The 143,343-nt window shown below is 42.0% G+C and overlaps 3 protein-coding genes across 5 annotated transcripts; all 3 read left to right on the top strand.

Moving 5' to 3' along the window:
* The first annotated feature begins 6,000 nt into the window (after positions 1-6,000).
* HSD17B12 (hydroxysteroid 17-beta dehydrogenase 12) lies at positions 6,001-91,243 on the top strand. The gene is made up of 11 exons (XM_064657802.1): positions 6,001-6,409; positions 39,213-39,259; positions 43,796-43,871; positions 58,324-58,434; positions 63,101-63,165; positions 64,151-64,195; positions 74,141-74,175; positions 79,510-79,591; positions 82,905-82,970; positions 89,291-89,440; positions 89,573-91,243. The coding sequence occupies exons 1-11, from the start codon at positions 6,016-6,018 to the stop codon at positions 89,675-89,677; spliced, it is 1,176 nt and encodes a 391-aa protein (XP_064513872.1). The 5' UTR covers positions 6,001-6,015; the 3' UTR covers positions 89,678-91,243.
* Positions 91,244-92,701: 1,458 nt separating this feature from the next.
* ALKBH3 (alkB homolog 3, alpha-ketoglutarate dependent dioxygenase) lies at positions 92,702-112,500 on the top strand. Of its 3 annotated transcripts, none has more exons than XR_010431247.1 (9): positions 92,702-92,834; positions 94,173-94,285; positions 95,466-95,500; positions 96,454-96,501; positions 98,083-98,225; positions 99,375-99,463; positions 102,384-102,593; positions 103,312-103,501; positions 110,923-111,010. XR_010431247.1 is itself a non-coding variant. In XM_064657803.1 (9 exons), exons 1-9 carry the CDS (start codon positions 92,765-92,767, stop codon positions 111,647-111,649), a joined length of 900 nt encoding a protein of 299 aa, XP_064513873.1. In that variant the 5' UTR covers positions 92,727-92,764; the 3' UTR covers positions 111,650-112,500. The 3 variants fall into 3 exon arrangements, 2 of the variants coding, with proteins under 2 accessions (XP_064513873.1, XP_064513874.1); XM_064657803.1 differs by lacking the exon at positions 103,312-103,501 and adding an exon at positions 111,557-112,500 and having other exon boundaries at positions 92,727-92,834; positions 110,923-111,021; XM_064657804.1 differs by lacking the exon at positions 103,312-103,501 and adding an exon at positions 111,557-112,500 and having other exon boundaries at positions 92,728-92,834; positions 98,083-98,186; positions 110,923-111,021.
* Positions 112,501-124,147: 11,647 nt separating this feature from the next.
* C6H11orf96 (chromosome 6 C11orf96 homolog) lies at positions 124,148-125,304 on the top strand. Its single transcript, XM_064657806.1, has one exon. The coding sequence runs from the start codon at positions 124,551-124,553 to the stop codon at positions 124,911-124,913; it is 363 nt and encodes a 120-aa protein (XP_064513876.1). The 5' UTR covers positions 124,148-124,550; the 3' UTR covers positions 124,914-125,304.
* The last annotated feature ends 18,039 nt before the right edge of the window (positions 125,305-143,343 follow it).

Here is a 143,343-nt window from a genome sequence, read left to right on the forward strand (position 1 = left end):
AGAAATTTTGGACTTTATTCCCTAAAGCAGAGGGACAGGTTGCTGATGCCAAAATTTATTTAAGAAACAGGGAGTGTATAGCTGCTACACAGTGTAGTAACCTAAAATGCCTGAATGGCTCAATTTCAAAGCTAAGACTTGTGTTTCAAAGCTGGCTTGTGATTGCAGGTCCCTGTCCTTCTCACATAAACTACAGTCAAAAGTGTACAACTGCAGGATGAGTGACACACCAATCAAAATCTGTGCCTACTTGCTTAATTTATTATGGCACTTTATGTTACCAGTTCCCTCCCTTTCTCTCAACCAACTGCTCTCTGGCTCATTTTCTCCTGTAAGCTCTGCAGAGCAGGGACACTCAGCTCTTCTGTGGTTGTTCAGTGCCTGGTGCCCCTTCTCACAAGTGCTGAGGTGCCCTGTGTTAGGCCCATGGGAGTACTGTAGGGCTGACAGCAGGAGTCCCAGACTTGGGCTGCTGCTGGCAAGGCCCAAGTCTGAAACATGGATCCCCAAGCACCTCCTTGGAGGGAAGAGGCTTACATAAATACCTGTTTTCAGAGTTGCCCAAATACATGGCTTTAACACATGTTTAAGATTTATGCACAAGATGGCACTGAGAATGTCTGCCTCAGCCCCTCCAGTCCCACTGGCTTTCCCTCACATCATTGCAGATGATGGAAAACCAGTTATTAGGAAAAATTTTTTTACTGAGGGTGGTGAGGCAGTGGAATGGGTTGCCCAGAGAAGTTGTGGATGCCCCATCCCTGTGAGTTTTCAAGGGCAGGTTGGATGGGGCTCTGAGCCACCTGGTCTGGTAAAAGGTGTCCATGCCCACAGCAGGGAGGGTTGGAACTAGATGATCTTTAAGGTCCCTTCTAGCCCAAACCATTCTGTAGTTCTATGATAAGATGATTGATTCTTTGATTCTGTGTGCTATGCAAGAGCTTCAACAAGATCACCTCACCCAGCACACATCTGTACCATGCTGTTAAAACACTTTGCTGCCCTTTCAGGCAGAAGGGGGAAAACTGAGTTCCTGGGTGAGTACTAAATAGCATGCGGATTTGGTGGGGTACGATGACCCCTGCAAGGAGATGGAGCAGGTGCCTAAGGAAAGGCTGAGGGTTGAGAATTCCACACAAGGTATCTTGCCTTACCCCAGCATTAGGATCAACTCAGCAGTGGACAAGCTGTCTTGAGAGATTTGTTGACATGTATAACTGGTTCTTGTAGACATCTTCATTTAACAGGATGGATAAAGAAGATTATGTTCTTAGGTATTCTACTTTTTGCCTTCAGTGTGCACTGGGGCAGGGTGTCGTAATTTGAGGCTGTGGATTTAGGCAAAGACATGCTGCAGTGCTCAGCACCGCAAGAGCCAGGCCCTTTTTTGAATCTGGCCTCACCTCGGTAAGTGTGAGTAACGATAACAGAGGCATGAGAGCAGAATGACTGTACAGAAGGGAGAGCTGCTCTTGACTTGCTAGACTGAAAAACATATTTGTAAAGGGATAAAATTAGTGTTGGGTACAAGAATGCCATTTAATGAAACAAATGACTACACTTCTTCTCAGTGGCACAAAAAACACGTGACATATCCCAGATAACCAACAGTCCCCCATTCTGCTCTAAGAGTTGCTGCAGAGCTTTGCTGCAGAGCTTTGTCTCCTTTTGATATATTCCTCTCTGTAGTTCTACATCCTTATTTTTTGTTCATTATTGTTGCATTTTTTACTCATGCATGTACTCATTTACTCCTTTAGCTTTCCTGAATACTTCTCTTTTGTCTCTCTTGTGATCTGCCATACAGCTTGGCCACCTTCCATGTGATGGAGCAATGTAGCCGACTTTTGGGTTGACTTAGGCTTGCATCACCATCCTGACCCGGGTTGCATTGGCAGTCATCTGGAACTGACTACATGCCTGAACTGATAAAAGATGCTGTGGAAATATGGATCTCTGGGGCCTTTGCAAGGTATCTTCATATATATGTGTGTATGCATGTTGATGTGTGAGTACATTCAAAATGCCTATCTGTTCTATCAGCTCAGCTGACTGAGTGCTCCTTTGGGATTTGCTGCTGCTTAAGGCAAATGGGAACAGACCTGCAAAGCTCAGGGGAATACTGGGATTGACCCTGAGAAAGGGAATATGCCTGTTGCCTAGGAATACCCATAAGCAAGAGATCCAAAACCCCTCACTCGACCTTTGTATAGTTCTTTCCCTTCCAGTGAGTCCCTTTCCCTGCCTGTGACTCATCTTCTTCTAAATGTAGACTGTAAGCTTCTCAGAGGACTGCCTTTCTCTCTGAACAGAGTAGCATAAAAAATAGCAACACTGTTGAATAACTAGTATTATTTTTTAACACAAAAAACCTAAGGGCTGCCTTGCTGTATCTGTGCTTCTCTGTCAACGGATTTATCAGTTCCCTCGACAGAACAGCGGGGCAGGTTCTGTCCTGACCCACGACAAGAAGGTTGTTCAGAGAAGAGGTCTCAGGAGCAGCACAACTGCAGTGCAGTGGGGAGTAGACATTATAATAAAAGATGGGCAGGCTCTGACAAAGGCCAACACATCTTCCATGGCACCCATGTACTTGCTTCCCTATTTCTGACCGATTTGTAATTGGCAGCATCCCCTTAGTAACTGCAGTGTGGCTTATGTGAATGTCCAGTAGGAAGCTGCCTGCTCCCTTCAGCAGGTTATTCAACACCCATCTCCTTTTCTCCAGCCTCTACATACACTGTCCAGCTGCCCAGTCCACTTCCGTTCTCAACTCTTGGTGACACTGCAGCTCTTGTGTTGTCTTCAACTTGTAGTAGATCTCTTACTCTGGGCAAACTGGTACCTTTTCTCTTTTCAGATGCTTGTGCCATATCCTGTCTCTTTGTTGCCTGGTCCTCTGGAGGACAAAAGAGTGAGAATCAGCAGTGTGTCACTTATCCTGCAAACAGTTTGAGAACTGCTTTGACAGCCAGTGGAAGAAAATAGTGTGATGTGGTCACAGCAAGCATGTGTTCTTTCTAACAATTTACAATTGCACTATGATCCCATTGAGAGTGATACTCAAACCTCCCTCTGATTACCTGTTCTTTTCTCTTGCTGTAACAACATTGTTTCTTTCCAACACAGGAGTGTTTATGCAGAAATGCCAAGATTCTTTACACAGATTACAGTAGGTTTACAAATTAAGGAAAAACTACTATGGAACAAGAGGAAAATAATCCCAGCATTTTGCACTTACTTGTAATCAAAATCCTGTCTTTGGAGGGTGTTATTTCAAATATACACTTGGTGAGGCCTATGAGGATTTTCCCTGTGTAAGGGCAGGAGTTAGCCCTAGTATATCACAGTGTTCTAAAAATGGTGTCCAGTAAGCAATAGGTGGCTACTCTTGGAAAAAAAACAGGAAAAAATTGGTGAAACCTGGATCCTCTGCAGTGTCACTTTCACAGTTGAGTGACTGACAAACAAAAGCAAAGAAAAAGACCCAGTGGGCTAAATCACCATGAGGTTGGATTCCCCCTGTTGTGGAATTGAACAAAATCCAGCAATGTTCCCTTCTATTAGGTCTGATGTAAATGCTGTATGGTAAAGACTAATTTCTAAAAGTCAGCTATAAACCTATAGGTCAGCCAATAAGACAGAGACTTGACACATTTTTCATTGTGAAGTGTATGATAGTTTCAAGCCTTTAATCAACGTCACTGCAGACAGTATATTGTTGAATCCAATGGAATTGGAATCCTGCTATGAATTTAATTGTTTTCCACAAGTAGAACAGAAGCCTTTGATTTCTATTAATTATGTATCTACGTGCAAAGCTATTTTGTGTGTATATATATTTTACAACAGGAAATGTAACAAATATTTATTTTTATTAAACTAATAAAAGGGATAAACCTATCAAAGCATGTTTTCATTTAATTTCTTTGGTCTTGTTTCCCTTAGCATGAAACATGAAAGGTCATTAAGTTCAACCTCATGTATCTCAGGACACACAGGTCTTTCTATGAGATAATTGACATCATACAAAAGCATCTTGTTTCTAAATGAGAACTTTGAGGTTGCAATAGTCCTTGTAACTGCAATCAACCATGGTTGGGTTGAGGCCTCAAGGTGCAACACTCGAGGTACTACTTACCTGTTGCAATTAGGGTGGCACCTTGCATGAGATCTTTCCAAACTCTTGCAAATGTAATCCCTGCATTGAGAAGCTCATGCTTTATGAACATTGAGCAGCAAAAGGTTAGGAAACATGGAATAGGACAAGGAGAGAGAAATTGTAGAGCTCTTGTAAATCCATTCAGTTCATAGTAAGCAGTCTGCAGGAGTGGGATCTCTAAAGGGTAGCCAGATCTGAAGCATGTTGGGGTTTGGCAGATCTGTAGCACGTTGGTTCTCCACCTCCTGGAGGAGAACATGGTGGGTTTGGCAGATCTGTAACACGTTGGTTCTCCACCTCCTGGAGGAGAACATGGTGTCTGGAAAGTCATGCAAAGGAGAGAGTGAGGGGAACTGGCACATGGCTGCAGCCTGGCAGCAGTGCTTTAGCAGAGGCAAGGGTGGCATGGGAAGATGGAAGTTCCTGAAAACTGTCTGGTGGCAAAGCTATGTGTAGATACTCATGAACACAGGTGTCACCAGCTTGAGTGGCTCTGGCAGCAGCTGGAGAAACAGCAAGAGGAAGAGAGCAACGTAATAAAATTGATGGATGAGGAAGATGAACTCTACGTTTGTTTTGGATTCAGGTGGGATTTTTGGTGGGGTATCTGGGAAGGCCAAATTGGGCTCTCCTAGGTGTTAGAGCAGCGTGGTAAGAGGGTGAAGTCTGAGGCAGAGTGGTGCTTTGGTATTGCTTGGAGATCTTCAGCAGTAGTGGCTGGATTTGGGTATGACCTGTTTGCCAGTGCAGGGGAGAAAGGAAAGGCAACATCAAAACTGCCCCCTATTCTACCTGTTGTCAATCTCTCAGATGTATGCTCCAAAAAACCTCATCTAGAGAATGTTTCTTACTGCTTGAAATTAAGTCATTGTCAAAGAAATAGTATGAAAGTTTTGTTTTCTAGAAAAAGATTTTGATACTGAGAGTTGCAGGAGGCTCTCTTTAAAAACAGTGGTTCCCTCCACCTCCACGGGATCTCTTGCATTTCGGTTGACCTGCACATTGCACCAAGACGCCACTGATTTTTCTTCTTCCTCAGCCACTCCCGCCCTCCAGCCTGTTCAGGCACTACATCTCAACCATGAGCTATTTCAGGACTTCAGCCTCCCACACCTCCCCTGTCCCACCTCCTTCCCATCTCAGGCTCCCTCCAGGAAGGGCGGGATAAGCCCGTACGCGCTGTACGGGTGGCACAGCCCCAGCGGGTGGCTGGACTGGGGCAAAAGGCAGCGCAGCTTCGTGCTCTTCTCTGCCACCATGGAAAGGGCCACGGAGAGTGTGCATGTGCGTGTGTGTGTGTGTCATTTCAGAGGTGTCTCCTACACTTCCCCCGAGTCCAGGCGTTCCAGACCCATCGCGCGTGGGGCTGTGGGAGCGAAGTCGTGTCAAACGGGCAGGTGAAGGACGGCGGGGAAGAGCAAGTCCAGGCGTAGTGCAGCAAGTGAGGAAATATGTCAGGAGGCCTCCGCTGCCCCTGGATCTTGCCGGGAGAGGCAGATCGAGGCCGGTCAGAGGGAGAGCGCTGCCAGCCCCGCGTCGCGTGGGCAGCCGTGGCGGCCGGGCTGTGGTGCCCAGCCGCGCTTTCCCCTGTGCCATGTTCCCCGTGCCCCCCCGGCCGTGCCGTGTCGATTCCATCGCGGGGCCGCTCCGGGGGCGAGCGCAGTGCGGGGCGGGGGAGGGGAACCCAGAGACACATTCGGGTGCCGGGCGGAGCCTGAGCATTTTATGAATGGGCTCATATGACGTCATGAGGGCGGGAAGAGAGGACCCGTCCTCCACCAATCCTGCGAGGCCTCCGCGCTGCGAGGCCAATCGAAGCGCGATCTCCGGGTGACGGCCATCCTCGCCGGCCAATGGAGGCAGGAGAGCGGTGGCGACCACGTGGGGCGCAGGCCGCAAGTAGTACGGGGGCGTGTGGCCGGGCGGCCTCGGGGCGGGCGGGCCCGGCCGCGTTGCCGGGTTACCCGGTGCCTGAGCGGCCCCTCCGCCAATCGCGGCGGGGCGGGGGCGGGCGCCGTGACGGCTGCGGGGCGGCGGTGGCCGGGAGGGCTCAGTCCGGCCGCGGCAGCCTCCGCAGCATGGTGGTTCCCGCCGCGCTCCCGGCCGCCGGCCTCCTCTACTGGGTGGGCGCGCTGGGCGCTCTGTACGCGGCGGCGCTGGCCTCGTACCGCCTTCTGGCCGGCCTCCGCGTCTGGGTGCTGGGCAGCGGCGCTGCCGCCGTGGGGCCGGCGCTGGGCGCCTGGGCAGGTGAGTGCGCGTCCCGGCCGCCCCCGCCGCGGCTCCTTCCCCTCCGTCCCCCCGGGCCGGGGCAGAGCCCCGCCGGGCAGCGCGGCGGCGGCCTCGGCCCGGCGGGGAGGGGGCGCGGGGCGCTTCTCCTGGTGAGCGCGGGTGGCGGGCACCGGCCTCGAGGGAAGCGGCGGAGCGCCCGGGGGGCGGCAGCGGGTCCCGGGGCGGGCCGGTCTGGGGCGGCAGCCGAGGGGCCAGCGGGTACCGCCGCCCGGCCGGGCGCGCTGCCGCGGAGCCGGTCTCAGGCTCCCCGCGAAATCTGCGGGTGCTGAGAGAAGCTCCAGTTGTTGGGATTTTGTGCGCTGGCGGGCGGGCGGGCACGGCGTGTTTGAACTTGGTCCCGGCCGAGCGCGCAGCGCGGCCCCGGGTCCGCGCGGCTGATCCCGGTCTCGGTCTCGGTCCCGGTCCGCATTCCCGGCGCGCGCCGCCCCCTCCGCGCCGGCCTCGCGCCTCATCGCTGACGTCACGCCCGCCCCGTCCCCGCCGCCCCCGGAGCAGCGGCGGCTCCCGGTGCAGCGGGAGCGGGAACAGCCAGCCCCGTGCCCGGCCGCGGCGGCACCGGGAGCAGCAGCGCTGGGCCGCGGCCGATGCCCGGGCGGGCGGGGGCAGCCGCGGCTGCCCCGGGAGAAGCGCCGGGGCGGAGGGCGAGGGAACAATCGTGCCGGGAGCGGCGGGCGAACAGCGCGAAACTTGTGCCAGCCCCGCCTGCTCCAGCAGCCCGTCCGCTCCGCGGTCCCGGTCCAAGGAAGGGCTGAAGCTGAGTGGCCGCTCCTTTGTAAGGGGTGACAGTAGTAGTGGCCGGGAGGGGGTGTCGACAGCGTTAAACTGACATCCCAGAAATACAGGAGCGCAGGGGAAGTACAGCAGAGGCTGGTGCCAGGGGATCACCAGTGCTACGCTGCACTAACTTTTCTCAGTTCTTCGATTCCTGGTCACAGGAGGCACAGTTTTTTCCATCTGAGTCTGACATTGCCACTGCAGCTTTGAAGTTAAGATGAGGCTTTAGGAAGGGCTTCTCTGCCGGTGTAACAGATCAGGCCAAGAGAGTTTTCGGTTCCATTCCTCCCAAAGGCAGTGGGAAGGACAAGTCCTAAGCCTAATTGGGAATTGATAAGGTGGGCCATAAGAAGAATTGCAAACTGTAAGAGCTGTGAGTTTAAGATGAGATGATAGTTTAAAAGGCTGCACAAGGTATTTCCTTCCCTCAAGGGGAGTAGGAGGACATCAAGTGCTCAGATGCTGCAGCTGCTTCCAGGTGGCAGACCTGTAGGTGCAGCAGCCCCGCAACAAGCTGGTAGGTTGCTGGGCTAATGACGGTGCTTCCTGATAATCTTCAGCCAACACAGAACTGGTGCTTCAGCCAGCACAGAACTCGTATATGAACACATGGTCGGGCAGTCGAATTTCAGCTTGTGTGAGACTCCAGTAAAGCAGTAATGCTACTGGCAGCACACATAATGCCAGAGCATGTCATGAGTCCTGCGTGCACGGGTTTGAAATGCAGCAGCAGTGCCTTGGACAAGCTGTAGCTTTACATACAAATGAATAAGGCCCATGTCTTCCTCCCAGCTAGAGAAATGGAATGTCTGTTAAAGATATGGTTGGCACAGGAGACCCAAACCCTCTTTGACTTTCTGATGTTAGTTTTAAATATATTACTTACTGCATTATCAGTTGCCTCCTGACTTGTGGTGCATCACAGAAGTCTTGGTGGCCACTTTAGCTTGTTTTGCGTTGTCACACATGTGGAAGTTTGCAGTGCTTGAGCCAAATGCCAGCTTATCAGCTGGAACCACAAACTGTAGACAACAGATCTTCCCACAGTCACATCCTTAGATGTTCAGAGAACTGCAATGCAAATGTCCTCCGTCACTGGTTTGTACAAGTGCAGGCAGCAGCAGGCCACTGTATGTGGCCAGTGGCTACTCAAAAATTATGCTTTCTCTTTGCCATGGTCATGATCTTCAAGACATGGAGGAAGAGGAGCATTGGCAGGACAGCTAAATTCCCTGTTTGTTGCTCTGCTCTGAAGTGGAAGCACTGCTGCGGTGTCAAGGAGCATGGAGAAATTGGGTGATGGTGCCTGCTGATTTGGACTTGAGCTGTCACTGTGGCTGACAACGTTTGGCCATCGTGAGCTAGCTGTTGTGTGTCCTCTGTGTGCAGCTTATGCAGGCGAGATGCTGCTTTATTGGGGCAGCTGCTGTAATCTCTAGCTGAAATGAGGAGAGGTTGTTGTAATCTGAATAAGCACTGGGGTGGTTTGCCCTGAAGCACATTGTGGCACCAGCAATAGTCTGGACAGGTTGTCTGTTTTCTCTCCTAAAAAGGAGTATGAGGCACAGCTTGCAGATATGTTGGGTCACCTTGAGAGTCATCGAATTACTAAGTCATACTGTAGGAAGAAGTGCATTTCCTGTTTTTCTGGTCTTTTAAAAACTAGTGGATTTGATGCTAATTGGGACTGTTATGTGTTCTTTCTACTGCAGGACTAGAAAGCAACTTTACAACAATTCTGAAACACAAACACTTTTATAAGGGCTTTTTACCGCCCTTTACCTCTTCTGCATGTCTGAAACTGACTTGGAAATTCTTTTCTTGTTTTCTTAGATTTTTTTTTGGATGCCTATATTCAGTTGCTTCTATCTATGCTCTGTCTAATTTTCTGGTATTTAGAAGGAGGGGATTTGAGGAGGAGGAACAACTGGATGAACCAGTAATGTACTCGGAGAAAATCAGGTTTGTACTACTTGAAATAGCATCTCTTTTGACCAAAAGTTAATTTTTCTAAAGTTGCACTTTTGTATGAAGGTCTGTATGCAGCTTTTCTGGTTTACCCTCTGCATAACTTGCATCTGGCTTGATTTTTGGCTACTGTACAGTGAATGGACGTTGGGTGGATGTTATTTCAATGTGATATTTCTGGGTGCGTCTTGAGCGAGTATGCAGTGAAAACTTGTGTGTCCAATGCTCTGCCTTTGATGTGCCTCATAAATTGGTAGCAGAAGATAACAGCTCCCTTGATTGAAAAACAGTTTAGCTAAAGAAACCACAGACTTGACAGGAGCAGCATGCCAAGGAGTCATTCTGAAATCACCAAGAATACAGCAAAGATGTGGCTGCTCTCCTGCCTTCCTCTAGACAGGCAGATCTGTTGATGGTGCTGCTAGTTGTGATCCATAGTGGTATTTCCTTAGGCTGGATGAGTGTCCTATTCTTCTCCCATTGATGGTAGTGGCAGGCAGCCACCTTGCTTCTCTGCCATTGACAATTGGGTGTATTCTGGAGTACAGAATGTCTGGAGCAGGGAACTGTCTGCTGCTGTCATAGCTCCCATTTGGAGAGTTGCCTTGTCTCCTATTTTAGGAAGTCACCTCTTTTTCTGGAAAACATGAAATAATTTTTCTGTCCATTTCCTTCAGTAACTTGGTGAAATGAATTCAAAATCCTATGGTAATTCAGACTGGGAGGGACCTCAGGAGGCCTCTACTTCAACCTCCTGTTTGGAGCAGGGTCAGCTGTGAGATCAGACCAGTTTGCTATATGCAAATAATCAACTTTGTATATTCAAAATACACTGTCACTGCAAGTTGTATTGATCTGGTGCTCTAAAGTGCCTGACATCTTGGTTGTGTCAATACCTGGTTGTGCAGATACCTAAACTTTTTATTTATTTTTTTCCTGGCTCAAAATCGCAAATACGTTGATGAGAAATATATTTTTTCCCTGATTTGATGTAACTGATGTGTTAAGTGGAAACAAAGTTTATTTTGATTGTGTAATTGTCCATATGACACTCAAAGAAAAGTCCTGTTTTCTTTCAAGCCTCACAATGGCTTAAAAAAGCACCCACTTCTTCCCCCAGTGCCTTTGATAGAGACATGGTTGAATAATCGTACATTTAGTGGTTACAAAATGTCTGATAGTGGTGATGCTTTCTCATGTGGTGAATACAGCTGTACAGTTGTATTGGGGCCAACAAACGTTTGTGAAGATGAGCTTGCCTTAATTAAGCTTCTTGGAGTTTATTCACTAGCATGCAAAATTAACTAAATGTGGGCAATTTGCTCTAAATTTCCTAAAAAAGAATTTGTAAGAGGTTGTTAATCAGGATGGTGCTCTCAACTCCCTCTAACTTCCTGTGATTTGAATTTAGACAAAACCCCCTTATTCAGTCTTAAACTGTTCTTTTCCTGTGTAAATGTTTAACAAATAACTTGTTGGAGCAGCAGCAAAGCTGGGTGAACCTCTCTGCTTTCTTGTCGGCTTCTTTTAACTTCTTCTATTTAACCTGGGCTATGCATAGTCCAGCATCTAAAAATAGCAGCTTGTGTACCAGGGCCACTAAGGAAGGCATGAAAAATGTATGTAACTGGGTACATGAGCAGTGGAGTAGATACTTATTTGTGTCTCTATGGTCAGGTCTTTTAAAAATTAAGAATATGGGGGGTGATTCCCAAACTCTTGCAAGCAGGTTGGGGTAATAACAAGCTCTATAAGTGAGACCTTAACAATAATATTATTAAATTAATAAATGTGATGCTTATGTGAAGAGGAAGAAGACTAGCTGAATTTTGTATTTGTCATTGTTTTGAGTTAGATTCCATCTATAAGATTATGCTTCCTGTGGTGTCTGGAAACGGTGTGTTATGAAACAGACCCTGATCCTTATGAAGTTCGTGGGATATCATTAATGAAATGTCAGATGATAAATTATGTTAACAACAATTTAAGAACTCCATACAAAGGACATTCACTTTAGTGCTGACCATGTGCTAACTTGCTGATGACTGAGCAGCTTTCACAAGCAATGTTGTTTTCCAAACTCAGTAGCATCAAGTGAAATAGTTACCTGAAGGCTTCTTTGTTTTCTGCAAGTAGGTTTCAGTCCCTGTTGCACAACTGAGAGCAGTATTGATTTGCAGGTGTTTCACAATGTGCAGTGATATAGTGTAGACCATGTCACAAATCACTGTTGCACAAATCACTGTGCAACACTAGTGCAATGTGTGGTGAAGGTGTAGTTAGTAGGGAAGTGAAAGGAATTCAGCCTGCTCTCCCTGCAGGATGTGAGAGGAGAGGCTCTGCCCAACTCCCAGTTTTCCCTGCATGCAAGTGCTTGGCTGGTGTGTGCAAAGCTTTAGGGAAAGCTTTTGGTTCTCTTGTTCTTTAGCAGAATCACTTATTCAGAGATTTATCATCTTCAGCACTTCAGATCCATTGGAAAGGTTTTCTGGCCTTGTTCTTGATTCTGAATTCTATACAAACACTTCTACCCTTGTGTGAAATAAAGCATGGCACTCATCAACCTAGAAAGTAATGTTAAGAAAGTGTGAAAATATGCCAGTTTGCTTGTAACTAACTCGTGATTGTGACAGCTCAAGAGAAATGTGCAGCCTGAACTTGGAGCATGTTTTGCTTTTTTGTATGGCTATTTGCACAGTGCTTCTGAAGGGTTATGCATTGAAGAGTGGTTTTGAGAACAAGCTGGTGCTAGTGTCCTAATCCTCTCTGAACTTCCCAGGAGTGCTTCTCCAGTGTGTGTGGCTTTTGCTTTTCCTATTTGCCATGTAATGTTTCCAAGTATCCATCCTGAATTTTCTCTAGTAAAAAAGTTAGCTGTCTCCCTTTAGTCATCAATCCTATTTATAGTTGGTAATTTAGAAGACTTCTGTCAGTGTCTCCCTCCCGCTTGCTCCTTGTTGGACTAAGCAAGCAATGCTCTTCCAGAGCAACCCAGGAGAAGTGGCATCTCTGACCCTGTTTCTCTAGACTCAGCAGCTTGCATTGTGTGGTGCTTGAGTGGGCTGCAATTCCTTCAGAGACCTTGCAGCTCTTGGTGAGTCAGGGAGGTTCTCTAGTATTTTTTTACGTAGGCTACTGCTACTAACATATCCTAAAATTAGTTTTGCTTCCTGACAGTGTAAAGGAATGCTGTTTTCTACAATTTTGCTGTATTTCTGCTGCTTGACTGCATCTTTCAGGTGTTTTCCTTTGCACATGATGTTACTCACTGTTTAAAATCTCTGCTTAGTAGGATTGCTCAACACTTGTTGCGTTGAGTGCTCCTTCTTGCAATCTGTGCTCAAAAGAAGAGTGGGAGAGCAAATACTTCACCCAGAAGTCCACAGTCTCATCTCCAGTTCTGATGTATTCCCGCTGATGGACTTCAGCCTTCCACTTCGGGCTTGTGCCAGCGCGCTAAAGGTGTATGTGTGGGCACCACCACCAATCAGCATCAATCAGGCTCATAATCTCCAGCTCTGGAGTTTGATTCAGAATATGAACAGGCATTGCTGTGTTTAACTGCAGGAACAGAGATGTATGTGAAGAAGGGTTAAATGCTGTAGTACAGTTTCTCTACCTCCAAAAAAAAAAAAAAGCTAATGATGTGTGGAGGACAGATGTTTGCATTAAGGTGAAAAGAATACCCATCTCTGATAAACAGCCTGAGAGGGAAATGCTTGAAAATTTATTAGCCTGGGGGATGAATAGCTGTGTTATTTTAAGCCAGCTCATTCTCTCAACCTTCTGTGTGTTTTAAAGTAGGGATACTTGTAATGGAAACTGGTTAATTAAATCTAGAGAATTTATACAATGATGTAATCTAGAGTAGTACCTTTCTCCCGTTTCTTTGTTTTCCTTTTTTGTCCAGTGTACTTCCCTCCCTTTGGGAAGATTATCTGTGAAGCACCCTGGTGACAGCAAGGAAAGGCCTTGTGTACAAGTGAGGAGCACAGAAGTGTCTCCAGCAAAGAAGTCCAACTGGAGTTGTGCTGGGTGTTACTGCCAGTTGGGTAAATACTCTCCTGTGTGAAGAACAAGTAAGCGAGGAAGCCCTGAAGGTGTGAGGGCAGAGCCGAGAGTGTAGTTTGGGGGAAACTGCAGTAGTTCTCCACCTGGGAATCGTTTTTTGGTGGGTGGGTGAAATACGTTGTTCTTGGTCTTGTGAATCACAGAATATGCTGAATTGGAAGGGATCCACAAGGATCCTTGAGTCCAACTCCTGGCCTTGCACAGGACCATCCCCAAGAGTCACACCACGTGCCTGAGAGTATCATCCAAACGCTTCTTGAACTCTGTCAGGTTAGTGCTGTGACCACTTCCCTGGGGAGCCTGTTCCAGTGCCCAACCGCCCTCTGGGTGAAGAACCTATTTGTGATATCCAACCTAAACCTCCTCTGACACAACTTCAGAGCATTCCCTTGGATCCTGTCACTGGGCACCGCAGAGAGGTGGTGGAGAGGAGAAGACCCCTCTTCCCCTCACAAAGAAGTTGTAAACTGTGATGAGGTCTTCCTTCAGTCTCCTCCAGGCTGAATATATTCATCTCTAATACATATGGTTGGGATGATCATGTCTGCTATGAAAGGGATGATAGTAAGAAAGTATCTCCTAATTATTCGAACAGAAATGCCAAATGTGATTCTGTAGGCCTGTATATGAATACAAATATGGGATAAACACTGTAACTGGTAGGTAAAGCATCTCGTGTTGGGCTTGCATGGTTTAATTACTTGCCTAATTAGATTTAGGGTTGCTGCTTGTAGTTTCAGATGACTTCTGTTGCTCACTTACTGGTAGACTTTAGAAAACCAGGGTTTCTAAAGAAAAGCAAAAGATTTTTCAGATTGAGTACATTAATATCTGAAAATGCTAGAACTGGAACAATTTGATTTCCTTCCCCTGTAGTACTTTTAATTGTATCAAAGAATTCTATCTTAAATCTTCTTTTTTTTTGACTCCTGATTATTTAACCTTAATGTGATATATTGTTTTTCAATCTGTGCAACTTCCAGATTCCTGGAGTTGAAGTCTAGAGCAGTACACCATCAGCCACTGAGTGAGTCATTAGCAGAGCTAAAATCCTGATCCACAATATAAACTTCTCCAGCTAACATGGCAAAAGAGCTATATACAAAATTTCCTGCTGAGCTTCTAATTTACTCCCTTACCCTCAGCGACAGATGGTGACACCGAAAATCCTGGGCTTTGGTCGTGGGTTTTGAAAGAATCCTCATGTGTAGCAGTTCTTCAGACTAGAGTTGAGATGTCCAGAAGCTGAGCCTCAGGGAAAATAGTGCCTGTTCCATTGTTTCTTGTATTTCTTTTCCCATTTTTATTACCCTCCCTGCTTCTTTCTCTCTTGAGGGTTCTCTTGTTTTTTGCTCATGACTCAGTTGCTTCTCAGTTGTGGGAGACAGCTGGGTGGCTCAGATTCAAGCATGGTTTGCATATGTGCAGAACTTACTGTCTATTTGACTGTACAGATTTGGGTTTGGTTGCATCTTTTTTTTTTCTGTTTTTTATACCTCGCTTCTGTTTTCTCCTCCTAAGTAATCATGAGCTGTGTTTTCTAGGAGGGTGTATTCCATCAATCATGGAAGTACCCGAGGAACAGCTGGGCTTCCACTTCTTGAGGAGCTTTCTACTTACTGGACAAGGAAGAGCAGAGTTGGGGAGCTCAGCTCTAGGGATGTTAATCACAAAGATTTTTTTCCAAAGGGTTTTCATGTGTGTTAGAAGACTACCGCTGAAGCAGAAAGGGAGAAAGGCTATAATGAAAGAAGGGGACTGGGACATGAGGGATAAACTCAGTGGGGCAAAGGTTTTTATTGTTGAGGGGAGGAGCTTGTTGTGCAGAAACTGAAGAATCTGATCTCTTTCCAAAGTGTCTAGTCCCTGCTTTTAGGTGCAGAGGTGTGGAAGAATGTGTGTAGATACAGAAAGCAGAAGGCGGAGAACTACCTATAGTTCTGCAGTTGCTGCTACCCAATCAACGCTTGCATGCTGTTTTTCTCCATACTCTACTTCACCAAAAAGACCCAGTTTCATGTTCCTTGTCTGTGACTGGCTGGTCTGTTTCTCCAAAACTCTTCTCTTGTATCTGTTCTCATCTCTGGAAGACCTGTTTCCCATAGGCTTTGGTCCATCTGCTCCCTTCCCCAGGATTCTTATCCTGCCAGCAAAGGTGCTTGAGCTATAAATTTGTAACTTACTATTGTTTTTCACAAATATATTTTCTTGAAAAATACAGTACTCCTGATGTCTGAGTCCTATCTGCCACAAGAGCTCTCCATCTCCAGAGTGTGACGAGTAGAGGTGATTCATCATGGCTTAAAAGTCAGATCTCCCAACTCAGAATATTCTGTGACTCAGTGACTCTAACAGGAGTGAGGAGCAGCAACCAGGAGAAGGATAGGGCAGTAGACAATCACTGCACTGCTGGAAAAAGCAGCTACCCTGTCAGTAGTTGAACAAGCTGTTTAGAGTTAGGGTGTCTTGCAGTTTGTTCCTGCCCTCAGATGTCCTGCATGTCCAAGCTAGTGTTTGTCTTGCATGGCAGAAAGGAATGTGTATTCTTATCATTTTACAGGTGTTCTAATACCAACTCTTTACCTCAGTATTTTTGTCCTGGTAGACCCAGATCTATGTCAAAACTTTTGGGGCTCCGCAACTTTTTGTTGGTTCCTAGATTTGGATATAGAATACTCCATTTGGTGGACTGGTTCTTCGTCTTTGCTATTTACTGCCAGTTCTTGGGTGTTCACTCCAACCTTCACAGCCTTGTTCATGTCCCTTACGTTGGAATCAGTGGTGTCAGTTTATAAATGAGATGCCTTCAGTCACAAGACTGAGTGTGTGGTTTTACATCATGGCTTTCTGATGTAAAAGTTTGGTGTGAAGAGAGAAGGTAGATGGAGAATTCTGCTCTTGCTGTTTTCCTCCTTATGCTGGCAGTGATGTTGGTCTGTTTGTGCGATGATCTGGTTAAGGAGTCTGCCCTGCAGAAAATTAGTCACTTGGGGCTATTTATGCTCCATAGACTGCTTTGGTCATATGAATTTCAGTGCTGGTGCAACAGAAAGGAAACCTGGCAGTATTATGAAACTATATATTGAGGATACAGTTGAGCCCATTGGTCAGCTCGAATTGCTCCAAGACCAGGCTGCTGCCAAAAGAATTGCTGCTGCTGTAGTCACTGGCTGTGAGCTCTCGCTGCTTCCCTTATGTTGCCTCTAGTCAATGTGTGGCTGTGGTGGCGTGAGTGAGGTCTGCTTGTGTGGCTGACAACTAACTCTGCAAGAAAGACCAGCTGTAGGTAGCTGGATCAGCTTACTGAGCTGCCTGAAAAGCAACTGGCAAAGAGATGCTGAGGAAGCAGGTAAGAATGGATGGCGGGGTGACATCCTGCAGCTACACTGGCTGAAATAGAGCCTAAAACTGCAGGAGGAGCGTGTTTTCAGTTCTGTTGCTTGGTCCCATCTTAATGGGCTATTCCAGAGTCCCGTTTTGCTTGGTTCTTTGTGGGTCAAGATGGGTGGCATGTACCTCTTGTGGGTTTGAGAGGATTGTTTGTGAGTTGCACAGTATGGTTTTGGAAGTCCTTGCTAACAGATTTAACTAGCTCCTTTCCTTTTCCAAAACTAGAATAATGGTCTTGTATTGATTTGATAGCTAGGGTATTAATTTTAAGACATAAAACTTTTTGTCATTCCTTCTACAGTAGTTTAGTATTCTTTTCTTTCTGTGATCTTGTCCTTAAGGACAGACTGGTTGTGTTTGACTGTATTTCAGGATCTTGTTCTGTTAACCAAAATCTTGATGTTTTACAGTGTTTGAAAATGGGATGTGGGATGTGGTAGGGAATCTGTAAATTTAAAAGTCTTTGTAATCCAAGAAATTTTAGTAAAATGAAAGAGGTGGATTTTCAAGCTGCCACCTATGCAGAATTGTGGTAGCATCTCATCACAGCTGGATTTGTCACTTCTATGCTATTGCTGGTTTTGTTTAAATCGAAGTGTAGAATTGCTGATATAAAACATTGCCTTGGCAACATCTGAAAATAATGCATTTGTTCAGAGAAATGTTAGTGTGACATACCAGTATAGACTAGCTTGTTTCAGTCACTGTAAGTAAGCTTTGGATTGAAACCATGTTTCTTGTACAATAACCTAGAATTTGTCTCTTCAAACTTACTTTCAGCACAAATTCTGTACAAAGTGAGGAAGTAGATTTGAGTAAGAGTATATCTTATTTCATAAATGTATATTGTTTTAAAATAGCCTTTACTGTAGAAATTGGTTTACATTTTCATTTCAGGGTCTTATTTTGGGGGGAATTGGTCATATGGCATGCCATTCAAAACTTTTAATGCCCAATGTAGTACTATATGCATATACTTATTAGCTGTGGATTTTCTGCAGTCTGAACTTTTGCCCTTATTCCTAAATCTTGGAGTAATGATACTGTTCTTTAAAAAGCCCTTTCTCCCTTCTCCTCCTTTCCCCCTTCTCCTCCTTTCCCCCTTCTCCTCCTTTCCCCCTTCTCCTCCTTTCCCCCTTCTCCTCCTTTCTCCCTTCTCCTCCTTTCCCCCTTCTCCTCCTTTCCCCCTTCTCCTCCTTTCCCCCTTCTCCTCCTTTCTCCCTTCTCCTCCTTTCTCCCTTCTCCTCCTTTCTCCCTTCTCCTCCTTTCTCCCTTCTCCTCCTTTCTCCCTTCTCCTCCTTTCTCCCTTCTCCTCCTTTCTCCCTTCTCCTCCTTTCTCCCTTCTCCTCCTTTCTCCCTTCTCCTCCTTTCTCCCTTCTCCTCCTTTCTCCCTTCTCCTCCTTTCTCCCTTCTCCTCCTTTCTCCCTTCTCCTCCTTTCTCCCTTCTCCCTCTCTTCCTTAAGGTGTCTTAGTTCCTTTGATACAAGCTACTTCCTCTAGCCACAATGGCGACTTTCAGCATGAATGATGTACCTGAGTTCAGTGCTGTGTTAGTTTGCATGTGCAGTGGACTGCTCGGCCTCTAACAGTGACCCGACCAGACTGTGCTGTGCCCCAGCTGGCCCATGTTCGTCCTGTCCACGTTCTGGTGCTTGTGGAACGGCAGTATTTTGGTGAGGTGGCACTAGCTGTCTGAACACATTGTAAGAAAGGTTTGCACGACCTGAAGAAGAGCAGCAGAGATGCTGGAGCGTTTCCCATTGGCGAAAGGGAGCTTTGCGCAATTTTGAGGGGTCTTTTGAGAGAGAGCTAGAAGGACCTGTGGGTAATAAAGCTCTTTTGTGATTCTGATCAGTGGACTAAAGGTACCAAGATCAGTCTATGCAGAGGTGGTAAGAACAGCCTCCATTGTTTCTAATGTCTAACTTCTAAAGGAGGATTTTCTCTTGGACCAGAGAGGGAAGTTCAATACTTGGCCCCTAGTCTCACTTAGAGAGGAGTTGGGGGGGCACTACTGAAAACCTTTTCTGTTGTGGAACTTATAAGCTTTTCTAAATCAAAGAGTCTTTGGAAAGTTGGGATAGGGGAGCTACAAGGATGGGATGTCAAAAAAGGAAGGAAAGGATCGAATAGGAGGGAGATGGGGCAGGAGGTACCTGAAGTCAAACGGGGAGCCAGTGGGGTGCACCCTATTGTGGATGCGGCTTTCCAGAGAATCCAGGCGGTTAGTAGAGGCTATTCCGCCTTCATAGCATTGCACCTGTGGACAGAAGGTGTTGCTGGAAGTTCCTCTGAGCTACCTTTTTTGTGAGCCATGACTGCTGGTCTGCTAGCTTGGGACAAGCTGAAGAGTCTTGTTGCCACTTGCTTGAGTGTACTGTGTAAATAAAAAGGGAGGTTGGAGAGATTGCAATGAAGACCTTGGAAGGAGATTGTGGTGGACCTTCCCAGGGGGTTGCTGCATTCTTGGTGTGACTATCCATAGAAGTCTCCACCTTGCCAGGAGCAAAGTACATGTTGAGGACATGGTGAACAGTGCTGCGTCTGTGCCAGTGTTCCCTGATGGAGGCAGGGTTCAGTGGGACCTGAAATCCATGGGGAATGCGGGCTGGCCTGGAGGTCCTTCCCTCTGCCGGGAACGTGTGCCGAGCTGCCTTGTGTTTGGGACACGAGCACGCAGGGCTGTTGGCAGCGAGCTCAGGCTCCTCTGTGAAGGCCGGCTGGGGAGAACCGCTGGGGCAGGCGGCAGCGAGGGATATGGAGAATGCTATCGGCTGGGCCCCAGCTGAGCACACGTGGGCTGGGCTGGGCTGCGAAGGGCGCGCTGGTGGCACCGGGCTCGTGCTGCTGGAAGCCAGGCGCTCGGGAAGGGTCGGCTACCGGCCAGCAACGGGGATCTCCAGCGCCCCGGTACCGTGCATTCTTAGTACCAGGGCTGATGGCAGTGCGCGCCGTGGTGCGGGCGTGCTGGGATGAGTGTGTGGGAACAGGACGTGCTCCTGGCCGCCCGGGCCGGGGCATCACGCGTGGGCGCAGAGAAGGGGCCGCAGGGCGCCGTCGGTGCCGCGTCCGTCTGTCGGTCCGTCAGTCCGTCCGCTCCCTCCCCCGCCCGCCGCGGCGCCGCAGCGCCCCCTGCCGGCCCCGCGCGGCGCGCGGGAGGTGCGGGCGCTCGGGGCCCGCGGGGCCGCCCCGCCGCCCTCCGGCGGCATCGGCCTCGCCCCCGCGGCCTCCGGTGGGCGGTGGGGAAGCCCGCCCCGCTCCCGGGGGACCCGCTCCCCACGGGTGGAGGCCGCCCCCACGAAGGGTTAACGCCGCCTCACCTCAGCCGCCCCGGCCGCGGCGGGCGGGGGCGGGGGAGCGGTGCCGTCACTGCGGCGGCTCCCGCGCCGTTACCTAACCGGTGACATAACGCGCTCTCTCCGCTCCGCTCAAGGAACGCCTGGGGCCATCACGGGGGCTGGGTCTCAGACCCTGTGGGGAGGTGACGGGGCCGCTGTGAACCCGGCCGGGGGCGCCTGGCTTCCTCCGCCTGCATTCCTGCTCTTCCCAAGCCGCCCCCGCTCCCCCCCCCTCCCTCCCCGAGGGGAGGTGGGCTGCCCCGGCCGGGAACTCTCCCCTTGTCCTCCTCCCGAAGTTTCCCGAGCGGCTGCCGGCGAGCCGGGCGGGCAGTGAATCGGAGGGGCCGCCATCCCCCGCCGCTGCCCCGTGGGAGGGGGGACACGCCAGCCTGGGGTCCGCGGCCGCCTCGCGTGACAGGGACACTGACAGGGACACTGGCTGGTCCACGTGCGGCCGGGGGGGCCGGGGCAGCCTGCACCAGCCCATGCAGTGCCCGCAGGCGCTTCCTCTGCCTTCCTGCTCTGCCAGGGAGAAGAAAGTGCATCGAATCAATTGTAGCTGAAACATTTAAGGAGGCTTGATGGGAGCCCTATTTCCATGGGAAAATCTGGGGAGTTTTCCACCGGGGGAAATACTGCAAGTGTTCAAGAGCTGGGAGTGAAATATAGAAGGCATCGGTGGGCGTTTCTTTATTTAGAAACGGGAAGGCAAAGGCAGTGTTGCCCGAGTTCTTCCTTAAATCTTTAAGGCAAACAGCTATTGCAAAACAGTGCCGATACGAATAAAACAGACCAGGATTTCTAGAGCGCTTTAACGTAAGAGTCTCCCTAATGCGTGATGGTAATTTATCGAGGGCATTTCTCATGAGACAGCTGTTGCCTTCTAAATTGATTAACTTGGGCGTGTTAATATTATATTCATCTCCTTCCCCTCTCCCCCCCCCGATAGATAAAAATATTCAATTAAAGCAAATGTAATTAAGAGCGTGGGATGAAAAGGACCTCAGTGGAACAATAATTACCAAATATGCTCATTTTAGCTAAAACTGTATCTATATTTTAGGGTCAAAAAAACCACAGAGTAGTGTTCAGATTTACTCTGTTTCCAGCACTGCATCGTTGCCTTTCAGCTCTGCGCGACCCCCTTTTTATGAATGGTGGGTTGTGCTCGATTGAGGAGACGGGTCCGCTCGCTGCTCCTGCGTCGGCTGCGGGCAGAGGGCGCTGCTGAGGCCCGAGCGCGGCTCAATGCGGAGAGGCGAGTCCGGCTCTGAAAGGCGCGGCTCGGGCTGGGCTCAGCCGCTGCTCCGCAGCTGCAGTGCACAAAAGCAACACGATCGGCTGACTTCTAGTTTAAACAAAATTGCCCTTCTGTATCGGTTTCCGGTGCAAAGGCTAGAAGGCAAAACGTGGACTTGAAACAAAACACTGTGGAGTACCTCACGCTTGTTGTAGGCAATGTATCTTTTGAAGATAAGTTTAATGGCTTTTCATCAACTTCAATGTCTTATTTTTTTGGTATAAACGATCTCTTTGAATAGATTGTTTCTCATCATAATTAGGTAACTTTCAAAGATGCTAGAAATTTACATTCTTCTACTGCTACTTCTCTACATTTTTAAGAATTACCTTTATAAGATCTCGACAACTGAATAAAGACTTGCAGCTAACAGCATCTTTTATCTGTGTTTGGTCTTACATCTTTTAACAGAACATAGTTTTCTAAATATACTCCCAAAGCCATCTTTGTCTCTGACAATCCATGAGAAGCTGTTTCCAGTACAACTGGAAATGGAGAGGGGTCCACTTTTTAACAGAAATAAGTCTTATTTAGAATTAGAGGTTATAAAAGGTTTAGAGCCATTCCTAGCATAGTGTAAACATGCTTACAAGCTTCTTATGGTTCTTGGAGTGCATGCAATCATGCTTGAACCTGTGAGAGAGGACACCCTGAGGGGTGTCTTCTTCTCTACTACTTTAGCAGTTGGTTTGAGCAACATTGCAGATACTTCCTTCCATAGTAGCAAGGGAAAAGGGTCATATTTGATGTTGTTTTGTGTCTTGGATAGCAACAGACAGCTTAAATGGTCCAGTCCACTTTTTTTTTGTCCTTGGAAACTGAAGATTTGGGTGACCTGACATTTTGGATCTTTCCATTCAGTAAGAATAGAAGCATATTATTGTATCTTCTAGTAGAATGTTATCTCTAAACAAGATGATATCGGTTCTTGCTTAATGTGAACTACTTTGCTAATTAGCCTAGGTGGCTTCCTATTCTAAACCTTACAATTTTATTATCCCTTTTAAGTGCTAGAGGCTTTCACCTGTAGTGGTCACATCAGTTTCAATCTGCATTTATCTTAGACAAGCTGCATAGAGATGTAATAAGGATTGTGAACATCCTGCAGTCCCACAGTTCTGCAGCCTCAAGTGAGGGGCAGTGGGCTGGGTGAAAGGGAGCAGCAATTTCAGCCTCTCATGACACTAGTGTTTCTCCTCTCTGTGTCTAACATGACATCTTGTGCTGCTGCTGTGCTTTTACTGTCTCAGTAAAACCACTAGGAACTGGTTATGGGAACTGGCCTGGTCTCCTGGCTTGTCATTGTTCCTGTAGTGCAGGAGTGGAGCAGATGTATGTTTGTACACTTGTTTCCTGTTGTATATACATTGAAGGGCCTGAACTGGCATTCTGCACTTGTCATCTTCCTGCCACCTTTACAAGGCCTCGTAAAATTCCCAGTGTGATGTTTCCCATACTGCTGTTTAGGGGTTTCAGATATGGAACTCTCTGTGCTTCAACTTCCTTACTTTTGAGCAGGTTGCATGGTTTGGGCATGAGTCTTGTTGCCACTTCAGCTGTTCTGCAGAGTCCTTATTTTCATTCCTCTGTGTCCCTAGAGCAAATGCTACCTTCTCAGCGTACAGCTTGTTTTAACATTGCTTCTAGCCAAAATGAATAAAATATCACTAGGTGTCTTCCTGCTCAGTTTCTGTTGTACTTCTGAGCAGTCAGGATCTCTGAGAGAGCTTCTGAATGAATTCTCTCCAAGTCTCACCTCTCCTCAGCTGGATTTCTTTTTCCCAGATAGGCTGCAGATGTTACAAATGCTCCCTACATTGGCTTCCCCATGCTTGTGTTGGAGGGCAAAGAAGTAAATATGTATAGTGTGGGTGGTGGGGAGGCAGAACTTTACTGCTTCAAACAAGAAGTAGAGTTGTCAAGCTTTCCTATTTCTTTCTTGGGTGGTATGTGACATGATGAGAACTCATGAAGAGGGGAAGAACTTTGCTCTATCACAATCTGTTAATGCACTGTAGGATCTGAGGTGTAAAACCTGGAAACATGATATACATAGGCAAATTCCTCCTGAGCCCTAAATGCTGGCCATGAGTGATAAATGGATGGTCTGAAATAGTAGGTAAGAGCTGTTATATGTCCCCTGCCTGTGTTAATCAAAGGACTCAAATTCTGCATAGCAGCAGGTTGGGCTAATGGATTTATTAATATATTTTGTCTATGACCACAAGTTCAAAATGCAAGGTGTATTTTTTTTAGAGCTGTTGCATGTCTTCCTCTCCCATAGGCCCCTGGAGGTAAGAGGTCAAACAAAAGTAGTTTCTTGGGTAATTCTGACTTTGGGATTAACTCTGGGTTTTTTGGAAGGGAGCAGGTAGAACTAGAATTTTTAGGGGGTCAGCGCAAAACTTATCCATAAGCTTGAATCTGTTACGTGGAAGTCCATGTGGCTATTGCAGAACATAAAGGATCCACAGATCCAAAGGGCTGGAAACTCCCTATTCTATTTTAAAAATAATTTAAAAAGCCTTAGCATTTCAGGAACTCTGCTTGTTTTTCAGAATTTTTAGCTGTTGAAACAGTCATATAGCAGAAATGTGTCTTAACAGTTGTCTGTTAGACACAAGAATGTCTAAAAAGATCTCCAAGAAAGGAAACAGCTTTTGGAAGGATTAGATGTATTAGCTTTGTGGGCTTTTCAAAGTCTTCACAAAAATTCAGCAAGGAAATCAAACTGCTTTGTATTTCAATAGAAATTCAAGAGGTCAGAAAATATCTATACAGTGTTGCGTAACTTTCTTGTCACATATAGTGCAGGGCAGGTGTATTTGCTGATGGATGTATAGATACAGATTTTCTCTTCACATGTAAAATCTGTCTCTTTCTTGGAAGATAAAACTTAAAAAAGGGTGACTTATGTGTGTAATATGCTGGTGCAGAGAATGGGAAGGTGACAATGCAGGGTTATTAGGTATCTTGAAACACGTTTTAGTATGGCTTGGGCTCTTAAATTAAAGGTTCTGGGAGAGCCCTTGCAGCTATTGCATCACTTGCCAAAAATAGCATCTATACTGCATAAGGCAGCCTGTCTGCAGTGTGGATAGTCTTGAGAAATTAGTGCTTCTTTTGAATGATGTTCAGTCATTTTTCCTTCTCAGCTAAGCAGATTTTTAATCTAAATTGTGATAGAGAATGAAGTAAAACATTTTATTTTCTGTCTCTGGGGTTGGGGTGAGTCTGAAAATAGCATTGTCCACAGTTCTGTCTGCAGCATGATTCTAAAAATATATTTTTAAGCTTACTGAAATTACAGTTTAAAGACACTAATAAACATGTTCTTATATTGTAATTGTCAGGGGAAGGGAAGGAAAAAATTGCTTTGTACAGCATGAGGTAGTCTGCTGTTCTCATCAATCACTTAAAATTTGGCAGTGTTTTTTTTTAAATTACAATTATACAATGCAAGTGAAGTATAATGCTAATCTAAATTCTTACTAAAAACCCCCCAGAAATCCCAAATCCCTTCTCTTGAAAATAGAAGGTATGTTCTACAGTGTTTTTTTAACTTCTCTTATTTTGAAATCTTAGTCAAGATATACCAGCAAAGGAGTGTTTGTATTCCAGTGGTGTTGCTGAACCAGACAGGTCTGCAGCATAGCATTTTATTTTTAGACTCTAGGTTGCCATTTTTATCCTGTAAAAAATATTCATCAGCGTCTGGGTGACAGGCCATCAGTTTTTATAAATGTGTCACACCGCGTTTTTTCCACCTCTCTCTATTTCTCCTTTTATGTCCTGCTGTATACATTTCTTTTTTTGGGGAAAAGGGAGAGGAGGAATGAGGGTATGGATTTTAATTCATGCATTAGATTTTTCAGTTCACAGGTCTTTAGTGTCACACTGTTCATTCATCTCCTGCACTTGGCCGCTTACGCAGCTTTGCTTATTGTCTGCAATGGGTGAACTGCTCTGGTGCACAGAGCGGGGGCATGGGAAGGGGCAAAACAGGTTTGCTGCCAGACTGATCACCTTGGCTGCCCTCTCTCTGCTCACCCCAAAATACCCTGTTGTGGCAGTGCTGTTGAGAAATAGTTTCATGTATGGTTTTGGGGTGTTTGTCAGTATAAAATTACTTCACGGAGAAGCTATTCAAGATCTCTTTGCAATAAATTTATATAGGCCAGCTGACTTCTAACAATAGAAGATGGGAGATCTCTTCTGGTCTGGGATATTGAGAAGTGCATGGCTCAAAGCAAAACAGTTTTGGGATGGTGAGGCAGTAACTCCACTGAGTATGAATCTGTAGCACAAATTTCATGGCAGTAGTGCCATATTACAGTTGCTTTCTAGGGTGCTGGACTTCGGAACCTCCATAGCACAACTGTCCTGTATGTGTGTAGAAAGCCTTAGGCTTTCAGGAAGAATTGCTCCTCATGTCCTTGAAGAGCCATCTAGGTTGGCAAGGATTGTCATGAGAGCAATTGGTACTGCTGCTGGCCCTTTCTTTTTTCCCCTGAACCCAAACATGGGAATCTTACTGTAGCAGTGATAGGAGCTTGATTTTGAGTGACTCTTTGCTGCTTTGGTGGTGTTGGAGAAGAGTTGTTGCTTGTGGGACGTGGCAGCCAGGAACAACTTGCTGCTGAAGCTGAGTTAGCTCATGGCCTAAGGGGGACTCACCTAGGAGGATGGTGGGTTTCATACTAGTCTGGCTGCATACTAAGGTTTTACCTGAATGACGTGATCTCAAATGCTAAAAGGGAACTGAGAGAAACAAGTGAAAAGGGTGCAAATACTCTATTAGGAGTTAAAGGTCTGAGTCAACTCTGTCCTGATTAGTTTTATTTATAATTTTAAAAGTTCTTGAAGTCTTTAGTCACTGGTACCCAAGATGGCTTGTTCAGGCAGGGCCAAACTTAGATGTTATAAGTAATAGTAGGTATTCACAAATGTAAGAGCAATAAAATTATTAGGATGGTTGGTTACTGATACTTTTGGAATTAGAAGAGGAGATTCAGTATGCTTAAGCTGTATATACACACATGCTAAATGTGCTTTAAAGGGGGGAAAATGGATTGGATTTTGGTCTTATTTGGAGAGGCACTGTAGGTTGAGACCTTCCAGAGGAGGGTTCTTAGGTACAAATGTGCACACTTGTGTTGGAGAAGATAATACACAGAGCTTGTGGTGTGACTTAACTAGTAACCTCCTTAAATGTCATATTAGTCATATTTCTGCTGCATGTGGTAATACAACACTGTGTCTTTCTCAGGGTTAAAATTTGTCTTTCCTTCTATACATCCAAGTAACTGTCCTGATTTATATCATCCCATCCTAAAAATGGAACAGTTTAATTTTTATGTATTAGAATTTGTAAACCCTAAGGAAGTGGCTTTATGGAATAAAATACAGTGGTAGGCAGTATTCCAGCAAAAATTAAGTAACTAATGTGTTTCATTTTTTTTTAGTCTATTTTGACTATGATAAGTTTGAAACCACATTGTAAATAAGAGGTTAAGGATTGGAGGCTGGACCTAAAATGGGTCCCCCTTACTGTCATTAAGGGGAATGATATCCCGGTTGGATGAATGCTACAGGAAAAAGCAGGTGAGACAGCAATGTGTTAGTGACTGCATGAAATGAGCACAGGCCTGGTGGCGGTGGTCTGGGCCAGAGCGAAAAGGCTTGTCCATGTGTGAGGCTGCTCCTGTGCTGCTTCGTGTGTGCCTTCATCAGGAAGGTGCTGTGGTGGCCGAGTTCATCCATGCAGACCTAGGTTAGCTAGTGAGCCCTGTTCTGTCCAAAAAAAATGCCGAGGAGCACAGTGTGGGACTATGGTTCCAGCCTGCACCTGGCTGGGATATTGGTACTGGTTTGGTGGCAGGTGGGGTGAGTCCAGCCTGGCTCCCACTTGGAACTGTCTTGGCTCTCTGCTTTCCTTCTCAGGGGCTGTGCTGCAAGGAGGTTTGTCAGTTGGGTGCAGGACTGGGTGAATGTAGGACTCCAACGCATTCCTCAGCTTTTTGGGAGGCAGAAAGGCTCCATATGGAGGCATCCAGTGGTTCTGTGGAGGTTCTTAGGTCTGGATAGGCTCATCAGCTGAAAGCTGGCAGGCTGTGTTATGTAAAAATATATTCCTGAGAGTCTCCATAGCTCTTTTTCTTGTCAGAGACCATCTACCTACCTGTCTTTTTCCAAAGAGTGGTTTATCCTGGGCACAGTGATGCTTATTGCAGACTTAGATGCTGCAAATGTTTATTATCTTTGGCACAAGACAGAGTGCTAGTAAAGGTGGTAAAGGAATGTCCGAGCAGTTCTGTGGTTTGAGATTCATTGGAGCTGGAAATGAAGGAAGAAAAAATCAGTTTCTACAGTGTCAGTTTTCTTAGTCTTTCTGTGCTTCCCAGTTTGTCTATTTTTGGCATGTTGTTGACGCACTGAAATTCTACCCTGTAACTTGTATTCTAAAGGAAGATTTTAATTCTGGGAGTAGGAAAGGAGCATGGTTTTTCTAATAGATGGACTATATTTAGATAATTTGGGTATTTTAAATGTACTTAGTGTTTTAATTAATTTGCTGTCTGCAAACCTGTAGTCCAAAGAGATTCTGACAGAGGCTCCCATCAAAGGGTTTCCTAAGTATCTAATCTAATAAATTTTTTTCTATCTGTTGAATTTACCTGTTTAGTTAATATATAAAATAACTTGAAAATCTACAACTTCAATTTAAAGGACAGAGAGAAAGTTAAAAAGTGACCAGTGTCATTGCTTGCCATGATCAAGAGGTAGTGGAGAAAGCACCAAATCCCAAACTAGCAGATGAGTTTCAAAAAGAACAGGGAACCATACTGTCGTATGCAGGATGTAGTTCAGCTGGGTAGCTTCTTGTTACAGTCTGTATTAGATGCAAAAGGTTTACATGGATTAAAAACAAATTACTCTAAAAGATCTTAAAAGCTTTTTCTCCTGTGAATTTGTCCAAAATTGCCAGCTGTAGTCCACCAAATTGCAGAGCGGTAAGCCAGAGAGAGGAAGAGCATCCTGGAGAAGGTATCACAATATGATTGATTTCTTAAATTCTCCCCTCAGTACCTATTGCTGGCCACTACCAGAGACCGAGTCTGGAGTTAGTGGGATCTCTGTTCTGAGCTGGAAGATCTATTCTTGTGATAAAACAGTTACACTATAAAAGAGCTTGTCTACACTATGTTGTTTTTTTTACCACCTCTAGTCTTTCAGTATAATAGTTGGATGTGTGCAAAGGGAAGGAACAGGTGAATGATAACATGGAGTTACACAGGGTTTTTTTTTTCTAATGACCTGATGTGTTGGATGTGCCATGCTAGTACTGAATGATGCATTAATGCTTGAAATATACCAAAACCTTCATTTAAAAATTTCATGAAGACTTTGTGTTTTGTATAACTCTAAATAATTCAGTTCCTAGTCGTGAAGCTGTGAAAGGTCAACTAATGTTTCAAAAGTGTACAGAAAAGTTTGTTTTTAGCACTGCACGAGTTTCATGCCCACAGTCTGATCTTAAAAAGCCATTACAAGGTGCTGTTGCTTCTTTTCATGCCCAAAATGTTTCTGGAGACTGGTGTCCTCACTGTGAATAGGGAGGTGATTGAGTAAGATGATTTGAGTTATTGCCAGTGAGATAAGGGGTCCCAGAAGGAACCCCTTCCCAGTTCAGATCCTCTTCATGGAACCAGAGTCTCTGTTCTGTTAGGACCACTGTGCATTTGTCTGTCATATAATTTTTGTTTCATATTTCTAGCTTCAGTTAGTCTCTCTTTCATGAAGAGGTGAGAAGAGACACTCTGGAAGTCAAATTGTCCGTTGAGATGGTGGGGGGGGAGAATTTCTCTGATACCTTCTGACAATCTGAGGAAGCTTAGGAGGGTGCAGTTAACAGAATGTATCAAAAACAATAAACAAATTCAAGTCAGGGTTATTTTGTTTCCCATTTCCCTTCTGATCCATTAAATGGATAGTAATTAACAGATTCCTGTTGCAAGTTTGTAGCTCTGTTTCCAGAGTTAGCTCTGGCTTGTCCTGCATCTCAGAGCTCCTCTGGCAGGTCAGGTTCGTTACCCCAAGTTCAGACTCAGAAACAGGGTATTTTTTTCCCCCGTTGAGAGATATTAATTTCCAGTCTTATTTGTGACCAACTTATAGTTTCTTCCCAATGTTAGCCTAAACTTTTCCTTTCCTGCTCATTATACTGCATGAACTTACAAAGAGCAAACAAACCCCTTTTAAATTCATCTCCCAGAAGAGATAACTCTTAATCATTTTAGCAACTTTTTCTTTTTCTTTTTCTTTTTCTTTTTCTTTTTCTTTTTCTTTTTCTTTTTCTTTTTCTTTTTCTTTTTCTTTTTCTTTTTCTTTTTCTTTTTCTTTTTCTTTTTCTTTTTCTTTTTCTTTTTTCCTTTTTTTTCTTTTTCTTTTTCTTTTTTTCTTTTCTTGCTGTTTCCATTTAAATTACTTAATTTATTATTGGTTTTTTATTGCCATGAGAAGCACCTCAGTAGTTATATAAGTTGCCTTTATAGCTGCATCAGAATGGCAGTTTACAGACCATTTTATATGTAGGTGCTGCACCCCAGGTACCTTTTTTCCACTACTTACGATGGTCACCTCAGCTCTAAACAAAGTTAGTCTCGAGTGCATACCTTGACATCTGGTACCACTATGTCACAGTGTAATATCTGACAATATTATGTTTCAATTCCTGTGGTCTGTAGACCTATCTAATCTTCTGTAGTGTGACAAATGTGATCCTTTTCAGTAGCTAGGTTGTCTGTGAAGTTCATAAAGCATTTCCATCTCTGTGTGGTGGTCATTAGCAGAAATGCTGAACAGGATTTCTGCTGAGATCAGTCCCTGAGGAGTGTAAGTAATAATTTGGTTTTATCCTGATAAAGTTCCTTTTTTTGGTCTGAACTGTTGTAGATGCCTCTCCAGGTAGCTTCTGATGATATTCTAAAATTCTTACAGTTGGTAGCAGTCACCTTCACGGTTGTAGTTCCTTATGATCATCATATAAAATGTTTTTTCTTTTGCCTTGTGGGTCTGAAGCATTATTCTTGTCTAAATTGATCACACCTTTTAGTAGTTTGACACAGTTTGTCTTTTGATTAAAAATGAGTCTAGTGCTGATTTTATACCAATCTCCACTTTTTCTATGCTCGCAATTATTCTGACATCTTGCATATCTTTGACTTCAACTGAATTTGCTCATAGCTTACCAAATCACTTGTTATCCTCTTCTGCTTGCAAGTTTTGGTTCTTTGTTGCCACATCACTGATTTAAATTTATTTTTCTGCCTGCTACAATGAAAGAGGAAAAAAAAAATCTGAAATTTCTTCTAGTGACTTCTTATGTAGAGTCTTCTTTCAGCTTTACAGGCTCCAAACCCAGAGGCTTTTCTACTGGCTGCTTAGTTTCTTCTCAGAAAAATAACGTATCTAGGCGTGTTTCCAGTGGCAAACACACTGAAAGCCTTCAGATGGTGCCAGTTGTCAGCTATCTGGTCTTCAAAATGTTTGTGTTGTGTTCCTCCTCTCCTGAAGGCAGGAAGAACCAGAAGTGGTAATTTGAACGACCCCTACACATGTGGGTTTTTGGCCTGGTCGTGCTTGCCATGACAGTCAATATCTGTCATGTATTTCACAGTGATGAACACATGAGAGACTGTTTTTGCCAAACATTAATACTATGCAGTAACTCTTACTGTAGTGTCTTAGAGCACAAGGCAGCTGTAGCCTTTGCAAATGCTTAACTCAGCTTGAACTGACTGGAGCAGATGATCTGAACAATTTCCTTGATATTGCAGAAGTTAAGTTCAGGGCACTCTTGGTTTCACCTGACGACTTCTGGATCAAAAGCCTTAAAAGCAGCCTAGGATGGAGTGGGGACTTCTGAACAGGATGATGGAATTCCCCTTCTCTTCCTAGACTCCCATGCCCATAACACAGCAACCCTTGACTAACAGGAAAAAAAGACCTCATGGCAAAGACTTGAATGTAAGTGCATAAAGGACAACCAGCCTGGAACTGGGAGAGCTCCCACAGAGGCAACTGGAACTGATATTGCTTAAGGATTGCCTGTGACTTTCATGAACTCTTCAGTACGCTTTTCCTGTTGAGATTTCTAGATTGCTTCTAGCTCTCAAGTCTAAAGAATCTTGTGAATGCACTGCCCAAAACCCTTTCTTGCTGTAGTTCTGGGTGAAATGGGAACTTGTCAGTGCTGTGATATTTATAGAATATTTTTCTACCCACAGTCCTAGCTCCTAGACACAAGCTGTTACCAAGTAAGTGTTCGGTTCTGGGAATTGAACCTTTTTCTGTAGTTTATCTTTTCAAAGCCTGACCATTAGGTCTTAGCTCCTTTGTGCAGAAAAAAACTTCTTTATATGAAAAAAAAGCCAAACCCAAACCAGAATTTCTAGAATTCTAGCTCAGGGTACAGATCTTTCTGATGAGGCTTCCTATTTCAGCAGTTAAATTGAGAATAGATATGAAGTTTGTCTTATTTTCTGCACTGAGTTTTCTGGTTTTATTTAATAAAAATGCAGGGAGTTGCTGCTGTCTTATTAACTTGCAGCCAGCATGCTTATCTTCTTTGTTCTTTGTTAAATATGAGCTGGCATGTGTTAGACTGCGTTAGCGTTCGCTCTTTGGGACTTCAGTGGTTTCTAAATTTGGCATTGCTAAGCCGGTGCCCTGTTTGCTTGAATCAATTGGGGCTGCTATTTTTAGCAACAAAAGGGAATTGAAATAGCAATATTCTTTCCATGTAATAGATCCCCAAGAGGAATACTGATGCAAGCTCTCTGTCATCCCGTATTCTCCCCCTCCCCAAAAGCACTCAGACGAAAGGCAGCTGTCATGGTTTGCGGCTGTATTAATCTTTAATCAATCGAGTGTTTTCTGCATTCAGGTGTTCGGGGAAAAAAAAGGGTCACGACTAAGATCTGCCTGGAATAACTAAGCACTCATGCATGGTCTGTGCAGTCAGAATTTGTGGGTAATGGCAGGGATAGACAGAGCAGCTAAAAATAGCATATGCTTCCAGTGTTTCTCCAATCTATTTTTGATGCTTGATTTTGATAAGGTTGATTGGACTCTTACTAAAAATAGCCGTTCCTAGCAAGCTGAGGACAAAAAGTAGAGTATTTTTAACCAGCACAGACTAAAGTACTTTTGTTGGCTGGAAATAATCTAGAAGCTTGGTATTGGTCAAATGCCAATGATTTATATAAATCTGTAATAAATGAAGCACTGCTTGATGCCAAGCAGGGATAGTCTTTTCTCCCCTTGCCAGCTTTTGTTTTCCCCAGGAGCTGTCATATTCTTAATATAGCCTCCGTGTTTCGTAGCAGAAGAATCTCGAGTCTTCAGTTATTTATGTGTTGTACTTTTAAACCTATGCTAAGGTTAGCTGTGCTGTGAAGTTTCTCTCAACTGTATTGCTTTAACAAGATACATAGGGTCCTAGTTTATTCTTTATGTTGTGCCCTACAGCCAGATACTGTGCTGTGACAGACCCTTGCTCGTATCTGGATTCAGTCTTGCAGGACAGGGATGTCTCTTCTGTGTGCATGAAGGATGTAGCAGAGAGACTAGCTCTGCAGTGGCCATTTTGACATCAAATTTGAATGCCTCTCAGGGGATCAGAAATGTAGCTAAGCTACCCTCCTTGAGATCTGTTAGTTAGCTTAATTTTTTGAAAGGAAGAGTATAGGTATTCCCAAATTGCTGGACCCACATCTGTCTAGGGAGAATAACATTGATAATGGCCTGAGTTCTGCTTCCTAGGTAGATGATGTGCATGAGTGCATCTGCAGTACACTGAAGGATTGCCTAAAAACTTGGGCTATTCTGAATGAAAACAGTAAGATGGCTGAACCAAAATGAATTTGTAGTTTGACGAGACTAGCACAGAACATGCATAATAGTTGTTAGCTTCATTGTGCAGGTAACCAAAACCGCGCAAGGAGTATGCCTGGTGCTGTTTGCTAGAGGAGATATGGATAAAAGTATTCTGTGCTTTATCTGCATTAGGCATCTCATAAGTTTATTTTGCTGTGGAAAACGTGTGTTTGTATCTGAAGGCAGGCTTGATCTCCTTAAGCGTTTTTTTCCACTGTAGTCTAACCTTGAGTTGGGGAGTCACGAATCTATAATCTTGTTTCAGAGTGATTGCTCTGCAGAACTGCGGTAGAATTTCCTATGCTTGCTGTTGTCTTCTCCCTGTGTCAATGCTGGTCCTTGCTCTCATCATGAGAGGAGATGATTTCTACATGCCTGCCTCATGCTTTATTGCACCATTATTTGCTTTTGTTTTAAGATGTCCTGGCTGCATAAAAAGCAGGTTAAAATGTTCTTTCTGGGCCTTGAATATTCACTTCGGTCACAAAACAGGCTGTCATGGGCTGCTGGGTGCAGCTTTTGCCTGGCTCTGGAATGGTGGTCCCTTTTTTAACAGCAGGGAGCGTTAGAAGGTGGAGGATATTTTCTAGGTGACCTCTTATTTGGTAACACAGTGGCTGTTACTTCATACAAGCAAAAAGAACATGTGAGCTCTCCACACCATTGGTGGTACTTTATCCTTTGTGTTGTGGAATTTCTGAAAGATGCAGGTGCCATTGGAAACATTTTCGTATTTACCCCTCTGTAAGCCTTCTCGAGAAGAGTCTACATTTTTATTCCCTAAAGTCATGTACTACTGCTTATGTTAATTTTCTAGACTAACGTCACTGGCTGGTTACATATGTTCTATAGGCTTGGTCTTCATGGCTTTTTTTAATAACAGTGCAAGATGACTGGTGAGCTTTTTTAACTTTGCCCTGTGTTTGTCAAGGGTTGCCTTGAGTTTGGTACTGGAGAGGAAATGTTGCCAGTGCTTATGAGCGGCTTCATATCTGTTGTGTATATGACAAAAGCTGTGAAACACTAGGAGGTGAGGTGGCTAGGTGGTATTAAGGTGTAGAGAATTAGTGAATTGTCTGTCGATAACCATTCCAGTAGCAGAGGCTGTGGTGGATGCCTCTGTAGCTGTATCTTAAGTTGAAGAGATCACTGTAAGAGGTCAAAGATGTGTAAGTAAACTCAAAGTGGAGGGTTTTTTTGTGTTTTTTTTTCTTTCTTCTCTTCCCACACCATATAGGAAGCAAAATGCTGGCACAGTCTTTAGAGCAAAGTTGCTATACTATCCTAAGGTGAAGATTTTGATGATTTATGGAAATAATTAAATGATATATTAAGGATAATACTGTAATAAAAATGTAACTGCTGATCCGAGTCCTTGTGCTGATGACTTGTATATATACAATGGTAGCTGAAATCTCCACAACCTACATATGGCATAACCTCCTCCAGCAGTGTGAGCAGATGATGCCCCATACTGCTCTCATTGTTTAGAGACCTTGATACTTCATTGAAAGTTTGTTTTTGCACACTAACGCTGTATCCAAAGCATTAGTGGGTTCAGAGTTGCTTATACTAATGTGGTGTACACTACTGGCTAGCGTGAGTGATTATAGATGTTTTATCAGCTTTCCAACTTCTTGTCTACCATTTTGAACAGTGTAGGATCAGTTGGAATGTAAGACTGTTCATGCAAAACTGAAATGAAAGCCAGGACTAGAGGATGAAACCATGTGTACATCAGTCACCCATTTTAACAATGATTATGCCAGTCTTAACCAAAGTGTCATTATTCAGAAAAGCAAGAGTTGTTCCTTTCAGTGTGCTGGACTCACCAGGGCCAGACTATCTGGACTCTGACTAAGAGCAGGAGCTTTTAGGCAGGTTTTTTGGAACTGAGGAAAGATGATATGATTTTGCATGTGTCAACTCTCTACATATACTAGTTCCAAAAAAGCACATTTTGAGATGGTGCTGTCTAATTATTTTGCAAAATACTTTGTGTCTAGAGCTGCTGAGGTCTGGCTAGTGGTAACTTCCCAGGGTAGAACATCTCCACTTCAATGCAAGTACATGTATTGGTTTACTAAGAGTGAATTGTTTTCAGAGAATGTCATGTTACTGCATACCTTTCCTTGTTTTCCGTCCCCTGACTTCTGGGCTGTAGAGGAACAGGTGAAGATGGGTGTTGACTTTGTCAAAAATCAGATGATGCTTCAGTATAAACTTCCATTCAGACAAACATTTACTTGGTGGGCTCACACATGAGCTGCCTGGGCACTCTTGCTTCTCTTCTGGAGACAGCAGATGGCTGAAGTGGGAAGCTACTACAGTTAGTCTGACTACTGAATAAATGTGTATAATCACACTTAGGAGCTGGTGCAGCTTTCTTGTACAGACCATAACTTATGCCTATCCTACTTACTTTAGCCTTCTTTAAGCTCTGCCAACTGCAGTCAGTTTGTAACTTTTGTTGGAAGGCAGCTGTAGAAGAAACAGAATTCAAAAGCTTAATCGACACTTGGAGTTAAACTAGTTTCAGCACATCAAATTGATAGTAGAAATTTAGTTAAACTGACACAGCTTTGGAGTGGTTAAAACTGCAACATTTGGCTCCAGTATGGAAACTAGAGATGAATGTAATCAACATGAAAATTATAAGTGACTTGCTAATGTGCAAACTTTAGGTAATGCAAAATGTGGAGGCAGATAAGGTAGCTGAATCTTGACTTCTGTGATGTTGGTCCAGTCAGTTGCCTTTACCCCACCTCTTTTCTGTACTTTTACGACATAGGGTCTAAGTTTTGCTTTCTGCTCTGGCAGATGTCTGTCAGGACAGCCTTTCTGACCCACCAAACTACTCACCAGGATCCCATAAATGGGCAGTAAACAGAGCTTCCTGGCTGAACTGGGTGCTGTGGGTCAGCAGCAGGACAGATCTGTGTTAGTGTGTGTTTCCCGTCGCAGTTCACTGGTGCCTCAATGGCCTCTGCACCAGTGCAACTGCTGATGGGAAATCTATTAGCTTAGAATGGGAGGGAGCTGAGCCAGGTGGCTTCTCTTGAAGGGCCTTAGGAAGAGAAGTGTGACCTGAAAAAAGGTTATACATTGGAAAACTGTCCTTGTACTGTGTTTGTTCTTCAAGATGGTGTGGTAGGATGGAGCAGAAGACCGCAGCCTTCTCCACATGGAACCAGTAAAAAAACTATGGTATTAGTGTTGTCTTGTGAGGAGTTCCCTTATTGTTAAGAAAAACTAGTTCCATACTTTATTCTGATCTATGCCTTTACATGCAGCAGAAGCAAAACAGTAATGTGTATTAGCTAGGAGTATGTTTCTGTAGGTGATAGCTCAAGCATTTTTTTTTTCCTTGTGGGATTTTGTAATTTTTTATCTACATTAGAATTTTTTTAAAATTTCTTATATTCTGTTCTGGAGGGTACTTTAACCTCTGGACTACAGGTTATTTTAGTCTGAAGTAGGTCCTATAAAGGGTAAAGAAACATCTTTTTACTCACTCACACATCAGTTAGAAATCCTTGATCTTCAGATTATGTCCTGTGCTCCAGCTGATTCTATTACCATTTACCTAAGCAACGGATTCAATAAATGAGTAAATATCCTTGACTGAAACTACTTGTACTTTACTAAGCCTTTAAAGGGCCACAGGTACTTTTTGGAGTCACTGCCTCGTGGAGCATGTATTGCATTCTTGGCTGCAGTTGCTGGAAGTGGAACAACCTGCAATGTCAGAAAACAGTATTTTAAAATGCTGAGCTTGTTATCTGAGAATAAAACCGTTAAGTCCATAAATCGTGAATTGGAAGGAGGAGAAATGATCTGTAAATGTTATAGGGAATGGCTCTCCTTTAGGTGCCTCACTAACTATAGTGAAGGAAACAACCCCTTTCACCAAGTCACTGAAGCTGAATGTTTTCCAGATTGGGTCAGCTTAGAACTTGTCCAGCTACTGTTGTGAGCCTAAGGGGGAGTGGTCCTGGTATGTGTTTTCACTGTGCTCCTATTTGTTTCATTGTTGTGCTGAAGCAATAATGACTTGTGTGATAATGCATAATGTGAAATCCAAAATCAGCAAGGCTGAAACTGAAGCTTGTTAGTCCTTGAACTAAAGGGATGGTGCTGTCCTGCAGCACTGTGGTGCTTTCTGGCTGAATGGGTAACGATACTGGTACAAGTTTGGTTGCAGGAAGTGGACTCCTGGGAATGTATTCTTAATTTCTTTCCTAAGGTCTGCTTTTTATTGGTCATTTGGACCCTTGCTTTACCTTTATATATGTGGATTTATTTCTGTGACAAAACTGTTACTCACACTTCCCTAATGGTGGCTGGATAGGAAGTGGCAAAACAGTGTGACACAGACACTTAGTTTTCTCAGTTCACTGGTGCTGACAGTGCAGCAGCTAGAGCTCTGTTTACTAGCCAGAGCATCCCTGATGTTCAGTGTGCATGCATATCCTTATTACACTGGAGCTACGGCATCTTGCAAATAAACCTTGAAACTAGGGAAGGGATAAATATGTAGGATGAACATATGTATGTACCTTCATCTATGGTCATCTGTAAATCTCAAAATCAGGAACGTGCCTGGATCTTTCTTCTTAGCCTGTTATTGAACTATTGCCTTGCCATTCAAGCTCAAATAGGACCTTCACTGGTAGTTTAATCACTTGTTATTTCATCCACTTATTTGTAGCTAGCAGGCACAGAAACTGAAATGGTTACAGCATTTCTTAGCTGTTATTACTCAAACAGAAATATTCAGGCTGCTGTTTGCATGCCAACTGTTATAGGTAATCTGCAAGCAGTAACTAATCAAATCATCTGCAAACACGTCTCCTTCCAGTGCCTCGAAGGGAAGTTATTGCTGAACCCCGGTGCTAGACAACACTTCTGTCTGCTTTGAGTTTCACTCTGGTAGAGTTTGACCCAGGAGTTGAACCAACACTCATCATCAGTTCACTCTTCTGAAACATTAAACAAGCCCAAGTATTTGGCCATGCCTACATTCAGCATAAGCAGTGGAAGCACAAACCAAGCTCTTCTTGGATCTGATAGGAGGACAGACAGAAAAATCTGATATATTTTGTGGCTACTTGGATAGGGAGAGCAGAGATAGGTGAATGAGGTGAGACAGGAGAGCTAAATAATGTGAGGTGTAGGCATTTGGTTTGGTAAGAAGGAAAAGCTTAGAGAAATAGGAAGTGGTGCTGAAGGTACTTGCTTAAAAAATAGTTGGAAAAGCAGTTTCTGGATGGAGGAATTGCTGTTTACTGAGATGATCAGCTATTAGTGTGGTGAGAGCCCTGGAATAATCTGTCAAACTAATGGCGTGTTGAGTCACTCAGAGCTTCTCAGCTTGTGGAAAAGAATCCTAGAAAGACTTGAGGCTTGACACAGATCCAGTCACCCACGGGTGAAAAAGTTTAAGCTGTAGAAGCCCAGCTTGCAAGTGATGGCTGGATCAGTCACTCATACTTGCTGCCAGTGAGCACAATGGTCATAGGGATCTGAAATCTGCTGGAGAAACACTAACGGAGACCTGTTTTCTATGTCCTAAAATCTGATACCTTCTATTTTACTGTATGTTTAAAACTAAGTTGACAGCTGGTTTAATAATCATAAATGAGCTTTTTTTAGTAAAATGACTTGGAAATCTTAGTCTGCAAAGTTTCTGAAGAAGTGTATTGGGGCAGAGGACTGGCATGAGAAGGGATGCTGAACCCGATTCTTGAAACATATACTGAGTTCCTAACTCCATCTCTTTCTCTCCTTTCTTGCTTATGGGAAGGTTTAAGTGAGAGTTCTCCAAGGGATTTAATAAAAGTTGTACACTTATTCCAGAGACTTCAACTCATTCTGTCTGGAATGAGTACTTTAACAGCTTACTGATGAACACACCCACTGCAGTTACTGTGAAACAATTAATGTAGATTTGTCTCTCTTTTTTTTTTTTTTTGTCCAGTGGTCACAGGAGCTACTGATGGGATTGGAAAAGCGTATGCAGAAGAGGTAAGAATTCTTACCAACTGAAGTCTGTCTTGATCCTTGGCAAGATGTCATCCTGTCTCAACTCTGTCAAGCAGCAGATCATATCACCTCACCTTATCTTAACAGATACCTATGGAAAAAGAGGTCTCCTGCCTTACCTTCCTCTGATAATTAGCCAAAAGTTGTATCCCTTTTAGTTAATTTCTTCTATTTGTGAATTATATTTTCAGCCCTTACCTTGCCCTTAAGTTTTTATTTTTAACTTTTTTAGTTGTTAAAATAATTAACCTTTGCAACCCTTGGTATGTATGGGTACTGACTAAATGGCATTTCTAGCTGCCAGCAGTATGTTCCAATTATTTCCCCTAATTCATGAAGTCTCTGAAGCTGGGTTTTACCTTTATCTCTTTTACTGTACTTTTGATCTTGATGGATATGTGGGCTCCAAATATGGCACTGGACTGTATTGCTTAAGACAGAAAGTGCCTGTTAGTATAGGGCAATTTAGCCTATAAGCCCAGAGAACATCATGACAGATAGTGCTGACTACAACAATTTATAGCAAAAATAACTTTCAACTCAGTATTAGTACCGAAGTAAGCCTGTCTGTACTCATTTTTGTGTTCTCTGAAATACCAGCATGACTTTGTGTGAGATCAGCTGTGAGACATTCTCTTTTTCTTGATTTTTTGTTTTTATTTTTTGTTTTGTTTTGGTTTTTTTGTGTTTTTTTTGTTTTTGTTTTGAGAGGCCCACAGGGAAAGTTGCATTCCTCTTCATGGGTAGTCCTTGCCCTTTAGATTTCCCATCATTCCTATGTGCCCTGCCACCTGCATCCCCAGCCCTCAAATTCCTTACTTTGCAGAAAGTAGTACCTCATCCTGCTGGGTGAAAGGGGAGCTGGCTGCAAAAGGAGTTAAGCCTGGTCCCATTAGCACCTGATACTGGCATATTGCTGACAGCTCATACTCGCCAAATATTCCAGTTACATGGCACTGAAGCAAATGATGCAACACTTAAATTTAACTGCCTAGAGGAACTGGGAGGAGGTCACTGTGCCCATAGCATAGCACTGTCAGGAGGAAGCCCTCTGGTGTGGGAGACACCCCTTAACATCATGGGAGATTAATTTCAAGATCTGTGTGTTAAGTTACCACGTGAATAAAATTACAGCTTGCTTATGTTCTCCTGATGTCTCTAAGAACTAGGCTGCTTTTGAACATAACATGTGCTGCTGGCAGACCCCTGCATTCAAAGCCCTATTAGGAAAGCTCCCTGCATTCAAAGCCCTATTAGGAAAGCTATCACAAGCATGAGATACTGATGGGAAACAGTGGATGCAAATACTCATTCTTGAGCTATAGAATGAAACACACTTTTCATGAGTTGTATTTACTATTGTTACTTATGTAGTATATTGTTACTTATTTAGTATAAAACACAAATCTGTTCTTTGACAGCTTAGATGGATGAAAAATACTTGATGAAGTTAGGTGTGGATGCAGGATGAAATGTGGAATACCTGAAAAGACTTCTCAGTCTTTAACTCTAGAGATATCTTCAGAAGACTGCCAGCAGAGTCTTGACTTTCTACTGGAAATTCCCTTCTGGTTACTATAAATGCCACTGGCATATAGGTGCTTGGGCCCTGATGGCTGTGATTATAATCATGCAGACAGCTTCCTTCTCCTTGGAGGAATTTTTGAGAATTTGTGAGAATTGTAACTGTGCATGGAGAATTGCCTCTTTGAAAGTTTGATATGGTCTCACCAGAAAGTGATGGAAGAGCATTATGAGTTTGTGGATTCTTGGGTTATACTCTGCTCTGTAGGTTACTTTCCTTTTCCAAGCAAAGAATTGTTTTTACAATCTTGCAGTATTAAGATCTTTATTCTTTTCTCAGCACTGATGTCCTTATCACCAGACCACCCCTTCGTGAAAGGTTTCGTTTTATAAGGATATGGTCAGAAGTCACTATTTGTTGCCACTCTTATCATTGTCTGCTGTTTGCTTTTGAAAGTCATTAGTTAAAATTAATCTTAGATGTATGCTAGTGATAAACTAGAGGTTGTGATCCCATTGCACTCCGTAGTATTCTACTGTGCACATCTGTTTAGTATCACATTTTTAGATTGTCTTGCTATGCCTACTCTAACAAGAGCTTTAACTTTGCTTTGGTGGGCTGTTAATGTCATTCTTTTCCACCCTGGAGAGAAAGGGCTTTAGCAGCAGCTATGTTTTGCTACCAAAGTGGCAATGTGGTAGTCACTAAGATGGTATTAAGGGAATTCAAACACCTACGTTCACTGGCTCCATTAGAATGGTGACTCTTGCTTGCATCAATCCTTAGGCTACAGGAGTATCTTCCCAACATTTGCTGCTCTGCGTGAGTTTTTATGTTTAGTTTTAAGATCTTCTCATTCAGCTTTTTTAGCACCCTAAGGACATTGGCCAAAGAAACAAATATACTGGCAGATTATCTACAAAGCAAGTGGGTCTTCCTTGATTCTTATATAAAAATGTAATTAATAACTGAAATCTCAGGGATCATTATCGCTCTTTGGATAATTGTGTTTCCTTTCAACCAGTTAGGTCTCTACCAGTGAAGTCAAAGTGCTCAACAGAAACTGATCTGGTTGCATCAAACTCTTTAACTGAACTTGCTGTTGAGTGCTGTATCTTTTCCAAGTTTGATTACTTTTCATAGTGGTATTTGTTGCTAGTTACAGGGTCTTACCTTGGCCGTTTTATGTGCTCTGTACTTAGAACTCCACTTGCAAATGGGTTTCCATTTCCAGATTTCAGATGTACTTCTCAGAGTGCATCCCTTTAGTGTGAACATGGCAGTGGTTTCTCTCAAGCTTTCTCTTGTGGTGGAAGTTCTCTGAATGTGGATCGGTATCACTTTACTTCCTTGGCTTTTGAGATAAGTACAGCTGGATACTTTTCCATAAAGCTGAAGTAGCTACTAAAGCAATCTGAGAGCCCAGAGGTCATGACTGCTCAAAGAACAAACTGTGTGTCAGCAGTCTGGAGCTTGCAGCCATGAGGAAGATCTCTGGGGCTTTTCAGCCTTATGGGACCACAGTTATTTTGGATTCTGAGTAGATTACTGTCAGATTGTCCTCACAGATTAAGTAATCAAGGCCATCACTGCCTTGATCCTGTGGAATGAGAGTACTGTTATGCCCTTCTCCCCAGTGCCTTCCAAGCCTACTGTTGGCTTTATGAAAAATTTGTTCCAGTGAGGCAGATGTTTACCTGCAGGTGGATGCATTCATCCATTTTAGACAGTCATCCTTGTAACACCATATCATTTCCTCGACAGAAAGCTTTTAAGTTACCAGTAAGACTGAACTTGGCAACTGTTTGTTAGTGGTTCCTGTTGTATCTTTGGTTTCACCACACCTCACTCTATGTTCACGAGATGTAGTATGGGATTTCTACTGCTTAGAAGTCACACGTCAAAGTGAAGTATGGAGATCACTGATGAACTTTCTCATACATCTCTCTGGAAGAATCGCTACTGCTTGGGATACTTCTGCTAGAAAGGTAGAGGAGATTAAGTCACTTCAGGCTGTTGCTGTCCTATGCTGTGATGTTGTGAGGTTTCTGGGTCCTTGTGTGATATTTTTTTGTTGTTGTTGATTGGGTGTTTTCTTTGTTTGGTTGTTTTTTTCATTTTGTTTTGGATTTTGTTTGGTTTTCTTTCTTTGTTTGTTTTTTTAATTTGTTTGGGTTTTTTTGTTTTGCCTTCCATTGGAGAGCCATTCTCAACTGCTTCCTAAGGCAGTGAAGGAGTTTTATTGGAGCAGTGAGAACACACCTGGTCTTTATATGTGTCTGAAAGGAAGATCACTATGGACTCTGGATACATTTTTTTCTACTTTTCACTGGAACGGGGACTTACAGTGGTCACCTTGTTTTCATTGCAGAGTAATTCAGATATGTAACTGTATTTCTGGAGACACTTTTCAATTGATTTGTTAGATCCCATTTTTAAACTTGTGTCAGTAGGTCTGATTTGATGACCAGGGTACACTCTGGCCACAGCTTAAGTTCCACAAATAGCTTCCCTAAAAGAGCTGCAGGAGTAATTTAACCTTTATACCTATGATTAGTACAAAGTAAGAGTGGAGTCTTACTGAAGGAAGGAAGTATTGAGTTGCAACACAGGTGTTCAGGTGACCATGGATATCTTAACTTGGCATGTTAAACTCCATTATGATAATAATGTCTTTGCTCTGACTTGCAGAGGTGTTGTAAAAGTTCTGTGAAATATCTGCAGTTGGTTTTCTATTTCATAAATGTGCCTATCCACCTGTATTAGATGACTGAGAAGATAATAAATTTGGTGTGAAGGGAATTGAGTGAGAAATAGCATGGAAGTATTCGTCCTGGTTTTCCCCTTCATGTCTCTTTTAAAATGTATTTTTTCAGACTTGCTGGTCATATATTGCTGTGATGTTTGATGAATTTTGCAATTCCTTAAATTAGGATACTAACTTGGAAGTGATTTATGACTATTCTAATGACTCTTGTTTTGTTTTGTTGCAGTTAGCAAAACGTGGAATGAAGGTGGTTCTAATCAGTCGGTCGAAAGAAAAACTGGACCAGGTTTCTAATGAAATAAGTGAGTTGAAAACTTCTCCTTAAACTTTACAGACATGCTTATAAATAAATGCAATTGCATGTGAATTTCATACATGCTTATATATATACAGCTCTGATTTTGAAAAAGGTTTGCTCTTGTGCACAGTGCAAATATTACAGATAAAAGTGGTAAAAGCCTTGCAGATTAATTTTATAGGTGTTCATACTTAACTTCTGAGAACAATAGGGCTCAATTCTGGAATAAGTACTCCTAAAACTGTTAGTCTTCCATAATAACAGCTTACTAGGCCAAACCAAAATATTACCTGTCCACATAGTAGTTGTCTAAAATCATAATAAACAAGATACATGTAGCCATTATGTCAACTGAATATTCCCTCAACTTGAAGCAAGTTTGGGCTTCAGCCATAAGGGTGGTTTCTTGGTAACTCAAAAATTGATGAAAACATGTTCCTTATGTTACTTGCTGTCTTATCAAGTATACAAATTTATTGTGAGTAGCTTCCCACTCCTCCCTCTCTTTTGTTTTGTTTGAATAAACTACTCGAAGATTAGATTAGAGAGCTGTAAGCTCTTTTGAGGTGATGATTGTTCATAGTCATAAGAATATAGGGAATGAGTTAATGTGTTTAAGAACCTGTTTCTTCAGGGATTGTTTCTTCAGTAAGTGTGTAGTAAATGGCTGTAATGCAAAAATAAGGGAGCAACTTGAGTATTCCAATCACAAATGTAAAATGGATATTTGTACAGGATCAGTTAGGAGAAAGCTTCCTCAAGTCTCATGCTGACAAATGATTTTCCAATCAGAGCAAAGTCTAATCTAACACACAAGCATTCCTCTTCTAATCTATATATCTTTTATTAAGGCATATTTCATGCAAGGTTATTAGTTTGTGCAGAGTATGTCAGATAAAGTGAGAAATGTAGCCATGTGAAAAGGTTTTGATAAGCAGGAGTGGGAGTTGTGTACTATAAAGTAGGTTTCTCAGCATAATGATGTTGGGTAAAGAAACCTTTAAGATTATGCTTCTGTGTTACTCTCCCTTGTCTTGCTTAGGCTTTCCTAAAATGGTTTGTGTACATAATGCAGATACCTGTTAAAAACTGCTCTCTTTCCAAGGTCATAAATGTATCATTTTGGCTTAAATTTGTTAAAACTTCCAGTGAATTTTTTAGTGCTTTACTGTAAATCATAATTTAGTAAGTCAAGTCTCAACACACAGTCCTGTGGTAAGTTGTAAGGGGATGCTGAGTAAATGTAAAGGTGACTGAAAAACTCGAGTACTTCAGCTTGCCTAACGGTAGCTGTTGTGCTAGTTCACTGAAAGTCAGGGCATACAGTTCTGTTGATATAAATGCCACTGTCTCTGATTTTTTTTAGTGTCCAATGTAAGATGGCATATGAAACTGTTTTCTAGTCAGAAAATTCTTTTTACCTGTATGTTTAGGTTTTAGAAAGCATTCGTTCTTAGAGTGAAGTTGTCATCAAGTTCGATCTTCTGCTGATTTGGAAGTAATTGGTATTGTTCATTAGTATCCTGAATTTAAGGATGTTGCTGCAGTGTCTGGACCTATCTGTGATGCTCTAGTCAATACAGTCACAGGGTAAATGCACCAGTATAGGTGTCACTGCTCAGGTAACCTATATAAATACTGATGCTTACTGCAAATACATGAAGAAGCTACAACAAGGTGGTCTTTTTGGTGTTTCACTGCTGTAGCTGGATGGTAGTTTGCTGCATATGTGGGCATGTGCAGTCATGTTTCTTACAGTGCTATATAAAGTTGTTTTGCTAAGTAAAGCTATAATTGATAGAAGTTTCTACAAATATCTTGCTCTGGAATCAAACACGTATGCATGAAGTGACGAGCTTTCTGAAAGAGGTCATAACCCTTTCTGTAACAGTTTGGAAATGTCTTAACTCCCTGGGAGTTAAGCATATGCTGACAAGACAGATAAATCTACTGCTTTGAGCTTTTGTCACTTACATGAGAGCTGCTGGGGGAGTTTTTCAGATTAAAAAAATAGGTACATGTACCTGTGTGAAGCAGCCAGTAATACATAATTACTGTTAGGCCTCACCCAAACATTTTTCTGCTTCCTTTCCTAAACCATTCTGAAATGAGATGACTCATGTTGGATTTTCAGAACACTTCTTTTGACAACACTGAGCTACTGAAAAGTATTCCTTGTTCACTGTGGAATATGCTGAAGGATTAGGATAGTCTGCATAATCAAGCAAGCCTGAGTCGCACTTTCAGATCCTTCTAGGTTTTAGCTGGACAGAATTTTCTTGTCTCGTGGTCTCTGTGGTCTGTTCAGATGTTGTCATATATAAGGTGAGTGACGTTTTTAGTGCGAAGACTGTAACTACTGGAGTGGTTCCCTTGCAGGCTCCTAAGGTAGCTTTAAACTTCTTTATGGTGGTCCCACAATTGTTCTTCAAATTGACATGGGCTTTCTCCTCTTGAGTAATGAGTTTTAATCACTTTAAGGAAGAATAGCTGTTTAACTAATTCCAGTTCTTTGAATTGTGTGATTCTGTGCCTGTTTTCTGTTTCCTTCTTGTTTTGACTGATCAGTCTTGCTTATCCTAGTGAATGGATAGATGCACTCTGCCACAAATAATGAGAGGGCTTTTGAGGATCAGGTGTGTTCGTTCTATTTAAGAAGACTTTTCTTCTGCTCTTAGGGTATACTTCTATTAGGAGTGATACCTATGTACAAAATGAAAGTTGCATAACCACCATCATAAGGGAAGTAGTCATATATCTTTCTGCATGTTAAATGCCAGCTGACCTGGATCTGATTTTTTTATGTGCATATGCACATTAAACTGGCTGAACTGATGTTACAGAAACGGCAGATGTTCTGACCTTGCAGCTCAGTTTGAGCAACAAAAATTAATGGGTTAATTACAAGTAGTTAAAGACTTCAGAAGTCTTTTCAATGTGTCTTCAAGCATGTTTTCAGCTTTCTGTTCCCTAAGAAACAGATATAGGACACAGATTGAAGAAACAAATTTGAATTTCCTCTTCAGTCATCATGGACCCACCATTGTGTGGAATTATCTAAGTTTTATGGAAGCATATTTGATCTTTTAATCAAGTTGTCATGCACAAACACAGATTATGCAAAATGCTTGATCTAGTTTAGTTCATGCCACTTCACTGTTTCAGAACCTTTTTAAAGTGTCTGTTGTAGTACATCGTTTAACACTACCAAAGATTCAGGGAGGATCAGAAAGAAAACTTCTCTGTGAATGGAGACAATTGTTATTGCCACATAACAAGGCTGTTCCTTGATTTGCTGTATTTAATGGGTATGATCCAAGACATCTCAGGTGCTCTGTGCCAGAAGAGTGAATTTGCAGGCAGAAAAGCTTCAGTTACCGCAGTGCTGCTGATAGGTTTGTTCTGAGCAGACTTGAGAACTACTTTGCTGCAATATGTAGAATGTAGTGCAAACCAGACAAATAGGGAAAACACTTCAAAGAAAATATGTCTATAGGGAAATTGTCAAAAGAATTTGGTATTTCTGTACATTGTTAGCTAGTGGCTTCACAGGACAGGTTGTGGAGCTGTGCATTAACTGTGAGAGCCAGGAAAAAAGTTGTAGCTTAGTAGTGTTCCTACTTGCAAGTCTAAGTGTCTACTTGTAGGTGAGTGCATATAAAAGCAACATGGGAGATTTTGAGTTTGTCATCATTTACTATATAATTGAAAACTTTTTTAAAAAAGGAATTTGTCATTTTCTGCTTTAAAGTTGGTGGTTTAGTATTACATACACTGAGGTAATAAAATTAGGTCAAATAAATTCTTTGAATTGAGAAAAATCAGTTTTCCAATATATTCTCACAAACAACCATTTATTTGGAACACATTGTCTTTTAAACCTTTCATACTGTTTGAGAACCTAGTGTCCAAAACTTTGATTCTGCTACGTGCCTTTCTATAAGAAAATACAGGTTTTTGCAATTAAAATCTGTGTGGCTGACGGTTTCCTTCCAATATGTTTGCTGAGCTCAGTGTGTAGTGTACCTGAAATTGCTTGGTCCTGGTATTTTCATCTTGAACCCTGAGATTTTGGGTAGATTGTAAACTGATAGCTGTCGTGCTTATACTTGTGCTCTCTTGTCTTCTTACTAATCTGGCATGATTTTTGAGTACAAGAATGTGATGTGGTGCCAAAACCAGAAATGTTCTTTTACCGTTTTCTAGGCAGGTGGGGTTTACAAGTTTCTTCTGCTTTCTTGGTAACAAGGTAGTTGGCAGCATTCTGAAGCAGACCTGATGCTGACTGCTATGCTTGTGTCTCAGCCCTTGCTGTGACCTACTGCAGCAAATGGGCAATGCCCCCCATGACAAATCTGACCCCTGCAGATGCTCAGCTGCACCTACCCTGGAGCACTTTGCTCTTTAATCTCTGCCCTGTCGCTTGCATTTCCTCCCTGCTGTGCCTCAGTAAATCCTCCTCACATTTTGGAGTTGGCAGGTAAGAATATTTGCGTTTGATAGAGGAGGATGAAATGCAGACAAACTCTGTGAGGAAGGGGACATCATCTTCTTACTTTTCTTGCACAGAAATGACAAGGTTCACTTGCTTGAGCTTAACTTGAAGACTTGAATAACTGAATCTGGCAGTTATTTTGACCTTTTGTGATCTATTTCAAGGTAAATTAATGTGTTTGCAGCCTTCTATCATCTGAGTCAGGTTAAGCTTGACAGAGTTGAAATCCCCATATATTTCTTGAACTTGACAAAATGGCTTCAAATATTTTGGACATGTTTTGATGCACTGAAATCACCTTTCACATAAAGTTGTAGAATAAGGATCTTTCATTCAAAATGAGCTCTTGGATTTCATCTCTGAAGAAACTTTCCCTTGGATGACGTGAAGAAAGTTCTCCTGGTTTTGCCTTTTGTGAGCCAGTTACTAAAGGAGCAGTTGACAGACACTGTAGAGAACTGACAGAGGATTCAAGACTGATTAATTTCTATTAATTTGTCAATAATTTAAATAGATGAGCCCTGATGTAAAAGAGCAACTGGAAAGGAAGATTATTTTTAATTTATTTTTTTCTTTAAGAAGAATTCTGCTTCTGAGGTTTTGGTTGGGTTTTTTTCCTCCTTAGTCCTTTTTTATCATCTTCTCCTGAATTTTCTCAGTGAAATTTTGCCTGGATTAGTTTACAGAAATTGAGCAGAATGCTTAGAGAGAAACACTTGATAGATGTCTTGCAAGCTACAGGATGCAGTTCTTGAACTACTTTATCTCTTAGGAGAATTTTGAGGCAGCAGCATGGTAGGACAAGCCACAAATGAAATGTTCTGCATATGACTAGTGGCATCCTTGCAAAAGGACTTCGTTTACATATTGACTGTCAGCATATGGAATAACAGACCACTTATCATAGTTGGTTTTAAGGATGAAAACAAGTTTAAGGAAGCTCAGCAGTTGGTGTCACGGGTTCCACATAAAGTAAGCTGGCAAGTTCTAGCAGACGATAGTTTTTCATACCTGGCAAGACTGAGTTAGCCTCTTCCAGAAAGAAGGTACTTGCTGTGAACATCACTGCCAGAGTGTTTCTATGCAGTATTTATTCATACTTTGTAGATCCCTAAAGTCCAGGAAAAGAAATGTGTAAAGGTTATTTAAATGCGAATTAGGTGCTTTGGGTTTCCTTTTCTGAATGTAAACTACAGCAGAAGTAGCTTTTTCCACACCTCACATACTCTGTATATTGTACCTGTAGGTTCAGGACTAACTCTGTGACCTGCTGGTATCTTGAGTCTTAATGTTTTACATGTTAGGTAATTGGATCAATGGGCACACGACTCACTTGGCACTTTTGAAACCCACACTTTGAACAACCAGGAATTGTCATCTCTGAAAATGTTCAGGGTCAGTGCTGCCTCTGCCTGGCAGTACTTGGGTGGGGGAATAGTTTGCATTTTCTGTGATACAGAAACTAAATGCCTATCTCTGCTAGCAATGTGTTTGTTACACAGGTTTTATGGATGCCAAAAACAAGAGCCCTTGTGCTAGTCTCTGGGCCGTTAAACACCTTCTGTTAACGTTAAAGTGGCAATATATTGTTTGTCATTTACAGTGTAAAATAAGCAGAATATTACATGAAAAAATAAGTATTAGATTGTTTTTACATTGGATTGGGTGAAAGTCTGTTTTGCAAATCTGTTTTAAGGCAATGGGCAGAAGCTCTATTGCCAAGAGACTTAAAATTAGGCCTTTTAAGTGGCTCTGCAGGGAATAGTCTCTCTCTGGCACAGGAAAGGACTGGATGATGGAAACAGTGCTGTCCTCCTTCTGCAACTTCCTTCTATGAACTTCTGTATTTTAGTCTCATGTCACTTTTTTAGCAGGTTAAGTTTCAATACATCAAGTCGTTTTTATCTGTCAAAGCTGTAAAAATCCCTGATAGACTTCTCTGCTGAGGAGATGGTGATAATCGCTTTTATGTTTTTTCAGGAACATGTGTTGGTGAGGGAAATAATGCTAGTTAGTAGCTTTTCATAGAGAAAGGAAACTCAGTTGATTTGTTATGCACAAAAAATTCTTAAAAAAAATAAATCCTTGACTGTGAAAAATAAACAATTTTCAAAATGGTGTAACTAGTGGATAAAAGTAGGCCTGCTGTGTAACTCCTTAAGCATGTGCCACACTTCCAGTGCTGAGCTGGGTACTATACTAGATTGGGCATTAGATGTGGACTAATTAACAATGTATTTTCCCTCACCAGTAGCACTTTGGAGATCCCTGAAAACTGTGCCTTGTCTGTCTTTGAACTACAATAAACATTTTACTGTGGATGTTGAATTGGAGACATAAAAAATAATGCTGATTTAGCCTAGAAACTTATTTCACCTTTAAAATTTGTTTTGATTCGAATAATTCATGACTTAAATGTCTTAAAATTGACTTGAGAGTAAGGGCACAATTTTTTTTGTTAATTCATAGTGTGACACCTCTCAATCTCTCTAAGTGACTCATAAATTCTTCTTATGAAGTAGTTTTCCTGGTCATTTTGAAATTCATTCAGTTGAGCCTATATCTGAAAAAAATGTGTTGTGAATTTTTTTGGTTTCTTAATCATTACTGTTCTAATAATTGTATGGCTGGAGAATTTAGACTTGTATTTTTCATCACTTTCTGCAAATTAATGTTTACATTAGTATACATAACAAGTGTACACACTGTCACAGTCAGGCAGTAATAATGACAAGGAAAAGGAAATGTTACAGGAACTGTGGGAAATAGTCCATATGCCCTTACTAAAATGAATTAGTAAATTAAAAATAGCTCTCTTCATGCTGTGTAAAAACCAGTACCTCAATGAGTATCAAAAGAACATCTTGAAGGGGGTTGCAAGTAACTTTGGGGAAAGAGGAGAGAAGAAATAGGAGTTTGAGGTGCTACCTGCCACACAATAGCAACCTTCCCACACTTCACATTGTGCTTATCTCTGAAACAACTTGGGATTGTGTCCTAGCAAACTCTGTGCAGCTTCAGCCACAGTGGATATTTTGAGGTTGTGGTGAGGAAAACCACACAAGAGCAAAGCTGAGCTATTCTGGGAAAGCATGACTCCCCACGGCACGAGGACGGCCACACGTGCAGTGTCTGTTGGTGTTGCCCGGGCTGCTGCAGCGCTGGGGTGAGGGGGTGTGCGTGGGGAGCATCAGAGCTGTGCCTGCCTTGCTGCCTGAAATAACGCCGACATTTGGAAACATTGCAATGACTTGACTGTGCAGCCCCCCTGGCTGTCAGCCTCTGCAGCTGTTTTTCACAGGCTGCTTGATTTCGTGTTTTTAGTTAGCTTTGTAATTAGAACAAGCTTGATTTATGAAAGCTTACAATGTTGAGCATAATATTTGGGTGAATGGGCTTATTGATTGATCCTGTGTGTTGCTCAGAATGTTTTTCTGACTTGGTTAGTGTATCTCAGAAATTGTAATATATTTTGATGTAATGGGAGCCAGAGGGGAGCAAATGGAGGCAAGGATTAACAAAGTGTGTTTTCTTTCTATGTTTTGTAGTAACACTCTGCATATACACATTAAAAACCTACATGCCCCTGTGGCTCACGGATTTGTGGACTTTGGCTTGGAGAGCCATCTTCTCCCATGTGGACTTTGAAAGCTGAGAAGTGAGGAACTGACTTGTGTATGTTTGTGTATCGAAACTTAAAGTTGTTTAACAGAATAGTAACATTTTTAATAAAGTGTGGCATTTTTTTTTACCCATTCTATACTTCTATGTGATTGGATTTTTTAAAATATTCACTATTTTTAAGGAAGCTGTATCTATGAGATTACATGTGCAACTACTGCAGCATGTAAGGAATTCCTTGGAAGTCTTGCATGTATACTTGAATGAAAGCAGTGTTTGACCCTAGTGTTTGACCAAATGTGCATACACACCTGCTTTTAAAAATGTATTGAAACATAGCAAGTACTGGTAAATTGTAGGCAGGGATCTTCTGCTATGTGGAAACAGCATACCATTCCTTTGCAAGAGGTGCAACAGAGCTTCCTTTTAGCTATTCCTTAGGTTACCAGTACTCAGCTTCAGAGTTTTACACCCTTCAAAATGATCAGAAAAGGCTAGCTCTTGTTATACCAACCTGATTTTAACACACTTCTATATGGTGAATACATCACTGTGTAATAACAATCTGCTATCAACAGTCTGAAAGCACTTGGTCCTTCTGGAAAACAGGTTCCATTCATCCATGACACTGTGAGTTACTTCTATAAACTCTGAAACTCCCAAATTGGATACATTCCCGAAAGGAATGGCTCTCCCTTAAGACCAGCCAAAGACTTTGTAGAGCTATCAGCAGCCACTCCATAGTCTTAAATTCTTCTTTGTCTCTGTCCTTCATAGATACAGTATGAAAAACAGGAGGTTTTCATGTTTTGCTTTCATCTCTCAGTTTCTTACCCTATATTGAAAGGTTACTAACTCTATTTCTGGAGACTGGGTGCTGGATTAGGATGAGTTTTGCCACTGCAGTGATACTGGAGAGATGGCATCTTTATTTGTGGATGTAGTTGATTCTCCTCACTTAAACAAATTTTTCCTCTTATCTGTGAAGAATGAAGCTGGCATCTCTGCTTTGCTGGCATCTCTGGCCATCCTGAAGCTAAAAACCAAGTGAGACTTCCTTTATGTTTTTGCAAGCCATTGCATTATAGCACATCACTGTGATGGCAATATTTATGTGAGGCTTTGAATGTAATGTGATGAGGTGCTTGAGTTCTAGCAAGAGTTTTTAATGTACTTTCCCTGATCTTGGTAGAACTGTTTCCAGTACTTGCTTACAATGTGGGCCTTGTATCCTGAACCTCTCTGTTGCAAAGTTGACTGGATTTATTTTGATGTTCTTGGCAAATTCAAGCTGCTGTAGCAAACTGCTTTGAAACAGGTGGTTCAAGAACTAATGTCATTTTATTAGGAATGATGGTCTTGTAGTTTTCCTGTTTCGCAGGAGACTTTGTACAACAGACCCCATGAACACTGACACCGGTAAACTCAGGTAAACTGAACTACTTCTCCTGACCACCAGATTAGTGTGTGTTTGCTGTTGCATCAAAGTACACAAAGCTTGCTCCTCTGGGGGAACCTTCTTTCAAGCCCAGTTTGTGTGTCTGAAAACTTTCTTAGCATTTTCTTAGCCTGTCAACCAAGATTTCAGTTTAGGGGGTTTGCTGCTTTGAATTATTTGCAAGCTTCCAAAAAAAAAAAAAATTGAAGATTTTTAGCCATTTTACAGTTCTTTATTTGTCATTATTTAGGTTGTAGCTTAATGTAGTTTCTAACTTTCCACCTTTTTTTTTTTTTTTAAATTCCAGCATGGTCCTTTTTTTCTAGTGGTCTAGGTAACATGGTGCTACTTTGCATGTGAATCATTTTAGTAGCAAAGGTGTGCCCTACTTTGCCTGATAGTTTAGCTTAGCATTTTTCTTACATTGCAAGACACTGGATATGTTTCCTGTAAATCAGACATATCTGGCCTTTGGAATTAATTAAGCTTTTGCTTCACCTTGTGAAGTTGTAACTAACCATCTTAGATGAGAACTCAGGTAAGCATTGTGTTTTGTCGGCTGTTCCTCAGGACGGTACTGGTGTGCTTGTGCTTTCTGCTGCTTAGTTGTCCTCTCTCTACCTTTCTGTCTTCAGTTCTCTGCTGCCTCTGTTGTGCCTGCTTGCTGAAGTGCATGATTTCCAGCTCCACCAGTCTGTTTTCCTTGAGTATTACTCCTTGCCTTCCCCCTGCTCCCCCAGCAGTTCTGCAGCATCTTTCACTTAGGATCCTGCTGGCTACAAACTAACTTTATTTGGCTTCCAACGTAAGGTAGAAATGGAGATTTCCTCTGGGCCTCCTTAAAGAGCAGATGAAGCCTTTGGTCTTGCATTTGTTAGTAAGCATCTATGTCACAGCTGTATAAGAATAGATGTTCCTTTCTGGTGAACTGTTGATAAATTAAATCATGTATGAATGCATGAATATCGCTTTAATAAATTTCCTGAAATTGACAATTTAGTTTCTGATTTTAAAATATCAAACTGAGTCTCTAATAAAGTTTGTTTGCACAAGATTCCATGAACATTTGACAGTGTTTGTGTAAAACCTGGAATGACTGTTTAAGTGTCTTTATGCTTATTTTGAATAAGTTGCACCTTAACCAAGGTTTGAGACACTATTTCCAGTCCTCTTCTGAGGATATTGAAGGTAGTGAGTCCTTCAAGGGATTATATATGAAAGTGTTTGTACTTCTGATGGTGTGATGTAGCTAAATAGCATATTTGTTTCCAGACTGTCTCATCTTGTATTGTGCAGGAATGTGTAGAATGGGAACATGCCTGAGGAAGTCAGTAGTCCTTTACCAGCAACGCAAAACCAGGCACTTTTTTCAGTTATTTTTCATTCGCCTTCCAATGTGTATTGTATGTACTGCCTTTGTTTGCATGATGACTGTGTTGGACTGTGCCATGCCTCTGCCTCTGCAGTCTGACTGTGTTCTTGGATTGCTGTCTGGATCTTAGAAAGAACCCAGCCCAATGTTTTCTGCAAAAATTCACTTTGTCTTTTTTTCTTGAACAACATTTATACCATCCTGCTCTGTCACCATTGTGACTGTTGGTTCATTCAGCCTTCCTACAGCTGTGAAAAAGTTTTTGTCAAGGCTTTGTTCATGGACAACAACTCATTTCTCATATGATGGTGTGATGGCAGAAGATTTTACTGATTTACCAGGATACTGTTGTTCACAGTTTCTGTCTTGCTAAATTACCAGAGGTCTTGGCTAAGATCATACAGACCCTGTAAATTAACTTGACATGTGTATGTTTAGGTTAAAACTTATTTGCAGGGTCAATACTGATCTCACTTGAGTGTTCTAGTAAATGAGACTATTAAAACACTGGTGTATCAGAGTTGATAATTGTGAAGGAGATCTACTGAGTTTCCTTTCCCATCGCACGGGTAGGTGATGACTGACTGCTGCACAACTATTGATAACATGGTGTTGTAATATTCAGTCTCCCACTAAGGAGCATTTGAAGTACCAGTTCCAAAGACAAAACATTAGATTCACTTCTTAAAATATCATCAGGAATGCTGGACATGCTGGCAGGTAATATCAGCTCTCTCAGATCCTCTGGCTATGACTGCAAAAACTGGCTTTCACTCCCTGTGGCTCTCGAGTACCTCATGGTCCTCACACTGAAAACTCCATTAAGGGGTTTCAGGTTTTCTTTTGGACACCAATAGCCCAGACACTGCTAGATATTCTGGATTAGGACATAGCCTGCTTGCTTCTTTCTCTATTACTCTACATCTCAGAGTTTTTTTGGCAGATAAAACAGGAGTGTGCTCTACTCTCTCTTCTAGCCCATCTGTTTGAGAGGATCTTAATCCTTAAGATCAATGAAATTCCCATTTCCTTTTTTTATACAGAGCAGAGCACACCTGTTCTTCTCTGCACCTTGTGCTCTGACTACTAGACTTCAGTTTACACAGAAGTGACACTCACTCTCTACAACTACCTGAAAGGAGGTTGTAGCCAGGTGGGGGTTGGCCTCTTTTCCCAGGCAACCATCAGCAAGACAAGAGGGCATGGTCTCAAGTTGTGCCAGGGGAGGTTTAGGTTAGATACTAGAAAGAATTTCTTTATAGAGAGGGTGATCAGACATTGGAATGGGCTGCCCAGGGAAGTAGTGGATTCTCCGTCCCTGGAGATTTTTAAAAAGAGACTGGATGTGGCACTTAGTCCATGGTCTAGTAACCGCAGCAGTGTTGGATCAAGGGTTGGACTTGATGATCTCGGAGGTCCCTTCCAACCCAGCTGATTCTATGATTCTATGACTTAATGCTATTTGCATTGTCATTTTACATGGAACCGTTGTATTCTTTTCTCTGAGGTAGTGGATCATCCCACTTTTCACAGGTTCTGGGACAGAGTATGAGGTATGCAGAAGTTACAGAATACCTGAAAGCTGTCCTGAAATGGGGAAAGAGGGTTTGGTCAGCAGGTGGCATCTGCTGGGGCAAGACAGCCTTGCATGTTTGCAGTGAGCAACCTCACAAAGACCTTGTCCTCTGGCCATACCAGTAGGCAGTCTTCTCCTTTCACGTTTTTATACACTGTACTATGCACCCTCTGCCCACAAAGGGTGCTGCAGCTTTTTATAGGTGTATTGCTTGCATCTTAAATGTAATGGCTCTTTGCTAATTTTCTAAAGGCTCGAAGAAGGGTCTTATATGAACAGTAGAGAATTTTTTTCTATTTATAGTATTAGGTCTTCTGATTTTTTTTCCTTATGTCGTCCTCTCAGTATCCCCGTAGTGATTTCAAAAGGCTTTGAAGATAGATTAGTAACAATCCTACTGAAGAGTGTTTAGTATAAAAAGGACAGTACCAACTGAGCAGATTTGTGAGAGTGGTGTTTGGGTCCTTTAAGCAACTTGCATTTCATGAAGCATCTGAGTGGCAGTGAAGACAGCTGGAGATCCCACAAAACAGTTAAAAATGTGTGTGACTTGGGCTTTGCCCACCCAGTCCATTTGAATGTATTAGGTGTGCCTCTGATGTTGCCCTTTATTCTCTGTCTTGTAAAAAACCAAATGTGTGTGCTACACATAATAACAGCTGTGTTCAAAAATAGACCATTTCTACCCCTCACTCCCCCCCCCCCAAATGTTGAACTTGATTTTCTTCTGACGCGATCACAAGACTGCTGCTGCAGTAGGGGCTTAATGCTATTTACGTCGTCATTTGACATAGCAACATCTCTCAGGGGATTTTTAAACAATGCAGCTGTTCAGGAGAGATGAAGAGGTTGAGGATGGGGAGAGGGAAAAGGAGCAGAAATAATTTAATCTGCCATTAGGGATATTGTGGCGGGGAGGGGAGGCAGCCAGCAAACCGGAGAGTTCAGTAGATTCATGATTCTGCATGAATGGACGGCAGGATCATGGGATTTGCAGCTTTCCCTTGAATGGGAAGGAGCATCATGGGAATCGGGCTGCTTCTAACCTTTTTTGTGAATGATTCTTTTCCTTTAACATGGCACTGTTTTTATGAATGGCTCTGGGGGGCAAAGTGCTGTAAAATCCTTCTTGAGCTGTACACAGGTCCCTTAAGGAATGCTAGGGTGGGAGTCAGGTGCAGCAAAACAGAGATGCTGCGATGTTAGCCGACCGTTCTGCTCTTTTGATGTCTGAGAGGACATTGTACTGGTTTTAATTCAATGTAATTTAGCTTGATTGAAGCAGAGTTGCTTTTTATGTGAAGTATTTTTACTACTTGCTTTCTTCTACTTCAAAATGTAGTTGGCTACATGCATTTCTCTGTTCTATTAAAGCTGGAGATGATAGCATATCAGAAGCATTTTGGAATGATCAAATTTGAAGGTCTGCTCTTGTTCACCCACGTGTTCCCTTTTTGATATATGTTCAAAAAGCTAAAAGATTAAAAAAATTTTATGGGAACGGAAGTGAGAATGGAAATGGAGGGCAATAAAGAATTGTTTTTTCTTGGTCTCAAGCAACTCATTTGCCATTCAGCTTAAGTTAAGAAAAAGTGGTTTTGTCAAGCTTTACTTAAACACTCTTGTGTACATATGTTTTCAGATTTCTCCATTTTTGTTATTCTGTGCAAAGCTGTATAATTTGCTTTCTTACCATCTTTATTGTCCCTTACAAACAAAATGTGCTGAATCATTTGAGAATTTATATTCTCACCAAAAGTAGCTAATGTCACAAACTTCTTGCACAGATTATGTTACAATTCAAGGAATTCTGTTGCAGAGGTAAAAATGTTCATGTGTAATATTACCTACTTAAAATAATATTTTGTAAAACCTAATAACTGATACAGTCTTAAAATTTGAATGATAATTCAACTATTTCAAACTTAAACTTTTATAAACTTTTTTTTTCTAGAGGAGAAGTACAAAGTGGAAACAAAAGTCATTGTGGCAGACTTTGGAGAGAGAGAAGATATTTACAGTAGAATCAAAGCAGGATTGGAAGGCCTGGAGATTGGTGTTTTAGGTTTGTATGTGATCTTTCTAAATCTTTCATACTGATGTTTCGTCTTGGCCTGCGCAATACGTTTTTCCCATATTGAGCTTTATTGAAACTAGTTCACAAAAGCTGTTGTTTGTCTGACTAAAGCTATGTTGCTGTATGCTTGATATGTTTTCTAGCTTGCTGTTGACACAATACGTGATATGGTGCTTGCATGAGTGACTACTTTCTAGGAATTGTGACACTTATTGAATATTTTCAATGTGTTACTCTGTGATTGTTAAAGGTCCTTTAGCTTACGACTGCATGCACCATGACTTGAACACTTGAGGTTGTTGAGCCTGGAGTAGAGAAGGCTCCAAGAACACATTATTGTGGCTGTTCAGTACTTAAAGGAGGCTTATAAGAAAGATGGGGACACTTTTTAATAGAGCCTGTTGCAATAAGACAAGGAGTAATGGCTTTAAACTAAGAGAGGGTAGGTTTAGATTAGTTATAAGGAAGAAAAGTGGTGAAACATTGGAACAGGTTGTCCAAGTAGGTGGTGGGTGCCCCATCCCTGGAACACTCAAGGCTGGGTTGCATGGGGCTCTGAGCAACCTGATCTGGTTGAAGATGTCAGAGGGATTGGACTGGATGACCAACTGGGTTGACTAGATGGACCAACTTGGATTGGTCCCTTCCAACCCAAACTATTCTATGATTCTATGACCTAATGCCATCATAGAACATAAGCGAGCTTCGGATACTTAGCTTAGGAGATATTCAACTTCAGAGTAGAGCCCTGTGGGAGAACTGTTAATTTTTAATTATAGAGCTGTTGAAATTTAATCATTACAGTATAACATCAAGTAACTGTCTCCTGCTTCAAAAGTTTTAAGTGTATTCCGATCATGTTGATAAATTGCGGTTCTTTCTCAATTTAGTGTGCCTCAGTGTGGTTTGTTGTATTGCAGGAACGTAGGTGGTGTGGGAGTCCTTGAAAAGGCAAGATGATCCCTCCAGCTACTTTGTCAAATGTAGAACTATGATATCAAAAAGATGTTTTATCACAAGCTAAGAAGAGTTTAAACATAACGGCAGTTTACCTGAATCTTTTTTGAACAGTGGGGTAAAGGCAGTTGCTTATCAGGTTACTGTTTTTTCCCTTGGAAGCACATGTACCTGTGCATATCCTGTATTTCTGTGGTTACTCAGTATAGATGAGAACCTGTGATGGTTAAACATGTGAAAAGTCACATGGCTCAGACATCTACTAGTGTATGTCATCTGATAAAATACTCCTCACTTCAAAACTCATTTTACTAACCCAAAGTGCAGTAATTGGGACTAGAACTGTGGGGTATTTTAAGCATATTTCAAAACAATACTATATGAACTTTGTTGCTAATAGGTGAATTTTGTTCTACAATGTTTGAACATAATGTTCAAGAAAATAGTGTATATAAAAATGCAATTAAAAATTACGTTAAAGGATAAAGCCCAGAATGTTCTCTACTTCTTCTGGCGGATTTGAGTACTTACAACTCAGGACATCCAGTATTTAATTGCTGTAAAAATTCAAAACCATTGGAGTAACTTCTACTGCCAAGGATGTGTTCTGTGTAAAGAGTAGTTGTGAGAAAGCTGTGAATGCCTTGTTTCTTGTTTCTGAAGGAAATAAGTTCCAAAAAAAATTTGAAGAGTGAAATTAATGTATGTTCTAATCTGTTCTGTCAAAATCCACTCAGGGAATGTAAGGCTTGCAAGCTGCCTGTCACGAAGCAATTGCTGCGAATAGTAGATCATTTAAATGTCTCAAAACACCAGCAAACCTTTTACTGTGTGAGGTGCATATCCACACTGGAAAGGTTTTTATTATTTCTTAGGCTGTGATAAGGTTATGGTGATGTACAAAATCATGACAATCTGACTTTGTATAGTCTTGCATAAAGTGGGCACTAAAGCAGTATGTGTCTCAAATTCTTTGTAAGCTTATTACAGGAAAACAAGCACGTTCCTCAAGCAGAGCCTGGTTCTTGCTGTTATTTGCGTGAGCACCTTGACTAAAACCGTGGTAAAAATAGCAACTAAATGCTTTAGAGTTGCGTATTCTCTAGTTGAGTTCCTCCACTTTTTTTCTTGCAGCCGCTGTCAGTGCAGGTTTACAAAAACCTGTCTTCTAATTAATCACTAGCAGTTTTAGTAGATCTTGTGCTCAAGATGACCAAATTACATGATACTTAGGTCTTTTCTATTCCCCAGATATAGCTCTATTAATAGAAACCACTGGCCAATGTAATTTATAAACACAGGTGATGGCTACTCCAGAAAGACAGTGTCTTAATTTTCTTATGACAATTAATTTCATGCTTTAGTGCCTTGTATTTTAAATTCTGTAGTATATGTTGCAACCCAGAATATAGCTTTTGTTGAGCTGCGTTTTTCATGGGCGTCTGAGGGAAAACATGGGTTTAAGTGAGAACAGCCATAAGGGATGAGTTCTCAGATTCCAGCATATTTTCTTCTTTCAGGTCTCATCTGGAACTGTAGGTATGAGAAGCATTGGTAGCACAGTTGTCAGTGATTGGTGCTGATTATTTTTTAACCTTGTACTTGGAGACAAAGGAGTCTCCAAACGTACTGCTCAAGAACAAGCTTCTAATTATGTAGTTGCACAGAGTCCAACTAAAGTACTTACAGATTGAAATCCTTGTAAACTTCTTATTTGGAAGCTTCTTCTCACCCACGTATGAAGGCTAAAAGAGTTTGCATAATGTTTTGCTGTGTGTTCAAAACAGCGTCTGTCAGTGACTTCGAACATGTGCTAGCTACAGCAATATGTTAAACAAGCAGAGGTGGGAAATCTTCCTTTTGCCATTCTTAAATAGCTGTGATTCTTGAAAGGAGTTTGAGCTGGACAGTATCTTATGCTATGGTTATCCGTTTTTTTTTCTAGTTACAATATGGTGGTACAAACCCAAAACGGATTTGTTAATGGTCTGTTACAAACTTGTAGCAGAGATGATTGCTGAAAGTATAGGCGTGTATCTGGGACTCAATCTGCAGTAAGGGGTGTGAATTTTGTGTGACTCTCTGGAGCATGAATCATGTAAATATTCTATTTTTGGAGAGAATTACCGAGGTTAGTCCCATAACCCTGCCACAATTCATAGCCAAAATCCCTTCCAGAGAGATGGACTGAAAAATAGTTTGTTTTAGGATGAAAAGAAGTAAAAAAATTTGGTTCACTCTGGCAATAACAAGACTGGATCTTCTTCCTTTTCAAAACTTTTCACTCCTTCTAAATGTGGGAAATGTCTGCTGGGAATTTGCCAACTCTCTGTTTCCCTCAATTCCTCATCTCAATTTTTAAAGGTTATCTAAAAGTTAAAAATTCGAAGCACACAACATGACTAACAAACTTCCATAAATATACTAAGATCTGGACTAAAAGAGCTGTCACTTGAGGGAATCTCCGAATGCAGTTGGTGCACTTGGCCAGAGTCTCTCCTGCTTGTTTCTTGCACATCCTGCGTCCCTATTGATACTTAAATTTCTTTTAGGCTGCGACAGCTTTGGGCACGGGTGTAGGGGCTCTTTTATTTTTTAAAAAAGGCATCAGTGCCTTTTGAGGACGTTTTTTGTCCCAGTGCAGACTCCTGCCTGGAGGTGTACAGTGCTGTTGAGCATACATAGGCTTTGGGATTCTCTGGGTTGTAAGATACTATATAAATGTAAAATGTTGCCACAGCAACCACATGTCACGCGATTCACTTGCGTAAGATAAACAACAGATACTTAGGAAGCGGAGATCCCATTTGGTTGCTGCTTTTTGTCTCCATATCAATGTGCTTTATGGAGTTGGAGGCTGCAGAGCACTACTGTTTTCGAACAGAAGTAGAATTTCCCCCATTTGGGTTGGGATTTAAGAGCGGGTTTTGGTTTCATGTCCAAGAATAAAACCGTGCCAGTCTGAAGTACTGAAAAAAAACCTCCGAGGTTCAAGTAATTCGTACCTTCTCGGTGAATTCCAAACGCTGCCGAAGGGGAAAGTTTTCGCAGGTGTTGGGGGTGACGGGGACCACGGTTTCCTGCGGTGAATCTCCGTGTTACGAGGCAGCGAGAGCGGAGCGTGTCCCCCACGTCAGGCGGCGGATCCCCCCGATCCCGCCGCGGGGAGCGGGCGGTGCGGGCAGCGCGGGCAGCGCCCGTCCCGCTCCCGGGCTCCTGCTGCCACCTCCCGCCAGGACCGCGCACTGCGCCAGCCGCTCCCCTCCGCACCCTCCCCTCGGCGGGAGGGAGGGGTTGTGTGTCTCTTGTTTCACTTCATATGTGTATTTATAGAAAAAGATGGGACACAGTTTCACCTACTGTCCTGCCTGGCGCTGGGAGCTGCTCTCTGGCTCGACACCCCGCAGAGTCCCCCGTGCCCCCGCACATGTGCGCTGGCGTTTCTGGCAGGGAAGCAGCCTATGGGAAGCAGCGGAGTGCGAGGTGCTAAACATGTCATCTTTTAAACAACTGGAGAATTAACATTTAAAATGACGTGCCAATGTGCTCCCGAATTCCACTGGTGTGTGTACAAGTATGTTTACAGTTAAGGAAACGTAGGAATAGAATGTCTTAAATGCAACATTTTCAGGGTATTGTTTGAAAATTATCATTAATTGGTGGCATCCAAGTGATCTAATTCATGCTTTTATTTCAGTTAACAATGTGGGAATGTCGTATTCTTACCCTGAATATTTTATTGATGTTCCAGAGCTGGATAAGGTAAGTGCTTTTGTGGTACCTTCTACTGTTCTACTATGATAAGTAGATACGGCAAAAGTATTTAGGTTTGGTAAAGGGACCCACATAACAAGGTTTTTTGATTAGAATTAAATGTTCAAAGAGCTTTGAGATTTACATAAGCAGCATAACACAACTCAGATGATGGCAGTCTTATTTTTTGGTGGTGTTCTTTACATGTTCTTCCCTGCTGCTTCATTTCTATTTCAGACAGGTGCTCTGAATTCAGACTATCTGAATTCTGCTCCTGTCCGTGGTCTCATCTGACTTTCTAATGAGCTCCTTTAACCTGTGGTGGGGGGTTCATAGGTGACTGAAGGGAAGAGAGGAAAGCAGCTTCATGGATGGAAGATGCATATTCCATATCGCTTGGGAAACTTAAATATGACCGTTTTAGGCAGTTCATAATGTAGGGACAATCTTGGTTGTATTGGACACACTGAAAACTGTGTTTATGAACAATTTCACTGGTGCATGATTTTGTTTCCAAAACACCCATAGATCACTGTGTCCACTGTGGTTTTGTGTCTTCTGCTTAATCACCTTCAAATAAGCTTCATAATGTTTAGCAAAAAAAAAGAAGTCCCTGTTTTTAACTTGATGAATCAACTTTAAGTCACTAAAACACTGCTATGAAATGGTGAAGAGCAAAATACAGTAGTTCATTTCTGAACATATCTAAATATAAGAATTTATTGAAGTTTATAAGTGTTGCAAATAGGGTTAGGAAATATAGTGTCAATGTGATACATGTTCTTTATTAGTTTGAATCCCTAATCAGAGATGAAACTTGACCAAGAGCAATTCACAGACTTTGCTTTGAAAGCCTATCACTGTTCCTGATACTTAAACAGGAAGGTAAGGGATAAGGGTGAATAATTTATCCCAGCACTTAAACTGAGAGGGTGTATAAATACTGATCAAATAACTTAAAATGAGCAAACCCTAAAACTTTGCTTTCTTGCAGACAATCGACAAAATGGTCAACATTAACATCATGTCTGTTTGTAAGGTAAGTGCCCTGTTACCTACACTTGTTCCTGATATCCTCGTTCAAAACCAGAAAACAGATTCAGTTGTTTGAGGGAATTACTTTCACCTGTTAGACCACAGGTTTACTTTTCATCTTGGAGAAACCCAGAGGTTGTTAGTGTCATATCGGACTGTGTGGAATATAATTTGTGGCAAAGATGCCTATTAGCTATTTGGAAGAGCAAGGTATGTACACAAAATAGCACTTAATGCTTCTTCACAATTGTTCTTCTAGCCCTTCTTGTAAATCGTTCATTCTTCTCCCCTTCCATCTTTTTCTTGGGGTGGGCAGCCCTTATCTCTGCACACATAAGATTTTTGTGCACTGTAGTGAGAAAGCACTTAAATATTTTCTGCGGGATATGTGAGCAAGAAGGAAAACCAAACTCACAGAAGCATGCATTAACTTTACTTTAGAAGTTACCTTCCTTTTTGATATTTAAACTGATTATTGAGAAGAAATCAACTTGACTTCAGGCTAAAACATATGGCTGTTTTTCCTGTTTTTGATATGAGGCCCATTCAAAAATGAGATTTTCAAGTCAAAGCTTAAAAGGGATGGAGGGAATAGCAGCTGCTTACATGACACAGGGAATTGCTTAGTGTATTTCCAGTGAGTGCTGATGAAACTCCTTGTAACTATTCACTGCTAAACCTTCTTATGCATAACAAAACTTGTATCTCCATTAGCTGAGGGTTAGCCTTTTGCCTCCAAGCTAAAATATTTGATGTTTCAAAGCTGGCTTGAAAGATTTTACTTTCTTGCAGCTCTTCTGATTAGGTCAAGTACTGAATTCATCTAGTACTGTGCTTCTGGGGAGTCTAAACTCCGAGTGTTTTGTTCCTCTGTAAGGGGACACAGCACCTCTTAAAACAAGGTTTTAATAAGATGCTCACACTTTATTAAAACATAGGCAAACAGTGAAAATGCAGCTCTTGCATGACTGAATTTGTAATGTCAGCTTGCTACTGTGAACTCCTACTTTTCTGTGTGTTTTAACATCTTAAAACTACTTGTTGTAAAATGAGTCTTCAGAAACCTTTCACTTTGAAAATGACTGTGAGCCTGACAAGTACAGATTTTTTAGTTGATTGAGAAGAATTGTGGCCCATGGTGTCTTGTTGCACCCTGCGAGATTTCATTAGAGAAGTCAGTTATTAATAGGCACCTTTGAAAGTTTTTTCTTACGGAAGTAATTTAGTGGACTTTTTTTTAGGTTAACAGAGCTGCATCACCTGAAGAAGTTTTGTCATTCATAGACCTCTTGGAGATTAGTGTAATCAGAAGAATGCCTCTGCTAAGGTGTGAGATCTGTGCTGTGCCAGCAGAGGGAGTGCACTATTCAGTGATAAAAGAATTTAGGGTGTCAGTCTTCATGGGAGCATTTTATTAGAGAAGTTACAGATGAACTAATTTAATATATGTTTCTGAAGATAGTGGAGTAGAGTAATAGTTTAACTCAGTATACACCTAAAGTTCCAGAGATGCAGCTGGACTATATTGTTTTCCACAGTAAACTAATGCTGGTTTATGGTTTCGGTTATCATGTTTATGATCGATGTTGGTCAACAATTTAACAAAATTGTCATACAGTTTCTTGTAAAATTTGCATCCTCTCAGCCTCTTAAGATTCTAATGTGGCTGTCTTTGCACATATAAAAACTTACTGAAGATCTACTCGCTGTGTGTTTTTCCTTCTGTTTGAAAACTTTTTTCTTGACTCTGAACAACTCCCGCTACTGGATATATACAGAGTTTGAGCATAGGATTCCATGCTTGAAAATGTTTCCTCCTGCATGAGCCTGTTGTGTAATTAAACAGTAGGCATGCCAGATGCTTACTGTTTTGGGAAGAAGAGCACATTAGAGATATGTACCATCTGTAAGACATTTTTTCAGGAGAACCCATAGAACTAGAGAATTGTGGTATGAAAAAGTAAATTTTGGAAAGGTCTGTATATCTTTCACTTAGATTTTTAGGATGTAATCCTGTGAATATTTAGTTCAGTGTTTTAGGTTGATACCATCTCTTATCCAGGGCTATAAGTGTTTAAAAACAATAATAATATTCTCACTTCTTGCATGATTAGAAAAATGAAGTTTGTGATGGAAAAGAACACCGAGTTCTCAAGCAAGAGGGTGAAGGTACAGGAGAGGCAGGGCAGGTTTTGCTAGTACCCACAGGTACCCAGGCTCTGCCCACAATATCACCAGATCCTTGTCAGAAGTGTCATATAACTGGTACTGTTATGTTCCGGAGCACCTACTTTCTGCCTTTTGGACCAAACTTTCTCAGTGCCTAAAAGATAACAATAGCCCCTGTCCTCTCAGTAACCTGCACTTCGTGCCTTCAGCAACACCTGTTGGAGAGCAGAACTCCTCTGGCATGCATGTCAAATAACTCCAGTTCTGGCTGAAACACTCCTTAGGCTTGAAGTGGGAAAGTCAAGATATTCAGCACAGTTTGATTCTGCAGAAACATTAAAGTCAGTTTTGTTGACACAAGTATAGGCAATTTTGAAGGGTAATTCTCGCCCTTTAGCTTTTTGATCCATCTTTTTCTTCCTTGCATTCCTAGGGGATATGCAGTGTGTCAGAAGGGGTGCACTGAGAGACTGCACCTCACAGGAAAAATTATCAACCTTGTTGGTCTTGCTTTTTAATGCTTTCCCCAGCTGTAAAATATATAAAATGGAATTTTGCCAGGTGTTTGAGAACTTATTTCCTGTCAGAACTTTTAAACGCATGTCTTTCCCAAATCATATTCCATGCTGCCTTCTCCCATCATGTCCTTAGAGCACTGTTGGGTTAGGTCACCCATGAACCTAGTCATGCAATTTTGGGGCTCACTCAGTCTGACATGAAGTATTGATTACTGTGATCTGCTTTCAAAGCACCCTGTACGTCACTGAAGATAAGTGATAGCTTATGTAAAACTGCTTGAAACAGTAAAATGTAAAACTGCTTGAAACACGTTCACATCTTTTAAAATACTGGTTAAAAAAAACTGACCAAACACCACCCTGTCCCCCACAGTAGATTCTTTTAAGGCAATCTGGGTAATATCACATTTTTATGGTGATGTGCAGTGCAGGAGCTATTTTGGTCTTCATATAGTATACAAAACAAGAAGTGTTAAGGCTCTTCATGATGCTATAAATAGAATGAAGAATTTTTATTTGTTGTATTTTCTCAGGAGAGCATGATACTTAATACAGTCATATACAAGGATTGATTTGGCAGATAAATGGTGAAGAAGACAACATAGTATGTGTAGTTTCATGGTTCCTGTCATAATATCATGTCAAGCTTCTGGAGGGATAAATAGCAGAACTTTTCTTTAATGATTGTTGGTGGCAGTTCACATAATATGGGTTTGTATTATAACTTTTGGATATCTCGTATTTTGAGAGACAAACTAAACATTTATGGCTTTGAGTAAAATATCTGGTCAAAGTCCTTGGGTTTTTTCACTAACCAGCAAGTGTTGAAAAACCAAAATTAGAGTAGTTTCTAGTCATAGTTCCTTTGTATCAACTCCATCTTCTTGTGTCAATTCATCGTTGTGTGCTACAGCCTTCAGTTTCACTTGGGAAAACAATTAAACTTGGTTTGGCTATTGGATTCATGTCCTGAAAGCCAAGGGTGCTAGACTTGCTGTCCGGGGAAAAAACCAGGTAGGTAATGAGCCCAGAGAATAGTTTCACATACTTCAGGGAATCCTTGTTTATCCTTTGGAAGCTCCAAGAGATACTTGGTATAGTAAGGAACTGCAAGTTTGTTATTTCTGTTTGCAGCATTGCAATATGCTAATTGCATGGGGAGTGAGGCATAAACTTGTGTTCTCTTGAAAAATGAGCAGGACTAAATAGTTGAAGGAGTACTGGCTTAGTGGTTGATTAAGCAGGGAGCTGAATTGGTTTGCGAGCTATTATATTGTGGGGGAATGTAAATTTTAGACCTGCAGGCCAGGCTTTGGTTGGAAATTGACATTAACAGGGGAAGGGGGAGAGTAAATTATATATATGTACATCCCTTGGTGTCTGTGGTAATCTTCATGTTGATTACCTTACTCATTTTTTATACTGAGTGTCAATACAAAAGGCTAATAGGCCTACAACATCAAGGATTTTTGTCGTCATAGTTGAGGTGCTTATAATTTTCTTTAGAATTCAAAATACATAAATAATTCATGTTGAACTGAGGTATCTGGTGTCAGTTGCCCTCCTAATGGAGGAGGAGTGAGAGGTGAATTATACCAGGTAGTGAATCCCAGGCAGGACATGGGTATAAACTCTACTACAAAGTCTGAAACTGTGAGTTCAGGAAAGAAAGCAACAACAAAACCCACAACCAATATAAAATTGAAAGGAGGAGAAGAAACTAGTGTATTTGAGAAAGAAGACAGATGTTCTTTTGCAAACCTGTGTGTAGAAAGAGGAAAAGCCTGGGGAGTAATAAGCCTGAAAGGCAGTAGGAAATGACATTCTCTCTCTTTCTCTCTCTCTCTCTTTCTCTCTCTCTCTCTCTCCCCCCAGTGGGAGGATGATTTAGCCAAGTACATAAATGCAAGTTTATAACAGAGAGGGACAGTTGCCAATACTTGGGAAAGGAGTCAGTGTTCTGTGAAGGTGGTCATGAATATCATTCAGATGGTCCAGAGGGAGAAATTCAATGCTTTGTTTTCCCAACTTGATGACTTTTAACCTGAGAGTGTGAAACACAGAAAGCCAGATCAAGGGAAATGTAACTGTGATAAATATTTTTCAGCAATAGTCAGAGAATCACTAGGGATTTTTCCTCAAAGTACAAGTAACTTGGGGAAGTTCAGGAAATCCTAGAGTTCTGTAGCTTTCTGTAGATTTGGGGCTGACACAAATACATATTTCACCTCTGGAAAGAGAAGGTTCAGCCTTATTATTTGAGTAGTCTTTTTCCTGTGTAAAGGGCAAGAGGCAAAGGATGGCTATTTTTAGGGCTTTCCCTTTTAAACTGGAATCTGAAAGTTAGAGGATCTAAATAGGGAAAACTTTCTCCTCTAAAACTGTTGCTTAAAAGAAAGTCTGATAATGAGCACGGCATGCAGCATCTTATATTCATAGTTCCCTTGTATGTCCTGTGCCCCTGACACGTCCAGTCCACATGGGTTACTGTGTGAATTTCTGTTGAGTTAACATCAGGTTTACTTGCTAGTTTTTACAAATATAAATGATTCTTGTTTGGCTTGGGGTATGAGCTGCATTAAGAAGTTATTTTTTCAAGAGAGACACTTTAAAAAAAACTTAGTAGATGCTGAGAATAGGTCTCATAATCAATTTAACTACCAGTGCATGAGTACAGTTCCTTAGCTCTTTCAGTCTCTGCAGGCAAGCGTAGCATATGCATGGTGCCAGTTAACTCTTGGTTAAACAGCTAGTGAATTTATGAACTTGTGTGCATTTATGAACTTGTGCCTTTGCCCTGGCACTCTAAATTATCTTATGGTAGCAATGATGTTTTTGTACATGAGTGGATGCACTACAGGGAATTGCTGGTCTTTAAAAAGTTATGTTGCTTTGAGTTGTTATAATTTCACCCCAGATTTGTGAATGAGGGAAGCTTCTTAGCTGCATAACAAAGCAGAAAACTTGTCCAAGTTCTGTAGCTTCATGCTTTGTTGTATTTGCACAGCCCTAATTACAGATCATTATACCCTTTTGAAGTGGAAAGAATGACTTGCAGTCATAACATAGAATGATTTGTCTCTAAATATACAACTGTGGTATTAGATTTCTGGCTTTGTATAACAGTTGTGTGGCCCATAAGATAGGAAGGATGACTTTAAATATTTACCTCAGCTTTTCCTACTGTATTTTAGTAGTCTGAGTGAATATCACTTGAAAGATATTAAAAATTTTACACATTATTACTCTTTCCCTAAGCTCTGCTTCTGAGATATTGCTTAGATTGGAGTGAGAAAAGACTACAGAGATCACTTAAGAATGGGAGGTTTTCTTTGGAAGAAAAACCTGGAAATACATGGTTATAATTTCTAACTATTTGTTAGTCCTCTAATAGCAGCTTTTAAATATAGCACCTGCTTTAGAACATAAATCCAGCCATAAGTCTGTGCATTTTTGTATTTGCAAGTAGGAATCTTTCCTTCATTGGAATAAACATGGTGTTACTTCTTCCAAAATTAGAAGGTAGAAGACAGGTTTGGTGAGGAAGAGTGGACAATACAACCGATGCTGGCCAGGAATGTAATAAATGCAGTTGCAGATAAAGGGACATCAAGAAATGTTAGCTGCCTGTAAAAGATTATTGAAATGGTCTGTAATCAATCTCTACCTTATGTTAGCTGTTTGCTTTGAGCATCCTGGAACTTGAGATCTGGATGGTTAGATGTGAAAGAAGTTGGCTTAAAAATAATGCAGCCCTCCAAACCAAAGGAACTATACCCCAAACTCTATATGTATATATTAAATAATTGAAAAATAAACAAACTGCAACAACTACTGCTTCATGGTTGTGTGCTAAACATTTTTGCCAGACTGTATTAAATCTCAGAGATTAACAATTTCTGATGTTGAGGAGACTGTCCTGAACAAATTTCTCAGATGCACATATGCACACACACACATGCCTCACTCTGATCTAATGCAAAGTTTCAGAAGGAAAAAAACAGTTTGTTTTGGATATTCTGGCAGTTTTCACATAGCCTAGTGTATAACTACTTGTCTAGAATTACCTGAGTCTTCAGAGTCTTGGGAACATTCACATTTTCGACTGTAGCACTCACATGTCTGTGGAAAGTAGTATTCCTTCAGAAAAATGGTTATGTGAAGGAAGCCTAAGAGTGTTCAGTGACCGCCAACTGATGGCACTCTTCTTAGAGTAGTTCCCAGCCTCTCCCTTAGGTTTCTTGACACTTCCTTCTTCCTTTATTAGATTGCCTTCAGAGAAACAAACACTACCATAGAGTTCTCTGACATCCTACATGCTAATTCCTATAGACTCAGACTTGGAATGCTTTGCAATTTATGAAATACATGCCATTACAGAACTGGTGTCTCTAAACCAGACCTACCTAGAATTTGGATTCTTTATCTAGTTCTAGATGTTTGGTTTTTTGGTTTTTAACTGCCTATTTCATAATGGCATGTCTGAGATTATCGCTGTTGGAGACAATGGTGTTAACCACTTTGGCTGTTTAGGATAAGGGTCATGCAATACAAGCACATATGGACACCGTTATTAGTGGTAAAACTACATTTCTGCTATTTATTGTTTTATTTTAATTAAGGCTGGAAATATTTCACGTGTGTGTACAATGTATAAAATTGCCAGGCTGGAATATTGCTGCAGAATACCCTGCCAGTGTTTTTCCAATAGTGCTTTCTGAGTGTGGACTTGGCTGGGTCAGGTGAGACTGACTCAGAGATCTACCTTCTGTTATCTTACTCTTTAAAAAAAAAACACGTATTTTTCTGTATATAAAGATACTACATGTTCATATATATATATATATATCTTCACACATCACAAGATGTAAAAATACTGACAGCAAAAAGTTTTTGCCCTATTTCACAGATTTTTGAAGTTCCCCCAAAATATTAATTTTAATGAAACAAATGGAAGTGGTGTTGACTATGAAATCCAGTTTTACCCTCAGTGTTTTTCTGTGGAGGGGGAAAAAAATTGATTGCCTGTCCGGCTTAACTGTAGAAATGAATCATTTAACCCAGTTGGTGGCGAGACTTCATAGTTTTTTATTTTGTGTAAGTCCCCCCAATTATTGTAGCATGTTCTTCTATGCTCTCATTTGGATATCAATAGTAACCAGCACGTCCATGATAAACTGTTAGAGCTCCTTGGTGGGTTGCAGTTTGGATTTAGACCATGAATGCATTTGTGTGGATTTACAACAGAAGTTTCAAACTGTGAGGGTCCCCTCTGCATTACAATGGGAGATTGTGTACTGGTTTTTTACACCGTTTATGGGTTGCCTGAGGGAAGGCAATTTCAGACCAAGTCCATGTGCCAATCTGTAGTGATGATATGCAGCATTACACTGCTCTGAGAGGCAAAAACCCAGTATGCTGCTTTTTACCAAGGGACTTGTGGAAGAGATCATAAAACTTGTATCAGATAAAAGATCTTCCAGTCTTGAACTAGTCTTAAAATCAGCCCAAATCATTCTTTACCCTTTAGCATTAAAATAAATAGTTGATTCTACATCTCTTTTGATGCATTAGCGTATGAAAAAGCTCATGTATGTTTAAACTTAATGCTAGATATTTTTTTGATATTGCATCGGATCTGTTTCCTTGGTGGTGCTTATCAGCTCTGAATACTTAGTTTGATGTGTGGGGCAGTACTGACAGCTAAGTGTGTCAGCAGCTGACTTCATGAAAGTAAGGTCTGTTCAGCTCCTACTTGTACAATCCCTTATCAAAACAGTCATGCAGCGTGGCTGATGGCAGAATCTATTCTAAGGAGAAATGCCAATAAAATGCAAAACACAGCCCTTCTCTGCCATTTTCTTTGTGTGTCAACTGCAATCAACTGAGGTTGTTTTCTTTTGTGTTTTTTCTCCTTTATTCCTAAAAGGGTATGTTTTATAATGTAAAAATAAGAACAAACAAAAAACCTCAAACCCAAATTGAGTCATATGTAAGTGGTAATGCAATGGTGATAGTAAAACCAATAGCTTGCTGCAATGAGATTTGTTTCTCTGTAATATAAGTGCTTACAGGTGTTTTGTGTGCCTGTATATGCTGATTTCTTTTGTGTGTGTGTTTTTCCTCCTATATTATTCAAATATTCAATGTTTTAATTTATCAAGGTCATTTAGTATCAGGGGGCGTACCATTATGTTTTGGTGTCTGCTGATTTTAGTATTTTTTTGCCCCCTCCTCACTGCATTCTCAAAAACTTTGTTGGAACACCTTTTGCATATCGTAAATGGTAGCAATTTATATTTTTTGTCTGATCTGTCTTTGGTGTCAATGAGGTGACATTAAAAGAGTTAGCGGGGGCAGGGTAGTATTTGGCAGAAGCTGAACTTTGACATTATTTCTTAAAGGCAGAAGTTTTGGATTTAAAATGTATTTGAGGATGGTAGTAACTAGTAGCAGGCAAATTAACTATTTTACACTAGTTAAAATTTTGTCCAAGTTTGGATTGATGCTTGTTTGTTTCCCTTGTCAGAGATGCTCTGTCTGCAACTAGGAAGCTTGTTTTAGGATTACTGTTCTAGAGAATCCTTCAACCAGCTTGTAGATAGATTGCTTGGAGTCATAATGGAGGCAGGAGCTTCCAGAGCAGTGAGGAGGTTTGCAAGGCTACTTTCCTTATGGGGGTGTAGGTTTTTCAGTGTAAAAACATCTGTGTAGTCAGCAAAAATGTTTTGGGGTCTTAAGTATTTTCTATGGGTCATGTAATGTAGGAAACTTATATTCACTAGTTCTGTCCAGTGCTCTTGCTGCTCCATAATATATTTTTATCCTAAACTCAGCAGTTCAGTAAGCCCAGCTAAAATGTATTGGATATTGTTTTGAGTCTTGGCATAGGTGGTAAATTTAGTCAGTCTTGGTACTTACGGTGAGGAGAGAAAGATAGTACATATACTGTAGTGCTCTGGCGTTTTAATGTTCTTTAGAGGCCATGAATGCTTCAGAGTGGTGAAGACATTTGTTTTATTTACTCTTATGCTACTAGCTGGATGGTTTCACCAGATTCAGTGCACATACTATTTGACAGAGCAAAGTTATCCAGGTGGAATAAAAATAAACTGCCTACGCAAAGTATGGTCTCTACTTCCCCGAGCCGAGGTTGGGGTGGAGGGGGTGGCAGCTGCTTCTGGGAGGAAGGGAGGCTTCCCTCGGTCTCTGGCTGTCTGGTGTCTGCATTCTCAGCCATCACGAATGTTTTCCTTTTGCAGATGACACGATTGGTGCTGCCCGGCATGCTGGAAAGGTGAGTCACACTAACACTATCCAGACAAAGTCATCATTATTTATAGGGGAGAATCCTTTCTTGAAAAATTCATTACTGTGACTAATCAGCCTAGTCTCCATGTTTTAATGGCAGAGTATTGCTGGGTGAGTCACGCTGATGGTGCATGAATCATCAGACGGTGGAAGCCTTTTCCACTCGATTCCCTTTTTATTTTTCCTCTCCCTTCTCCACTGTTGTGGTGATTCCTTTTAGAACAGAATTAAAAAGCCCGTCTGACTCATCAGCACTAACTCAACAACCTGCTATTCTGAGGGGGTGGTTACAGTTCCTGGGAATAACCTTCTTAAGGCTATTTCTCCCTAAGTCATTGTAAGTAAAATGGATGCAAAGAATATGTTCTCATTATACAGTAGGAGGTATATTGAGGAAAGTCTGTGATCATTTGGAAAAGTAGAATTGGAGACCAGCTCTTTAAAATAATACACCATTGTCTCCACGGAAGACGTGTGCTGACTTCCTAGCTAGCTCCCAGGTGAAATTAAAAGGTTCACAGTTTCCATTTAGTCCCTCCAGGCTATTTTCTAACTGATGTTGACTGTCCTGGCTGTTGGCCATCTCTGTTGCAGTGCTTGGCCCTGGCTTGCTGGGGGTTACCCTGGATCAGGTTTGAGCTATGATCGCAATACTGGAGGAAACTCTGTAGAACCATTCAAACCAATATGGCAGGAAGAGCATATATATAGGGCAAACCTCCAAATCTGGTAAAGATGAAGAAAAAAAACTGGTATATTTTGTGTCATCCCACTGCCTGGGAATCTTCATTGCAGACCAAGATTTAGTTATTCAAGTGATGCAGAGATGCATAGCATATGTTTCACATTTAAAACAAAGCTTCTTCCTGAGTACAAACTGTAAGAGCTAGAGGTCAGTATGGGAGTCAGTGTCTAGCATGTCAGGGTGATGGCAAGCTTAGATTTTTAGTTAAACAAGAGATTTGAATAAGTTTATTTCATCTAAAGAAACTTGAATTAGAAATGAAGACCCAAGACTTGAGCTCTAGGGCCAGGAATGTAGTATTTCCCAATGAAGCTGGAATAAAGGATGAGGATTATAGAACAGTGGTGATAGCTACTCAGGGTTTGTAAGTCAGAAGTTATTCCTTGTCCTTGTACTGTTAATGATAGATAAAGGGACTTGCCTTTCGTGAAACCACTGCTCTCTGAAGGTGCCCACATGACCAAACCATTCTTGTTTTGAAGGGATTTAGTGTTGTTTCCTTACTAGATTCTGGAACTTAGGAGATCTGACAGTTTCTTGACTCAGTTTCTTCTTTGGTTAAAGAAACGTTGTAGCTATCCATTTGGCAGAGTTGATCTCTTCAGCTTCTCAGGAGAGAATGATGTATATTCTACTTGTATATGTTTTTCTGTTATCAACCCAGGTAAGATGATTTGAATGAAAGGCAGCAAACCACTATCCTGCTAACTTCTGTTTCTGACTGCCCTTGAGCACACCATATCATTTTTACTCTCACTTCTCCTAACTGCATGACTACCTCAGGGATCCCAAGGATAAATGTTCAAAAATCCTGAAAAAAAAAAGGTTAATAGTGGTTAAAAAAATAAAGTACACATCTTGAACTTTTTCCTTTAAACTACTGCTCCATTTGGATGAGGCCTTGGTTTCTGTCCCAGGGAAAAATATTTGAAAAAGCTTCCATTTTCTGTTTGATTTTTGTGAAGTTGGTTGGGTTTGCAGTGCACAGAAGCAATGTCTGCAGCTGCCAGCTCTTGCACAGTCATAGCTCACAGGCCATTAATACAACTAACAGTCTGTAACCATAAGAGGACATGGATGTCCAACAAATCCAAGGGCATGAATGAATTGTAGCTGTACTCAGCTGCTCTTTAGGTCAACCATACATTTCTCACATGGGACCATGGGCTTGCTAGAGCTCCAAGCTCTAAGAATAAACTAGACTAAGAATCTCATTGTTATTCCTCACTTGTTCAAGGAGGATAGCATGTTGAGTAGATAGATGTGACAAAGCACATTTTAGCATCTTGCAGCTATCTCTAGTGCATACTTTTGTGTATTTGAATGTTAGTTTTATGGCAGTATATTACAAGTGAAGTGCAAACATAGAGCAGACTTCGCATGCTTTGCATCCAGGTCTAATAAGAGAACATAAAGCTACATCTTGGTGTGTCTTTTTATTTATAATAACCAAAGCAGCATTAGGTGAATGCCACTTCTGGTAATGGCATTTAGATTCTCTGCTGTGGCTTTTCTCCTGTGCTCTGAACACTTAAAGTGACAATTTATAATCTGCAGTTTTCTATTACACTTAAATGAGCAGTTCCTCTGTAAATTTTCAGGCTACTGTCTAACGTGGGGGATTCACAGAACTGAAAATTGAGGCTTGATGTCTTTGGGAGCAAAAAAGCCACCACCACCGAAAATCAGTTCACTGTTTTTAGACAAATACCAAACTATGGTATTTATTGCCAGGGAAGTAGCAAGTGCATAATTACATTACAGAAGAAGCTTGCTCTTTCCACTTGGCATGCAGCTGGAGCAGGCGCTGGTTGCCACAGCAACAGGGAGATGGCTAAATATAGCCTCCCCGGTGCTGGACCACTTAAGGTAGAATGATAGGAGGTGTGAGGGTGTGGGCCTGACTCTGTTCATCTTAACCAACTTTTTTTTTTTTTTTCATTAACTGCACAGTCGAATTAGATGGAGCCAAAATTTATTTTTGCCGCATTGATTCTCAAGTAATTCTTCAGATCCTGACCTAAAAACATTTCGTCTGCAATTCCTCTAAGAAGCAAAATAGTAATTGTAGTAATTGGAAGTATTCCCCCTACACATGTGCTTCTCAGTTGCATTTTATCTGGAGGTTTTAAGTTATAGGCGTTTAAGGTGAGGACTCTTCTCTTTAAAAAGTCAAAATACAAACCACAAAACCCCCAGTGGCATTGGCTGCTTCAGAGAGACCAATACATGGAGCTTCTGCAACAGGCTGCTATTAATTTTTTGTTTTTCCAAGGTGATTTTCTTCACTAGATCAAACCATTAATTCACTCCATCTAGCTGATGGTCACGACTCCTGCCAAAAGTTGCAGTCTAGCCAGACACTGCAAGACTTGTACTTACATTCTGAATGCCAGCCTCTCTTCTAAAGCTTCAGTTAGCTTTATAAGCATGAGGCTCATCTTTATCCATATCAATGCATATCCTTCTTTGAATCCTATTAAGCTTTTGTCCTCAATTAAGTTTTGTGGTAAGTAGTCCCATAGTCTGAATATGGGAGAGCGCTTTCTTTTATCAGATCTAAATTTCAGTCTTTCATTTAAATAAGTGTCATCTTTCTTTTGTATGCTGAGAGGATAAATCAAGATCTTGATCTTTTTCATTCATTAGTTTGTATACTCTTATCATGGGTGCTCTTAATAGTCTCTTAAATAAGTAAATCAATGTATCAGGGTGGCTTTTTTTTTCCTTCTCCTCCCCTTCCTTAAATCATCAGGTTCTTAATATTTGTACTGTATTTGGAGGGATAAAAATGTTCTGTAGACTGTGATAAAGATTTCGGTGGTGGTGAAGGATCTATCCCTGCCATTCCCAGAATTCTGTTCTTTGGCTAGTTTTGGTGACTGCTGCACAAAAAAACTCCCTCCTTGTTCAAGTTTTTCATGGAGGGGATAGTTGGAGACCCACAAGATTTGTGATTAATTTGCATTATTTTCTTTAGTATGCATTCTCGGTTATTGATGCACTGTTAATATTGATTTTTCATCTGCCATTCTGTAGTCTGTTCACAAAGCAGCCTAAGCTCTTTAAAAAGTTCCTTATAGTATTCTCCAATCTGGTAATATCTTAAAAACTGCATAAATACTCGTTTGACTGCTGATCTCCATTTGAGCTCATGAATAAATACCACAGTCACCACCTGTCTTGATATGAAAAACTTCTAGCATCCACTGTTAATCTGTGGCTGTCTTGAAAATTCATGATTAATTTGTGGTCTTATGTTTTCTATGCTACGTATTTTGATCCACGTTACTACTTTATTTCTCCAACCAAGGCTTGCAGGGCACTGAGAAATACAATGAACTTTGGCAAAGGTGTCTGAAATCCTGAATAATGGAAATTATTCTTTTCTGTCACATTTGCCATTTCATTCCTAGAGGCAAATCAATCACAGATGTAATTCACACTTATATCATGGCAGAAACCATGTTGGTTTGAATCTATTGTCGTGATTTCTAAAGTGTTTATATTGCTTTAATTTTTAATGGTCACTTAAATTACTGTTTGTTTTTAGGATGGTTACTTAAATCATTGTGGCAGCAGTGGCATAGGGTATACTTAGATGAACACATATGATGAGAAACTCACATGTAAATCTGTAGGAGCTGAGCAGTGTGGTGCCTACCTGCATGAATGTTCTCACTGCACTAAACACAGCATACTTAGTATGTTCAGGTAAACTGGCTTGAATTTACAACAGGGTAGGAAGAAGCAGAGACGTGTCTTTCACTATGTTGGACTGTCTCATAGCACCTTCTAACAGTGTAATTGCCCTAATTTGCATGAAACTTTTAAAAAAATTCTTTTTTCTACCTAGCACTAAATATGTCTGGTTTTTAGGTAAAACTAGTCTTAGAAATAGACATGGTCCAAATCAGTCTGTATTGGGTAATGCAGGAGTCTTTCTGTCCTACCTGCATATGCTTTAGAACTGCTTTGCAGAGCAGATGGTGGCTAATTTCTTGTATCTTTAACAAAATATTATTGTTTATAACCTTCAATGTTACTGTAATGCAACTGTAAAACAACTCTTACTTTCTGTGTCCACTGAATATCTTCCATAATTATTAAAACATTTCTGTATTTGAGCAGTAGGTTCAGATGCTTCTTATCTTGAAGATCCATCGTGAGGTAACATTTAGAAGATGAAAGGAATTATCAAAGTGTAAATTATACAACAAACCTGTGTTGCCATTTCTGTACCTTATCCCAAGATTTAGAAGTTCCTCTCGAACTTGCGCCAGCTTGACTCAATGGTTTTGCATAGTTTAGCCCAGTGTGTGCCTGTGTGTATATAAGTATAGCTTTGATTCTCTTGCTCTATTGACCTTGAAGTTGTACTTGATTTATACCAGCTGCTTGGATATTTAGAACTGTGCATGAAGTAAATTTCAGTTTAGGATTTGGTTGGGGGTTTTTAAACAGATCCTAATCTGAATTGCATCCTAAAAGGTTTGTTTTAGGCTTGCTGTAATTATCTGAAACATCAAATATGTTTCCTTTATTTCATGATAACATATCTTTGCTTCCTTTCAGATCAAAAGGGATAATCCTGAATATCGCATCAGCTGCTGGGATGTATCCAACTCCACTACTGACTCTTTACTCTGCAACCAAGGTAAGTGTTCTTTTCCACACTAAAGTGTCAAACATAGGCCAACACTTACAGGAATAAATGTTTTGGTGTCCATCTAGTGGTGCTTTCATGAACTAAAAGTGCAGAGTTTCTACCTTGACTTTTTCCAATAGTGGAAGGTTGAGAGAAAACTGAGTGCAAGGGTTTATTGACATGGAAATGACTGTTTTATATATTTCCTCATGCATTACATTTTTACATGGAAAAGGATGCTAGTGTACCAAGCAAGCTTAGTGGGAGGCTGAGAAAGAACACTGACTAAGTTTAACACATGTTATTATTATTTTGATTTTGAGACTTTTTTTCTCCTAAATTCTGTGATGATTCTATGATCTACATTTCATCTTAAATTTTTCTGCTCTGGTTTGTCTTTGTGTCATTGGGACAGTTTCGGTTTTTTGCAGCTGGTCTTATTTTTTTCCCCAAAGATAATTACAGGGAATTCTAAAACATCCCCCTAAAATATCTCCAGTGAATGCCGTAAAGACAGTATGGGTACACAGTATGGAACTGAAGCATATGGGGTAAAACTGAATGCAAGAGACATTTACACTGGTGTTAAAGCAATATGGCACTACAGCTTTTTCAGCCATCCCTGGTAATTACCTGAAATACTCCCAGGGTTTCAGAGTCTAAGCAGAACCTTGTCAGGATGAAGAAACCTTCAGTAGTGTCATTCACATCAGAACAGACCTACGTGTTCTCTAGACTTTCAGTAATGTCTTCATACTCCCAGAAAGGAGTTGATGCACGCTATTTTATTCATACTAAAGGAGAGGATATTTAAGTTTAGAAGTCTGAGGTGGTTTTAGCTGATAGAATTTCTTCTTGAAATAGCTGTTTCCTGAGAGGACAGTTCTTTGTTTTAATACAAGTGGTCACTTTTGTTGTGGCGATGCCTTCAGCTTTATGGAATGAATTGAGCATCTGATTTTAGTGATAATATCCCTTACGCTGCCTTGGTTAGTCTTTTTTTCAATGGGAATCTCAAATATTTCTTCCCCTCCACCTAGAAGCTAAATTACAGGTCAAGTAATCTGCCTATTCTCAGCACTGCTCATCTTCTACCACAGCAAGATTAGTAAGCATGAAAGTGACTCCCCTAATGTAGCTATAGAAAGACTGTATCTGCAATTTCTAGTTTTTTTTTTCCCCCTCATCTATATAGAGGGGGTTTAAAGCATAGTATCCTTCAGGTCTAAGTCAATGACTTTGACTAAATAGCAGGAACAGATGCAGTCCAACTCTTTAACCTTCCTGTGGAGAATTCCCTAGTTTACAATGAAATGAGACACTTTTAAAGGAATCATAATGCTATTTTCTGACAGGTTTACCTATCTACCTGTGTTAATGCTAATAAGAAGTGAAATATGATTATACCTTCTCCTCCTTCCCTGTCATATCTTTAGTGTTTGGGTTTGATATTGGATATTTGGATATCCAAGGAGAAGAAATTTTCTCAAATGAAATGCTTATCTGCTTATTCAGGGAATGTTTACTTAGAGAGCATTCTTTAAGTTCACAATTTTTGGGAGACTTGAGCATCAGAAGTGGAAAACCTTTTAAAAAATGCTTCAAGAAGAAAAACTCCAAAGCTTATTTGTATACTGGAAGTTGCTTTTTCTTCTCGTATGAAATGAGCATTCTCTTTATGGCAAGCTCTTTGCAACCAGTAGAGATTAAAGTCTTTTTATACTGTATATTTGGAGCAGTATGTAATATCAGACTTCAGTCATGGAGGAATAGTTAGAAATTTGAATGATCAAAGCACTTTTATTAACATAATATAGTTCTTTTTAGTAGATTATCGGTATACTCTGTGCAGTTATCACACGTTGACCTGGCAGCTGTGTTCAGGGACTGCACTGAACTATTTGCATATCTATGCACATGCCTTATTGTTGTGAGAGGATGCCCAGCTCACTTGAATAGTTGCTCTAGACTAGACTTTCACACTTGTTCATGTTGAGTGCTGAATTTCATTACAAACTTAAGGGAAAGGGAGAAGAAAAGAACAATTGGACAGCAGATCAGCTTTTTTGGTTTAAGGAGCTTCCTTCTAGCTTGTACGTGCGACTTGAAGAATAAAAGGACCTATTTGCTACATAGCAAAACCTAGTTTTCTTTCAGATCTTGAGTATGCTCAGAAGAGTGTCCATAGAAAGAGACCAGTGGCATGGGAGTGTTTCTGTTGCTTCTTGTGTAGGCTGAGTGCAGTGGGATGACCTTGACAGGAGAAACACTGGGCGCTGCCAACTTCAAGTGCTAGTTTCAGTTAGGACTTTTGTTAAACCACCGGTGACATGGTGACCAAAGGAAGACTGTAAAACAGGTGCAGTACTAGAGCTTTGCTGTTTGTTTTGAAACTGGTCTGAAGAAACTGCTTCTTAAATACTTGAACCAATTTATTTAGTATTTATTTTAGCTTCAAGCATGGATAAGATAGCTTAGTTCGTTCAGTTGAGGTACTCCATTCATCCTAGTTGGTTGCATCATTTCATTAAAACAAGAACCATAGCAGAACCTGATATTTTGTCTCACTGGACTGCAGGAAGGAAAAGTGGAAAGGTGGTTTAGAAGAACTCGGGAAGTGGGAATCTACACTGGTTTGAACTTCTGAGTAGCCTTGGATTCTTAGGATAATAATTCCTGGCATGGTTATGGAGGCGGCTGAATGAGCTTTGAGGGCATCTTTAAGGCAGGTACTAACACCCACCTTTTAAGCCCTCTGACTTTTCTTTGAACTTTGAGTCTCATAATTTCTAAAACTTCCAGAAGTCTTGTAATTTCTAAAACTCCTCTTCTTCTTTGGAAGAGAATCTGTGAAGGTGGACTTGAGGACTAGGAAGAAGTAACACCATAGGGTGGCATTCTTAAAAGCATAAAGGCAGAAGACCAAGTGTTTAAACACTATGTTCTAAAAACCATGCACAAGAGAAACCCACTTAAATTACTCTTGAAAAAGTATAAGGAGGTGACATACGTAGTGAACAATGTGAACATAAAAGTCTTATTTTCCTTTTTTTTACCTAGGCTTTATATAACAAATCTAGTTCTTTTTTCTTCTAAATTTGCTTAGATTGAGCCTCGCTTCTGTAAAAATACTTCATAAACATAGGGTTTCTATTCTAATGGCATTGCTCTTATATGCAAAGTTTCATTGAGAACCTGAGGTTTTTCACTTTGAAAACAGGAACTCTGAAGGGTGATTCAAATATGCTTCAAAAAAACCGGCAGACTAGAGTTTTCATTTTAACTTGTAGCATGCTGCATGTTTCCGTTCTTTTCTCTCTAGGTTTTTGTGGATTACTTCTCCCAAGGCCTCCATGCAGAATACAAGAGCAAGGGCATTATTGTGCAGGTGAGTAGTTTGTTTCATGTAAGTGTGGTTACCACAGCAACATTGGTGTCTTGGTAACAAAAAGGAATCAGCATATTCTCTTATTCGTGACTGTGTGACACAGATTAAGGATAAACATTTCTTTTGATCCCATTAGCAGCTTTCTTACTTGGAAACAATGGGTCTTGGAGCAACAAAAATAATGGTTTGGTTTTGTGTGGATTTGGTTTGGGTTTTTAGCTCATGGTGCTATTTGAACCTTCATGTATAATGTGTTCCATAAAACTGTGCAACTCTGTAGAATATATCTTTATGCAATTTCATCTACTGGAATACACTTGTGGAGTGCATTTGTGCAGACATTCCATTGGTAACAGCTCAAAAGACTCGGATAGTAGAGTCCCTGCAGTGTCAGTGAATCAACTACAAGTGTAAGCATAGTTGAAGAATGAATGAAAGCATCAAATATCCTTTGTGTGTAGTGAACTGATCTAATTTTTCGTATTACTAATGAGTTTTGTTTCATGCTCCCCCTCATTTGTTTATCTTCCATGGTTTTATTTATTTTTTATGAGGCATAAAAGCAAACCAAACCAGTTTCTCACAGCTTTATAGGATTTTGTTTTAATATCACTTCTCACATACTCTTAGTTTTTGCTTCCAGCGTTGAAATTTCCAGTTTTGGCCACAACTACTGATCTTTTCATTGCTGATTAAACCTGTTCTCTCCAGAACAGGAGTTAGTTTGATAAAAGTCATATGAGATCTCTTACCTGTACTGTGAAGACACGGTATATCTTTTTAAAATTCATTTAGGGATCTTATGAACAGGATTAGCCTATGTCCATGTCTGTCATCCCTCTATTCTGTGTGGTGGTTCTCAAAACCATCTGAACTCTTGAGAGCACAACTTTTGTTACTGGCTAATAATATAGGGAAGTTGTTACCAGCTTAAGGCTATGTTACCTTTCTAGATGTGCTAGATTTTTTTTTCCTTAAAATATACTTAACAAAACAAGAACTTATTACTAGGAAATGTCCCAGTTCCTGAGGATGGATTGCATTAAGAAAAAAGACAATTGCTGGATGAGCTATTCCCATGCAGTCACTGACCCTATAATGGGAACCTCTTGTAAACCTAGATTTCACCTTATACTAAACATCTTAAGGAATACTCTTTATTTTGGGATCTGTTGGCAGTGGGGAGGAAAGGTAGCAAAGGTGGACCCTGAAAGCATTCTAACTGCTTGACTTTAGTTTTACAGTGATAACATTATAACATTACAGCTCTGAAAGCTTGACTTCTCCTTTGAGTGCTTGATTCTGTGCCCTAGCACTCTGGGATGTACCTTTAGCTAAACCAATGTGCACCAATGTGCATAAGATGGTAGCATTCTGAACAGGTACAGTTTCACCACAAAGGGTGGTTTTGTATGCTCTCAGTTTTTGAAGTGCATTAAGCTGGAGTAACTTGTAGTGGTTTTTGTCTCGTCTTACTTTCTCTTTTCACAGGGCTTCAGCCTCAAGCTGTCCAGCAACTCGTCAGTGTTTACCATGTGGCAAGTTCCTTACAGCTTTCTCTTCACTTTTACCCTCCTATATTATTTCTGTCTCTCCAGTGTGTTTCAAATTGTGTTACTTGCAGATTTAGCTTCATTATCAGGCAGCTGTTCTTCCGATCCGTTTCATCTACCTGCCATGTGGCCTTCTCTCAATCTGTGATCACAATCTCAAAATGAGACTGAAGGAACTGATAGAGTATTTCTCTTTCCTACATCAATAATATGAAGTCTTCTGGGAGGACTTCTTTCCTGCTGAAGTCTACGTACAAACTGTGAGGCACAGGCTCCTGTAGCTTCACTGGCAGTAGAGATGGTGTGAATTTTTGGGGGCGTGTTTTGTGGTACAGTATCTAACCTCTGCCTTTGTTTTCTGGTGTTTTCATAGCTACCTCAGTGTGAGAGTACTTAGGGACAGATACTTGCAGGAGAAAGAAGTGTCACATCTTTGAGATGTCTTGTTTCTGTGTGCGTTTGTCTCCTCCTCCCCAAATTTTGTCTAAATAGTACTCTATCAGTTTGAGACGAGAAAAAGGAGAAGCAGGTACCGTTTGTTTAAGACTATGGAAAAGGTAAATAACCCAGTAACTCATGCTTAGCTAAAGGCATTAAACACAGTATGAATGTATATGGTCTAGAAAAGATTTTCTAGCTTTTGAGTATAGATAAGCCAGGAAAAGGGTTTTCAGTGTCTTACATTTTTAAGATTATAAACAAATTAAAAATTTAATGTAGAATTCTGTATCTACATTTGTGTTTTCCTGTACAAAGCTTCACAGGTTGTGCTAAGCTGTCTTTTTGTGACTCCAGTGTTGGCTAAGGGTGCTGAATTCCTGACATTCTACATTTATCCCCTAAATGTAGACAGTGAATTGCCATTGAGTTATCTGGTTCTGATGATCAATAGCTGTCACGGCTTCAATTTGTTATGCTAATTTTATTGCAGTCCATGTCCTTGTTCTCTTGTTTCAGCCTAAGTCACTATAAACCACTAATGAATATTACAAGTACCTTCCTGTGAAGACTAGCTGATGTATCTCCTTCAATCCCTTAGGAAGACTGCATCCCTCTTAGATTATTTTTTTTTAAGTTAATCTCTGTGACCTTCAGATGCGTAGCACTTTTAATTCCAAACTTGCCCTTCCAGCTGAGATCATAATTTAAACCAGTTAACTTTTGCCATGCCAATACTTGCAAAGTACCACTGTGTGAAAAGTGTAAAAACGTGCTGGAGCGATTTTAGCAATTTCTTACTTTCAACACAAAATGTATCAGTCTTGTTCAAGAGGATTGCCTCCTGAGGAAGCTTAGTTTTGATAGTAATATAGTGCTTTTGTTCCAATGTAGCCATCTTTAGATTAAAAATATACTCTTCTGGCTGACAGGTCTACTTAATTTTACAGAAGCAGCACAGTATTAGCATGGCTTAAAATTCTGTATGTTTACATAGAGAAAAGAGGCAAAAGAAAAGGAATGAGGAATAAGTTGACAACGACTTTTCCCAAGATTTTTTGGGAAAGATCTCTCACTGAAAAGTTTCTGCAGACTTTCTGAAACCTTTGCTCTTTTACTATGTCTGAAAATATTGCTTGGTTCTTTGTACATTTCATTTAGTCTCTTTTGTAACTTCAGTTAGTTACTGGCATTTTCTCTATGTACTTTGTTACTATGCATAACAAAAGCCTAACAGTAGATACTTTCCCTACCTGTTTTCTTTTATTGTATCCACTACATAAAATATCAAATCACAAAATCATTAAAATATTCATTTAAAAGGATCTCTAAAAAGTTTTCTAACTTAACTCCTGTTCTCCCAGCAGTCGAATTGCCCAGCAATTAGCAGTGGGATTGCTGCTGATGCTAGGTCATGGGCTAGTCATGGCTTTATCCAGCCAAATCTTGGAAACCTTCAAGGACAGGGATGCTGTGAACTCTCTGGACAGCCTGTTTGAGTGTAGTACTGCTCTCCTAGCAAAAAGGCTTTCTCCCTAGCGTCCAGTCTGACAGCCTGCAGCCAAAATTGGCTCGTTATTCTATCTGGTGGCCACCACTAGCTTCCTTTTTACCTCACTGAACAGGCCCAGCTCTCTTTCCAGGTATTCACAAAAGTGTGCTGTTACCAAACTAATGTCTAATGGCATTGTCTTCCCGCGAAGTTTTTTAGCTTTGCCTTTTAGCTTTCCGTACAGGTCAGCTTTGGTTAATGCAATTCATTCATTTCCCCTTTGTGTCCCCCACTGTCCTTTTCCCCACATAGGAACTAGTAGGAAACTTCTTTGGCAACATCTGAGAGTTCAGATCTTTTTAATATCTTAAAAATAAGGTAAAATAGGTGATGAAATTGTGTAAACAAGCAATTCTGACTTTGGGGGACTTACTGTCATATGACTGTTCAGGACTTGAGATCTGACTTCTGACTTGAGATCTGACTTCAAGAACCTAATTCTAAGTCAGTTTTAATAAGCATCAGAGCTGTAAGCAGTAGCAAGTGTTTCAAGTGAGCAAGACTCATCATATTGCAGTGCAGGCTAGGCTTTCCCTGAATAAAGATGGTTATTTGGCCAGGTAGTGTGGGTTATATTTCTCTGAATGCAAAATGCTGAAACGCTTTAGGCAGTGAATTTTTGTTTTATTCTGTTATGTCAGTTTTAGATATGGTGCATGAATGTCTGAGTTTCTTGTGGGAAGGAAGAAGGGGGAAAACTAAATAGATTCAACAGGTCTCTTGATAGGAAGAGGGTAAATCTAATGTATCTAAAATAAAATACCCCTCTTTCTGTTTTTGGAGTGCACTTGGGAGAAGGAAAATGTTGGACTGTAATCCTGTGATTCTATGTGCCTTGAAATCTGTGGATGAATCCGGTAGTGCTACTATATGCTTGCTTTTTCAAGTATCCTCATGCACAGTTGTTTGCCCCTTCATGCTATCCAGTGGCTTAACTGGGTAATGCAGTTCACTTTTGAAGTCTGTTTTGAGCAGAGAAAGACAGAGAATAAATCATAACTGTTGTTATCCCCACTAAGTGTGGGGATGTTGCAAATATAATTTGGTGGTGAATAAGAAGCCTAGCATTTTAATTTTTTTAAAAACACCAGACTTAGAGATTCAGTTTAGGAGTGTAATCTGAAAAATAGATGAGGTTCACATTCTGGAGCTGAAATGAGGTATCTGTGCTGTTATGGTAACAGAATGAGTATTTTTCTTATCTAAGCATTCGTAGCTTTTGGTGACTTGAAAGGCAATGATAACTGCTTACACTTCTGAAATTTAAGTCTCCATGTTTTTCCTTTCCATTTGAAAGTGGACTCACGCAGTATATTTTTAAAAGTCCCATTTATAGAGAGAAGGGCATTGTTTTGATATTCTAAGGTGAAGAAATGAGCAGACATACCAATGTTTCCTGCTTGTGGTGGTCAAATTCCTGTTGAAATGTGCATGGCTATGGCATGGATAAGCACTCAATCAGAACTGAAGGAGTCCTTTCCCCCATGTGCTATGTTGCTGAGAGCATGATAGTAAACGTTTCTGAGGTCAAGCATGTGTGATTGTTGTTCTTCAAGAGACTAACATGGGGAAGCAAGTTTACAAACTACAACTTGCCAAAATATACTGATTCTTGGGATAGTATTCTCATTTGGAGAAGTGGACGCATACTTCTCGGGTATCTGCTGTAAAGGTGCATGAATGGTAGTGCTCACTAGATGAGCAATAGTGACCTTATGGATTGAATCACAAGTAGAGCCACCAACAGTGTCTTAGGAGGTCCTTGTCAAAGTGTTGGTAAAGTTCCAACCTTTCTAAGCCTGTGAGATATGGTATGTTTAATATCTAAGTGGCTATAGATAAGGGGTTTTTTTATTACATTTTTAGAGGCCTAAATTGAGGACAAGTTGAAAGCATTGCCAAAGCCATGACTATGAGGAAAGAGCATTGCTTCCTATTGTACAAGTGTATATGCATTTTCCTTTCCTTCTCAAGTAGCACGAGCTGGGGATAGGTGGAATGTGGTTTTGGATCCCCCAGGTCTATCTTGCCCTACCACAGACACGCCTTTGTGCTATCAACATCCCTCCATCAACAATATACCCATGCTGCTTCCTCTTGCTTTTTCATTATGGGCAGTTATGAGACCCAGCATCACTTTTTCTGTTGGTTCCAAACATTGCTATAAAAGCCCATTAACTGTGCTCTGTTTCTTCATCCTTCCTTACGTCCTTGAGTACTCTGGTACTGATAATCTCCTCCATCCTCTGAGCCCTGCTGTGGAGTTACACAATGTTTCAAGTCTCTTGGTGTTCTCTTTTCTTCTTACTCCTCCTGCCTTCCCCTTTGTCTCTGTACCAAACTGCAGAGTGGTTACTATAAAATCCCTGTCTTGGATTCTGTGCCTCCTTCCCAAGCAAACACTGGAAAGTTTACTACAGAGAAGCAACAGTAGAGCATTTTCTGTTAAGCACTTGGAATGAAGTTTTGTACTTGCAAGGTAAATTGTACAAACAGCTTTTCAACCATGTGCTTGCAGGAGCAGTTTTTCTAGGGCTTCAACTGGGGATGCTGACTGTCAACAGATCACTGAACTATGTCCAAATATGACCCGCAGGTTATCTGATTAAAAAAGTTTTTGATCTTACATTGTGATCCCATTATGATCTTAGAATTGAAAATAAGGCTGGCTTAAGCTAGAATCAGGTTATCTGATTTCCAATTACTTTAGTTCCTTGATGGATCTGTAAGTTAATCTGAAAGCATGCTCTACTTACCATGATTTTTCCTATGTGCAGAGTGTTCTACCATATTATGTGGCAACAAAAATGTCAAAAATCCGCACGCCGACCTTTGATAAGCCCAGTCCTGAAACATATGTCAGAGCTGCCTTGAGCACAGTAGGCCTGCAGTCCCGGACCAATGGGTGCCTACCTCATGCACTCATGGTAAGTCACCTTGGAAAATGTAAGGGTCTGAAATGTCCTTTGTGTTTATTATGGAAAAAGAGTCTTTAGTACAGCCTATAAAATGCTGAGACCTCATGCCCTCCTTTTTGTTTTATTTTTTTTTTTTTTTAGGCATGGGTCTTCTCTCTTCTACCTACGTCTACTGCCATTAACTTAGTCATGAAAACAAACAAACAAATACGGGCTCGTTATTTGAAAAAAATGAAGCAGAAGTAAACTGGAGACAACTTGATCTTGGAAGCCTGGGACTCCTGCAGGTTCTATACCTGCAGCATCAAGTAGACCTAATGTTTTAAACATCTTCAATAGTAGGTGTACTTTCTAACATGCAAAACAGTCTTGTTTTCAGGATACAGGTGAAACAAAACTGTTGATTTTCAATATTGATTTAAAAATAGGCTTTATTTGTTTATAGATATTATGAGGGGGGAAGTGCTTTGAACTAAAATTGCACTGTGCTTTAAGAAATACTTTCATGGACTTGATCAGACATCGTGCTGTTGAGGAACATCTTGGTTATATCGTGTCCATCACATCTATGTATTGTGCTCATGGGTGAAGGGCAGAAAAAGAGTAGTACTCACAGGTGGGCAGGAGAGGGAAGGGAGCATATTTATCTAAAAAGGTAACCTAGCACTATTTCCAGAGTATTGACCTCTTTCTCAGCTCAGGTTTTGGATTCTGCACTGTCAGCCAGCTCATGAATGCTCCCCTGCTTACATAGTCCAGTGTGATTTTTTGGTTATGAACTTGAGGGAAATGGGCCAAAACAAAAAAAAGTGTAATAGCTCATCTATAAATATATACATAAAATAACATTGCAAAAAGAAGCTAAATTCTTGGGTCTTGAATATGGATTCTACCTTTTCAGTAATATGTAATCTTCACAATTTGTAATAACATTTTTAAAAGTTCAGTGCCTGCTCTTTGTAATAGATGGTGATAACACAATGTAGATAAATGTCACAAGTTACACGTTATATGCTGGTTGCTATGTAAAAGATTATGGGTACTTTAAATACAGAGCTTGAAATGAGTTACTCTCCTTGCAACGGTGGTTAAATTCTTTCTGAAGTATGTATCAGTCTGTCTTTTTGGTGAGGCCCTTTGAAATGTGAATCCTGAATATTTAGACAGCTTTAAAAGTGAGAACCAGTAAACTTTTCAAAATGTAGAACATTTTTAGTTTAGTCATGTTAAAATTAACTGATTTGTTTCATGGTTCTATTCTAAAATGGAGTGCTCCAGTGAGGCTCAAGGTACCTGACTCCAGGACACAGGGATCAGAGAACATGAGAGAAGTCTGCACTGCTGTCTTCTGCATTTGCCTAGTCTTTATTTAAAGATTTTGATCTCTAACATTCCTTTTTATAAAAATAAAATGTATAAAACTTGCAAGGCAAATGAAACTGTAAGCAGCTACCACTGTTTTCTGTGGTGACTTCCTATGGTTGAAAAGGGGAGATTGTTTTCTATCCTTCAAAGAAAAATTTCAAGCTCTGATTTTGAAGTAAAATGTATTGCACTGAGACGTGATTTGGGGCTAACATTTCTGTACATTGAAAAAACCTGAATACCGATGCAATGGTGCTGATCAAATCTGAGATGCAGATCCTATCCCATAGTTTTCTTAATTTTTTGGAACAGGGATGGTAAAGTCAGTGGTATTAGTTCTGTAAGAGCACATGATTTGGTTTGCTCTGGATCTGATGTGGAAGCATTGGACTAAAAAATCTGTATGTTTTTGACTTTGTAAAACAAATAAAATGGAACTTACTCTGACTCTTTAATGTGATGTTCTTTTTCTTTAAAATATTTGCCTGTACATTCAAATGCCTGATTGTCCTTTATCGTGTATAATAACACAGTGAAAATTACTGTACTTTTACATGCCAAAACCAAAGCTTTCATTAATCTGTTTTCCTGGCTGTTATCTACTCCCTGTCTGGGTTGCATCAGGCACAGCATCACTGGCCAGTCGAGGGAGGTGATTGTCCTGCTCTACTCTGCACTAGTGTGGCCTCACCTCGAGTCCTCTGCACAGTTTTGGGTGCCACCATATAAGAAAGATACAAAGCTGTTGGAGAGTGTCCAAAGGAAGGCAGTGAAAATGGTGAAGGGCCTTGAGGGGAAGCCATACAAGAAGTAGCTGAGGTCACTTGGTCTGTTCAGCCTGCGGAAGAGGAGACTGAGGAGACATCTCATTGTGGTCTTCAGTTTCCTTGTGAGGGGAAGCAGAAGTGTAGGTACCAATCTCTTTTCACTGGTGACCAGTGACAGGACCCGAGGGAATGGCCTGAAGCTGAGTCAGGGGAGGTTTAGGTTGGATATTAGGAACAAGTTTGTCACCAGAGGGTGGTTAGGCACTGGAACGGTCTCCCAATGGAAATGATCATGGCACTAAGCCTTCCAGAATTTAAGAAGTGTTGGGACAATATTCTCAAACACATAGTGTGATTTTTGGGGCTATCCTGTGCAGAGCCAGGAGCTGGACTTAAGATGATCCTTGTGAGTCCCTTCCAGCTCAGGGTATTCTATGATTTAACAGTGCTGATATGTTAAAATCACTGGAACACGAAATAAATTTTGTTTGAACTGTTAATTAAGATATTAATAAGAAATAATTATCTCCAAATAACAATTTTCTAACTATTGAAGGTGTTTGGAAAGGTGCGTCAGGGAATAGTATGCACATCCAACTGGCACAGATGGAGGGATGCCCCTGTAAATGGGGTTCTCGGAGCCTGTGGTCACTCTGTGTTGTTGTGTTGGGCAGGCTGCAGTTTGGATTCCCACTCTCATGCTTCTCCTCAGGTCTTTTATTTTCTAAGCTGCAGCAGAGAATTGCTAACTTTAAGTAAAATTCAGGTAAAAATTTAAGTTTAACCTAAATTGCCCTGACCTCGATTTTGAATGTCTGTTCACCTTAGTGATTGAGGTAGTGTGTACTCAATAGCTGCCCGTGTGCTTGGGAGTATCCTGGGCACCTGGCAGAAAACAGGAGGGCATTTCTGTTGGTATCAGCCTTGTCGTCTTGCATTTCTGCTTCCAGGGGTGTTTTTGTCACCGGCGCAACGCAAGAGCTGGAGCAGGGTGGGAGGCGACTTGGGTGCCTGCTCCTGCCGTCCCAGGGACTGGAACCCTTCAGCTCTGCCCCTGCGTGCGGCGGCCGGAGGGCGGAGCACAGGGCTGGCGGCGGGGCCCGGGCGCAGGCTCAGCCGGGTCTCTGGGGCCCTCCGCCGGCGGAAGGGAGCGCAGCGCCGGGGCGGGTTGTGGCGGGGGCGGGCGGAGCGCCGGGCTGGGATGGCGGAGCGGCGGCTGCGGGCCCGTGTGCAGGGCGGCTGGGCCGGCGGCCCGCCGGGGCGGCCCGCAGGTAAGGAGGCCGGACAGCCGCCTCACCAGCGCCGTGCGGCGCCCCGGGCGGGCCCGGCCCTGTGGGAAACGCTGGGGCTGCCTTCCCCTTCCCTACAGACGGCGGGGAGAAAAGTGCCGGCCTTGGCGCGGCGGCGAGCGCCGGGCGGCGGGACCGGCCTCCGGCTGCGCGGCCCCGAGGGGTGGCCCTGCTTACCCCGCTCCCCTCGGTAACGGAACTGCGGGTGTCCGAACACAGGTTTTGAGTAAAACTTGTATGTATGCCGCAGGTGTGGCCGTTTTGGGTGCAGAACGCAAGGTATGGATGTGTTGCTAATGTGCACATTGAGGCGAGTGCACGGTACACATCTCCCGGCGAGATGAATGAGGCGAATAGAACTTGATGGAGCTGACTGGTGTGAGAATCAATAGTCACTTTTTATTCGTAAAACACAATGTGTGTCTTCGTTTACCTTTTCACGGTGAAAACATTGCAAAATAAAGAGAGCTACTTGGAAGGGCTGGAGTTAACAACACAGTTCTTTTAACAAACATTGAAACCAAACCATACAGAGGCAGGAGACCACTTTGTAGGTTTCTAGTCTTGTAGGAGGGACTGGTTTGTTTTTGTGAACGTGCTCAAAACACTGTGTTCCACTCACCTGATTACAGTTCCCATAAAACTCCCATATCTCTGCAGACTGAGCATCCTAGGCAAGCTGATTTTTTTTTTTTAATCGTGAAAAAACGTAGCCAACTGTTATGATTTGTGCTTGTGGCCTGTAAATTTTGTGTCACAGGTGCATTTTATTCCACCTATTCCTAAAGGAATTAAAAAAAATATTCCCATCTTTTGAATTATGCAGAATGAAGACTTTGTGTCAGGCTTGTTTTAAAGCCTGTCTGCATGTGTAAATAGAACACATGAAGTGGTACGCCTGAGTTCCTCTTCCATACTTCCTAATTTAAAAATCCTGTTTTAATAAAAATATTTCTCTCTCTGTCCTCCCCCCCCCCCAAAAAAAAAAAGATACAGAGGGAAGTAGTTTGGCTGCATGGGACAATTTCTGCTGGCATGTCATAGGTGTTTGGTTTAGAATTGAAAGGTTCTAGATGTCATCCTTTCTGATAAAATGATGCTTTCATGTTTGTCTATAGATAATGAATATGTTTTAAAAATTTCAGTTCCTGTGCAGTTTTAACTCTTAAGTAGTGTAAGTTTGGCTGTTTCCTGGAGTCTCTGCCCAGCAGAGGAGAATACTCCAAGGAATGATCCTGTAAATTCTTCCTAACTATATTTTTTTGTATGATGATATTCTATTTCAAGTGATCCTTCTTTTTTTTTCTGTCTTTGCTTTAGCATCTAAGGCACCTGTGGTGAGCAGCCTTGCCCCTGCGGATGCCAGACTGGCATGGATGAGGAAAGATCAGCCTCACACTCAAAAGCAATTTGTCTTTGAAAAGCCATCAGAGGTAAAAATTACACAGTAACTAGCAGAATCTCATCCATGGTTAGACTGCAGATGATAAAAATTATAAAAAGGATAAAAAGTATTTGAGAATGTAGTCTGTTGTTTAAAAACAATTAAAAACTCAGCTGAGCTGAACTTTGGGCTTTTACAAAGCAGAATTTGCAACTGTCTTCCATATATGGCAAACAGAAAAAATACTGTTCCTCTATTTAACCTGTTCACTACCATTTTTTTTCACAGAGCCGAAAGAATATGTTCTAAATATTCAGAATGATGCAATGTCCTAAGCATTGAGCTCTTTTTGTTTTCCTCAGCTGGGATATCTGTCTTGTTGCAGGCAAAGAGTATGGGATTCGTTTTATACACTTAATGTCCCATCAGCAGATGAAGAATATTGTGCTCTTTGCAGAAAGAGGGCAGCTCCTTTCTTGGGAAAAAAAAATAAATCATGAACACTTCTTTCTAAGCTAGACTTATTTCAAATGCTTGGAAGAATTGAAGATGGTCTGGGAAGATTCTCCTTTCTCTGTGACAGAGCCCTGGTATCTATATAGTACTATATTTTGATCCTCTTGCTGGTGCAGTGCAGTACCTCCATGCATCTCAGCACTCTGAGCTCGGAGAAGAGAAGCATAAATCCCTGAGACAACCAAAATGATAGCCAAGGCTGGATTAAACTACTCTGTCTTTTGTTTTAACAAAAACCAGCTATCTCAGCTGTTCAGACAATTTTACAGCATCAGCTCCTGCTATGTTTGGCTTCTCTTGTGTTTTGCTCACTGACTGAGGCCTGGGGTTCATTCATCTGTCCTAAAGTTAATCTAGATTTTTTACTTGTGTAAGGATATTTTAATAAATGTAAGGATAAGAATTTTCTTGGTTGCAGTTGATAAATAGCAAGTATTATAATAATCTAAATAATTTAGAAATCAATGTCCTTTAGGGGGCAGTTGATTGTTAAAAACCAGCCTGCAATGGTAGCTGCGTTTGAGAGTTTCTGTGGCGTGGAGGGAGCAGGTGGGTTGTTACTGCTCATGGATTGTCCAGAGGTACGTTTTCTCACTGCCATATCAGTGTGTGGCTATCCTGAGTCACTAGAGAAGACCTTTAGTTCCGTTTGACTAGAGTGTGCCAGGTACTTAGATATTTAATATTCATTGTGCACTCTTGTTACCTTTTAGGTGGAGCGCAGAGTTCCTGAGGCAGGTGTGATAGAGTGAGTACACTGCTGACTTAACTGTCCCTCCTGCAGTTTTTCTGTCATTATGGTTGGTGGGAATCTGCTGGAAAAGAGTTCCTTCTCCACACACAACTGCCATGCCTTTGGAAGAAATTTCAGTAGAAAATGTGGACTTTCAACCCTTTATCCTGAGCTGAGTGTATTATCAGGAGAGTCCAAATCTGTTAACTGGTTTTTATAGCTTTGGTGTAGCTGTGTAAGCCAGGAATAACGATTAATTGGACATTCTGGTTCAACAGAACTGCCATTATGTCTCCTTTGGTTAGCAGTGTACATTTTCCTGGAACAGTCCCTGTGTAAACTATGCTGGAAATTACTTACTCTGGAATATACCAGGAGTATAGCTGGTATAGCAACTACTTTGAAGGCTTGGAAAAGTAGCTGATAGTAAGTGTCACAGTGAAGCTGGATATTTGTAGATCACTTACCTTTTGTGTTGAATTGGGGATCTTCTGAGGATAATTTTGGCATGAAGGGTGACCGAGTGTGGTGGTGTATGGTGAAGTTTGAGATAATGAAGATTAAATATTCTTCAGTTTGGCTATCTTGGTGGAATTTTCTTACTCAGGGTGCCTATAAATGCAAACATAGTGATCTGAGTACAGTCTTATGTGGTTGTCTCCTTTAAGTTCCCTGTGACATCCCTGTTTTATTTATCTCTAGAGCCCTAAAACTGTGTATTGAGCCCTTGGTGAAACAAAAGACAGGAAGTACCCACAAACTCATTTGCTTCTGCAGCACCCCTTGCTGCCTTACTCTGACCCCTATCTCCAGGACATTATTGCTTCCCTTTTTTAATATTCTTTTCTTTTTTAAAGAAAAAATTTCCCTAGTCCAGGCCTGCAGCAATTCTAGTCTGTGCTGCCCAGTCTAAGATAGTTTCTTGTTGTTTGTCTTTCTGATGTTTCTTTTCCTTTCTACATCCTCAGCAAGCCTGGTGTGTATGAGCTCAGCAAAGGACCAACTGGCATTTCTAGGTAAGTGGCTGAAATTGTTACTTGCTTTTGCAGAGTGATGTGGTGATACTCAGATTTCTGAAGCCCAGTCTCTGCAGAGCATTCTGACTCTAGCAGCTGCACACTGCCCTTCCTGTGTATCATCTGTTTAGAGTACTTCTGGAAACTACCTGCTACTTTAAGTATCAGGTAGCAGAGATTTACGTGGTTCTGAGCAGCACTGAAGAGAAGAAAAATAAATGTCTTGACATCTAGTGAGTACTGCATCTGGTGTGCTTGTCTGGAATAAGGACAAGGGGCTTTGTCCATTTGATTCATGATTCAGAATAAGTTGCTGCTGGAAGTTTGGGTTGGTATTCCTATATTAGCAAGTGCCTGATGTCTGTGTTGTACAGTTAAGAGCTGCCAAAAACTTTTAGCTGTAAATTAGACTTGTTTTAAATTAATCTAAAAAAAGCATTTCACTTCAGGCAGGTTTGGTAACTTTAGGGTTGTCTCTTTTGCTTATATGCCATGCCTTAATTATTTCAGCTTGAGGGCACTTCGAAACAATGCCTACTTGTTCTGTGATTTTGCTAACTAAAATGCATTTTACTTTACCTTGCTGATTTAAATGCAGTATCAGTATTAATCCTTTTCTTCTGAATTTGATACCTTTTTATTAATTGTGGAAAAAATGCCAAGGACATAGCATTTTTTGTGTATTTATTTCAATTAATGTCTTCTTATTATTGTATTATTTTAGTGCCTTCATCTTAATTTCTTCTAAAGGTGCAAATAAATTTTTAAAGCATTTTTAAAAGTAAAAGCTTGGATGAGCTAGAAAGAGACAAGATACGCAACCAGTTGGGTTACTCTGCATTTTCTGGTGTTTGTTTTCATAATATGCTGATGGAATATATATATTTCTTGAAAGTTAATGATCAGATTTTGCATCTTTTTTTAGCATCTTTACTTTGGCACTTATTGTGATATCTTTGTAGCATGGAATACTTGTGAGAGTAAACTGCTGTGAGCAGCATTCCTACTTTGCAGCCAATACAGTGGCTGTAGTTCTTGAATGACTGTTAGTACAGTCAAAATATCAAATGTACATAGAGAAATAAAAAAATAGGAGAGATTAAATACTGTAGGGTTCTTGTGCTTGGAAAAGGAGAATAGAATGGCAGTAGGGATAAAGGGCTATCAAATTCTGAGTGACATGGAGATGGTGAATAAAGGGCAATTATTTACTTATGTTGATTGTATTACCATAATCAGGGCTATTTGATTGATCAGATGTGAAGCAAAAGGATGCCATTTCTCACAGTACGTTACTGATTCTGGGATTCATGGTATATTGGTAGTGTTGTGTTTTTATAAGTTTTGAAAAGCAACTACACGTGTTTGGTGAGGGTAAGACTTCCCAAGAGCTCTTCTGTTCTCTCCTTCACACCTGCTTTTGACTGTGATCAGAAACAGGATACTGGACTTTGACTTTTGATCTGATGCATTACAGCCGTTTTTAACTGCTTTGGGAATCCTGGAAATTAGAACATTTTACCAAAGCAGGTATAGAAATGTATATTCCTTCTATCTTTTCTTTATCTTTTTTGTCCTTAGGATTCATTTAATTCCTGGCTTTATTGACTCAGAACAGGCAGACTGGATGTTTGAACAACTCCTCCAAGACATACCCTGGGGTCAGCGAACTCACATCAGGCAGGGTAAGGAGTGTGTAGACCAGCTTTTCAGGTCATTCCAAGGTCAATTCCATAACAAAATCTGTGCATTGTTTGTAATTGTTTTTATTTTTTGTATTACCACTCCTTCAGATTTCCTTGCAGGTTTTCTGTGCATATCTGAAGAGTACTGCTGTTTATTTTTCAATCTCTATCACCTTGTTACTATTGCCAATTAAATGAAATCTTTCCAAATTAAACTTGCCTGTCATCTCCAGTTTCTTTTCTCACTCTTTTCTTAAGATTATTTCTGATCACCATCCCTTCATATAGTCTCCCAGTGATGCTGTAAAAGCTATGCTTTGACGTTTCTGTTGCGAGGTACATTTTTTGCCTCTTTCACTTAAAATCCCAGCAGAGCATGTTCCTTTTTGCCTTGTCTTTGCTTATTAGTTCTGGTATGCAGTAAGAGAAGAGACTGCTATTCTGGATTTGTTCACTAAGGGGCACCTGTTCTAGCTAAATTTTGATTTCAGTCAGGAACGGATGTAAGATAATGTATCAGAGTAACAAGACTGGAAAATGTCTTCGGCATGTGTATTTCTTGGCTTGCAATAAAGGTACAGTATAATGGAGAATGTTATCTGTCAAGCATGAGAAATAATTACCAAGATAGTCTTTTCAGAAGTTGAAAGTATTTTTAACTTTATCCTTATGTTACACCACAGAGCAGGCATGCATTTGGCAAAATATTACTTGTGTCCAACCTTGCTACATTATGCTTCTGTAATGTCCCATTGATGCTACTGTGCTTTCCACTTCACTCTTTCCAGTGGATCCCTCTGCATCTTGCAAGTTATGCCTTCATATTGGGCACTGGAACCAGGAGAATGTAAACCAAGCCAGAATTATAAATAAAATCTCAGTTTCATTTTGTCATCTTTAACTCATCCAGTCCTTGCCCTGTCTGGCATAGGGGCAAGAAAATGGATATGGTTTCAAGATTCTGGCAGGATAGTTCCTCCTGCAGAGACAGGCCTGATTTCGAATAATCTCATTCCTTCATATGAGTTCATTCTGTAAAGCTGAGGATTTTAAAGGGCTGCTTTTTAATTTTAGGCGAGTGGACAGTCTCTTTTTGATCAAGTTTCTTGGCAGAATTGCATCATCTTTCCATTTTCAAACCCTTTGATAAAGCAACTGAGAAAGTCTTCCTGTTTTTCTTTTTCTCAGAAGTATCTTTTGAGGAACCACGGCTTACATCCTGGTATGGGGAACTTCCTTACACCTACTCCAGGATAACAATGCAGCCAAATCCAAACGTATGTATATGTCTACAGTTTCCTTATATTATTGCCTACATAGAAATCCTTTGCAGAGATCAAGTAACAAAAATTCCCTCTATCCTTTACTCATACGTAGAGTATCTGTTGACTTTTCATTTGTGATCAGCAACAGATTCTGCTGGATTGTGGACAGTTTTATAAAATAAACTTTATGAGTGGTTTGCCTGAGAGGAGCGCGATTTACTTGCTAAATGTTGCCAAAAGAAAGCTATCACTCTAGAGTTTAAAGGTCTGCTTTTGGGTCACTCTAGCTTTGGATGGAACTCTGAATGGCTCTGTGTGACTTACTCCAAGCATCTTTATATGGGAGGTTGTAGTGTACACAGTCATACTGAGTTTTTTGTTGTAAAGATACAATAATATCAATTACTGAAATGGTTACTTTCAGAAACACTTAGACTCAGTACTGCTTAAATGAGAATTTGGACATATTTTGATTCCTGTGTGGATGCTATGAAATTCACACATGCAACCAGTCTGCTCAGCGCTCCAGATTGTATGAGGTAATTTCCCACGCTGTTTTGGAAGAGTTAAAAGCCTTCTGAGTGACACAGTGATGTTTTGTTCCTGCTTGTGCACTCTTCCTCTCTCTCTCTCTCTCCTTCTCTTCCTCTGTCTCTCTGTCTTCCAGCCTGTTGTCCCATCAGCCTGTCTGCTGGTATTGCTTTGTTTGAAATTTCCATGGCATTAGGCTACAGTGTTCTGAACCATAAATCAGGTGTCACGTAGCATGAGAGAAAAGTGTCCCAAGTCCCAGAACTTCTGCCAAAGCAGGGTATCTCCTAGCAGAGCTCACTTTGGGAAAAGTTGGAAAGACGTTATTTAACATGATGAATTGTGAAGATTTTGTAGTCTCAAAAATACTGTAGTTAAAAATTATAACCTATGCATCTTGTGGTGGGAAAATAGGCATTTTTTTTGGTACTCATTTGTGAAATACTAGTTTAAATGGACTTTTCTGGAAGCTGAGTGGCTTTAGGGATTGGAACTGCCCCCACAAAATCATTCTGTTGTATACTAATGACTTAAATCCAGTTCAGAACTGCCTGGTGTGGAAGCCGTTGCTGCTCAGAGGTTGGATAGAGCCCATATACCCTGAATTCACAGTTTCATCTCAGTTCGCATAAAGATCAGACTTAGCACTCATTGGACCACTGGCTTGTTTTTCTCATCTAAGGCCTAAATTGGTCACACATGCTGATTCTGTCTTTTAGCCCTGAATAATTTATCTGTTTACCAAGAGAAAGAAACTCAAACAGAAAGTTAGGTGCACTGGGAAACTTGCATAGCTGGGAGCCAGTCCTTCCCTAGCTGTCCACAGGCAGATAGATACATGGGTAGACTGCACGTGGACACTGACATTTCACTTGGCTTTGTATATGGCAGTACCTGAAGCTAGAAGAAGCTGGTATAAAAAGCACAGTCCTTCTCAGTAGAAAAGGGTTTCTATCACAAAAGTGTCTTGAGTGTAATGTAATTTAGTGCACAGCTTGGCCAAAACCAATTACTGCCTTAAACACTTGATCTGTAGGAGTAATTAGCTTTGTGTGCCTCCTTTTTTTGTTTGGTAAGAGTTGGTGTGATTATGGCATCGCTAGATATAATCCAGTGCTCATGCCTAAATGAATTTTGGTATTAGAAAATGTTTCTTTGTAAGCAGTAATATAGTTGGTGACACAGTAATCTTTCAACAAAATTACTTCCACTGCAGCAGGTTTTTACTGGGGTTTCCAGTATGAAATTCACTATATGGTAACATTTTTAGTAATACATACTTCTGTGATAGGAATTGAAGAAATCTGGTCCTAGTTGGTCACTGAAAAATGCTTTCAGTAATTCCTGTTGTACTCTTATGCACATTCAGGCAACCCAATTGCAAGAAAACTCCTTTTCAGGTGGTATTACTGATTTCCCTACATTTCCCATAGCTGCAAGCTATGTTTATATATGATTAATTATTCACATGATGCTTAATACTTGAAGGAGTGACTTAGTTAGAAATACTCCAGTAGAGAAAGATGGTATGTTGCGGCTCCTGCAGTGTGACCAGTAAGTTAAAAACACCTTAAATATGGGTAAGCTTGGAAAGAAGGAAGTGCAGCCTTGATTATTAGGGGTGGATACTAGAAAATAGTTCCTGCTGTCTGTTGCTTCTTTTGCCAGTGATGCACTGGGAGATTTGGAATCAATTTCCTATCCTCTCTTGATCTCTGTTTCTGCTTATATAATGGGCAAAAATTCTGGCCTACATTACTTTGGGTTTTTTTTCCTTTATATACTTGTGTAGTTCTTAAAAGCATTCTGACAGATGAAAGACATGGTGTAGGTTTATAACATTAAATAATTGGACTGAGTTATAATGGTATGTGCAGAGCTGCCCTGGGCTGTGGAGTCAGCAAGATGTTAGCAAAGGGAAGGATGAAATTCCAGCCAGTCACATTGGTTTTGTGACCCACTGGAAGGTTACAATGTTGGAGTCAAAACCCCAGGAGGTGATGAGTTGAGCTCAACAAGCTGTGCTGACAGAGCGGGGACAGGGGGCCACATTAGGCCAACTGCCTCCTCTTGTTCTCTGTCAACAGCTGCAGGCAATTGAGAGCATATCATTTAGTCCCTGATTGCCTGCATTAGTGTGAAAGGCAGCCTGGCTTCACTGTTTCAAGAGATGATTTGGTATTGAGAGATGGGTAACGTATGCATATTTCACAGAAAGCCCGTTCCTCCGCTTTGCTAAAAATATAATCAGAATTGTGGTGAGTCATTTGTTTGATTTTAAGTTTATTGTGATTCAAGTGCAGTATATTTTGTTCCTTAGTAGTTTTCACCCTGTGTGTTGTGTTACCTGCCGCTGGCCTGCTTTCATTGCATTTACCCTTCCCCTCTGCACTGACTGCAGTGGCATCCTCTGCTGACCGTGCTGAAGGAGCGCATTGAAGAGTTCACTGGCTACACCTTCAACTCTCTTCTCTGCAACCTCTACCGAAATGAGAAGGATAGTGTGGACTGGCACAGTGATGATGAACCGTCGCTGGGAAAAAACCCCACCATTGCCTCACTCAGCTTTGGTGCTACTCGGACCTTTGAGATGAGGAAGAAACCTTCCCCCGTGAGTGTTTATATCACGCTTAGACAGTCTTACAGCTACTAATATGTTTATTATTTGCACCCTGTTTAGAGAACTTAATTACAAAAGTTTTTCACAGTTAATAATGAAAGCAGAACTTGTAAAGTTCTGTGGAATAAACGTATGGATCAAGAAATGCATGGCGTGGAACTTGAAATCCTGAGGATGGGGATAGGACCACTCTAATAGTGTGCTGTAGTGAAACTGTGACCTGGGCACCTTTCTGCCTGAATAAGGGTGTTTCCCGGTACTTAAAATGAGATCACTGATGCTGAAAGTCAACTTATTCTGTGCAAGTGAGTCAAAGAGTTGGTACCATTTTCTTAAACTCAGGCCAACGTTATGTAAAGCATAATGTGGGATGAAGAGTAGTTCTGACTGCTCTTTAACAATGTTTGTGTTTTGATGCGTGCGTTCAGATTGAGGGACAGTGAACAAAGGGAAGAAGCTCATTTCTTTTCCATCAAATACCATGGAAACTGTTGCATCATACTTCACAGACTAAACAGAGATCCTTTACTTTGATAAGGAGGCATGCATGGAATGTCATTTCAGGAGATAGTTTGTGATTCAGTAGTGAATACTTTTTCTAGATAAAATGCTGTACTTTGGAATGCTGTGTTTACAAGCCAACTTAAACTTGGCAGTTTGTATTTATCCAAGCAAAGGATTTTAACTTATTTTAGGATGTCCTTTTCAGATGTATTTTCTGCTTGTGTAGTCTTTGAGAACTTCGGGAAGAAGTTTGCTGTCTGCTTATGTTCCTATTTATTATGAATAAGTAATACAGAAAGCAGAGGTGATGATTATCAGCCTACTGGAAAACTGTGCTGACATACTGAAATCTCCCCATCAAGAGTCATTGGGTCACCTAGTCGTGAACAGCAAAGGTCGGAAATTGAATCTCAAAACAAATAAATAGTTTGTAGTTTTCACCAGTTCTCTAATTTGTAAATTCTTTGTTGTTTGAAGTGAGTGTAATATTGGTTCCTGAGTATGAGATTACATAACTAGTGCATTATGTCAGTGGGCATACCATGAGTAAGTATCCTTGATTCTGTGTTGATGACAAAATGTCAACTGGAAAGTTCATTCTTCTAGGAAACTGTAAACAGTGCTTGGATTAATTTCTAGAAGTGCCCATGTTCCCCATCAATGGATCAGAATAAAAGCCATTTAGATTTCAGTATAAACTTTGCAGGTTCCCTCTTAAAAATCAATCTGAGTTCTTGAATAAGATGTCTTTTTTTTCTATTTTCTGCAAAGACCCCACAATGAACAAAGGGGGAAGTTCAGTCTGTGCCATTCATAGTTGGCCACCTTCTTTGATCTGTACTGCACAGTCTCTTCCCTTTTCTTCCTGACACAGATGATTTTCGATAGATGTATTCCTCAAGCTGTCCTCATTTTTCTTCAGCACCTTTGACAGGATATTTCTGACTAGCTGAATCTTGCTATCTGTGAAGTGTATTCCTTTTGCAAGTGCAACATGCCTGTTTCTGAGGTAGAATCCCCATGTGTAGTGATCTTCAAATAAGTTGCTATTAAGTACATCCTGTGTCTAAGGGAACTCATGCTTAATAATTACATGGCACACATTACGTATTCTTTGCACATTCTCAAAGCCTGCAGTTTTCTGAGAGCATCCTGTGACACCACATGCTTTGCCAAGTGGGAGTTTCAAGAGGCTTTAATGGAAATTACAATGTTTCAGGCTGTACCACCAAATAAGTAATTTTCATACTCTATTGTACTGTAGCATTCTCTCTTTCATTAAGAGAAAGTTAAAGCTGATTGTAGATATTTGAAGTTTGAACATTACTTTGTTCAAAAGCAAGATATAGGAAGAGCAATGTAGTCTAGGGAAAAGGAGTTCAGATTGGCAGTCATCACAGACACTCAGGCTCTCCCTGGTTTGTAATCTGCCAGTATCAGTACATTGAGTTTTCCAGAGTTAGCCTTCATTGAGGAGGGAAAGAGAAAGTAAATACTTTTCCTCCCATAATTAAGCTTCTTTGAAGGCCAACATTCTACTATTTCAGATTCTAGGATTTCAAAGGCCTTTATTTCCCTCTGTTCTTGTAGATCCTTTTAAGTATTTTGAATTGAAAGGTGTAATGAACATACTAGTTGCCTGCATGGAATCATGTACTGTTACAAAACAGTATGTACCACAGGTGAGGTCACATCTTGAAGGGCTACTGAAGAGTACTAGATAAGAGCCTACAGAGACTTCACTTCGTGTTGGTATCTCTACAAATATTTTCCAGATTATATCTTGAAATGTGATTAACTTACTAGTGAATAAAATCCCATTTCTCTAGCTGAAAAGACAACCAGTAGTGTTGGTGAGTTGTTTCTTTTGTGCATGTTTGTGTGAATTTCAACATTTGTCTGGTAGTGATTTGGTAGCATTTACATAAGCCACTCTGAAACAGTCGCACAATGAAATCTTATTTTCCTTGGCAAAAATTAAACAACAAAAAAAGTTACTGAGGTGCAAGTGGTATTTTCTTTTCCTGAAAATTGTTCTAGAGTGAGGGGAAGGAAAGGTTCAGTCCTGTTTTTCTTTTTTGATGAGTACTGTACTGGATGAGTAAGTGTTCGTCATATAATAGAGGGTGAAGGAGTGTAGAGACATGCATAGCCTATTGAATCTGCTTAAACAAGCATAATAATTCTTACTGGGTTTTCAGCTCAGTGCATGTAAAAAAAGCTAAAAATACATTTCAGGTGTAAATTCCCCCCTGGAATAAGGATACTTTTCATGGGAATTAACATGGTGTCAGAAACTGTTTTATTTTTCCTGCTGGGATTTTTTGTTTTAAGCATTCATTCTTCTAAATATGGCCTTTTCTGTTTCTTTGGACCAGTTATGTGGTTGTAGCTGATATTTTTCCTTTACTTTAAATGGTTTCTAGGTTTTTCTGAATGCCTACTTGATAGTTCAAAGTCCACAGTGGTCTGGTTTCTTCTAGTTCCAGTAAATTACTTTTACTTTCCTCTTGCTTTCTTGTTGTAGCTCCTGCCTACACCGAAACTAGGAGACAAATGCTTTGCTTTAGAGCTGTGATTCATGCACAGTTCACACACAGCTACTGGTTTAGTCAACAAGTCCTCTCATGCTTGTCTACAGTGTGTCACCACTGCAGCACTGTGACCTGCTCCCATTCTCCACACAGCCTCAAGCCCTCAGTCCCACTTGTACATGACTTCGTCCTCCTGCTCGAGAGAAATTGATTCCACTCTCTTAGATGGGTCTTTCCAGTAGAGCCTCACTACCATTTTTCCTGTTGTCATTGCTCAACTCTGAGATCATGCCAGGCTATCTGATTAGGTCCTCCTGGAAGCTGAGTGTGAAATGTTAGTTCAGCAGTGAAGGGTGGTACTTAAAGTCCCATTAAGCTCCCACATTCCACTGGGAGGTGCTCTGTGGCAGAGGTCTGGGTGCCATAAGGACCATCTGGGTGCCGTTGCCCAGCGAACTGCTGTGTGAACTGTGGAAGGAGTTAGAATGCCAGCTGCCAGCTTGCTCTTTTTCCATCTGTAACCAAGGAAACTGATGGGTGCTGGAAAGAGAGGGAGCTTCACGTGTGTGTTAGATAATAGCAGGATGTTCATGGTGTTCTAAGATCAGCCTTCATATAGGTCTGTCCTTCAAATGAATCACTGAAGTACAATCTTTTTTTTCTGTCCTTGAGTAGCTGTTCTAGCAGCAGGTAAAGATCACCTAGTACTTTTGGAAACAGGCCTGACAGGCCTAATTGAAGATGAATGTGGGACTATGTGGAGCACAGTAGAAAGATTCAGATCAGGATGAGGAGAATTGAACTTTTACATTGGCATGAAGGAGGCTTGCAGACAGCCTGACTGCAGAGGAGGAGGAGGTATTGTCCACCAGTGTTGGCAGGACTTGAGAAGCTATAGACAAGCAGAGAGGAAGATGGGAGTGCTTTAGAGCTATCTCACTTGCAGTCTGCTAGGTCAGCTGCAGAAAGACCAAGGGAGTTTAAGGATAGGCCTGTGGAGGCAGGCAGGTGTATTATGTGAGGAAAGGGCAATATAACTGATATTCATTATTACTAAACACATAAAGAAGAGAACCACAGTGAGGATTTTGTCAGAGATAGAGAGAATAAACTGGTAAAAATGCAGAAGTACTGATAGATGAGACTACTTTGTTGTGAAGGAGAGTGTTTACACAGCTGGTGGCAGAGGAGTAAACTGGAAAAGAGGGATACAAGCAAGATGAAGTCTGAAAAATAGGAGATCTTTAAGTTTTGTAAGGATAATTCTCTTGGTAATAGGTAAATAGGTGAAGCAGAAGAACTAGAAGCCAGCGTTCTCCATGCTAACTTTAGCCATTGAAAATTATTTTGCATCATTTGCCTGTATAACTGCATTATTATTTATACTTTTTTCTGCAGGGTGTTTCTGTTTGCTTTTCCTTATAATAGAAGAAGCTTTCACACTATCCAGAACCCATTTCCTACTACTATAGCAGTAAACTTTCCTGAGACATAAGAAACAAACTTGGGTGATGTGTATAGATTTATACTAGATCTTTTCTCTTTTTTATTTTGATACCATTTTAAGAAAACAACCTTGATGGAATCCAGGAGTACTTACAGATTTTGTATTCACAGCTTCACATCAAATCACACTGAGCTTTCCTCACTTATTAACTGTAGTTACAGTAGTTACTGTACTTGGACAGTGTAAAGCTTGATTGTATTATGTGGAACTCAAGATTATGAAAATTCTAGTGTACTAAAAACCAGAACAGTTGCTTTACTATTCCTGTTCTTGTAAGCAGTTGGTTTTGTCATACACATACAGAGTTACAAAGTGAATTTATAAGTTACCTGATGCACTCCTTTAGATGTTTGTTACCAGAAAATCTTTTCTGGCTTAGATGTCAAAAATAAATTTCCTTCATAAACTTCTTGACCTCTGAAACTCAACTGAGTTTTCTGTATGTCATCAGCTCTAGGGATAAAAGCTCTTAAATGAGCTTTGGTTGACACTGTTAGTAATGACATGTAAGAAGGTAAAAACTTATTGTTCACTAGCTTATCAAAACTAATTGACATAAAAATCTCTTTTTCTAAGTAAAACAAAGCTCAGAGATGCCCCATTTAAAACAGAAGGTAACTGTTGCTTTTACATAGTGACTTTTCTAAGCCAAAAGGATGTTTTCTCCTAAATCATTTATCTTAGCAGAATTCCTTTTTAATCAAGATGAGCAAGAGATAAAAATAAGTCCACTGTTGTCCATCCACAAAGTGGAATGATGTAATCCTCTGAAATAGAAAATAGCCGTGCAATGATATTTCTCTGCTTTTCATCAGCAGTCATGTTTATAATACCTATTTTTGAAATTTTTTCCTTGTTTTCACTGAAGTTAAGAAAATATTTTTGGTATTACACCTTACTTTTAATAGAATGAGATAAATGGCTAATAATTCTAGAAGCTTAAAAATATGTTTTACATTGTCTTTGCAAAGAATACGTATTACAAGTGTTTCTGAGTGCCTTCAGCTCTCCTTGATTCCAGAGGTTTAGTGAGGTTAATCAATCACCGGCACAGCCTTGGGCCCTTAGGTATCCCCAAGGAATGTAGAAGTCCGGAGTAGACAGCCAGTGAGTGCTGGCAGTTTCACCAGCAGTATTGAATAGCCTTGTTCTGTCACACTGGGACTTCTGATCCCAGATGGGAGCAGAAAGTGACACTGGTGCAAATAAATAGTCAATTACATCAAGTGATGCTTTTTATTGTCGAGAGCTGATTTGATCCCAATCCAGCTCTTTGGCATTTTAGAAGATTTGCAGTCTTCCTTCTTATCTGCATCTTTTTTATAAATGCACACACTCCCAGTTGTTTTCCTGAAAATCAAACTCTGTTTTAGTCTAGGACATAATTTTCCCAGTAATTGTTACTTTACCTCCTTATTTTGAGCTTTTAAAAAGACAAACCTGTATCAAGTTATGGCACTGCACAGTTAAGCTTCAAGGAACTTAGTTAAAATTTTTGAAAATGTGAGCTTTGTAAAAGCATTAAAATGTGTTGGATGAGAACTGTTGGGTCTTTCTGATGGTTCTCAAAAGACTATGTCTGCATTTTTATGACCAATTAGTGTTTTCTTTTAACTGTTGGGTTTGTGCGGAGTCCTATTAGTTTTCCTGAGTGATTCAACACGCGGCTGAAATCTGAAGACCTTGTAACATTAGTTTCTGTTTCAGAAATGTGGGTCTTCTGTCAGTGTGAGGTAGATATACCTGTACCTCAACCTTAAATCTTACTGTGATAATTCCATTTTCCCAGTCTCAGGTGTCCTATACTGTTTCAAGTTCCTTTGTGATCTGTTTCTGTTACAAGTGACATAAGTTGTGACCTCTCATCTCTTCTGCCCAAGAAGTACAATTTCATTTTACATGACAGTTGTGACAAATGCTACTCTGTTGGTAACAGGCTTTGTGGTCTGGAGTAATTGCTACCTTCAGCTGAGTCTGAAATAATTGAGCATTGTCTTCTCCTAGACACTCAGCAAGTATGATTTTAGGAGTCCACTAACCATTATAAGAAACAGGAAGAGAAAATACTGCCTAACTAATTAAAAACTAAAAAATCTGAAGCATTTGTTGTGCAGCTGTCTAAGATGTGTTGTCTTTTACAGGAACACTCATGCTTTAGCAGCTCAGACCTGGCCTTATTATTTTTTCTCATCTCTTCGTAGTAATTGTGTATTTCTGCCTTTCTTTTTTTCAAGAACAAATAATTGATTTGGTGATCTCTTTGGAAAAAAAAACTAGATTCCAGAGGTTTAGTGAGCTTAATCAATCACTGGCAGACTAGAGGTGCTTCTAGAGGCAGTGGTGCAATAGCAAGTACATACTCAGGCTATCTGTTTGCTATATGCAGTATATTCTGAAAAAGTACTTGTAGAGTGTAGAGACTGAGAACCTGTCATGCTCTTTATTTTTCAGTGAAGGACACTTATTATCCACTTTACACTTTCAAGCTATCTACGGCTTTCTGTAACTTAAAATATATCAAGTCCCTTTCCTTTCAATGCTAATTAAAATATTTCTCCAACTCCTCCTCTCTCTAAAATAATCCCTGTATTTTGCAGATGATTTCATATCTGAAACTTCCCTGAATTCCTCATTTCAGAGAGTTGCTTTCTATTTTTTCCTAGACAGCTTCCTAAGTTAGCAATAGAGATCTATAAAAGATAAAATACATACTGCCAATCTGTATTTGGGGGGCATCCTGGTTTTCCTATTCAGATTTCAATATTAATGAAGTAATCAAAGTGGCAACATTAAGTAGACCAGATGTTAAATGGAAGTTGTTCAAGGTTTGTAGCATTTCTTTCTGCAGCTATTGAAGGCTAAAATGAGAAAATATTAAAGGATTACATAGAGCATTATAATACCTGCCCATGTGGTGTTCTGGAAGATACTTAATGTCATGCATAGTATGATTTCATGATTTTATTTACTGTCATGATTGACAAAAAAAGAACTGTGTGCTCATAATAGACTTCCTTGATCAATTTGACTTAGCAGTGTATTAGTCTGATTTAAAATTGGAAGGGATAGTGCAAAGGAATAGAGAGTTGCTATTCCCATTGATGTGGCATATGCAAGACTAATACTGTGGTGTTACTGTGTCCAGTTGCTATATTTGAGCTTTAAAAAAGTTGTATATAATCTAAAGACATACCAAAAGGTTGCAAATTATTTTCCTTCTATTTTAGCTGTCTGTTTGGTTTATTGATGATACAGTTTGAGACCACTTGTTTTACAAGGTACTGCAGGAAAAGGAGATTTATTTATTTTTTTAGATAGGAAAAGCTCTTCATCCAGCAGCTAATACAATACCAGCATGTAACGTCCAAACCAAGGCAAATCTAGAATATCAGGAAGATGTGTATTTTTGATGAAGTAGTTAACTGTTGGAATCAGGGTGGCTTTTGCAGAATGTCTCCACACTGAACTGTTTATTTTAAGAGTGGATGTTTCCAAAAGGTTCTCAGCCTTTCTGAGAATTCTGCACTAAATGTAGGAACTTGTTGAACTTTACCTGTATTGTACAGGCAGTGAGATACAATGGCTTCTTTCGTCATTAAAATGCTTGACTACTGGACTTTGTATGAAATACAGATACAGAAATGTTTAGTTAGACTTCTTGATCTTATAAGAGCTTCCTCCTCCCCCCTTACAGCTTTTTAAACTCTGCTGTAGAGGACTGGTTTTCTACCAAATGCACGTACCCGCTTCTTCAGTGTCTAATGTTTCTTTTTAGGAAGAGAATGGAGACTATACTTATGTAGAAAGACTAAAAATCCCCCTTGATCACGGGACTCTCTTGATGATGGAAGGAGCTACCCAGGCGGATTGGCAGGTAAGAACTCCCTGATGCTGTTTGTGTGGTTTACTTGCAGTGCAGTTTTTCAAATATGCCCAGGACACTCCCATAAAGTTATGGGACATTCTGCTTCCAGTGACACAGTTGTTTTCCAGGGCATCAGTACTGCTTTCTGCCTCAGAATTTGAAAGTAGCCAAAGAAACAAAGGGTTTTCTTTCAAGTGCTAAGTGATGCAATAGGAATCAACTCAGATTTTCCAGCATTAAAGTTCAGTAATGAAGGTTGCAGCCTGCAGTGGAAAGAGCAAAATCAATATAGGAAGATGGGATATCAAAGTGTTGTAGCTTAATTTAAGAAGTCTACAGTAATATACAAAGACCTTTTGTTTTCAGAGGCTCTGAGCAGTCAGAACCTGATTTTTTTGCCTTACCTAAATGTTTAGAAATGTGAATAAAAAACCATCACAGGAAATGAAGGTTTTATTCATTGTTTGATTACCGGTATTTTAAATGCACAAGGTCATGCTTTTTTTTTTCTTGGTTTTTTTTTTTTCCCTAATGCCACTTACAGCATCGAGTGCCTAAGGAATATCATTCTAGAGATGCACGGATAAACTTGACCTTTAGGATCATTTATCCAGAATCTGATGGAGTTTGGGAGTGAAGAGGCACTTGGACATCGTTGGGTGTACATCCACAGCAGATCCAGACCCTCAGATTGCCACAGATTTAAAAGAAGCCTTACAGGAACAGCGTTCCATGAAATACATGATGAGGAAAAGAGTCGCTATTATGAAGATCTTTGGCAATCAAAAAGTTGCCTGTGTTACATGGACAGAAATTATATGCTGTTACATAGTATTGAATTACAGGCTTTAAGTTTGTGAAACAACAATGATTGTTCTTAAAAGAACACAAAGCATGTGAAAAATTTGAGAGGTCCCATCTGGAGCAGAAAGATTCAGTGAGCAGATAGTTTTGCCTCTTGTCTTGACTCTCCTTTACCCTTAAGAAGTGATCTTTGAGGTAATGACAAGATGGGTTTCTTTGATGTAAAGCCATCTCTGTGTGTGTATAGCAATGATAAAGCTGCACTTGGTGATGTTCTCAAAGTATTAGTCATTTCGTCAAGAGGCAGTGCATTGCTGTTTAGGTTGCAGAGTCTTTTCCAATTAAGCAGTTTCATAATTTAAACAGCTACTTGAATTATACCAATGTCTCCTAGAACAGAGGGCCAAGGCTCTTTTCTGCCACGCACTCTGTGGTCAGACTTTATCCTGTTTATCCATTTAGAGAAAACAAAGCAAAGGCAAGTGACAGAGAGACCTTGGCCATGAGCCTTATCACTCAGGTTGGAGCTGCCCATGGCTTGAGTATTAGCAGTCCTCCATCCCTGCTGGCTTAAAACTGTTACCTCTGTGTCTCAGGTGGGAAAATAGACACAAAGAGATGGGAAAAATATTACTTGCAGAATTTGCTAATAAATTCTTGGTTTATTTTTTGTTTTTAGCATGACTGAGTTGTGGCTTCCATTGATTTCAGGTGGGAGAGAAAATGTCATCACCTCTAAAAATTAGGCTTGTGCTGCCAGATTTGATACCAGAAGAATTGGTCCAAATATTTGGAACTAAATTATTGCAAATCTACACTAAATAGAGCGTAGTAGCACCAGGCACAATACTCACACTGGTGCTACTGCTCCTAGGTCAATGCATGTTGCATTAAAAAATATTACTTGGAGGGTTATCTCTTGAACCTCTGCTGTTACAGATCAGCAGTCAGCACCTCAGGCCTGATTCTAGGTTGACTTGATGGAATTCTTCAAGTTTGCCTGCATCAGGTACAACTCACCTGGCGGTGGGAAGCAGTGAGCTGGTGACTGCAGTCTGGATGTTAAGTCAGGTGTACTGCCTACATGATTAAGTTCTCACTGCAGAGAGATGGTATCCACCGTACAGGATTAAAACATAGGTTTGGTCTGTCTTCACTGTGCCTGAAGTAGGATCTAAGCACAGGTAAATACTCCACGCCTTGTAACGTTAGCTTTGTTAAGCAAGTTAATGTACCTCTTTAGGGTAAGAATAAGCTGGTGTTTATAAAATATCTGTCTTTTTTTAGCTGTGGTTTAAATTCTTACTTGATGAGAACAGTCAAGTTATAAATACTCAGTTATGCCTATGTTTTAACCTTATCGATGACCTAAAGGACAGACTGTTGAGCCATTTCAGTCTCTGTGATCTGAAATTGGGCAGAATCATTTTCTAGAATAATTTTCTGTATGATACCTTCTACACCATACATTAATCTTCTAAAGTGAATTAATGTTATTAGAAAACTTGCTCTGTTATCTAATGATGCCTTCACTTTCATCTGAGTTTGTTCAGAAATATGCTTTTGGAGTATATGTAATGTTAATTCCTTGAATTTTAATCTAAGATCTAGGTTCTGTGATGTATCTCCTGGGAACCACTGTTGAAGGAAGCAGACACTTGCTTCCACGTTTACTTTCATTGGGTCACTGGAGCTTTGTGCACATCCCTGTAAGTGTGTCCAGGTTTGGCAGTCCTGTCAGAGAGTGTTTTTCCTTAACCAAGGGACAGTGCTAATTTCTCCAGGTATTCTGAGAAGGCAACACTTTAGCCTTTATCAGTTCATAGAGGCCACATTTATTTTCACTGTGTTAAGAGCTGTCATGATTGAAGAGAGCGTAGGAGATAGGGACAAGTCAGGAACTCTTAACCCCCCCCCAGACCTCAGCCTATGGAAATTGCAACTCATTTGAATTCAATGAATCTATGGCACATAACTAATGGTAGGCCCTGGAGGCTGATGCTGTTGTGGAAGAGCAGTTTTTCACTTCCTTTCTTGGTTTCAGTTTGTAATGTTTGCAAATTATAGTTTAGTTTCTTTACTTCCTTTGATCTGGGAGAAGACCAAGTTTTCCTTCCCAACAATAAAATGATTTATAAGATAAATGCTTTATCCCCCAGAGCTCTGTTCCATGATACCTTTTTGTTGCTGGAGTCTGCTATGTTCTGCTCTCTCTCATGTGTCAAGTGTGCTGTATCCAAATCTGGTTGACAGTGGGGAGAAGGCATACAGCATCATTCCTCCCGGTGTCCTGAGTGTCCTGGCTGCAACGGGAACAGTTGGCCTAGAGGTCAGGTTTCTTTGTCAGCTGGGAACTTGTGGGTCCTTCCTTCCTCCCCCCACCTCCTCCCTAAAAAAGTCACCTAGCCAGGTGGTAGCAGATTGCAACATCCTGCCTGCCAGAACAGCAGGAAATGGCTTTGAGCAGAGGAGATTCCAGCCCACATCTCCTTAGGAGGTCTTTCTGCGGGGATGTTTTTCCTGTAGGTAGAAATTTGTTCCTGAATGCTGAGACACTCTCGCAATTTTCAAAATGTATGTGTGCAAAAGTGAGATTTGAGAAGTCTTGAGCCTGGTGGTGTTCCCACGGTACCTAAAGATTTTTCACTAGAGAACAGGGCAACGTGAACATTTCTTGTGTACTGTTCAGCAGTTTCTGCTGTTGGAGTCAGGTGCAGAGGGCAGCATATTTAGAATGCTAAATACTCAGTTAGGTTCCATTCTTTAATTTAAAGATAGGTGGAGGAACCTTTCCCCTAGTAACATGGATTTGAAAACAATATTTCTGAAAATGCCACCCAAGACTTATTTTCCAGTTATAAAGTTTCCTTTCTTCCTACCCAGGACTGTTTTCGCAGTACAATATTCTCAGCCAGAAAGTTTTAGAAAAATGATTTAAACTCAGAATACATTAAGTTAAAGTAAAATATATAGTTTATACATATGGAGGATTTGAGGGCAGGGAAGTTGCTTGGGGGTTTTGTTTTTGCTGTTATTACCAGACTCTGTTCATATGAGGGACTGCAGTGATACTAAGAGCTGCTTTGCCTACAGAGCACCTCTGAATTTTATTTTCCATATTCCTTGTATTCCTGTGTCTCACAAACTACCTTTTGGAGCCTTTTCCTCTCCCCTCTCCCTTTCATTGTCATTTGTTCCTATTTAGTTACATCTCATATGCTCCCTGCTGCAGGTGCGATTATTTTTTTATGTAGAAGATATAAACTGTGAGCTTACTCTTTTCCTGTTTCTTAGAAACATAGAATGTTTTGGGTCGGAAGGGACCTTAAAGATTTCAGCAGAGTATGTGTGTCTCTTCCAAGAAAAGCTCAAAAACTGCATTCCTTTGAACTGTTCATTTTCTGTGGCTTTCAAGCAGAGGGGAGACTACTAGTAACCCCAGTTAAGATTCCCTTTTCCAAAACAGCCATGACCTTTTCCAAAATGGCCGTAGGAATTGATGGTAAGGAGAGGACAAATGGAAGCTGTCTTTGGTAAGGATGGATGGTGGCCTGCCTCCATGAGGGAACATGCAGGATGGAGCTGTTCTGCAAAAAACCACAACTCATTCCAGCACAAACTCTTGATGAGGTTGGAGTGTATCTGACTGAATACTGCACTGTTGGGCCACACTGAGTACACACCATTTAAAATCAATAACAAAGTTCTGTCATTTCTCTGCCCCGTGTTTCCTTTTTTTTTTTTTTTTTTGGTGAAAAGAACTCTAAGATTTTCAGTTTTGATTAACTTTAAAGTTGCAGATAGTTTTATTCCTTCTGTGTCAGATTAATTCTAGCTGTATATTTTCCACTTGTCACGTTGGGCTTAGTATAGCTATATATAGTAATATGTAGCTAGAATAGTAATGTGGAAGGAGACAGGGTGCCAGGAAGGGGTTAAGAAATCAGAATTTTCATACAGTAGTATTGGCAAAGTAGAGAGGACTGTTTTTCTGGGGTTTGGGATAGAAGAACGTGCGTATGATGGCTGCTGCAAATCTGTAACGCCTCCTCCTCAAGTGCTGCTACTATTGCCATAGCTAAAAGGCATTTAACACCCACTTTGCCTTTTCTGGTCATAAACCTTTTCAGAGTGGATATGAAAGCTGCCTCACTATGTTTTGTTTTCAAGGTGCTTCTTTTCCATCCTTGAGGTTTCCATAGCAACCTGGAACATTTGTTTAAATTGGAGCTCCCTGGCCTGTCCTCCCTGTGCATAACTTCTGCTGAGATCTTGCAGGTATCATCTCTTCTTGGCACACCTGAGAGTGACTGGTGAGGGTTACAGAGGGGCTCAGCAGCAGTTGGCCACAAGAGTGTTTTCTCCCCTGTTGCCCTATTTAATTTACCTCATTCTTCTTCTGTGTAGCATTCAGTACAGCTTTGTGGAGTTATTACAAACTCCCTTGAAACTGGCAGGTCTTTGGTGGCTCATACTGGAGAGGCACATCTTGGGGGAGCTAGGAGGCCTTGTTTGAAGTAAAGAAAGTAAAAACTGTATTGAAGAATTTTAATCAGAATGTGGAGCAAGGAGGTCTGCTCCATGGCCCCCATTGTTTAATTTAGATTTCACAGCAGAAACAAAAACTTTGTTCTGTACACACAGGAGGTTTTGCTGGCTGAGCAAGACTCAGAGCAGAGTCTTCAAGTCACAGGGGATCATCCTGACAGACAGTGCTCATTGGATCCAGCATGATGCTCAACCAAAAGTTGTTTCTGACTATAGCTGTGTGTGCAGCTGCTTTGCTGGTCACAGAGGGTGATTTTTATTCTGTTGCCTAGTCCCATGGTGGAGACATCACATAGGTCCACACTGAAGAGTGGGTTGGTTATAGCTGATCTCTGAGCTGCCAGTGCCCTCTTCAGCTCCTGGACACGTGTTTCCAGCAATGCCTGTGTGCCAAGGCAGGCTGCCATGCAACCTGCAGTGGCTGATCTTGGGAAGTAAGCTGCCAGAGCATGATCCCTTATAGCAGAAAAGAGCAGAAAACAGGCTACTTGGAGGAACTCACAGGCTAAAAGGAGCCGTGGTGTTGGGTGGGATGGGATTTGTAGCTGTGACTTATCACTGGCCATTGGGTCCACATCATCGTTAAGGAGGGCTGCGGGAAGGCTTTTTGCCCTGAAGAGCTTCTGATGCAGACAGCAGAAGATAAAGCAGGAGTGAGCAGAGACATGATTTGCCAGAGGGTGTACTGGCCTAGATACATAACCCACAGTCCCAGCCAGGTGCTGGGTTTGTTAGGCTGCAGAATTTACATGGTTCCCAGTTCTTTCTCCCACGTCTTGCTTTCTGGAGGCAGGTCCATGCTGGATTTCTGCACTGTGCCGAGGAGAAGACAGCGTGGCTGACCGGCACGTCATGCCTTTAGCTTGAGTTATCTGGGGGGGCTTGGAAAGGAGGGGCCACAAGATGCAGACTGCTCAATTTTTTGGAAGAAGCAAGGGCTGGTAGTGCAAGAGGGATTTAAAATTGCCTGGTGGTGTTTTCTGTTGGGAAGCAGTGAATGGCTGCAGGCTGAGCATGGCCAGGATGCAGCACTGGTACCCACTCAACCCTCCCCTGCTCAGGGGAGGGGAGGCAGCAGGCACATCAGTAGGGCAGCGTCTGAAAAACTGTACCTACAGCAACCTTTGCCAATATCTGCAGTTTCCCAGCGTCAATGAAGTCATCACAACTCATAGCAGAGAAGAGATTGCTACCCTGGAACAAGCTGACAAGCCAGCCTGAAGAAATCCTCCCAGGCCTCAGAGCAAGGAGAGCGATGGAGTGAGGGAGTGCAGGTTGGATGCAGAACGTGGCAACTTGGTGCTGCAACAGCCTGAGCATTGGCTGCTTCTCTGTAACTTCCCTATATTTTGAACTGATCATTTTTTCCTTTGGTGACCTCACCAGTTATCTCCTGGCTTCACTTCCCTTGCAGAGACTAAAGTGGCTCTATTTTACATTACAGAAGCTGCTTCGTAGTGTTAAACAGAGCATTCCTCAGCTTTGGGTGCTATCGGCTTTCATCTGACAGGGGTGAGGTTACACTTTTTTTTCTTTCTGCCTGTCAGCAATAGCACCACTCTGGCTCCCCTCTGCAAGGCAAGGCTTCAGTTGCTGAACCATCACTCAGCAATTTACTACTGTGGTTGTTGCAATTTTTGTCCAAAGTCCCCAAAAGGTTTAGAGACTGAGTAAAAAAGTCTCCAGGATTAGGTTACTTGAAGTCTGATAGTTCAGTTGTCAAGAAACTTCTGTTTTAATCTCTAAACTTTAATTGATTTCTTTCTTGATTGCTTACAAATAGGCTTAAAAAGAGAGGAAAAATTAAATTTATTCTGCTGAAATATGTGGATGCTCTGCAGTGATTTTAGTTGCAGAAGAAAATGGAAGATAAAATCCATCAGAAATGCTAAGATCTGATTTGAGATTTTTAGTCTTGACTCATGTAGATTTTCCTTTTGCCCAGCCTTCAAAGCATCTAAAGCCTATGTGACCATGGTCTCTGCTGGTCAGGCCTCCCCCCCAGTTTTGAGATGTGTAGTCAGTTTTGTCCAAATCTGAGAAAGGATGGGAAGTCTCAGAAATAATTCAATTTCTTCAGCTCTTGCAAAACTCAGCAGTTGGGTACAGAAGAGAAACCAAGACAAGCACTCTGTGCTCTGACAGGTGTGGGTTAGGCTGAGGATCCCTGACAAGGAGTGGGAGAATCCTCCTCTCCTCGCTGTCTTGCTGGTAGTATTTCTCCTCCTTCAGCTGACACGCTGCCCAGGAGGCAGCACAGCATGCCTGGCCGTCGGCAGTGTCCCAGCCACCAGCTGGAGTGTGGACCATGTGGAAGGTTGGAAACTCTGAGGGTTCATCAGCAATGTTCTCCCCTGCACACAAAAAGGGTTTTTATTTTTTCTAAACTTCTTAAATAATTTTGTGGGACAAAACATTTCTTCCAGGTTTTGATCTCGGGACAGAAAGTACTGGACTAGAAATACTTATTTCTGGGCTGCTTAATGGATAGTATCACAGTAGCAGCTAGACACGGTAATATATCAACAGTTAAAGAAGGTTAGAGGTTAATTTTACTCCAAGTGGCAGCAGCTTTAACCAGCAGAAATATTCAAAGCAGTTAGTCACCTAATTTGTTTAAAGTATAGTTTCGTTCTTTAAAGAGCTGAGTTTTTTGCAATCACTTGTCTCCAGTTGTCTGAACCGCACTTTTATCTTGTATCCTTGTAGCACCCTGTCCTGATACATTAGTAACAGTGCTGGGAAAAGCTACCATCCCTCCTGATGCCTGTCGGGCCAAACAAGGGAAATTTAATGTAGCAATTTTTGTCGGGGGAATACTTTGCAGGTCTCTTTCAAAACAAAGACTTTTGTTACTACATTTCCTGTTAGTGGTGTGGTGACAGCCAAATGCTGTTAACTTGTGAGGTGCTACTGAAACACGCTAACTTTTCACTTCAGCTATCACTTTACAATTAAAACAGTTCTGTATAGAGAATAAAATAATACATTTCTGTGAGAAGCATTAATACATTCAAACATTTTAGTTAGTACTTTGAATGGCATTGGGCAGAAGCTTTATGGGATTTATTGCAGCTTGTAAAAAGTCAGGCAAGACTGAAACTGAGATATTTGAGGGGGTAGGAGCTTTGAATACACATACTTTGTATTAACTGTGTTGTATCATGAGCTTTTCACAAGTATTGACGAGTGTTTGTCACAACCTACAGTCATAGTATGGGTATGTCCTCATTTTTCAGCGCTGGCTGCTGAGCCAGAAGGAAATGGTCCCACTCCCTGATCTGGTCACAGGTGAGTCCCCAGCTGGTGAGAGGCACTGTCAGGGATGGGGAACACCATGATGTCCCTCTGCAAGGAAGCATTGCTGAGCTGGTGGGTCTGGGTCTGCTAAAATTGTAGTGGCTGGAACTGAGGAAGAGGGAACAGGAAACACAGCAGAGACAGGGAAGAGGAGGAGCTGGGCTTCAAGGATGGACTGAGGAGGATCGTGCCATGAAGGTATCTGTAAAGAGAAAAAGTTGGGAATCAATAACTTGGCTGAATTTCCTACTCATTACTTTAGGCTAATTTGGAAAGAAATTTTTCAGCTAAAATGGCCAAGGTACGTATAAAAATTAGACATATAAAAAAGAGAAAAACCTTTTAAAATGTTATTTTGCTCAGAGAATTATCTTGAAACTTCAATAAGTGGCAAGATGATACCATTTCTGTGTCAGACTGCCTAGGGAGATGTAAAAATCCTTCCATGCACCTGTAGTTCATGCATTAAAACATCCAGTTTGAAACATCCCTCGGAGAACTTGCCCATCCTAGCAAATCCCTGGTACACTGGGAAGAGCTTTTACATGGAAGTAGCTTTAGTAGAAATAATTTTTCACAAGCTGCCTGCAAAGATCCCAGCAGGGACCTGAGCCTCCTGCTGCCACTCATGGGTGCCTTGCTGAATGTATCTGCTCTCCAAGATATGGTAAGTGCTGTCAGGGAGTTTTCTCACCCCTTATTACCTGAGGCTTCCCCCTCATCCCATGCTGTAGGGCACAAAAATCATGGTGCTCAGGGTGTGAAGGAGAGCCCTGGCCTGCAGGAGGCTGGAAGCAGAGTGTGCTGCAGAACAAGCCAAATCTTGTCTTGCCTACGGAAATTTCCAATCCTGCAGCTGAGGCCCTGCCAACGCCTGCCTGCTGCAGAGGGGAGACAGGCTTATTCCTCACCTATGCTGCTGGCTGCAGGGCTCCCCACAGCTGCCCCCAGATGCTGCCAGGCAGGATGACTCTACATAGCCCAGGGAATGCAAGGTGCAATTTCAAGTTTAAATCAAATGTTCATGTGTGCATGCAGAGAAAGAGACAGGAAGACTCACCTTCTGCTTTTAGAGGTAGCTTGTATTGGCTGCCTGTTTATTTGGTGTATCCTTTCCAGTTTGTAAACCAGTATCTGTTAGACTGCAGTTATCTGAATGTTTTTATTACTATTTTTAAAATGGTTGTTTCAGGGTGTGAAATGTAGTGGAGAGGGAACAGCAACTCCTTCCTATGTCCTGACAGAAATGAGTTCAACGAGTAGGACGTTGAGTGGAGATGTGCACAGCAAGGTGTGATGGCACAGCAGTATGGCTGGAAATGCCACCTGCCAGGACAGCAAGAGGCAGCTTTTACTCTCAAGTATGTTTTGAGGATATTTGAAACCTGTGTACTGGGGATGGACTAAAGCATCCTGCTGGGAAGCAGCTTATGCTGCTGGCTCTCAAGGGGCCCCATCAACTCTGACAGCAGGGTTACTGCTCCATTTTGGGACACAAACTGTGGTGTTCAGGGTATTCACACTGGGATTGCCCAGCTACAGGTGGTTATCTCCCTCCATCCTCTTTTTAATCTTTCCTTTCCCTTCTGTGGCATTCAATCTGATAGTCAGCAAGAGGAATAATAATTAATAGGCTGTGTGTGTTTTCTATCATCACATTGTTAAATGAACGAACAGATGACAAACTAATTTCCATAGTGCTGTTTCAGCAGTGTTACTTGTTTCTTCTCCTATGAAACTGGAGTTCGAACTTCCCAAGGCCCCAAACACACATTTGAAGTGTTCTCAGCTGTGAGTAAAGATTCCCTCCAGCCCCTGTGCAGTGTGCTGGTGTACAAAGTGACTTCAACACTGTACTATGCAGGATCTGATGATCCATGTGGCAGAGAGTGTCTGTAATCTGTACCATGCGGTCACATTTCAATACCGGGAGCCACTGAGATTGAAGTCATGATTTAAACCACTGGAGTAAATATAGTTTTTACATTAGCGTGTTGCAGATCTAACTTGGGGGATTATGTCACAGGATATTTTTTCTGAATTGTCTCAAATAAAATCTTCAAGGCCTCCTGGTTATTACCATGGTGATCTTGCTCCAACTCAGCACTGAAATTTCCCAGAGCATTTTATAATCATATTTGTGAGGGATCAAATGTTTGCTCTACTTGAGTTTGCCTTCATACTGAACTTTCTGCAGGAAACCAGACAGGCAGTTGAGACTGGGGACACGTGTTGAATTTCAGATATCAAGTCAACCAGCTTTTTTTCAGCTGAACTTTGGATCCTTTTGGGCTGGAGCAGATTAAATTTACCTTGCTTCAAATGAATGTGAGATGCTTTTCTGACAGAACAAGGCTCCTGTGTCATCTCATTTCTGCAGGATAGACATGCTCAGCCCCAGAAGGCCTCCAAACTGGTCATCAGGCTTGTCTTCTTGGAGAGCTGTACTGAGGAAACAGTTTGGCCCTCACCGTGCTGCAGAATCAAGTTGTGAGGAATTAAAGCAGTTGTAAATAGAGTTCTTTGAGAGAAAGTTATTGTATGGCAGAAGGGCTGTATGGGCTAAATTTAGCCATTAAAATCAACAGCAAAAACACAGCCTTCTGCAAGCTGGAATGATTCAATTTGACCCAAAAGAAAATTATTCCCTTATTAAGCTAATTGTATCTCCCAACAAAAAAGGCTTCAAACTGAACCTGGCCCTAAAGCTGCCTTGGGCAGCCAGGAAGCCAAGAGATTGCAGCCAGGTATTTCATAAAGCCAAGTCTCTTAATGTTTCTTTTACACTGGCAAGGGGCAAAGCAGCCAGCCTTCTGGAAATACACTAGCGAGTGCTTCTGTTCTCTTCTCTCCTTAAACTGTATTCTTGTTTCGTTTTATTCCATTTGAGACAGGGCTGTAATTTACAGGGATTTGTTTCCAGTGCAGGTCCCGGAATATTGCCACTGCTAAGGCAGTTTGAAAAGAGGAAGGACCAGTCCCAAGCCTTACCCAAAGACAACGCTGAGACTTTCTGATGGTGAACTCACAAAAATAAGGCTATTTCTGTGTGCTGGACTATGGCACAGAATGTGTATGCTGTATGTAATCTTTTGGGTTTTTTCAGACCATTTGTCTTTCTTGGCACAAACAACATATTTTATGGCAAAATGTAACAAACTCACACTGTCTGCAGCTTGGTCATAGGACTCAGGGCTGCTGGAGTAAGTGTGTTTAGATCCCTCTGTGGGCAGAGGGATCTGGCAATGCCCCGAGTACCTCCACACTGCAGTGCTGTGCTGCGTGTGCAACTGAACACTCACTGACTGCTCGGCAAACCCCAGGGCCCTGCGTGTGTTGTCCTTGTCCCCTTGGCAGCACAGACCAGGATTTCTGATAACGTTGCTAAGCCTCTGCTTCCTTCCCAGTTCCTAACTAAGCTTCAAAAATATCCTCGAGTGGGTGAAGCTATCCCGGAGAATGTTTTTATGGGAATAGTCTAACATTAACCCTGAAGAGGAGACAGACTTACCATTTCAGGCTCTTCCTCCTTCATACTTTTCTACTCTGCTTCCCTCCAGATTCTTTCCTATTCCCATCAAATGCTTTTCTTACATTGTTGGGTTTTTCCATCACTGAGAGTCCTTGGCACACGCAGCTTTAGAGTGTGGTTCCAGCCGTCACTAATTTGAAGCCTTTGTTTCAGCTCAGTAATACTTGTATGCCGTTTTCTGTCTGAGAATCTGATTCTGCATCCTATTGAAGAAGAGAGCCCACAGGGGAATGGGAAATGTTAAGATCCCTTCTAAAAGGAAAAAAATGGAGTCACACTGAAGCAGGTGTTTAAGCTATGTTAGAGGTGGCAGAATTGGGAACAAGATCCCAGAGTCCTGCTTAACTCTCAGCAGCTGATGTATCTTGCCTGGGACCATCCTGTGTGATCTCTGTAGTTTAGATCTGGGTCACTGTACCATTAGGGTATTCAGATTTGGGCTTGACTTGGGGATTCCTTTAACCATGGGTACGTTACTCTGACGTTGGTGATCAGCTGAAAGCTGCTGTGACGAGTCTGTTGGTACTCTTTCACGGCCATAGAAATCATGGTATTGATTAAAAACAAAACAAAACAGCTGCGAGGTGAGATGCAGAAAGCTGAACTACCACCCTGGATGTCCGGGACCCAGCTGAAAGTCCACTGGGCATCGCGAGACAGGAGAGGGATGCCCTGGGGAGAGGGGTCCAGAGCAGGCGGCGGCGCCCGGGGGAGAGGAGAGAGCGTAGCCTCGGGCGGGGAGAGGGAACGGGAAGGGGAGATAGGATGGAGCGCCAAGGCTCCTTCGGCGGCTCCCCCACTTCCAGGGGATGCGGCGGGCGGGGGCGGCGGCGCGGGAACTGCGGTGCGGGGACACGTCAGGCAGGAGGGAGCGCCGGGCTGGCCGCGAGTGGGCTCCGCTGCCGTCTGGGCGTGCTGCCGTGTGAGCATGCTACTGTCTGAGCATGCTCCCGCGGGGCACCGCCGGCTATATAACATTGCCGAGCCCCGGCGGCAGCGGCAGCGGCTCCGCTGAGGCACCCGGGGAACATCGCACCGCGCCTCTGCATCGCCCCGCACCGCGCCTCTTGGCATCGCTCCGCACCGGACGGTACCGCACCGCACCGCGCATCTCGGCACCGCGCGTCTCGGCACCGCGCTCCGCACCGCGCTCCATATCTCACTGCACCGCACTCCGCTGCCCACCGCGCCTCTCCGGACAGCCCTGCTCCGCGCGGTACCGCACCGCTCCGCGGGGCCCGTCCCTACCCGACCGCCGCTGCCCACCGGAGCCCCGGCGCCCGGCACGGCCGAGGCAGCGAGCCCCGCTCCGCCGGCCCCGGCCCCCGCGGCGGGCGCTCCCGCGGGCGGCAGGATGGCCGCGAAGCCGGCCGAGCTGATGGGCATCTGCTCCAGCTACCAGGCGGTGATGCCCCACTTCGTGTGCGTGGCCGAGGAGTTCCCGCCGCCCGCCCGCCCCGCCAAGGCCCCCAGGGGCAAACTGCGGCGGCCGCGGCAGTCGCGCTTCAAGACGCAGCCGGTGACTTTCGACGAGATCCAGGAGGTCGAGGAGGAGGGGGTGTCCCCTATGGAGGAGGAGAAAGCCAAGAAGTCTTTCCTGCAGTCGCTGGAGTGTCTGCGGCGGAGCACCCAGAACCTCAGTATCCAGCGGGACCGCCTGGGCAGCTGCCGCCTCCGCAACAGCCTCGACTCCAGCGACTCGGACTCGGCCCTCTGAGGGCAGCGGGGGCCGGCGGGACCCCGCCCGGCTCGGCGGGACCTGGCGGGACGCGGCCGGCGGCGGCGGCACGGACTGGGCTGCAGGGAGCTGCCCCGCCGCAGGCCCAAGAGCGCCCGAAGCGGGCGCCCGCGTTGGGATGTTTTCTAAGAAAGCGCTTGTACCTTCGTTTCTATTTGATTGTATGAAACTCTCCATTTAAAAGACAAAAAAAAAAAAAATCTTTTCTATTCGTTAGAAGAAAATAGCTGTTTTAGATGCATTGAGCTGCTGGACTTTATATTTATTTTTGCATTTAAACTGTTGACTGCATTAATTTAATATGTTTCTACCTGAATGTCTGTTATCATTTCCATAAAAGAGTAATAAAATCCGATATATTTGCACAGTACTTATCGGGCTGTCCTTGTTTGGGTGATCCAACTGTCCTTCAGCTGCTTTTCCCCTTTGTAGGCTAAAGGGATTTAAATGCTGTCAGTAGCTAGTAGGGAACCAGCAGTGCTTTCCTCGGGGATGCTGCTCAGAGTGGTTTTACAGTCTGTACTGTCAGGTATAAGCTGCTGAGACAAAAATCAAGTTAGATGGATTTTAGAGAACTTTTTTTTGCTTCTTTGAGATCTTTGTGTTAACCTGAATTGATGGTTAAGGAGTGTTTGTAACTGGTTGTGTCTGAGAACCTTAATGCAATTGGGCAAGCCTCCTGCATTCACAAAAGTGCATGTATACTTTCTGTTCTCATCCAAGTCGTTTTTGTCTCTTCTCCCCTTCCCCTTCTGAATTATTTAGTGCTGCAGGTTTAGTAATTGGGTAGAATGTGATTTTATTTACTAGAGCAAATGGTACTATGTGGTCATGCTTCTCTTGGAGTTAAAAAGCATAGGGATTTTCATTTGTTATAGGACTGAAGTTTCTGTGAGGCTTCTGCATATGTGTGTGTGTGTGTGTGCAGGTGCATGTAAGATTTTCTCTGTCTATGGTGTATGTCCTGAGGAGCATCTGAAGCTCTCTGCAGAATGAAAAGCAAATTCCTGGGCTTTTTCCATTCCTGTATTTTTTCCATTCTCTTGAAATATTCTTGTGCTAATAGCGTGATCCCATGGGAGCATCTTCCTGCAGGGCAAGCCTCTGGCAGTTAGCAGCTATTAGATGATACTGAGCTGTAGCCTCTAACTAATATTTCTCTGGTATGATTTTCTGGGGAGTTACATCTTTTATGTCCTGACTTGAAGCGCAATCATACTGATCAAAAGAGAGACGTAAGGGCTGGAGCAGAGGGAAGAAGATGGACATGGTGCAGGAGAACAGGATGCCTAGTTAGGACTGCAACCATAGAGTTGTACCCTATGGGCACTGAAGAAAGCAGATGACCTGAGCAAGGAACCCGGTGGTGGCTGCCAGCTCTGGCACAACTGAAGCCTGTCTCTCTCTAGTTTAAAGCTGAAAAAAATTAGAGGGCATGGGGGGTGGCTTGGTTTTGAACAAGTCCTTCACCAACTACAGGAAGAGTTTTAAAGCTCCCTTGCAGTAGGAGACCATCTGACCTCCAGTGCCAGGGGAGGGTTGTGCATGGAATTCAGCAGGTAAGGAAACAAATCTGGACTCTGACTCAACCCCCTTGTAAAAAAACCATTAAATTACCCTATCTGTCTTCCTGTATGCAGTCTGTGAAACAGCTTGTCTCCATTTGCCGTTAGACTGTGATGATTGCTTTCTCTGTAGATGCAGTACATATATACGCAATATCTATGCACAAAGCAAAGCAACTTGACCTCCAGAACAGCTTTCAGTCAGACAGGCAAACTGGAATCAATAAGACATAATCAATTACCAGCAGCTGGGCTTATTTTCCTCAACAAATTCTCAATGTTGTTACAATTTTGGGAGTTTTGGGTTTGTGGAAGGGTTTGCAACATCTGTGGGAACATTTAGCCATGTGCCTAAATGTTGCATAATGTATGCAGTGAGCTAATGAGCTCCATAAGATTTCCAGAGGTTGAATAGCATCTTTTCCATACTGCAGGTTTTAGGCTACTTTTCAGTCTCCTTTTGCTTTCACCTCTGGTACAAATCCCTGTGACACACAAAGTGTGTTGTAGCTTCAAGAGGCTGTGAGTGCATGATCCTTGTCCATGCTCATGATTTCTGTTCAGCACCTGGGATTACTAGCCCTTCCCATCCCTGCTTCATCCTGCAGCTGTGGTACCACCACACAGGAGGCACAGGAGGCTGTGCTACACCAGCCAGCAGTGGAGCATTGGATACTTGCTTCCTGGAAGGGGGAAAATACGCCTGCTTCAAAAGACAAATGTGGGTGTTAACATAGAGGACAAAGAGGATTTGAGAATTTGTTGTAGCATAATCTTTGGAGAAAATGGCATATTCCAGTCGTTAGGCTGAATAAATAAGTTTCTCTTCAACTGTTCTTTGTTAACATTTTTCTTCTCCATTTCAGAGTGAATAACATGGGAGATGCCAGTGCTAAATATAGGCTAGTGTTTATCTTCCAAACAGTTACAATCAAGGCAAAAGGGTGAAAAGCCAGGGTGATTTAGCTCTGTCCTGGATAGGCCTTCCTGAATACAGCTGGAAAAATAAACCTCCCTTCCAGTCTTCCTGTGCTGCTAATTTTGAAGGTTTCTCTTGCAGTGTTTTTTAGTGTCATGACTATTGTGACTATCTGTCCTGTAAGGATTTCAGGAAGACCTGTTAATTTCCCCTTAGTGAGGGTAATGACTGTATCAAAGGGTTCTGAGTCTATCACCCACTCCCTAGGCTTGAGATGTGAGACGTACATTTCCCTTCATCAATTCACAGCTTAAAAGCATCCAACAGATGCCACTTACAGTGATGCTCAGCATGGCAGTGAGTAGGCACAAGCATTCCATGTCTGCACAGGAAGGAGCTGGGAGCCAATCGCTCATGGTGCAGCAGGAGATGTCTCAGGGCAGAGGGGAGACTGAGCATCCCAGGAGTTTCTTCAGCACTATTTTTCCAAGTTACAGGAAATTGCGCAGCAAATTTGTCTTTAATGGGACTGTCTTTTATTCTCGTATCACTTCATGTGTAAATCATTCTGTTCTCTGTGGCAAGAGGATCATCCAGTCAGTAAAAGCTTGAACTTGAAAGCAATTTTTTTACTCTCTTTCTGTTTTGTGTCCAGTGCCCTTCAAGCCTGTCAGCATTTCTCCTCTGTGCTTGTGTTGAAATGCTGTGTTAGTGTAAAGCTGATCATGCTGGCGTGGTGGATCTGTACCTCTGCACCTTACTTGGCCTGACCAGTGTAGAGGGGATCTGAACAGTGTAGTATTGTTGCTCTACTGGCATCAGGGGAAAAAAATCCTCTTTGTACATCTTATGGACAAGGTTTTTCTGCTCTTTTTGAAAACATTTTAGCTAAATTTAACTCAGTAATTCATGGAGGATTTCTGGGTGCAATTTAGTGTTCACTTCAAGAGGCTGAGGACAATCTCCTTTCCTAGCTGTGTGTGCCCCATTTCTGCTCTTGGATAACTTCTCTTACCCCTGAGTTTCCAGGGATTCACTGGGGACACTTTGGAGTGGAGCTGTTATCAGGAACAAATATGACAAGGTGCTTGCAATTCCTGCAGGTTTCTGTGCTGGAATCCTGAAAATGCATTTGCTTTAGGAGCTGGTTAATGATATCTTGTGACCTTTACCTGTGCTGTGGGTCTGATTCTGCAGCAGCACAGTGGACGGACTGTGGGACACTGCTGTGGGTAAGAAGCACCACACAACTGTTGTTACCTAACCTCTTAAGTGACAGCAGACCCGTGGGACAAAACACAAACTCAGACATCTATTTAATTGTCAGGCTGACAGCAAACAAATTGCAGTGTAAAAGGGACCGATGGGTGAGCTCCAGCAAATCTGATTGCTGTGGTTTCTCAAACGTCAGCAGTGCCAGCCATTTGCTGGCTGCCCTCCATGAGGTTGTGGCTCCCTGGCACTGTTCATAGACCTCAGCCTCCATGGCTCCCGGTCTTACATGCAGGCTTTTGAGACACCACCAGAGAGATCAGCATGGTTCTCCAGGCTGCATCTAGGCTTGTTTAAACCTCAGCTCCCATGGCATGGCTCAGCCTGAGCTGTCTTTTGTACATGGGACTTGCATTTCTGTGGGGGAAAAAACCTTGGGGAGGTGCAAATAGTCTGAAATCCCTGTGCAGAGCTCAGACTGGCAGTGCAGTGATGGTGCCCTGGATGTGCGGTTTGACTTTTCACAGCCATCTTAAATAGAGTGTGCAAGCTGTGTACAGTGCTTCAGCAAGGCTGGCTCCTAACCGTAGGGGTATTTTTTATGCTGTAAAGATGCAAGATTACATCCTGAGCAGAAAATAATCAGGTGTCCAGTAATAACACAAACAAGAGTATCTCCCCTTCTCCTGAAGTAGGAGGCCATTGCGCAATACAGGGAGGTCACCATCTCAACCCTCCAGGCTTTATCAACAAGTAGTACGTGGTCTTTCACTTCCCCTTGAGTAGCCACCTGAAGTCAGGTGACTGAATTTGGAGGATTTAATTAATTGTATTAAGGAATTAATTTCTAAGCAGCATCTTACCACATGTATGCATATATGTGTCCCTGTGCCTGGTCTGTCCAGTCTAGAGTGAGTGCTGCTAACAGCAGAGCAGCCCAACCCTTGACTGTAGAACAAAGCACCTCCAGATATTTAATTGACAGTGCAATTACTTTAACTGGTACCAGGGGAGAAGGAAATACTTCCTGCAAAGCCAATAACTGTGGAGTCAGAGTCATGTAATGGTGTCTCGTGCCAGAGCATCAGCTTTGGGGCTATTAAATGTGTGAACTTAGTAATTATGCATTTATGACTCCTGTGTTGGCAAATGCCATGCTATGTTATAAATAGCTTAGGGACAGATCCTGATTTTGGCTGCACTGGTGTCAAATTGGCTTTGGTCCAGCTGTACTCTGGAGTTGATCTGGATTTGCTCCTTGTGCATTCATACAATTTGATGATGTCGCTGAGCATGTTTCTGGACTGGCTTGAAATGTCCAAGACACTTTTCCCCTGCTGCATCATGCCCAGAATACTCTGAAGCTTCACACAACCTTACACAACTTCAACCATCCTTGTGCTTTGGAAGCAGTGTGGATGATATATGTCCACTTGGCTGGGACATCTATTCCCTGCTCTCAGATGGAGCAGGAGCCAGCAGCAATGATGGGGAGAGGCTGGGGCAACTGGAGCAAGAGGGGAGAGAGCTTTCCTCTGTCTCTTCTGTGAGTCCATACTAATATGAGACTGCAGAAGACTTTCTATGAAATCAAACTAAGGTTCACCTGGATCCAATTTCAAACAAAACAAGATCTACCACAATAATTTACGACTCTGCCTTGAACAGAGATTCTTGGTTTGGAATTGCTTGCATTGAAGAGGTTGAAGTTATTTACTAGGAACTTGTGAAAGGGAATTTTTCTTTGTTGGAATGATTTAAAACACTGTTGTTGTAGAAGTGTTTTATTGGTGGTTTGTCTTTTTTTTTTTTCTTTTTTTTTTTCACTTCATGTGAAGAAAATGACCTTTCTTGGGCAGAAGAGAAGGTGACTGGTGAGGAGGGAGAGAGGGAGGGAGGCAACACAGCTTGCTTGTGAAACAGCTCTTGGCTAATACAAAACCATGTGAAGGTTGTTTATGTACCTGTTACTTTTAATCCTGGGTTCTTGCAAGTGAGTGTTTTCTTTTTGAGAAGTATTCGGAGGTCCTGACCATGATGCTTAAAGATCCATGTCAGTCTCTTTTTACAACAACCTCTATTGTCTGAGGGAGCTTTCATTCTGATGCCTTGAATGTTTCAGGGGAAGTTCAGCAAGTTAACATGGTTTTTCCACTGTTTCTTATGTAAAAGCAAACAGCAGAAAAACAGCATCAGAAACATAGGTTATCATTCATGCTTACTGTTAAACATTTGCTGTTGAGTTGGATGCATTTCAGCTGTACATGACTGGCATTTGTTGGCTAGGAATGTATGCTCCAAGGTTCTCTGTGTTTTGGAGGCAGGTTGGATGGCTGAGTTTTGAAGGGGTGGAAATACACAGAAGCATGGAAACCTGGAAGAACACAGCTCTGTCGCTTTGCAGAGAGGCAGTTAAGGGAGATTTCTTTTGGAATGGAGCCGCTGGAGCAGAATCAAATGATGTGGGGAGAGGGAAGGGAAGGGGAAGGAGGGGAGGGGGGGGGAGGGGAGACAAAAATACTCAACCTTAGAGCAAAACTGGATGTAGCCTTCCTGCCTAAAATGGCAAACGAGCCTGTTTTCAATCAACTTCCATTAGGAGTACTCCACAGTTAATGCACTCTTGGGATCCAATGAAATGAACTAAAGAATGAAGTTTTGCCTGCTTTTTCAACTTCTGAAGCATATTGACAATTTTATGTGACCTTTTTGTTTGGTTTTTTTTCCTAAAATAAATGTGGGAGTTACCGAGTTATCAACCAACTCCTCCTTTTCCCAGAAAATAAAACCAAAATAACCAATCCACTAGTTTTATGAGTTTAGTTATTAATTTTATGAATGTGTCTATGTATATGTTTACAGCTGCATACAGTGTCCCTATGTATTTTTACCATAAAGTTGAAGCAAACAAATAAGCAAAACAGGAAAGGGGGCAGGATCACTGAGATTTCTGCTTAGTTTTAAACACAAAGACACTCCATGTCTCAGAATAAGGGTGCTGGCAGCTGGGCCTCACAGGGTTTACTGCTTGTTTGGGGACAGAATATGGTCTTATGCTCTCAGGGAGAGATGGAGAGTCAGGGGAGAGAGTGCTGTTCCTGATCCTGCTGACAATGTGCTGCCTGATCCTGAGCAAGCTGCTTCTCTCTGGACCTCAGTTTCCCTGTAGAAAGACTGGGAATTGATGAGGCTCAGTTTGTTAATCCGTACAGATGGACATCTTTTGGTTTGCAGCCATGGGAAATATGTTTGATTGGCAAATGGAAAGGACCTGGATTTATTCAGAGGACAAATGCCCAGCAATATGATGTCATGGTTTAAAACATCACGGCTATGTGGTAAGATCACCTGTACCAGAGAGGAGGCTTTGCTTTACTGAAGAGCATGGCACAGAGCCCAGGCTCCTCCAGTCCAGAGTCATAGAATCATAGAATGGCTTGGATTGGAAGGGACCTAAAATATCATTCAGTTCCAACCCCCTTGCCATGGGCAGGGACACCTTCCACTGGACTAGGTTGCCCCATCCAACCTGCTCTGGAACACTTTCAGGGATGGGGCATCCATAACTGCTCTGGGCAGCTGTTCCAGAGTCCCACTACCCTCAGAATAAAGAGTTTATTTCTAGTATCCAAGTTAAACCTGCCCTCTTTCAGTTCCACCCGCTGGAGGCTGCGTGCAGCCCCTGACTGGCCAGAGGCACCTGCTCTTTGGGGACACACACACTTTCTGCTGCTCAGCAGATACTTTTGGGAACTGGGGAGAAAACAGTGTTCTGCCACTGCTGGTGAACTGTGCTAGGATTTCAGCTGAGGAAGCTGATGAATGGTATATACACATAACGGGATTGCGTGAGGCCTTCTCAGGTGTTCCATAACCTTGCTCGGGAACCTGAGACTGGAGGCTTTCCTCCTTCTGCTGCGTAGGGATTCCATGGTGTTTCTACGTTAGAAAAGGGCTTATTTTGCCATTGTGAATGTGAGTCTGGATCAGGAAGGAGTGGAGGGGAGAGGGCAGCATTGCGTCTGAGCTGAAATGTGGTTGCTTCAGGAACTTAGTGGAAAGCAACTGACCAGTAGGACACCAAAGTACATGATGGCTGAGTAGGTCAACCAGTGAAAGAAAACCTGAACTAAACAGTATCAGTAAGTAACACAGAGTCCTTACAGGAAGAGGTGTCATGTTTCTGTAGGATTCTGTATATGACCAGGGTCCAAAATCGTCCACCCAAAGGGAATGTTGCAATGGATGAGCTATTCCGATAGAAAGAAATTGCACAATAAAGGAATAGCAAGAATTTTCACCTAACTTCATACAGACTGAGTAAATATTTACAAAAGGGCATGATGGTGATGCTATGTTTTTGTACTATAGGCAGTGCTTCCTACAGCAACAAGTCTGAGCACCTACAAGCTGCAGGGTACTCTTGATTTTGCTCAAGGAGTGTACAGATGCAATGAGGAGGCACTTTGCAATAGAGATAATCAAGCATTCAAATTTCTTAGCTCTATAGAGTGAAACTTCCTCCCCCCATCCTCTACATTAAAATCCTAGCTTCAAGGATAAAAATTAAAAGAAGCCAAAGGAGTAAAAAAAGCTTGAGGATATCTAGGTTCTGGTTATTAGGAGTCCATGATAAATTTAACTACCAGAAAGACTTTTCAAAAAGAATAAAAATAGCTAGCATAGTTAAATAGCAGATTAAAGAATATTATTAGAAGTAAAAAGATATCCTACAAAAAGCATAAGTCATATCCAAAGGGGGAAAACAGAAAGGATCATATATATGGGAATGTTAAATGTGAAATCATAATAAGACATGCTTAAAAAAAGATCTTGAAGAATGGCTTGTAAAAAGCTAGAAGCTTCTGCTAAAAACTTTTGCAAACACTTTGGAAGAGGAAAGCTCACTAGAAAGTCTTTGGCCCCCTGGCTAAACAGAGACTAAAGTGAACACTCAAGAAGAATAAGACAGTACCATAAAATCTAAGTCTATTCCCTGCAACACTGTGAACTATGTATATTAGTCTATTCCCTGCAACACCATGAACTATGTATATTCGACTATATATTCAATACAAAGTACTCTAAATCAGCAGTTATTGATGGTGAAAGAGATGCTGGAGTCATTGGGGATAGTCGTTGCTGAGCAGCAAGTGGACTTCAGACTAAGTGAAAAGAATGTTTACAATTACTAGGAAAGAAATCAAGAGCAAAACAAAAATCCTAATCTGGCAACTGTCTAAAATGACAGTGCTGTGGTATCTTGAATATTCCTTTAGTAAGGAAAAAAAATTCTGAAAAGGATCTATATTTCATGCTGTTGAACAGAAATGTAAGAGTCGGACCTTTTAGTTTGAAAAAAAATAAATAGGAAGAAAGGAGGGAGATGCAGGAATAATTTTTGAAGATCAGTAAGGACCTTCTTAATTATTTCTGACAATACAAGAGCTGGAACAGTGTATAAGTTATGGGGCAGCATGTTTAGGACAAATGAAAGGAGATACGTTTTTTTGCACAATGAATAACAGAATCCACTGTCAAAGGATATTGTGGATGCCAAAAGGACTAACCCACTCAAACTCCTAGGAAACAGGTTTATGTAGAGATAGTAATGATCATATGGGGATGGGTGACAGAGGCTCCCCAAACCACTGGCGTACAGAAGCGGGTGCTCCTGAGTGATGTGCTGGTGCTTCCCTGCAGCCTGTGCACATGGCCACTGCTACACCCAGGCTGAGGGACCTTTATCCAAGCCCTAGCAGCCTCTGGACACCCCTGAGCTGCTACCCAGCTGTGTTGAGTGCCTGAACTGCTCTGGGGCATAGTCTGTCCAACTGATCCATCCCGGGTGGCCCCACAGCTCCCTGTCTGGGCAGAGTGAGGGCAGGTCAGGGGTGCTGATCCCCGAACAACGCTCCCCCGGCAGTGGTGGGAAGCTCTTGCCCAAGGCAGTCTTCATGGCTGTGGTGGAGTAACAGCTCCTTCCCCACATGGCCCCAGGAATCCAGCAGGGATCCAACAGGGAGCTAGCATTGGGGTGGTCCCTCCAAGAACATTATAGGTACCTGCCATGGAGGGGAGTGTTCAAGGCCATGGTGTTTGCTGTACAAATACTATGTTACAGCTGAAACGGGGGGAAAGTTTTGTTAGGAGCCAGGCCCCCCAAGGTTTGTTGCACTGAGCCACCCAGCTGACAGGGCACCTTCACGGGTGGGCAGAGGTGAGAGGCTGTGTGGTCCTGTGCAGCCCCTCTCTGCCCTGCAGCGATGCCATGCCCAGCACATGCATTTGTGTGTGTGTGTGTGCTGACAGATTTGGTTGCTTTCAAGTGATTGGAAATTCAGCTTTATGAGAAGAAAGCAAAGATTTATGTTCTTGTCCTCTCATGTCTGGGTCCCAGTGGACGTGATCTTTATCTCCTACCCTGTGTTTAATTCCTGCGTAGGCACTTGGAGACTGATCTTAAAGTGAGCATCAACACCACCTCCAGAACATATCTAAATAAAGTAGAAGTTGAATGTTAGCATATGGTTATTTTCCAAATGCCATGTTGGTCCTGCTAGAGAAAATGGTTATTTTCATAAGCTGCAGGGTTAATATTTCAGGGGGCATGATTACAAAAATAAAATAGATGTCAAATAAAAGGAATTGGGCCAAATTTTACAATGACTAAGTAACTCAATAAATGGAATTATACTGTGTGAGAAATAAATCATCCCAGAATTTGGCTCAGGGTTCACTGCTGGAGCCCAAACAATAATAACAGGTAGATTGGAATTGTATGTGAAAAGCCAGGGCTGTGCATTTCCCTGCTGTTACCAAATGTGCAGTGCCTATTTTTATCAAGCACGTTCCTGACTCATGTACGATGGGCTGAATGCCCTTATCACTGTGTGATGCCCCTGCTTCCTACACAAACAAACTCATACATGTGTGCAAGGTCTTGGCTGATCTTTGTAGCTTGGTTTGACGTATTTCCTGCTCCTTATCTGCTGGGCTTGACCAGGCTAGTGAAACTCTGGAGAAGGTTCTCGTGTTGCTGAGCCCATTGGACCCTTATGCTCAGATCTTTCCAAGTCTCCTTCTTGCTTGGCTCCCCCAGTAGACCTGTGCCTGTGGCTTCCTAGCACTTCAGAATAGATTCACAGTCTCAGAGGGTCAGGACCACCTGAGTGGGAGACAGGCTGAAGAGGAAAGCTGCTGCTGTCTGCAGTAGTCCCTGGCACACCACAGGCAGGAGCAGGATTACCTACGGAAATCACTGGGGCCAAGAGGCCTTGCTGGCTTTCCTGCAAGAATTGTTTGCACTTCTCCGTCAGGGCCTTCGGGCCTTTTTTTTTAATTTTTAATGCTGTTCAGATTTTGAAAAAACCCAAATGCTGGTAAAGCAAGAAAGTGTCAGGGTTCTCTTGTCCGTCCAAGGACCCTTGGAAGCCCTCTGGATCCTGCCCATCCTTAGGCTTCTGTAACCTGAAGCTTGCAACATGCTGCCATGTCCTCTCTGAACATCTTAAGACCATGCTGGACTTGAGGGCTGTAAGGAAAACCCACTAGGCCAGACTGCAGCAAGCTGGCTCTGCTGGGCTTCATTGGGCTAGCTGCAGACTGTGAGTATGTGCCAAGCTCCTCCCAGGCTGCTCTGGTTCATTCCCTGCACATCCGCAAGGCTGTGTGGAAAAGAGGACAGGACTCAGAAACTTTGGGGACTGTTCTGTCACACCTCCTGCCATTATGTCCCTGTGAAACACCCGTTTTGGGGTTGTTATATGCCGTCCAGCCCACAGAAAGCTAACTCTTTTGGCTATGTTCCTCAAAATACAAATATGGTTGACACCATGCTTAGCTCAGCTTTTCCCAAGTACATTTTGTTTTGTGAAGCTCTGTTTTGTTAGTGTTCCCAGATGAATAAAACTGCCCCAAGGAAGCAGGGCTGAGACCACAGAGCAGAGCACCTCTTCCCACAGCTGTATGCCCCATCTGTCACACAATGTTCTGCTCTTTTTTACCAGCATCCCAAAGTGAAAAAAAAATTCATGAAAAGCTGTAACTCTACTTAGTGTTTGTACTGCCTGCCTGCTTCTCCCCAGTCTTCCCTGTGCTGGCAGCTCTGATTTACAGCCCAGAGACTGCTTGTCTCTGTACCCCAGCAGATTCACATTTTCCATTTTGCTATCTATCTCTCAGTCTGATGCTTGTTCAAGTAGGACAGCACATCAGGCTCAGCCTCCTTAGCAGCTTATAAGTACATCACAGTTCTCAAAGCAAGGGTTATTTTTACCATCTCCCTCTGCTTATTGATGGCACTGATCTGAAAGCTCCCACAGTGGTGTCCCAGCCACCAGACAATTTGGTCAACAGCTTCCATCTTACCTAATGAGGTGGGAGCATCACATGGGCGGACTGGGTGAGGGTTGCCTGTGCCCTGGAGATGATGAGGCTTCTCTCCCATCCCGAGCCTCATTTCACGGTTCCCTCGATGCAGCCTCAGCCAGAATCAGGCCTTCCACATGCTTCACCTTCTGTGTGCCTGCAAAAACCTCTGCACCATGCTTGATGCATTATGGAGATCTCTTATCCTATCTCTAAGTGCCACAGCACATAGAATTAAAAAAACCCATTAATAAGTATATATTTCCTGTGAAAATGTTATGGGGTTTTTTTGTTTTGTTTTGTTTTGTTTTGTTTTGTTTGTGGGGTTTTTTTTGTTTTGACAGGTAATTGATTGTTACTTTTTTTCTTCTCTGTTGATTTTTCTTTGCCCAGCTTAAAAGCCTGCTTTTGATTAAATCTGAGAAAAATCTAATTGTGCCTGTCCTGCAGCAATGTCTCATGGGAGGCAAAGCTCTGTGGCCTGATGCTGCCCTTCTCTTGGCTGGGGTGGGTGAGGGCATCCCCTCCCCACCCCGGGGCTGCGCAAGCCTCAAGAGTCAGTGCTGTCTGTCAGAGGAAGGGTGATGGCATGCAGAGAAGGAGGTGTACCCTTTTGGGGGACCTGGGCAGAAGGGCAGTGGGAGATGCCCAATTGACAGCTGAAGTCAAATTTTCAAAATGCTCTTCTTTTGCTTCTTTCACCGGAGACACAGCCATTTTTGGGAGGGGATTGCTTTTGCCTCTTTTTCGGTCAAACTCTTAGAGCTGCCACTGATTTGAGGCCAGCAGAGCCCGATGTGAAGGCAGAGGGCTGGAAGGAGACACGTGCTGCTACACATCAGCAGAGGCAGTGGACTGAGGTAACCTTTGCAATTACTCCTGTAAAACTGTTCGAATGCCTCTGTCAGAGTCTTCAGACTTCAGAAAAACATTGTTAAGACTTTTTATTTAATGCTGCTATACTAGGAAAGCTTTAGGGCTCCCTTGTTTTAGCAAAACACAGGAGGCTCCCCCTTGCAGGAGACTGAGTGCAAGCATGGGAGCATCTCATGGCACCGGCACAGGCACAGGCACTTGCCTGTCCTGGGGGTACACATTGCTTGCTCACTAACCTTGGGGCCACAGCTCTGGTTAAAGTCTTCCAGTGCAGATATCTAAGCCCAGCATGCCTCAGCCTTGCCTGCCTTTGGGGATGGTTTAATGTGATGAAAACTTAGAAAGAGCTCTGACCTTTCTGTGTTGCTCCTCTAGCATGGTTAATACAGTCCCAGCCCCAGCTACTCTTGCTGTGTTACAGCTCCTAGGAGATCCTCCAGCCACCTGCAAATGCAACCAAACACCCACACAAACACACACCTTATAAAACATGGGTTACAACCAACCACAAGGCCCTCTCATTTTATACACCGCTTACAGATGTGTGCACTAAACGCTAATGCAGGACATCCCATGCACCTCCTGCTCGAGTGCACAAACTTACAGCTTTGTTTGCCCTGGCATTACATGTGTATAGTGAATGCAAAATATGTCCTCATGGCATAGGGTTTGTCTTTCAAAGAATGCGACTAACCTTTGTGTGCAGCAGAACATGAGTTGCACAAGACAGAAGCTGCAGAGGATGAGAGCTGCCTCCAGCCCAGTTTTGCTGAGGGGTGGCTGTGCTGCTGGAGCAGATTCATCTGGCCCCCGCCAGAGCCAGAGCTGCCAGCTGAACACAAAGACTCCTTGTAGTCTGGGGCTGCTGTGGCCAGGCTGAACTAAAGAGAAAACCGTTGCATCAATATTTACCCGACCCACATGCACAGCTCCGCAAGCCATCCATAAACGTGTGCACTTAGCATATACCCTGCACACACATTTCCTTGAGTTTCTGTATGTAAATGCATAAGATCAATGTTGCCCTATGCAGCATACATAAAGCCACGTGCAGGCTCCCACACGCATTGCACACCTAAGTGCCAGAACTACACATTTCATTGAAAACCTCTCTGTGTGGAGGAAACTGCAGCCTCTGGCACTGTCCATAGGGCAGGAGCAGGCAAGGCTCTTAGGGTTGACCAGTGTGTAGAAGGCAGACCTCAAACTGAAATGCCACTAGGATTTTAGAGGTGGTATAGCCTCTGGTTTCCCTGAGAGGCACTTCTGACATGTCAAAATCAGCCCTTGGCTTGTTGAGAAGGGACCTATGAACGCACAGTGCAAGTGCTTGCTGTCCTTGAAATTGAAAGCCATAGAAAGAGCCCAGATAGCCCTCAAATGATGACTGTTTGTCCTCGGATCATGGTCACCGTGTTTTAGCAGCAATCTCACAAGGACATAACCCAAAGCTTTGAATTTATATCTCACCAGGCTGGGGGGGAAATTTCTGGGGTCTTCTCTTGCCCCATGAGTTTGAAGTGACCATGTAATAAACTGAGGGATTCAGGTGGGTTTTGCTGAGGCACAGCAGGCTGGGCTCCTGCTGGTTCAGCTGTTTTCATGGTATATACATCAGTCCAACAAGGCTGAAGCAGAAGGTTAGAGCTCCTCTTGTCTTGAAAAGCCACTGTCATAGCATGCCTATGAGCCAAGGTTTCAGCCCATGTTTCTCATACTTTAGGTACATGCTGGAGGAGGGGAACAACAAGCAAGTCCAGGACAAGACTGAATGTGCAGGTGCCTGTTAGGAGGAGGAAATTTCCTTGGAGGAAAAATAGAGGCATGAGTAGTTCCAGTTAAAGCTCTTGAGATGGAAAAAAAAGAGCAGAAACCTCAAATATGTTGTTCTTAGCATAATCACTCATGTACCACACCGCTCCTCTTCCAAAAACAAAATCAGAGCAGCATTACCTTATGGTAATTTGGGATTCTGAATGTTGTAGCTCAAATATTTAGGGTTGGAAGGGCCAGGTGAGATAAGTGCTATTTGTTCCAAAAAACTTGAGCGTTTTGGGAAGAATTCTTGCTGGATGCAACATGAAGGTATCAGAGCTGTCTTTTCCATTCTCTCTCCCATCAGGAAAGCTAAACGTGGCAGAAAAAGTAGCGTAAGATTAGAAGAAAACAGGGGTGAATGCTACAAAGACTTGGACACTGTGGGCATCTTTGTTGACACTTGATACACAGCAGTGCTGAGCCTGTGACAAGCTGTGGAAGCTGGTACTGTTCTGCATCCTGTGGAAAACACAGGTTACACTGTGAAAGAAGATGATGTCTGATAGCATCAGGCTACAGGAGAACTAGGAAGGGCGGGTTGGGCTCTGGGAGACTTGCTGCGCAGATGGGCAGCATGGTGATACACATGAAAAAGTGTCTTCTGGGACACTGTTTTGTCCCTGGTCACACCACTGAGGCTGCTTCGAGCCCTGCTTCATGCTTCCCACACTTCCTGTGAGGCCATATCTGAGCTGAGGTCAGGCTTCCCTTGCTGTTAGCTGTCCTGGGACAAGGAAACAGCAAATAAAATCCAAGAGATAAATGGTGTCTGCTAATCCTTTCTGTGTGTCCCAGCAACTTGGATTTGTTATTTAACAGCCAGCAGCTCTCCCTCTGTTTCCTGGAGACAGAATGCTCAGCTCCTCACATATCAGATTCCAGCAGATACGAATCCAAAAAGGCTTTTAGAAGAGAAATTTCTGCTCAGTCATTGGTTATTGATCAGTGGAAAGAACAAAATGCTCCACATGCAGTGGAGACCACATATCTTTGTATCTTTAGCAATAAGATCAAATACTGACTTCTGAAGTACAGCCAGGGCACTGCATGGCAGACCCCATGCTTCTCACTGGGACCTTGCTTTTGACTTCTGCTTATAACAACAGGGTCAACAGAGCGGATTTTGTGATGAGGTGAGGGATGTGGTTAGTGTTTTTTTCTTGATTCTTCCAAAGTCTCTGCATGAGTGGGAAGCACAGCTCCCTCTCCCTACCTACAAAGTTCCTTCCCCAAGAGCCTGAACGTGGCAATGTATGCACTCGATGCACATCAGCGTCCTGTCTACAGGACATGAACCTGGGTGAGCAGATCGGGACTGGATGTGATGCTTCTATGAGTCTGATCCAGGACTTTTCTCCTGGGTGGGAAACAAATCCCAGGAGGTGCTGATATTTAGAAAGGAAACAGTGTGGATTGAAGCACATCGCACTCTCCATGTGGGACCAGCTTGCAGCAGAAGAGATTTTCCCCGGACTGGTGTGATGGTGCATCCAAGCCCAGACAGGATGGATCTGACATGGACCAGTACAACCTTCAGGTAAGAAAACCATATGTCTGGATCAGTGGCCTTGCCTGTATAACCAGCAAAGGGGAATTGTACTGTGCATTATGGAAGTGTTCTGTATTACCCAGGCAATCTCCCCTACACATGACCATGTGGTACCTGGGGATGCAGCAGTTGTGTCTGCAGCTGTGGAGAGTGGCAGAAGCTTTTGGTGTGGCCCTAGGGCCTCCACAGGCCTTGTGGGGCTACTGTGGTCAAAGAAAGAGTGCCCCCTGCTTCCCCTGGACTGGCTGGCAGGGCTGTGCCAGTGTCATGCTGAAGGTGGGAGACACTCCAGCTTGCTCATCTATGGGCAGGTTTATAGCCTCAGAAAATGGCATACCAGAACCAGATGCCTCCAGGAGCTGTTTTTTATTAATTTAATTCATTGTTTATTGTGGATCTATATTAATTTTATTTATTTCTTCTTCAATACATTTCCCTTTTTGTTTTATTAATGCATTTTACATTGTTATGTGCTTAGTACAGGCAATGGAGTTAGTCATGTCAATACCAGATATTGAACTGTTGTCCTGCCAGATCTCAGAGGGCAAAGCTAAGGCTAAACATCTACCCTGAAATCAGCACTTTTAGTCCTGAAGGCCTAAGTCCAAATGGGACTCACCATGTGGTTAGAATTCTGCACCTGACATCTAAGTATCACAGTCATTCCACTTCAAAGCTATAGTTGCTCAGCTATTCACAGCAATCAGGTTTCTGGTTTTCTGCTCAATAGCATGGGTTGAAATCCCACCCCATAACTGTGCTCAGACCAGGTCTCCTAGAACAGACCTCAGATAAATGTCAACAAACATTGCCATATTTGTTTACTTTATCTGCCAGTCCAGCAGACAGAGCAGTAACCTTTGGAGGGACAGAAATGAAGACTTGTGTCCCGTCCTTATTCTGCCTGATTTGGTTCTGGGATTAAACCTGATTCCTCCACTTCCTGGAGGAGAGTGCAGCCAGAGGCAACTGCAGAACCCCTGGCTGCAGCTCTGTGGCTGGTTTTGTCACCCTAGGCAGTGTTGAGCTTTGTGGTTCTGAGGAGAGAGACTTACTGTTCTTGTCCCAGAGGCTGCCACCTAAACCCTTCTTCTTGGCCGCTCCTGCTAGCTACTTCAGCTACTTTCAGCTTGCTCTGCTGCTACCTTAACAATCTCCCCATCTTGTGTGGTAAACCCTGGCAACCTAATCCAAGACTGCACCTGTCTGTGGATGGGAAGACACCTAGGAGCTTGGCATTGCCATGCAACTGGGCTACTTGTGAGCCCTGCTTGCTGCAATCACATCTTAGCTCAGCAGCAGCATGTGAGAAGCTGGTTGTGAGGCAAAACAGTACACAACTATTTAAACCTTTCATGGATGCTCAAAGAATCACAGAAGAGGAAGAAGATTTCAAAACCAGCTCCGGATCCTGGAGCTCACAAGCATCTCAGGAGACACTTACAAGAACAGGTCTGGTCTCAGCCAACGGAGGTCTATGGTACACACCTTGTGGGCACCGTGGTATTGAGGAAGGGTACAAGGCTGTGAATTGCCTTTGATATTTATAATCTTGTTGATTTTTAAGAGCAATTCTTCTGGTGCGTTTAATACCATGGGAACAAGGAGGACTTGAGAGGCCTAAGGCAAGAGAGTGGATTACTCTTTGCATACACGCTCAGCAGAGCGATAACCTGATGTAACAGGATCAGACACCTGGTTTGCTTCTGCATAGAGGACTCATAGGCAATCAGCCCCATTTGCCCCTGCCTGCTCAGCCATGACTCCAGGCTGTGAAAAACATGAATTATGTGCAGAAAAAGTTTTGTTACTAAACAAAGAATTCATTTCAGTTTCTTTTCCTTGTTTCCAACTACAGCCTATATTCTGTTGGGTACAACCAGGTCAATAGACTCAAGTACTTTTCTGTACACAGAAGGACCAGAAATGTTTTTCTTTTCTGAACAGAAACTGAGAGTCTTGTGCAAAGACAAAGGCTGGAATTTAAAGGTAGTGATGAATGTGTCTTGAGCTATCGTGATAAAATCCCAAGGAACATGGGGCTGGATGAAGTACCAGACTGGAATATAAGTGTTTGGGAGCAGTGGGGTGAAGGGAAAT

Source organism: Pseudopipra pipra, chromosome 6 (genome assembly GCF_036250125.1).
Source record: "Pseudopipra pipra isolate bDixPip1 chromosome 6, bDixPip1.hap1, whole genome shotgun sequence".
Lineage (NCBI taxonomy): Eukaryota > Metazoa > Chordata > Aves > Passeriformes > Pipridae > Pseudopipra > Pseudopipra pipra.

What these genes read in the sequence shown, in the direction of transcription:
- ALKBH3 (XM_064657803.1), top strand. Translation starts at nt 92,765, where the DNA reads ATGGCGGAGCGGCGGCTGCGGGCCCGTGTGCAGGGCGGCTGGGCCGGC. An exon ending in CCCGCCGGGGCGGCCCGCAG is followed by an intron (nt 92,835 to 94,172) that starts GTAAGGAGGCCG and finishes TCTTTGCTTTAG; the next exon opens with CATCTAAGGCACCTGTGGTG. An exon ending in CTACCCAGGCGGATTGGCAG is followed by an intron (nt 111,022 to 111,556) that starts GTAAGAACTCCC and finishes TGCCACTTACAG; the next exon opens with CATCGAGTGCCTAAGGAATA.
- C6H11orf96 (XM_064657806.1), top strand. Translation starts at nt 124,551, where the DNA reads ATGGCCGCGAAGCCGGCCGAGCTGATGGGCATCTGCTCCAGCTACCAG.
- HSD17B12 (XM_064657802.1), top strand. Translation starts at nt 6,016, where the DNA reads ATGGAGGCAGGAGAGCGGTGGCGACCACGTGGGGCGCAGGCCGCAAGT. An exon ending in GAAAAGCGTATGCAGAAGAG is followed by an intron (nt 39,260 to 43,795) that starts GTAAGAATTCTT and finishes GTTTTGTTGCAG; the next exon opens with TTAGCAAAACGTGGAATGAA. An exon ending in CCAGGTTTCTAATGAAATAA is followed by an intron (nt 43,872 to 58,323) that starts GTGAGTTGAAAA and finishes TTTTTTTTCTAG; the next exon opens with AGGAGAAGTACAAAGTGGAA.